Source organism: Hippocampus zosterae, chromosome 3 (genome assembly GCF_025434085.1).
Source record: "Hippocampus zosterae strain Florida chromosome 3, ASM2543408v3, whole genome shotgun sequence".
Taxonomy (NCBI): domain Eukaryota; kingdom Metazoa; phylum Chordata; class Actinopteri; order Syngnathiformes; family Syngnathidae; genus Hippocampus; species Hippocampus zosterae.
Window position 1 is genome coordinate 28,667,459 of NC_067453.1, and position 125,800 is coordinate 28,793,258.

Sequence of the window (125,800 nt, forward strand, 5' to 3'; positions counted from 1 at the left end):
AACCGCAAACTTTATGGGAGCCATATGTGAGAGGCGAACGATGCAGGGACACGTTTTCAAGGCTCCTCAAAGCAGAGTGGAATAGGCGGCTTTTTAACAGACTGTTAAACGGGGATTCAAAATTAAACCTTGCAATGGGTCCACTGCACCAAATCTTTGTTTTCATGTGCAGATGTTCATAACGTGCTGAAAACACCGTATTAGGATGATTCAGTGGACTTACTGTCTTGCTATTTTTGAGCTTCAAAATGAGCCAAACAGAAGTACTTGGACGGTTCTTAACTAAATCCCAGTGACACTGCTACACCAGCGTGAAAGGGTGCGAGAATCCAGTCAATATGATGACGGCAGCGACACGTGTGCGTATCCCAGAATGTGTATGACTACACCTCAATCAAATTCACCAAAATCATCTCACACTACCTACAACCAATAGTTTGGCATCCTTCCTGTAGGTGTAAAGCTGCGACGACTTTCAGTGACCAAATCTTCCGGTGTGCTGAGTTCATCCCAAGGGACCCACCAGAATGCCCACCACCGAGCGGCCTACCAAATTTCCAAACAAAACGGAGCTTCCACTGGCACAAAAAAGGAAAAAAAAAATCAAGGTGTGGCAGTTTTTGTGCTTGAGTCCATCACAGCTGGACTCAAATAAGGAGCCCATTATGTGAAGAACCTGCTCAAGTGCAGGGTACATATCTTGTTAGTTTGCAGTTTGGATTGGAAGAGCTTCAAGCGCATCTTTACACAAATGTTAGCTCCACAAAATAAGTAAATGAATAAATAAATAAATGAATGAATGAATGAACGAACGAATGAATAAATAAATAAATAAATAAATAAATGGAAAAAGTACAAAGTCAATTGAGCTTTTTGAAAGTTGTTGCAGAGTTGTTGAGAAAAAGTTTCACTATTCATCCATCCATTTTCTATAACTCTTACACACCGTGAACTACTGGCTATGAACCTTCATACATTTTCACGTGTGCTTGCCAAAATAAGAGCAAGAGATTTCCTGAATCTAAACTCCTTTGAAAGTTTTGAAAATTCTCCAGGCACCAAACTTAACACTTCAGCCCATACATACATGAAAGTGGATCAAAAGAAGTTGTGTGCAGTCAACTGTGCCAATATGAGACCAGACTGCATGCACATCAGAATTGTTCACTATGGCAACCGCAGATTATCTGACTAATTGATGAACCTTTTACTGCATCACCAGACTGAGTTGTTAAATCACTCATGCGCTGTTTGGCCTGCAGCAAACATGGGCACAAATGGCCACTTTGAGGAAGTAAAGTAGTTGGCTTTGTCAGCAGGATCAAATGAATCAAAGAAGAATTACCGGGAATCAATGACACGAGTGCCATAAAAAAAAAAGCAGTCTTTGTATTCGTTGAACTGTTCGGAGCATATGCTCCAGCCTGAGGCCTGACCCCCCTTGAAATGTGCTTCTTCGCCACTCATCCTGTCCAGATGTGCTACAAGTATGCAAATCCCTCTGTCCTAAAAAAAGCGGAATCTTGTATTTTTTTCCCCAAAGTATTTTAGTATTGCTGTTCAATAATTAATGGGATAATGTCACGGACCTACAGTTTGCGGGTGTGTTATTTCACATTTTTACGATTGGATAGTTTCGGTCTTTTGTTATTTTTGTTTGACGTAGATGTCATACAGTCACTGCAACGACTATTTGCGGACTGTTGTGTATGTCTTACGTTAGTTAGCTAGCTTCCGAAAATGTTGGTGACCCCTGCTCTAGATCCACTAGAACAGGGGTGTCCAAAGTCTGGTCTTCAAGGGCCGCTGTCCTGCCTGTTTTCCAGCTTTCCCAGGACCAACACACCTGATTCAAATAATCAGGATCGTTCTAATGCTGCTTCGGAGCTGGCCGATGAGCTGATCATCTGAATCTGGTGTGTTGCAGATTAGAGAGATGGAAAACAGGCAGAACAGTGGCCCTCCAGGACCGGAGCTGGACATGCCTGGACTGGAAGGCGACCGTTCTAATGGCAGCTCTGCGACATTGTTCCATCAGGTTGTCTTCGCTCTGCCCCAAAGTCTCCAAGAGTTCTAACTCACCAGGAAGGAGTCACCTCAGCTGGTCACTCTTGCTGTGGAGGAGGAGGAGGAAAAAAAACGTATGATACAAAAAAAAACAAGATGAATAACTACAACGAAAAGCGACTTACATAGGAACGTGCAAAAAACATGGCGAGGTCAACAAAACGAAGCGCATGAAACATCAAGAAGAACTCAAGACTCAGTGGCAGAGTTCTAAGCAAGATGAATTATCCGACAGAGAAATGACCAACTTGGAAGTCCATAACTAGTTGGCTGATTAACATTGGCAGCAGGTGTGCATGCAGGTGGGAAGGCCCTCCTCTGCCACCTGCTGGAGACAGACAAGAACAGAATCATGACACCGCCGCTTCAAAATGCAGCAGCGAGGCTTCTTAACAATTCCGATGGGTGGCACCACATCGCACCAATTTGAGCATCATTTCATTGGCTCCCAGTCTGTTTTAGAATTGATTTTAAGATTCAACTGATTACTTAAAAAGCACTTATGGGACTGGCTTCGAGCCACCTATCTGAGGTTTTAACTACACATGAGTTAGCACGTTGTCTCAGATCCCCGGGTGAAGGCCTACCGGATGTTCCAAAGTCAAGACTTTGCAAAAAAAAAAAAAGCAAAATAAAGGTGATCGAACATCTCCTGTCAGTGTGTAAAAAGTGGTCCCCACAAAACACATAAACCGATCTGTGTGTGTGTGTGTGTTATTGTTTCTGTGGTATGTACAAATGTACAAGTGGACTGCATCCTGAGAGCAAATGCTTCGGTTACCCTATTTAATGGCACAACAAAGTCACAAGTGCAGTTCTACACCACTGGAAAATTAAAACCACAATAAAGAACATACCGTTGAATCAATTCCGCTTTGACAGTGCGAATAAAGACTTGAGCTTGGAAATGAATATTTAATAGAGTTGTTATTACATTGTGCTAAGTGGTCATAGTTCTGTGGCCGGTCTTGATTGTGTATTTTTCTTTGTCTTTGCGACACATGAGCCTGCTCAGTTGCCGTGTTGTGCATAAGTTAGTTTACAAGTGACAATGCTACCTTATAGCACGTTGAACACTAAACACAAAATCAGTGCCATATGTTGTGCTTGTTTGTACCCGTCATTGTTATTCAAGGGCACACACACACAGCAGTATTTGGCCTTTGTTTTCCGGTGCAGATTATGCTGCGGCCCTGGAAATGGCCTAATAAATATTTAAAACGCATCAATAACACAGAAACGTTAATGATGCTACAGTGGCATAGAGCTGACTCGGGATAATGTGTGTGTGTGTGTATGGACAGGGGATGGATGCCGTTCCTGAATAAGTTCTTTGAGGCGGGAGCATGTGTTCTTGTTTTGTTATGATGCCTGGGTGTCATCTGCTCCAATATTCCGTGTTTGCAAGGCTCTTTGCTGTCTGTATCTCTGTCATCTGAAGCGAGAGTGAAAACTGCCGCCTGAATTGTCTGTAAAAGTATTTCTGCTTTTGCTGCACTAAAGTGACAAGTAAATAATTAATAAGCCCAAAATATTTCAGATATTCCCAATGGAGTACTTTCACCATACTGCTTCTGCGAAGGCCTTTAGATGACAACTTTTCTAATTTTCTCCGTAGTCGATTAAGTGTCAACATTCAAAAATATTTAGCTTTTAAAGCGTCATCTTTTATGAAGGAACAAGTACTCATTTAGACACTGGATTTCTTTACTTCGACAACGTCCATCACTTTACCGTTGACATCATCTACACACGTAAAAACATGGGACACATTAGTGTAGAGCTGGGGAGCCGTCTGCATGTTCGTATATTTATTCTTGGTGTCAGACGGTGGGATCCCGTGGCTTACAGACAAATTTGGAATGGCGCATGGTCGAGTAATTTAGTGGATCAGTTACAATGTTTGGTCAGCCAGTCTGTCTGGCTGTATATTTGGCTGGCTGTCCGCTTTTTAATCATGCCTGGAATCAAGACACCCCCGCCCCCCCCCCCCACACACACATGCACACATTGAAAAAAAAAAGCTTTGGAACATTTTTGTAAATGTGTAAAAATAAAGAGAAATCTCAAATAAGATGCAATCCTGTTAACCCTATAGTGGTGGGCATGCACTCTGTCACAGATGGAAGGTCTGTCAGTCCGTCAGTTATGCCACATTGTTGGGAACACATGTCACATGTTCCTTCTAGGGGGTGACTTGGATTGGGCTTGCCTTGAGGAGGGGAAGGAGAGGGTTTCTTGTGCTCCGACATAAAAAATAAAATAAAAATAAAGGTCTTGAACACCGCAAGTCAATCCGGTGACCTGCGGTTGTGTTGGCTGCTAAATCGCAGTTCCCATTCTTCCTTCTAAATATATTTTTGTGCACCTGCGCATGACGTAGTAAGCGGTTCCTTAATTGGAACTTTTGTCTAAAAATCCCCTGGCTTCATTAAAAAAAATTTCCTTCTTTTTTGTTTAAACGTTTGTAATATGTTTGTATTGGTAGCACGTTCGTTTTGTTTTCTGTTTGCTGAGAATTGTATTCTGACTTGTTCAATAAAGATTTTTAAAAAAGTACGTTCTCGACTCTGATTGGTTGTTGATGTTCTGGGCTGGGCTGAAATAATGATGTAAGGATGACTGACAGGCGACGTAGCCCCAGTGGTCATCAGTATGTTCTTGAAGCTGATTGGCTCTTGCCACTGACCAAAATATTGCTGCGTTATCAACGGTCCTGAAATAGTGGTGACCAACTGTAATTTGGCGATGACGGAAGTGTGATTGAAATAACTATGACGGAGTGACGGACTGACGACAGACGGGTGTCCCGCAGGCGACATTTTACTGGATTGCCCACCTCTGTAGTTTCCATTCATTTTCATACACATACCAAGACGCTGCAAATGAAAATTGCACCATCTGGTGTTATTGTCAAAAAATAGCATTGTGTGGTGCCACATGCAACTAACTGTACAGTATAGGGTACTGCATTATCATTTTTGAATGGACCACAAAAAGAATGGTGTGATTATCAAGAAAGAAGCAAATCGCCAGGGCTGCTGTATCCGGGATAGCTCATCATCTGTTTTTACATGGCCAGGATAAAAAGCATACAGTTATTGATTAGTAGCAGTTATTAATTTATCTCTGGTGTCTCAAACGATGACATACTTTGTCTTTGGGCATATAGAGCATGGCCGATAAATTCGCATGACATGTTTTTGCATGCGCAGTCTGTCTTGATGGAGAATTGTGCATGTGGTTTCTTTCTGACTTCCGGGTTGAGTGAACGCTGGTGCGTTTTGGCTGCCGCTGTTCAACCCGTATTGTTTTGTGTTTTTTGTTATTGTAAAGTGTCCTTGGGTGTCTTAAAAAAAAGCTTCACGTGACTTAATGTCAGAAAACTATCATTATCCTGAACAGTCATTATCATGACGGCCTTTCACATCTCTGCTCCAGGCCACTTCAACCTCTGAAAATATCAAAACAATCGCACCGATATTTGAGATTTCCTCTCCACTCAAGTTTAATGTCGCTAAAAATGAGAAAAACGCCTTAACATCCACAAAATCTCAAATAGTGAGGGGATTGTGTCGATTTTTTTCCCGAAGATTGGTGTGAGCATAGATAGAGAGATGCACATGAATGTTGGCGTTGATTGGCCGTAGATTTCTAACATCAAGCCACGTTCAGCTTTTTCTCGATAGGGAGGAAAACGCGAAATGCCCGTAAAATCACGGTGGCGACTGCTTTGGGTACACCTCCCAAAATACGTGTTCATTTTTTTAAAATAAACAAACCAAAGTGCAGTGTCTGGGAATTCGGAGCTAACTGGTATCCTAGCAACAGAAGGGTTGGTGCTGGAGTGCTAAAAATATACATTTGTTGCGTGTGTGCGTGTGTGTGTGTTTATGTGTGTGTGAGTGCGCTAGTAGCTGCACAGACAGTATTGATTTAGTCTTTCAGCTAACTATCTGCCTGGCTAATATAGTGCCACCATCGTCTCTCTTCGTCGAGAATGTTGACCAAAAAGAGGGGAGTGAGTGACAGAAATATGACGACATGGACAAGATGCTGTCAAAAAAAAAAGGACAGGCATGCTGCAAAGAGCAAAAAGGCAGAATACAGTCAGTGTGAGTTTGTTTTCATGTTCAGTTTATTCACGGATCAGATCTGCTTGTTTAGCACCTGTGTCGTTTCATCAAGAATGTTTTCGTTTAATTTAATGTTTATTTTATGCTTTCAGTTTTTGTGTATCAGAGAGGGAACGGCTCGGTCAGCTCATTCACATGCAGAGTAAATATAACGTCACAAAATCTGCCTGCTGTATCTGACTTTTTTTTTCTTTGCTTGTGAGCTTCGGCATATAAACATGCAGACCAAAAATAATAATAATAATAATACAAATAATGGGCGTGGTGGTGCTGTGTCCACGTACCACCACTAGATGGAGCACCTCGCCCGTTGGTGAAGCTGGAGAGACAATCACAAAAAGAGTCCCGGAAGGCCAAACGCCTAAAGAACAACCTTAAAAGTGATAACCATCCATATCTTGAATAGGTTTCCGCTACTGCTAATGATTATGGCAGTACAGTGGAGTAATGCCAAGCATGTCTGACTCACAGTGAAGAGAATCTAGGTTTGAATCTCTTCCCGTGTGGAATTTGCTTACTGCTTGTGTCTTATTCCACCCGTTCAAAAACCATACATATCATTCATCTTCCGAGCCGCTTGATCCTCACAAGGGTCGCGGGGGGTGCTGGAGCCTATCCCAGCTGTCTTCGGGCAGTAGGCGGGGGACACCCTGAATCGGTTGCCAGCCAATTGCAGGGCACACAGAAACGAACAACCATCCGCACTCACACTCACACCCAGGGACAATTCAGAGCGTCCAATCAGCCTGCCATGCATGTTTTTGGAATGTGGGAGGAAACCGGAGCACCCGGAGAAAACCCACGCAGGCCCGGGAGAACATGCAAACTCCACACAGGGAGGCCGGAGCTGGAATCGAACCCTGTACCTCTGCACTGTGAAGCCGACGTGCTAACCACTGGACTACCGGGCCGCCTGATTTACATTCTTTTGAATATTTCCCCAAATCACTGCCGAGAATAATGATTGTCCTGCTGTCATTGCAGCAGGGTTGGGCTGCCTGCTGTAGGACACCCTGTGGAGAACAGTGAGCACTCATTAAAATGCAATTAATGAGCAGCAGCGTTTCGTTAACGTGACATGGCATGATCCTCAATCTTCTTTCAGACACACAAATGGTAGCGCTACTGATCTGCCACAGCTTATAGTATATATTAGTGCTAAAAACAGAGAGAGTACCAGTCAAATGTTCACACCTTCTCATTCAATAGCATGGGAAAAAGTTTCCAAACCTTCTCGTAAAAGGGATTTGTTGGGTTACCTTAAACGTACTTGACACTATAAACGGCATGGTCCTAAACCCGATGTGCAAGATGAACATCATGGGCTCTATTTTCACGACTGGCGTAAATCCTGCATGGCGGATCTGAGGTAGGTCCGCGCCGTTGTGGGAGCGGTCACAGCCGCCCTCAATAATGGCCAATCAAAACAGTTATCTATTAATGCGGTCCAATGGTTGCCACTACAGTATCGACATGGAGAGCGCGTAGCCGCACTATAAAGTGGCCCGTTGGAGACCAGCCAGTGGGATGATTTTAAAAAATGTAATGATGATAATAATAATAATGCATGGAATGAATTTATTTCAGTGATTCAGAGCATTTGATGCCCAATTCAGATTTTTACGAATCTGACATTCATCACACGTCCACAAAACTTGCAATTTGTCTGCCTGCAATCTCATCAAATTCCACCGCCAAAATCGCATTAGACCTGCTTTTCTAGTCCAGTTGTACTCTGACAAGTAGAAACCTCTTGATTGCCTATTCAATCTTCTGGTCTTCATGGTGGTGAAATCCCCTCTTGCCTTCGCCCCAGCAGTTCAAAGAGCAGGTTGTCGGGCTGTTGCTCACTTGCACGAGACATGACTTCTTTCACCGGCAGGCTAATTTAATCAAGACAAGAACTCGGATGTGTAAATGTAAGTGGTATCATTCTTAATGCTTGGTGTATTTTGACAAGTTTTATTTTGTAGGGAAAAAAAAAAAAGCTGAATATTTCACTTTCTCATACTTGAATCCGGACCTCAACGGCATCAGATACCTTTGGGAACCAGTTACAGCTGCAAAGGGGTTTCCAAATCAATCCTTTCTTTCAATGTTAGCTCAAGTGTATACATGCGGTCCTGATTCATTTGCGCACAATGTACGGCGAGATGACAACAGTCAAGCATTGAGGCAGTTTTATACAGAAAAGACAAAATGGGTGAGTATTTTTATAGTCATGAAAACAGTGGCTTTTAATGTAAACACTACATTCGATTGTTTTTTTTTTTTTCCATCACGGACATCCCACATGAAATAACAACCATTCACTAAGAGGAGGGCGAACGAGAGAGAGTGAGAGAGCGAGAGGAAGAGCAAGAGAGAAAGCTGCACAGAAAAAAAATGTATTCACGGATTTGAGAACAAAAAGTATTAAAAAAAAAAAATTAAATGCAGGTATCAAGAACAGAATGCCAAAAAACAGGTCTATTATTTCATTATACACATTTGCAAGAAAGAGAGGGCTACATAGACAGATCGATGAAGGCTAACATATAGACATGGCTAGGTAAGAAATATTGATATTTATGTATTTTGTGTGTGTGTGTGTTTGTGTGTGTGATATGAAAACTGTGCTTTTCATTGTCGACCTGAAAGGCGTGTGTCAAACTAATTGCTCACAGAGGAAATGGTAAAAAGAGGTTTATACACAGCGACGTGTGAACATGCGGCATCACTAACAAGTGGACGCAGCAAGAAATCTGCCCCCGCCCCCAAAATAATTTTTGAAATAATAATAAAAATAAAAATAGAGATTGTTATCATATAATTTAATTGTTATGAGTCAGGCTAAAGTGAGGACACGCGTTCAAACAGGCAAAAAACAGTCACAAGAGAGAGAGGGAGATGGGGCACAGTTCAAAGCATTACAACACATTGTCTTTTGAGAACACTGCGGCTCCAAATCTGCTTGCCGTTCTAGCTGGAACCAATTGCAAAACATATTTTATTTTACAAAAGGGAGCTAGAGAGAGAGAGAGAGAGAGGAAAAAAAAAAGTTCTGTAGATACAAAGCACAGGAAATATTGTCGAATATTACAGGATCACCGTGACCGTTATGTAATACTCGTGTTAATTTCTGCGGTTCCATTGTTGTCACAGGTGTGATTTTTTAATTTTTAAAAAAATCTTGCTGTTTTTAATTGATTAAAAAAAACAGATTAATATTGATGTTACTGCAAGAATTCCCCACAAAAATCTATGATTTGTGTCTTTCTGACAGCATCCTACATAACCATTCATCTTTAGGGGTGTTCACACGGCAACTTTTACTGCGGTGTAGCACCGGGGCTACCCCCCCCCTCCCCCCGGGGCTAACCCCCCCCCCCCCCCCCGAGCGTTCACACGTACAAAGTAATTCCAGTGTAGCCCCTGAAAACAGCTTCAACCGGAGCAAATTTAACCCTGCTCAGGAGGTGGTTCAAAAATTGACTCCGGAGTAAATGCTAGTTTGCGGGGCAGCACCGATCTATCTGAACGCTACAGGGGCAGACTCGCTACGTGTGAGAAGAGTTGATTACATTCGGGTATTGCATAACTTGCATCCTGTCCTGGGTATTTTGCACTTCTTTCCTTTCTCTCCCTCATCCCTTTACGGTGTCTGATAGACCACAGCGTTGATTTGTCTGGAGAAGTATAAACCACGGTTTTTTGATATGGCACAAATAAGGCGGGGAAAAGGACGTTACTTTACGCATATTTTATTTCCGTATTATTATTATTATTATCGTATTTCACGGCCGCAGAAACCTGCCGTGTGAACGCGAGTGAGGCTGCACCGGGGTTAACACGCTTCTCTTTAGTAAGCAGCTTTATACGTGTGAACGCTCCACAAAATTTACACCGGTGTAAGATACGTCGCAACAAAATACAACGGTGCAGCACTGATACAAATGTGTGCCGTGTGAACACCCCTTTTGAAAACCTTAAGTTGTCATTCCTGATTACACAGTAGATGGTTACACCCGATAACAAAACATCTTTCTCCTTCTTTATTTTTCTCAAAGTGTTTTCATTTCTTTTCCATTTGAAATGACTTTTTAAAAAATGTGAAATTGAATGCAGAATTTTTCTTTTTTTTTTTTTCCTTTTCTTCCAGTTTTGGCATAACTGTTCACTTTATACAAAGGCTGGAGTCATATCATGCTATACATGTCAAGGGCTTGAACAGGAGTAAGGAGGGAGAGAGGGCAGAAGAGGCGACTCTTCTGCCCGCCTCACCCCCCCCCCCCCCCGCCCCATTAGCCATATGCCAAGGGTGCCATGCATGGATTGAAGTGAAAGACGTAAAGGCATGACGGTTCGTACCGTAAAATGTAGAGGAAGAGAGACCGATAGATAAGAGTATGTCCTGGGCTAGGATGTGATCATCAATAAATAAATGAATAAATTAATCAAACATTTTCAAACCAGGACCGAGATTCCTTACACTGAGAATATATGGTAGAGGTTATAATAGTGAGAAAAGGTAGTTATAACGTGTAGTCGCTTCTAAAGGCATTGCTATCTACAGTACAGTCCCTGCATGTGTCACCTGGCACTTGCTTCCCATAGGTTGTCGGGCGAAAGCTAGCTTTAGGAAACACTTTCTGTCCCTGCCAGGACTGCTCGCGGAACGGGAAAGTCGCGCCAATGTAAACAAAAAACAAATGTGAAATGAATTGGTGGTTGACACTTTCAGCAGGTCTTGAGTATTTTTCCAAGGTTTCGATTGGCTGACCCTCTTCATATTTTTGAAGCGATCGATATTTTCACAGATTTTTTTCAAAAAAATGTTCTGACGTAAACTCTACTGTTGCCAGAAACAAAACAATAAACAACAAATGGGTCAGGTGAGACAAAATGTGAACACAAATCTGTGTACCGGCTAATGTAATAAATACGGACAAAATCAACAAAAACACAATCCATAGGTAACAAAAAAAAAAAAAAAAAAAAAAAAAGGAAAAAGTTTCGTTAGGGACAAATGACACCACCGGAAAAGCAAATTAGATTAGAACAGAGACTTTCATTAACTTTGTTCGAGAAGGTTTCAAGGCTGCAGAGTTCTGTGTTTCCTTTCAAAAACACTTTTCTTTGTTTGTTTGGCAGCAGGCCAGAGAACATTGGGGGGGAGAACCCAGAGCAAGGAAAAAAAAAATTAACATTATATCTATCTATCGATACACACACACACACACACACACACACATATATATATATATATATATATATATATATATATATATATATATATATATATATATATACACACACACACACACACATATATATGTATATGTATATATATATATATGTATAGATAGTTAGATAATATATATCTTTATGACTAATATTTTCTTTAATTATCCTCACTAATATGTACCTAGTTGCATTTTTCCCCGTCTTCTTCTTTTTTTTTTCTGTTTTATTTTAAGTAAACAGCATTGTTACCATCATCGTTTCCACAGCAGTGTCAGAGGAAGCGGGTTGAGGAGGAGAGCGAAGTGGACAGGAGGAGAAAGGAAGGAGCGGGTGCGACACGGGCTGCTTAGTACAAGCCGCATCCTCTGAGGTTGTTGGCGATGATGATATCGGTCACAGCATCAAACACCACCTGGATGTTCCCTGTATCTGTGGCGCAGGTCATGTGACAGTAGATTTCCTTATTTGGGGAGCGATTCTTGCTCTCAAACTGTGCTTGGATATAAGCTGCAGCATCCTCGTAGGTGTTTGGTCCTGGAGAAAGACAAGAAAGGTGGGGGAAGGGAAGACACGGTGATCCTTGAGTCATTCAGTACCAACCGATTCTGGACCAAGTCTGAAGAGACGTTTAAAAACGTCTTTGGGAGTGAATGAGTTAGATCTGTCTCATTTGTGCATTGATTGGCACGCCCCCCCACAACCTTGCGCTGACTCATTTCCTTGGGCATCTGGAGCGTTACAGAATAAAAAAATTAGTGGAATACTTACCTCTGCTTAGCAATAAAAGTTACAAACAAATTGGACAGCTCGAGAAAAATCAAGAGTGAAGATTGAAGTAATACCTGTTGATTTTCGTGCTGGTGCAAGCCTCGTTTAGCCTGTTTGAGAATTTGGCAGACCCCCCCCCCCCCCCCCCGCACCCTCTGCGCCACGGTCTGTGTTCTGATTTGTCAAATGAGTTTTCTTTGACAGGCGTAGAGCACAGCAGAAAATGTGGTGGCTGAAGGCCGACTAAACTTTGCGCCTGCTGAAATCACATCAAAGTACTGGCGTACACGGACGGGGGTAACGAGATTTTGGTGGCTCTGATATGGGGCACAGGAAGTCACATTCTGCGCTGCGGGCACGTGTGGTGGAAGTCATTGGCACATTTATAAGGAATGAGAGGAGCCACTTTGATCGGCAGCAAGTCAAGTCGGCCGTGTTCACTTACAGCACAGGTGTCAAACTTGAGGCCCGGGGGCCAGATGTGGCCCGCCACATCATTTGATGCGGCCTGCGAAAGTAGCTCAAACATGTCAACTTTCTAAAACGTCTACCTCAATTTTTAATTCTCATATGGAATAAAATAAAGAGATATATTCGAAGCATTTCCTTGTTACTCAACCCCTCATGATAGTATTCTTAACTTGATATGGTTTCAGTCATAACGGCCCTCCAAGTGAAACGGGAACTAAAATCTGAGTTTGCCACTTCGGACTTACAGAATGGGCACAAAACGCTGTTTTTTTAGCATCTGCTTTTTAATAGATATTTTTTGGGGGGGCGGTATTAGTGAAATGAGGTGACATTCAAACCTTGCTCGCAGTTTAAACTCCCACATTAATGACAGCAGCAATTTTGGAGCCGAACCATCTCAAAATATGCAAATGGTCTTTGTCAAAAAAAAACAAAAAACTATGCTACAGTAAAACAGTCGCCTGCATGCATAAAGAATACCAGCATATGCACCACCAAAAGAATGTTAGTATTGTCAACTGGGCGAGCCTCCAGGGTGAGGCGACTGAATAAATTGACCTCGAGGATGAAAACAGCATCCAACCATCCATCCATCTACTGAACGACAATTTACTGTCGTGTAGTTTTTATGAGACCTGATTCAACCTGCGCACTTTGTCGGTTGCTGGTCTCCTAAACCTTCATGCATTTGGCAGAGATGCGTCTCACCTGTGTACTCGGGGAAACAGATGCTGAGCGCTGACTTCTTGATCTTCTCTGCAAACAAATCTTTCTTGTTGAGAAAGAGGATGATGGAGGTATCGATGAAGAATTTGTTGTTGCAGATTGAGTCGAACAGCATCAGAGACTCGTGCATGCGATTCTGTGGAAAGAGAGCGGGGAGGGGGTGAGAATGTTGAGTTTTCCACGCTAAAAAAGATCTGTGGGAAAATGCAAGACAAGTATTGCAAATCTTTTTGGAACGAAGCACAAATAAACAAATCAATATCAATGATATTCTTTCTGCAATTGTCAGTTTTTTTTTCCATCCACAAATAGTCCTCACACATATTAAGTTACTCAAGGTATGCTTTATTTCAATACTTTTCCAATACAATGTCAACAAATGACATCCCAATGGATACATCATTAGCGGTGGTCCGCTTAATATTCATGACTGCAGTATGAGTAGCTTTGTGCTTTAATTGCACTTCTTGATAAAGTAAGGCACTCATGTACCCAATTTGCTACAAGCAGTTGCGAGAGAGTAGAAAGGTTTCATGAGAGCGACAAGAGCAAGGATGACTTATTGGCAAATACTTCATCCCAAAGGGCTACTTGGAACAATTGTTGAAGGACTAAAAAGCAAGTGCCCACGCAAAATATAATCTCCCATCTGATTTAAGTCGAGAGACCGTGAACTCATCACCAGTCAATCACAGGACTGACAACCATTCACATTCAAACCTATGGAAATTCCGAGTCTGTACTGAGCCCAACATTCATGCTTTTGGACTTTGTGAGGAAGCTGGATTATCCAGAGAGAACCCCTAACAAGCACAGAGAAAACATGTAAACTCAACACAGCAAAGCTTTAAACGTGCCAAAATGAGCTCCGAACTCTTAGGAAACGGTCGTATTTTTTTTACATTGAAATCTGTTCAATTAAAAAGAAACAAAATACTTGTGAATGACGTTTTTGGTAATAACTTGAATCGAAATGGATCAGGATCAGTTCATCAGGAAACTCAGAAGAAAGAACATAACGTTCCTGATCATTTAATTAGGTGTGTTGCAGATGGGAAACAGGCAGGACGTCGGCCCTTGAGGACTTACCGTAGTTTGCACACCCCTATGATAGATATTATATATTTGGATAGTTCTTTATGTTTGGAAGTAGTTTTATTTTATCAACAACACCAGGGATGCACAACTTAAATGATGTAGGGGGGCAACATTTTTTTTTCCCAATCTAAATACAGGTCTCAATGATAGTGTAGTTGACGCAAAGTTGAAGCCGGACAGATTCAGTTCTCTGCACACAAAACACAGACGCACCGTCGGTTTTTTTTTTTTTTTTTTTTGGCGAATGCAAATGTCATGCACGGACACCAGCGAATTCATCACCGTTTCCATAAGGTCAAGCACAGTGTGCCCTCCGAATGTCCTGTTTTGAATGCAAATGAGGCATGTCGCTACGATTGGCTGGCACTCAGCTGCGTTCCATCCCACAAAGGTGCACAATGGCGCAAATGCCCCGTACGCCCAATTCCACCTGTGCAACATCTAACAAAATACCAAAAGAAAGAGAACGCCACCCATGCGCACAGTCCTCAGAGTGAGGTTGAGCGCTGCATGCTGCCTGCGGGCTGCCACCCATGGGCTCATGGTGTCTTGGACACAACATTTTCTAGTGCTTTGCAATCACGGGCACATACACACCCACGCAAAAGCACACACGTCCTTCCCTATACCGTCGACGCACACTCAGGACTCAGACCACACACACATGCGCAAAGCAGGATGATCAACAGCCTGAGGCAGCTCGTGTCTAATTAGGACGCGCCATAAATGGAAATGGGCGACGTCATCTACCTGGTTCTTAACCCTTGTGTGCTCCAAATTAAAAAGGCCTTAAGTTACGCATTTTACAATTTTTGTAATGATGTATTTTGTGTTATAAAAACATTCTTTTTTTTTTTTTTCCAAACACTCAAAATGTTCAGAGGCATCTGTGCTATCCATACATATATAGTTTTTATTAATTCTTTGGGATTTTTTATTCTTTATTTTTTGGAAAAGGAAAAAAAAAATTGTGTCTGGAGGTCCCAACCAAGCCCTACTAACAATCCCGACCGGACGTGTTCATGTAAAATGCATCGGTTTGAAGCCTCCTGCAAAAAGGCAAACTCATTTGCGATCCTCTGGCGCCACCTAAAAGTTGCACAATTGGAATGACCTCAACCCAACAATGGCTTACGTCTGTCCAAGCGAAAACAAAGCGATTGACGTAAAAATTGCGTGAAATGCATGTTTACACATTAGGTTTACGATGCATTCAAAAATATGAATTATAATGGGTCTCTATGGTGCAAAATATGTAAATTGTGAAGATTAAGGTATCAAAACGTTTTTTTATTATTGCTGCAATGCCTGAGAATTATCAGCCGGTGACGTCATGAAATTTAGGCCATTGGTTCTTCAAATAACAATTTGGACCTAAGCAGACATGCCTTTTTTTCAGTAACATCCAAGGCTAATTTATTTTCTGTATGATCATTTTAAGTCAAATGAATAGAGAACTAAAGATTATGAACTATACTGATGATGTTGCATGCATGTTAACCCTTTCAGGAACCATGGTTACTATACTGGACAGATTATCATGTTATCAGGTTACAGCGTACATGTCATGTCAAGTACCCTGATCTCTTTAATTGACTCTCTAATCTCATGCAATTTTTTCAGTAGGCAGGGAAGGAAGTAACATGAGCAAGCTTCTCCAACCTACGGGTGGAAACTGCAGTTGACAATGGTGATCCTATCAAGTCAATTGTTCCACTGAAGCACCCTCTGAGAAGTGTCAGACTGAGTCAGCACTCCACATCTCAAGCTTGAGTCTTGATTGGTTTAATGTAGGTCCCAGCAAAAAGACAATAGTTCCCCTAAGTATCATGTGCAAGAATAAAGTCAAAAGTCTTTGAAGTCAAGATGGCGCCAGATTAGGCAGCCGTCGGCAAGTGCTCTCATGAGCCTTGCTTTTTTTGGTTGTTTTTGTGTTTGTTTTGTCACTTTGCGTTTGTTGTTACGTCGTGTGGACCTGATGTGGACTTTTTTCAGCATTTTTTGGCCACGACATTCATCAAAGAGGAGACTCTGTGCTCGGTGGTTGCGCCTTCTCGGCAGCATGGGTATACCAGAACTGTTTTTGACTGGGAGGAATGTCGGCGCCATTTGACCGTCGTTGCTGGACAGTCCCGGGGCGCTTGTGTCTTGTGCCTGTAATGGGCAGCATTTTTCACAGCCCCGCTTTGTTCAGCGGAGAGATCGGTGCTGTTGAACGGTCTGCGGCTGGATGGATGGAGGTCTTGAGGAGCCGACGATGAGAAGAAAGGAGCGGATGGGGATTTGGAGCTGGGAGTCGCGGCTTGGAGTTTGAAGCGGATTACGTGGGACAGGAGAAGTGAACTAATCTCTTTTTGTCAATGGATGCTACAGCTTTGTGTTTGCTTTCAAAACTTAGCTTGTAGCAGACGTGTGCACATTTTCAGCATGACGTCTCTGATCCACTGGAGAAAGGACACTTTGATCCTCTCCTCTTTCATCTAGAACTGCTTGAGACAACAAATTGTATGCAGAAAAGTGTTGAGGATTGCACAACTGTCTGTGTCGTGTTGTGCTGTGTTATTTTGTTATTTTGACTTCAAAATGGCGCGGCGAGAGTGGCTGCCTTTCCAGCAGCTCCTATATTTTGTTGTTCAACTTCTTCCTTTCATAACTCTGCTGCTGTGAATTGGGAATTTCTCCATTGCGAGACTAATAAAGGTTTTCTTATCTTATCTTAAAGAACAAAAAAAGAAAAGAAAAAAAGAAATTGACATAAAATATCAATTTAAACAAAGAATAAATTGATGTGAAATAGATGCTGAATTGTGTATATTAGGGGTCGGGAACCTTTTTGACTAATAGAGCCATGAAAGCAAAATATTTGGAAATGTATTTAAAAGTGATTTCAACAAAATGTCAGTATAATAAGCCTCTGAATGTAATTAAAAAAAAATAATTTTGTTATAATAGTCATCATTTATGTGAATAGTTTTCCGTTCCTCACGATTGCTCAAGATCCAGCAAAGCTAGCGGAATTATAGTCATCTTGCCGGGTCCATACGCGGGGTTGCTGTAGGCTAGCTTGCAGTCTGCTCAGTAGCTTGCACGCTTCCTTTCTGTTGTCTCCCGCAGGGTATTTTGATGTGAACGGAACATGGCGTGTGTCAAAGTGCCGCTTTACATTAGAGCGTTTCATCGATGGTATTTTGTCATTGCAAATTAGACACACCGCAGAACCTGCAGAACAAAGGCGAATCCTTCGGTCCATTCGTCCTGAAGTGAAGTGAACCATACTCGTCATCTTTTTCTCTTTTTGCCATCTTATTCGTCGAACATTTGAGCTAATGACCAAGCAGGCCGATTCAAAATGGGGCGTTTACCTGTTACCCACCAATGGCCAACGTAGGCCAGTATGATCCAATTAAAATTGCTCCTGTCACCAACTGCAGCCCTGAGCAGTGAAAAATCGATGGATGGATTAAACAAGCGAGAATATTTTGTTTTATCTGCCAGCCAGATGCAATCATCAAAAGAGCCACACCTGACTCGCGAGCCATAGGTTCCCGGCACCTGGCGTATTTTATAGTACTGACACAAAAAAAACAAAGTCAAATAGTCAACAAATCACGTCATCGTGCAGCCAACAAGTTTCCCTAATCCATTCAGACTCCATTTGGAACAATATCCAGGAGTTTGAGAACATCATGGGGCTATCAAACGATATCACAGGCAACCTTAAGGGTCCATCCATCCAGCCATCCACGCTATCGAGCACACTCACATTCCCACCCAGGTCCAATTTATTGAAATAGGCACATGTATTTAGCTCAAACCCAAAACCCGCTTAATATGAGGTGGTCTCAAAGTCGTGACATCATCAGGCTAGGCCAGAGCGCCGGAGGCTGTCGGTGATGATGACATCACTTGCAGCATCAAAGACAAACTGCATGTTTTTCGTGTCGGTTGCACAGGTCACATGGGTGTAAACCTCCTTGTTTGATGACTTGTTCTTGCTCTTGAAGTGAGAAGTGATAAAGGAGATTCCTTCCACATACGTGTTTGGCCCTATGGAGAACAGAGACGACAGAGATATGGCATCATTATTATGGTTATGAAAGCGTGAAAGCTATTTTAAGATTGACTTTGTTTCTATTCAGTCTTTTTTTTTTTAAACCAAACTGTCTCAGCATGACGTACTGATAAACACATTCTGCGCGTTAAATCCTACTAATATGCTTTGAGGATCCCTGCAGCAAATGCAAAAGGAGGGGTTTTATTCTAAAATTAGACCTCCATTGATGCGTTATTTTTGGCACCACAGTCTTGGACGTCCGCAAATGAACGAGAGCTCAAAGGCAGCAACCGTAATTCACAGCTCGTATTGATTCATTTCACAAATCTAGTGCATGCCCTGTGGTCCACATCCATAATCGACCGTGACAGTCAATAAGGCAAGGACTGGATTTGCAGCTTTTCACTTGTTAAAATGCTTTTCGATCGAGCCAGATGGTGGTGAGTGGAGTCATCTGTGGGCCAAGTGTCACTAACATATCATTGGCAGCACCGCGGCGGGCCTGTCTGCTTCAGTTGCAACACCATCAGAACATGCGCGGGGTCCTTCCATGCCAGAAGATGAAGAAAGGAAGCGGGAATGATTGCAATGTGAATGTTCTCTTTCTCACAGTTTGTGCTGTTCGAATGCCTCTCGACACCGTGTTCCCACAATCTTGCTCTCTGGACTTGGTTCTGCCGTTTTCCCCAATTACACACACATTCTCGATCTTTCACACTTTCTGTTTGTTTGTTTTCCCGATTGTCTTTGCTCCTGTTGCATCTCTTCAATATGAGCCCGTCAGCTGCTCTCTATTCATCACCGGCATCTATGAGCATGCTGCAGCCAATATTGGGCACTCATTACATTCATGAATCGCATGCATGCAGTGACACTAATGATCAGTTTTTGTTTTAAGTCTCACATGGATTGGCGGCCCGGTAGTCCAGTGGTTAGCACATCGGCTTCACAGTGCAGAGGTACCGGGTTCGATTCCAGCTCCGGCCTCCCTGTGTGGAGTTTGCATGTTCTCCCCGGGCCTGCGTGGGTTTTCTCCGGGTGCTCCGGTTTCCTCCCACATTCCAAAAAACATGCGTGGCAGGCTGGTTGAACACTCTAAATTGTCCCTAGGTGTGAGTGTGAGTGCGAATGGTTGTTCGTCTCTGTGTGCCCTGCGATTGGCTGGCAACCGATTCAGGGTGTCCCCCGCCTACTGCCCGGAGACGGCTGGGATAGGCTCCAGCACCCCCCGCAACCCTAGTGAGGATCAAGCGGTTCGGAAGATGAATGAATGAATGAATGGATACAATTGTCAGTCAAAATATTGGTCACCTATTTCTTGGGTCAGTCGATCTTTTGGAGCAACAAAAAACTACTACTTCACTACTTACTTTCATTAAAGCAGGATGCAGCAGTAACAACTATCTTTTGAGCATCTTGACATATTACCTATATATTACATATTACTATATACTATATATTAATTCATTCATTCATTCATCTTCCAAGCCGCTTGATCCTCACTAGGGTCGCGGGGGGTGCTGGAGCCTATCCCAGCTGTCTCCGGGCAATAGGCGGGGGACACCCTGAATCGGTTGCCAGCCAATCGCAGGGCACACAGAAACGAACAACCATTCACACTCACACTCACACCTAGGGACAATTTAGAGTGTTCAATCAGCCTGCCGTGCATATTTTTGGAATGTGGGAGGAAACCGGAGCACCCGGAGAAAACCCACGCAGGCCCGGGGAGAACATGCAAACTCCACACAGGGAGGCCGGAGCTGGAATCGAACCCGGTACCTCTGCACTGTGAAGCCGACGTGCTAACCACTGGACTACCGGGCCGCCATATATATATATATATATATATATATATATATATATATATATATATATATACACACACACACACACACACACACACACGCATGCACGCACACACACTAAAATATGTAATATACATTCCAGAAATATATTTTCCAACATTGGTCAGTGTTGTGTTTGCCATGTCATACTAGTTTAGCAATGCAAAACCATTTATCATGAGAAATGTGTTTTTGCACAATGTGTATTTGTCATGTGTCTGGCCAGTGACCTTTCAGCCGGGGGCAAATAACAGTAGTTGTGTTGTGACTGTTGGTTCCTTGATGTATCATTTGCTATGCAGGAACTGTGGGCCTTCATTGTGTTCCCTTTATTATATCAAGATCATGTCACCTGATGATGTCAGATCACTTTCGTGTCAGCTGCATCCAGCCCTGCTCTCTGTAGTTAATTGTGTATTTTCATAGCTCAAAACTTTTACTTGGCGAATTCCACGTCACGGCTGTTTCTGCATCCAAATTACTTTGGCGTTTCAAGTGTTGATGTAATTGTAGTGAAAATCAAACCATATATGTTGAAACGAATGAGTCAGTGTTGTCTCTCAAAGCTGCAGATGTAGATCCTAACTGAATTTTATGGTGTCACTCCCGCAGTTTTAAATGAACAGATTCAGGAATGAATAAAAGCGAAAAAAACATTGTCATTCTAGCGTCTCATTCAAAGCGAGAAACAGACTAAAATGATGTGGAGGGAATGATAGAATCATATATTTGTTCTGTCATATGTGGACATACCAGTGTACTCAGGGAAGCAGATGGACAATGGTGACTTGCTGATTTTGTTTTCAAAAATGTCCTTTTTGTTCAGGAAGAGGATGATGGAGGTCTCTTCAAACCACTTGCTGTTACTGATGGAATCAAACATCTTCAGAGACTCGTGCATGCGATTCTGCAAGAGACATGAAACATTTTTTACAGGTTGTTTTATGCATGACTCAGAGTCAGACATGAAACAAACAAACCAAAAAAAAAAAAAAAAAGCCAACAGCAACAACAACAAAAAACAACACAAAAAACCATCAGGAAAAAAACGGTGTAAAGTGAATTATAATTACATAATTAACATGTGACAATCAAAGCCATGCATCACACCGCTTGTGTTTTTTTCTGTAATGGAAACCCGTTTTGAAAATGAAAGCAATGAAAACACCCGACGTTTGATTGAGTATTTAAATACATGCTGGAATAACAATACTGCAAAGTTCCAAATTTGAGACACTGTTAGATTAGCAAGAGGCAACACATGCATGAAAATAAAATAATTAAAACTCTTTTTATAATACGCACACACATGCCTGGCAAACCTAAATGCGGACCGTCAAGGATAGCAGATATAGTGCAAGAGAGAGCATGCAATAAAAACAAACGCAAAGAAATCATGCCAAGCATATCCGCTTTTCCAAAGGGCTCATACCTGTTGGTGGGTGGAGCATCTTGGAACATCTGAATGCTCATTGCTTAGACAGGACGGCCGAGGGTGAGAGTGACAGGTGAAGTGGAAGGTACCAAAGATGCTGCGAGGTGGAGCTCAAAAGCAGGAAGCGAAAACGCAAGGGACACACTTCCCCGGAACACAGCTTCGTACACACACTCACATGACGCACACAGGCACCTCTACATCTGAGACTGAAAAGAGGCAGGAAAACAATTCCCCTAAAGCAGCTGTCACATCGAAGGACAGCAAAAATGGCTGTGAATGTGTGCGGCTGCTTGTCAAAGTGAAGAATTTGTCTTCAACAGCAAGATGGGAATCAAGAGAAGAACATCTGTGTGTGTGTGTGTGTCTAAGGAGAGACTATATATACAGTAATCTCTCGTTTATGGCGGTTAATGGGGACCAAAACCACCCGCGCTAAACGAAAATTCGCGAAGTAGCGACCAATAAACATGTAGAGGTAAAAAAAATAAAATGATCATCGAGCAACCCAAAAAATTATGAACATGTTTGAAAAAATTTGCGATGCACCCAAGCCGCGATAAAAGAACCGCGAAATAGCGACGCGTTACTGAACATCATACATCCAACACAGAGGAAAACAAATTAAACCTCTTTTCCAAAGTGATCTCAACATATTAAAAAAAAAAAGATCCTCCCATTTTATTGTGCGGAGTATCTTCTTTTTTTTCAAGCATTTGACAGATTGATCAAAATGTAGGTTTAACCCTTCATGCACCCTGCATCCTGATAACATGATCAGCTGTCCACTGTCGTAACCGCTGTCCCTGAAAGGGTTCAAAATATAGCATTCACCCTCTCTTACATGGTTGTTGCCACTGAATGAGAAAAAAGGTAGTCAATCAAATGTTACTAATCTGCATATGACTTAATAAATGGGTCTTTCTTTTTCAACACTTTCCTTTGAGGGTTTTTATGAACCCTTAAAAATGATCCAATTCCACCCAAAAAAATGCTCTACCAAAAATACAATTGGCATTTCAACGACCCAACTCCACCGGGAGAGCTATAAACGTTAGCAGCAAAACTTTTACACTGTGAGGAAGTGAAAGAGGCATCTTCTTCCCTTTTGTGTTCTGCTTCACCCAAAGGAGAAGACTAACTTCTTTCTATGACCACTGAAATCCTATTTTGCACGTACTTCAAAAAGGACGCAAAGCAAAAGTAAAATATGTTGTTCTCTGCACCTCAAATATCTTTGAGACTCTCCCCGAGTGGCGTGGTGTCGTTTACGCCACCCCGGAATAGCTTTCTTCCTTTTCTTTCCTCCCAAAGTACAGCACATGCGATGCAGGTGTCTGGTAAAGATGTGAGTGAAGCAGAGCATCCCAATTCTTTTCCTATCATTATAAATTCACACGAGTGCTTGTCCTTTAATAATTACACGTCTTTCATCAGCACCCCGTCTCATTAAAGCAGACCGTGCCATATATCAGTCTCATGGGTAAACCACAATGCTTAATTAAAGCATTGTAGGTTGCTGCACCGCACGCGGAGCCGCTGAGGTGAGGTTGCTGGGAATTGAAACAAACTGTCCCCGTGCGGTTGTTTTTCATTACTGGACAATTTGAGACAAGAAGTAAGCGCCTGATTTCATGTTGGAGAAGGGTAGTGACAAATGGGGAGATGGTGGCAGATGGCGAAAACACAATTGTCTTCTATCCAACATGATTGCAGTCATGTTAAAAAAATATATATAATCAATAAAAAAAATAGCACAGTGGTTGACATCTGCAGAGATTGCGATTGTCAACATCAGCCCATCACGCAAGGAGGAGACTTTGCGGCGCTCCCGACTCACAGGGAGGCATGAAGACATCTGCGTAAATAGAGCACTAATTCTCAGCGGATACACGTCAAGCCTATAAATATCAACCAGCATGCATCATATTCAAATTAGCCCCTTTGTTTGAGGGCACATGACAACAGCTTCTCGAGCACACCACAGTATGTTGTCTGCACGTCCACCTCATCTAATTCTACCGGCACTAGCATACTTGGTATGTACGGTAAGTAAATAGTGACATCCTAGGGCAGGTATGTCCAAAGTCCGGCCCGCGGTCGAATTTCATCCGGCCCTCGGCCCCTGTCATAAAATCAGTGCCGTCTGGCCCGCAGGTTGGGCGCAATGGAACACGTGTTGCATTGACTGAGGTCTCGTAGACTGGTGAGTGATGTTTCATAGAGTACTGCTTCCCTCTAGTGGCTAAATGAGTAATAGCATTCACTAAATGAGTAATAGCATTTAGACACTAGGGGGCATCACTCACGAGTTAACAAGACATCACTCCGTGTTTATATTGACTGATATGTCATATTTCAAATGATCCTTGCAGTTGTGGATATGTGTATTGCTTGTTCATTTCCCTGTTGTTCGAGTCAAAGGTTTTGTGACTATTGAAAAGTCATGGTGATACCTTTTATGTTTCAAATCAATCAATTTGCACTCAGGAGACTTCTGTTTAAGAAAAAGTCAAGTGAATAAGCAGTTGCATGTGATATACCTGTTTCAAATGAACCAAAAGAAATTCTTAAGATTGTTGAAATTAAAATAAAAATGGAAATGTGAAACGGACTGGCTTACTAAAATTTGTTGAACAATATTGTTGTTCAATGTAAAGAATGTCAGCCAAGGTCGCCCCCCCCCGACATTTTACCACATAAAATCTGGCCCCCTTGGCAAAAAGTTTGGACACCCCTGTCCTAGGGCATGAGCATGCCATGACATCACAAAGGCAAAGTCCTTCCATAACTTCACATGTTGTTTGATGTATAAAAAAAAAATCAGTTATTGTATAATTCATTCAAACGGGGATGGGGGATTGGGGTTCAAAACATGGTTGGTTGGGCACAAAAAAAAAAATTCTGTCCCTCATGTCGATGGATGTTATTTGATCAGGGCAGAAGTTTGTCAAAAAGTCAGCGTCAGACATGCGTGTTACAGGCTGCAATACTTTTAATTTTAAGCTAGGTCTCATTTTGATTCCGTAGCACTGCAATGGTACTGTACCATGATTATACCAAATTTAATAAGTGCCTTGATGGTCAACAACATTGTGAGACGCTCTTTAGTTGATACCACAAAAAATGACGAGACAGAAGGAAAACCAAATTTTCGACTGTCGGTCCCGGGCCGACACGAGGGCCTCTATAGCTCAAATATCCGGGCTCAATTTGAGGCAGAGTAAGTCCCTGTATTCATCCATTAAAAAAAAAAAAAATACAGCTTGTCTTCATTAGGGTTGTAGGTAACCGGAGTCTAAATAGGGCTCTATAACGCACCCAATTTGGGTGCCCAGGCACCCTAATTTCATAATGGTGCAAGTGAAAAAAATCTGAGGTTGCACCATGTGCAATCTGTCGATGGAGGATGGAAAAAGTCTCCTCGTCTCTCAATTCTCACTCAAACCAGACGCATGTCATGGCCTCAGCCAATCAGAGTTAGTGAAGGGCGGGAATTCCTCTGATTGGTTCTGGCGTGATATCCTTGCGCTTTTTTGTTGTTGTTTTGTTTGTTTTTTTTACTTCATTAAACGCTCAACAGTGTTTTGTCGAACAAATTTGTTAAGGTATTTTGAAAGTAACCTTCACTGTAGTGTGAAAAGATCCATTTCATTCAAATGCATGTCACATTTTAGGAGCAAGAAGTACCATGTCAAACCAGATCATGACAAATGCACAATATGGTGGTCCCTCGCTATATTGTTGCTCACCGTTCATGGACATGCAAAAGCTCAAATTTTTTTTCTTCCCAAGTGCAATTTTGCATGCTTCTTTAAAAAATAAATATATGTATAACCCGGCGGCCCGGTAGTCCAGTGGTTAGCACGTCGGCTTCACAGTGCAGAGGTACCGGGTTCGATTCCAGCTCCGGCTTCCCTGTGTGGAGTTTGCATGTTCTCCCCGGGCCTGCGTGGGTTTTCTCCGGGTGCTCCGGTTTCCTCCCACATTCCAAAAATATGCATGGCAGGCTGATTGGACACTCTAAATTCTCCCTAGGCGTGAGTGTGAGCGTGGTTGGTTGTTCGTCTCTGTGAGCCCTGCGATTGGCTGGCAACCGATTCAGGGTGTCCCCCGCCTACTGCCCGAAGACAGCTGGGATAGGCTCCAGCACCCCCCGCGACCCTAGTGAGGATCAAGCGGCTCGGAAGATGAATGAATGAAATGAATGAATGAATATATAACCCAATACGTTTGTGTCCGTATTGACTTTCTGTATTTTTTCAGCGTCCGCATTGTGTCCTGATTGGCTAAGATACCGTCAACCAACTTGAATCCTTTTTTTCCCCCAAATAATATAAACAATAACAATTAATAAGTACAAAACGATAATAGCAGATAAAAGGCATCAATCTGCTGGTCGCCATTTTTTTTCCCTGGTTAATGGTCTGTATAACAACTGAGCTTGTGCTGTAATTGGTCTTTTGTTTGGGTAAGTGCTAGGTATAGGTCACTGATAGATGCATTTCAATGTCGTCCTCTTAATGGCAGGACAGATCCCGTCTGTTGGATTAGACTGCAATTGCACTGTTTCATATTCAGTTCGTGTCTGTTTTTTTTTCCCTCACATCCAGTATTTGTGGTCTGATTTGGCTCTGAACATACACTGAAGGTATTTGTGTATTTTTGGGCTTATTCTGCTATGACACATGCAGTATCCGATGTGAGCGTGAACGTGAGTGAAAAAGATGCGACTTGGTCAGTTCAACCATATGGGGTGCAAATCAAGCGTAATTCACACTAAACATTGAGAGAGACACTCAGGAGAGCGTGCGCCCTTACCGTGGTCTCGTCCTCGTGCAACACCTGGTCGTATCCACTGAGTGCGACGCAGAAAATGATGGCAGTGACGTCTTCAAAACAATGGATCCATTTCTTCCTCTCTGACCTCTGGCCTCCGACATCAAACAGCCTGATAGATGAAAACATTTCCATGTTTACAGCTTTTGAAACATCATCGGGCTCAGTTATCGGTCACTTTGCATGACAGCTCGGCTTTAATATAACGTATTCAATCAAATATTGGAGAGCGGAATTTAAAAAAAAATCTTTTTGAATACCAATTTTATTGAAAGCGAGATATGTTTATTATACGGCATTAAAAGTAATTGAGGTCTTCTTCAATGTTCTGAGGGCCTGGTTCAGAATCTCACTTCTGGCTTTACTGGGTGTTTTTATTCATGTTTATTTCCAGATATCGCGACTTGTATGTTAAATTAATTGAAGACTCAACAATGTCTATCAATGTGAATGTGCGTTTGAATGCTTGTCTGTCTATTTGTGCCCAGAAATTGACGAGGCACAACATGCGCCCTGCTCCTGTCCCTTGATTGTTTTGTTACTTCCATTTCATAAAATGAATGGAATGTGTACCTACATGAGCTTGACATTTGTGCCTCCTTTTTTATTTTGTTCCTACCAATAATGCAGTGCAAGCGGAAGCTGAAGCCATTTTTTAAATGTCATGATTTCCACGTATGATAGAGCACGTTGCCGAACAGCTCGGTTGAAGCAGACAAAAACAAGCGAAATGTTCAAGTTTTGCCCCACAAAGCAGCAGCAGGCACTTGCGGCTGAAGAATGAAAGTCATTTTTTTTTTGTAACCAACACCCCTAACTATGTGTGCTACTTGGGGATGCTATGGATCTACCCTACTTGCTGTTATTTTTTTCCTGAGGGGGATAAATGAGATGTCGATTTGAAGTAAGACATTTTTATCGTTTTTTTTTTCCTTTTACTTTTTCAACGGAACTGCACATGCGATTAACTGAGGCAGGGCTTCTTTTGGAAGAAACCTATAACAAAGGTCTTTAGGCTAGCATTCTCTTGTGCCTCTTTTTTTAGATACTGGTTTATTTTTTGTGGTCAGAGAGTCAAGCGGAAATGCCCACTTTAATGTGCATAATCTCGGGGAAAGTAATTCTGATAAAATATAGGGCAGGGGTGTCAAACCCATTTTTGTTCAGCCCACGTTATAATTACAGTTTTCCTTGGAGGACCGTTACGACTGAAACTATATAAAGAAGTCAAGAATAATGTGTTATTCAATTATTGTTTAAGTAACTGTAATGAGGGGTTTGGTTACGAGAAAATGCTGACAATGTGTCACTGATTAATTATATATGAAAATTTCTAATTTTGGTACAGATTTTAGCAAGCATCATGGAAGTTGCCATCTTTGATTTGCTTTCGCAGGCCACTTAAAATGATGTGACGGCCCACATCTGGGCCCGGGCCTTGAGTTTGACACCAGTGGTATAAGGGATGCCTAATCAGAATCAGAATCAGAATCATCTTTATTGGCCAAGTATGTAGAACACACAAGGAATTTGTCTCCGGTATAACACGCTGCACTCGTATCATCGTAAACAACAAAATCATTGAACCATTTTAGAGTATAGCAGTAGTTTTGTAGTACCATTTTGTGGTGCAAGAAGAGTGACTATGTCAGTGACTGTTTAAGGAGTTAATGGCTAGAGGGAAGAAGCTGTTTAAGTGTCTACTGGATTTGGTGCGCATGGATCTGTAGTGTCTGCCTGAGGAGAGTGGCTGGAAAAGGTGGTGGGCAGGGTGCGGGGGATCCAGGAGGATTTTCCGTGCCCTTGTCTTGATTCTTGCAGTGTGCAAGTCCTCAAGAGTGGGTAGGGCGGTGCCAACGATTTTTTCTGCCGTCCTAACTGTCCGTTGAAGTCGGATTTTGTCCTTTTCTCTAAATTGAGAATTTAGGCTATTCTCTCCCTCAAACCACTCTGCCACCTCCTCTTGAGCTATTTAACATCGATTGTAACACTCAAATTCTACTTAAGATATTTCACATTCCTGTCTCGCTTCTGAATCACGAGACAATAATGGAATGTGGGCTGTATAAGGCAGTATGTTACCTGAAGTCTAATTTGGAAAGGATCACTCCCATCTATTTTATGCTTCAAGTCCAGTTGGGAGTGTCCTCCAAGAGAGGAAATGAATGCAACCAGGTTATATATTACATGGAGAGAATGATAGGATGGCTGATGGTCTCCAGATCAGTCTGGTAATACTGAGGCTGCCCGTTCAGTGCCATAGTACCACGTAAAAACGACTGAGCCGAAAGGATTTCGGCATCTCAACAAAACACGCTCAGTGCAGCACTGGCTTGAGTTTATTGCCGAAATATTAAAACTTCGGGTTATAACTGAGCATTTGGAACTGACAACATACATTCGTACAATGTGTGCTATGTTGATGTACAGTTATTGGTCACAACATTAGAAACGGTAGCCTTTAGCCCTTTCAGGGACAGCGGTTACTACAGTGGACAGCTTATCGTCTAATCAGGTTAGGGTTAATAAAGTATATAACAGTTGTATTAAATTCCAAAGATTTAAATCCTCAAATTTGATTTACCGGTACACTGTCAGAGAGGGATGGATTAAACATGAATGGTCTTCAATACGGGTACAGAACTGATGTTTCAAACATTCTAGCTCAGCTCCTTCGTTACCACGACAGGCAAACAAAGTTAAGAACGAATCGAAAGAAGAATCGGCGACAAAGGACAGCGCAGGTGGTGTCCAACCCTCACTGCAAACGATTCCGACTTACTGCCGGCAATGCGAACCAAACTCTGACAATGGTGGCGTAGGGACCGAACAGCCTGTATCAGGGGGTTCGGTACCCCATACTCCCGAAGCACCCCCCTACAGAACTCCCCGTGGGACACGGTCGAACGCCCTCGCCAAATCCATAAAGCACATATAGATTAGTTGGGCGAGTTCCCATGTACCCTCGAGGACCCTGCTGAGGGTGAGACCCCTTTGGCCCCTCCCGTGGGTGGTGAGCCCATGAGAAGGGAGACCCACGTTGCCTCTTCGGGCTGAGCCCGGTCAGGCCCCATGGGTGTCGGCCCGGCCACCAGACGCTCGCCAACGAGCCCCACCTCCAGGCCTGGTTCCAGAGGGGGGCCCCGGTGACCCGCGTCTGGGTCAACTGAGATCCATTCATTTCAGTTATCAGAAGGGGTTTTTGAGCCATGCTTTGTCAGGTCCCTCACCAACCACCTGTTTGCCATGGGTGACCCTGCCAGGGGCATAAAGCCCCTGACAACTTAGCTCCTAAGATCATTGGGACACACAAAACCCTCCCCCACGGTAAGGTGACGGCTCATAGAGGTAGACTCATTTTTATTCCCCAAACGCAAGGAACGTGTGTGCATTTCGTTTGATTGTGCGACATGCGCAGTTGCTGAGTCTGCATCTCTGTTCACACGGATTTTAGGCACACGTGCATGAAATCGGCAAATTGAATTCGAAAACTAAAGTCATCCGTCTTCACTGGCACAGCTCCAGGCTGTAATTCACTCACATCTTGAAGAGCAATCATAATCTTGGATGCTGAATTCATTTTTAGAGACCACAATTACCAAAAAGGCATTTAAAGGTAGTATTGGCAGAGGTGCAGAAAATATGACATTAAGTTGCTGTGTTTGTGAGTCTCTTGGCGATTCAGTTGTACTTATACCTGAAGTGGAGGTTTTTGAAGGTAAAGTGTGTCTCCACAATGCCCGTAGTCTTCACCCGGGTCCTCAAAATGTCCTGCTCTGTTGGCTGGTAGTCGGCAGCACCGATACGATCTAGACTGTCGAGATAGCTGCAAAATAAGGAAGAAACATATTGTTAATTAGCAGTATTCTCCATGGCGGTATTTATCGACTTTAATGTGGATTGAAATAAGAATATAAAATGAGCGATCCAGTACTTTGGAAGTTATCGCAAGAATGAAAATTGCTTTTCCCAAACAAAATAAAATATTCACAGAGGCAATAAGTGAAATCACTTATGTGAACTCTCAAATTCAGGGACCAACAAATATTACATGAGAAGAAGAGAATGAAATCAAACGTCTGAATTACTGCACTTTTGCTACACTTAATCTGTTAAATGATCATGAAATGAGCCTCTCTGTCATTTTCTTGTGATTTAGTTTACAATACAATACAATACAATACATGCTGATTTATATAGCGCTTTCACAACAGCGGCAGCTGTAACAAAGCGCTTTACAAAACAGTTAACATAAAGTAAAATAATAAACACAACACATAACATAAAACACGGACAGTCGTGCAGTCCTAACCACTTTTCCGTCACACGCTTTGTTGTTTGAAGCAGTTTGAGATGAAAGAGGAGAGAATCAAAGTGTCCTTTAACCAGTGGATCAGAGACGTCATGCTCAAAATGTGCACACGTCGGCTACAAGCTAAGTTTCAAAGTCACCAAGAAGCTGTAGCATCCATTGACGAAAAAAGAGATTGGTTCACTTCTCCTGTCCCATGGAAATCCATTTCAATTCCAAGCGGCGACTCACGGTTCCAAATACGCATCGGCGCTCTTCGCCAACGCTCCTCTCTCCTCATCCTCAACTTCAGCGGCATTAGTTTCAAATAAAAATGTTGCAATCACTTCGTACAAAAGAATATTCAAGATATCCATCCATTCATTCATCTATCCATTTTCTGATCAGCTTCTTCTCCCGAGGGTCACAGGGCATGCTCGAGCCTATCCCAGCTGTCTTCGGGAAGCAGGCGGGCTACACACTGAACTGGTTGCCAGCCAATCGCAGGGCAAACAGAAACGAACAACCATAATGGGACAATTTAGATTGTTCCATGAACCTGCCATCCATGTTTTTGGAATGTCGTAGGAAACTGCAATACCCGGAGAAAACCCACACAAGCACGGGGAGGACATGCAAACTCCACAAAGGAAGGCCAGAGCCAGAATCAATCCAGTCGATCACCGGGCCACCCTATTCAAGAAATGGATTTCTTTATATTTTTTGCACGTACAACAAAATGAACAACAAAAATGAAATTTAACCATACCAATATGTGAATACCCATCTATTGAATAATCATAAGATAACTACTGCAGTGATTAATGTTTCATCTAGCAACAATTATTCAGCTGTTGTAAAGTAGATATTGACTCAATTAGTGTGACACGGCCATGATGAAGTGAGAAATCGATCCTGCCATGTATTCCGTACAAACCTTGAGATATTGCACATGTTGAAATAATATGCTGATGTAAATGATGTAATAACATCGGTCTCAAGAAAATCCATCCCATTCTTCCCACAAATTGTCATTGCAGACGGGTGACGTTCTTTGCCACTAAACAATTCAGAAATGTTTACGTTGTCATTGCTCTACAGCTAGCTGACATGCAGTTAAGCAGGACGACTGAAGAGCTGTGACGATGACAAGGAAATATAGCCATCCCCGTCCATTTTGTGTAACAAGTCTATGAACGTATTTATGAAGGACGGCGCGGTTTCAGCAGCGTTAGACGGATGCTGACTTATCTCCCGATGAATGGAAGGACAAGATGGAGAAATGGTGATTCATGCGTGCACACAGACACGCACACACTCACACTTGCACTGACTTTCAGGTCGATTGATTACATGGAGGCAGCCCGGTAGTCCAGTGGTTAGCACGTCAGCTTCACAGTGCAGAGGTACCGGGTTCAATTCCAGCTCCGGCCTCCCTGTGTGGAGTTTGCATGTTCTTCCTGGGCCTGCGTGGGTTTTCTCCGGGTGCTCCGGTTTCCTCCCACATTCCAAAAACATGCGTGGCAGGCTGATTGGACGCTCTAAATTGTCCCTAGGTGTGATTGTGAATGCAAATGGTTGTTCGTCTATGTGTGCCCTGAGATTGGCTGGCAACCGATTCGGGGTGTCCCCCGCCTACTGCCCGGAGACGGCTGGGATGGGCTCCAGCACCCCCCGCGACCCTAGTGAGGATCAAGCGGTACGAAAGATGAATGAATGAATGATTACATGGATAGGAATAATGGTGAGAAATTGTGCACTGGAACATGAAGTTAATATAAGATATTATGGGAGAAAGCCATAAAGCTAATCTTCTTTTGAGACAGGATGGTGATTTCATTTTGAACCACTGCTGCTTCATGTTCGTAATTAACAGCAGACTGTTTTCGTTATCTCCTAAGATAGCTGGAAAGATGAAGGACTATCCGATGTTTGGGACCAAGACAAAAAAAAACATGTGGCATGACAGACACTAAAAATAATACCTGATGCTTTTCAACTCAGCTCTTTGTCATGTTTGAAGATCAAAATAACTAGAAACAAACAGCCATTGTTTTGTCAGGCAGCAATTTTGCATCTCCATCGTGATCTGCACAATTTATTCACCACGACGAAGCAATACAATAAATGATGCTGGCTGGAACAGCTCGGTCAACAATTACTTAAAAAAAAAAAAGGAGTTATTTGTATATTGCATGCCACTGTGTGTCAAGTGTGGATAAAATGTGCTGTTTGAAGTTGCATTTGTATATTCGCCAACATTATTTGTGTAGCAAGATGCTGCACAGTGCTCAAGCAGATTTTAAATTATGACTTTTTGCGTGGGAGGACAGTGTGATATGTCCTCCGAAGGTGTCACACATGGCATTGGAATTTCAATCAACAGGCAACCAGATGAAATGGATAGCTGTGAAGTAATTATGATGTATTTGTGTGTGTGTGTGTGTGTGTGTGTGTGTCAAAAAGTTATCTGAACAGGTGTCAACATCATCCTCAGAAATGTATGTTCCCGAACACACAAAACTAATCTGCTGTTTTCAACAGGCTTGCATTTCTGTTTGTGAGTATGGAGGCAGTTTTAAGAACTCGTCATCTAATGGGATCGTCGAGCATGAGGGAGGCACATCTAATGGAGATGCACGTCAGAGCCATCCATCCAAGCCGGGGAGCTGAAGCCGAACACTGCTGACTGAGCGGGATGACTACACTCCGGATTGCTAGCCAGTCAATCACAGGGCAGACATTGAGACAGAGAAGCATTTTCACACCCGCATTCATACTTGAGGTCACTGAGCAGGTATTGGCACTCTGCGTTCAAGTCAGATGCGTGAATCACAGCACGACACAGTGACTAAGTTAGTGTTGATATATTGAAAAGCAACAAGGGTGGGGTGTTGGTGACATGATGCATTATTTACAGCAGAGTAGTCAAATAAATTTTTTTGTGGCGGGTAACTTTATGTTTATAGATTGGTTGAGAGGGAATGATGAGAGTGAAACCAAAGAAATGCTTCATCGTCTCATCGTATCTGACCCGTACACGACACGTTGATGCACGACTATTCTTTTAAAATGAAAAGCCAAGGACAAGAGTTTGTTCCAATTATTGTTGACTATACTGTCGAAATGTTTTCTGAAAATATTTCAAAATCTGAACATTATGATTTCGTGTTATATGACAATTTAGCAAGGATTAGAGAAATTGACGCATGATTTCCTTTCGTGGGTCTTGAATTTGACATCTGTGATTTACAGTATTCCAGTAATTCATTTATTCATTCATCTTCCGAGCCGCTTGATCCTCACTAGGGTCGCGGGGGGTGCTGGAGCCTATCCCAGCTGTCTTCGGGCAGTAGGCGGGGGACACCCCAAATTGGTTGCCAGCCAATTGCAGGGCACACAGAAACGAACAACCATCCACGCTCACATTCACACCTAGGGACAATTTAGAGTGTCCAATCAGCCTGCCACGCATGTCTTCGGAATGTGGGAGGAAACCGGAGCACCCGGAGAAAACCCACGCAGGAACGGGGAGAACATGCAAACTCCACACAGGGAGGCTGGAGCTGGAATCGAACCCGGTACCTCTGCACTGTGAAGCCGACATGCTAGCCACTGGACTACCAGGCCGCCTCCTCCACACTTTAGTTGAAAAATGTTCTGAGTAGGACTGTGATTGTATAATATTTTTTTACAAATCGATTATTCTATAGATTATCTGATTATTGAATAATCAGATAACATTTTATTGTACATTATTATCAAAGAATCATTGCTGTTTATTTGGTAAAAAAGAGATCTCGGTCATTCACACTGAAAACTAATCCAGGTTGTTGCAGGTGAATTAAGTTACATGCCGTGCATGGCCAAGCCTTTTAACGTAACTAACGCAGTGAGAAGTTTCTCATTTATCAAACAGATATTGTGCGCTCGTGGAATAATGAAAGAAAAGAAAAAGCCTTCAGAAGAACCAAATTATTAATTTGCATCAATCTCCGATGAAGGGTTCTATAGATACATTTGAATTGACTTCACAATTTTTTTTTCCACTCTCCCTGCCCAGCGTTTTTCCTTTCTGAATTCTGATTGTAATTTCCCCATTGCGGGACAAATAAAGGATATCTTAATCTTAAAATAAATTGCTGTATCAGTTTAAAGTGAACTGTGATTAAAGCCTGCAAGAATAGCCACATCGTGCTGGGCTGTACTGCAACGGCCATTCCATTTACAAATGTCGCAAGACTTCACATTGTCATCTCAAGGGATTGAGTCAAATGGGTAAATTAATTAGTTTTTTTTCTGTGGAAGAGTGGTTCAGGAAGCATGAGAAATCAGTTCCACACATTGATCGAAACCTTAACCCCGCTGAGAGGGATGTGGGAGATTATATGCACAAGGGTGTGACCCGCCATCATCTGTTCAACAACAATGAATGCATTAACGGAGCACTGGAGGGGTGGGAGGATAATAAGTAGGATGGATATGGTTCTCAAAATGTTTTGATGGCGTAAATAATGAGTCGAATACATTTCATGAGTCAAATTCAAATGTAAAAGGACGACTGTTAGTTAAAGAAGACACGTCACCTTTAAAAGATCCTGCGGTCTCCATCTTTATTTCACACCATCGACGCTATATCGAGAAAGGATGCCATACGCGCACATACGCATACGTGCATTGTGGTAAATAGGTCAACATGCGACCATTTCAGAAAGGGGCAAAGGAGGCCTCAGGCAGAGCTCTTAGAATACAACGTTGTGCTCTCGACAGTGTCACATCACATACATTACGCATATAGACTATGCACACCTTTGGGAATTTAAAACAGAACTTTCCAATTCCTTAGCCTTTTTCGTCATCGCAAACATTGTTGAAAGCACGTGACGACAGAAGTTCACCTATCTGTTGTGAGATATGAGTCACACAGAGACTCCACAGGCCAGAACACAACAGGAATCTGCCATCAATCTTTAATGTGACATTTAGCACACACGAATGCCGTTTCCGCGTTTCCCCATCAAGCCAAGTATTTCAGGTCTATTTTCGGACTATTGATTATTTATCGCTGTACTGCTTCAAGTGTTGTTTTCTAGGCCTCTCGATATTCTCCATAGTCGCTGTCATTAGGCATTGATCGGTGGTGTCAAACATACGGCTGGCGGGCCGGAACTGGCCCCCATAGAGGTTCGATCGGGCTTGCAGGATAAATTTAAAGTGAAAAAAAATGCATAAAAGACACGGAAAAAATATTTTAATAAGGTGAAGTTCATGTAGTATCCGCTAGGGGACACAATGTTTTGATTAGAGCAGAGAAGAAGACAACAGCAGTCTCAGTCTATCATCGAGACTGACTTAACACAGCAGACGCTATCAAGAACATGTAAATACTTTGTTCTTTACACATTTAATAGCACTCTCCTTAGTTTGAAAGGTGTAGGCAGGGATTCCATTTAGATTTTATTTACGTGTGTAAATAGTTGAAAAATTCCTTTCTTTGTAAATCTCGTTTAATCTTAAAGTGCATGACTATATTTTTCAATACCAATTACTTGTTAAAGTTTTGTGCCATTGTACAACCAGCGGGATCATTTGCAATGCATATACACTGTATATGTGAATGAAAAAAGTAAATTGCACATTTGTCCGGGGATATCTAAGGTGTTATATGTTCAGGATAAGTTCAAGAAGAAGTTCAAGATATGCTCATTCCATTTTACTAATGTTCTTGTGCTTCTTTAGACCAAAACAACGGAAAGACAGATTATTTTGGTTATTTATAGCAGAGCGTCGTATAATTTTAATGGTCTGGCCCACTTGACATCAACCGAGGCCGTATGTGGCCCACAATGTGAAATGAGTTTGACAACCCTGTCATAGATTCTAGTTTTTTGGGGGGTTTTTTTTGGTGTTCTTTAGTACTTTGCCTTTTGCAATCGCTTTTGTTGATGCTTTGTTTCTCCTGGGTCCTTGCGACCAGCAATTTCTGTTTGGACATTGTCAGTGCGCTTTTATGTAAATAAATATTTCTGTTATCGCACATTGTCTGAGCCTACATTTCTGGAATCCCAAAATATTATTCAATTTGGTCTGCAATCTGACATTGACTACATCAGACACAGCCTTTGATATCAAGTGTAGTTTTAGCTGCTTTTTCCATTTCTTCCAATCTTTTGCATCACTTCTTACGTCCATCCATCCATCCATCCATCATCTACCGCTTATCCGGGGCCGGGGGTCTTACGTGCGCTTCCCTATTCCGTGGAATTTTTTTTCTCCATTTTATGTGGCTCTCACACTTTGGTATAACTTCTCGATTCTTGTTGATTGATTTTGTCCAGTGTCTGTCTTTCGAGAGCTATAGTTTGATCTGTTCATTTATTCATGTTCCTTGAACGTCAACGATCTGGCAGACTAGAGCCTGCTGGACCTTCTTGGGCCACAAGGTGGCCTCCAAGAGCATCTCAGAAAGATACCCTCAAACTTCACCAATGGAAGGATGCATATTGAAGATTGATGGCATGACATCTGGAATGGAGAGAAGCAGGGTGAAAGCTTACCACAGCAGGAAGTGGAACTAGCCAGGCTTCTCTTAGAGACTGGTATTGGTATTTCTCAGCTACTTGAAACTGCCCATCCATCATTTTCCACAGTGCTACTCCTGTTTACAGTCACGGGGAGCGGGAGCCCATTTCTCTGACTTTAGGCAAATGACTGATCCCTGCCCAATTACAGGGCACATGTAGAGAAAGACAGTAATTCACACTCACACCGTGACTGAGTGGGTATTGACCCATGCTGCCTGCACCAACGCTAGCCAGGTATACCGCTACACCCTCACTGACTCCATTTAAAACGGGATAGTCAATTATTACATTGTTGTCAACATGTCATTTTTTTCCATATGAGCTAACCTGCAAATGAAGGAGTCACTGGGACATGAGGCATTATTTTGTGCTGTACCCGTTGCACAGTTAAGATCAAGGGATTGGGCTCTCTTTGCAAATTGTAACAAATAAATCATAACGACTACAAATAATCTGCCATATAATGGCCCAAGTAAGAAATATTGTAAGAACAAAACTTGTTTATTTTACTGCTTAAGGTTCTTTGGCTGGATTATTTTTTTTTTCCAGTAATGGTTACACAATCATAAGCTAGCCAAAGTCTAAATAAACACCACCCACTTTGTTATAAGGCAGGAGAACCCTGCTCTTGAGCTCAGCCAAAGAGCACAGACAGTTCATGAACTCGGCTGATGTCTCTTATGTTTTCCCCTACTCTCGACTGATACAATAACATTTCTGACACTGTGATGATGTTCACGCTTTTTCCCCACAGAGATCAAAAGTCATTCCCTGATATAACCAGTCAAGACTGTCAGTCATCCAATTAAAACGGCAAGTACGCTATATGCTGCATCAGTCACATTATGGTTGCAATCTTCCGTTTACCGTGCTCTGCCCATGGCACCATAGAAGAAATCCTCCATCGTTCTCAGTCCATTTTTTCTTCACGTCACTGTATGTCATTTCACAGGATGTATGGTGCACAGTTGAACGAGGATTACATGCACAAACACGGCACTTAACGTGAAAGGCTTGCCCTCCCCCGCTTCATTTGTTGTTTTTTCTCCTGCTGTCTCCATCTCCACCCACGCGCAGGCACTCAGCAGAAATCATCCCCGGTACTGGTAATGGTAATTGTGTGCAGTGATAGCTTGTGGATGATCAGATTGAGAAAATTATAAATAATGAGCAGCGTGTGTTTGAGTGCACACTGCCCTTGCTTGTCATTTGGGATACCTTGCATTTGTAATAGATTGTATTCAAAAATCATCCATCCATCCACCCATCTTCTACCACTTATCCGGGGCCGGGTCGCAGGGGCAACAGCTTTAGCAGGGAAGCCCAGACTTCCCTCTCCCTAGCTACTTCTTCCAGCTCTCCCCGGGGGATCCCGAGTCGTTCCCAGGCCAGCTGGGTGACATAGTCTCTCCAGCGTGTCCTGGGTCTTCCTCGGAGTCTCCTCCCGGTGGGACATGCCCGGAACACCTCACCAGGGAGGCGTTCAGGAGGCATCCGAATCAGATGCCCAAGCCACCTCATCTGGCTCCTCTCGATGTGGAGGAGAAGCGGCTCGACTCTGAGCCCCTCCCGGATGACCGAGCTCCTCACCTTATCTCTAAGGGAGAGCCCGGACACCCTGCGGAGAAAACTCATTTCGGCCGATTGTATCCGGGATTCAAAAATCAAATAATGATTATTATTTTTTTCAATTAATTCTAGTATTTATTTATGTATTTATTTTGGGTACTGATCATTTAAAAAAACTTTTTTGTCTTCAGGTTGCTGCGGCGCACTATGGATATCTGTGATGGATCCACACAACATTACTAGGACAAGAGAGAGCAATAAGTTTCTTCCCATGAAAGAAGCAGATGTATCATCTGTGTGCTTTGGAACTGGCTTGGAGGTGTGGTAACAGAATTGGAACAGGTGACTGCACACTGCAAAGTTTGGTTAAAGCTCATTGCAACAAAAGGCACAGCACAACAAACTTAATCCAGCGTCTAAAACAAAGGCCTCCAGCTGAGTGTGGGAAATGGCAAGCTTTATGAGGGAAGACTCCGGCAACCAACAAACTCCCACTTAAAAGCAGCTTACTGTGGAGAAGTCATTTACCCAATGCAGCGTGAATGATATGAAAGGGGCGAGGTGGAGAGTGATCACTGACTGAAGCGGTTGCTTTGTACATTGCTACAGAAATGGTAAACCAAATCTAGATTGGAAAAGACCGCAGGTATGTGCTAAGTGTGCGTGTGAGAATATTAGCAGAGAATTTGAGGGCGTGTCATTTTATTCTGCAACGCCCAGAATGGAGTCCAGACGAACCATGCAGCCAGACGTGCACGAGATGTCACATTTTATCAGCAACGACTGGGCTTTACAAAGTCTTTAGCGCCAAACACCGTACTTTCCGGAGAATCGCAAAGGTGACTTCATTGCTCAGGGGTTGAAGACCTCTCTGGGTTCCTGGAACCTGTTTGGTCCTCGTCTAATAGGCTTGAGTGAAAGAGTGGACGACTCTAGTGCTTTGGAAACAAACTGCACAACATGATTGGTAAATCAACAATAAGTCAAAATAGTGAGGTGAAAATGTGTTTACCCCCTATCTGATTTCTTTTTTATTATTATTTTTGTACGTTTGTTGTCATGATGTGTTTTTTGGACTTTTACATTATTTTGAATACATTTAGTTTTGATTCATGTTTTGTTGCGTTTCCCTCTCTTGTTTTCCATCTGTGCTCATCAACCTGGTCCCTTGTGTCTACCAGTCAGCTCCTTCAGCCGCTCGGGTCTTGTCGAGGTGTTCCTCGCTGTCTCGTTAGTTTGATTGTATATAGTTCCCTGGTTACTTTCAGTCTTTGTCGATGTAGACCAGGAAGTATTTTGATGTTAATAATGTCCTAATTGTGATGTCTGACCTCTAATTAAATGGAAAACGATGTTCATGGTTCTTGCATAGTTTGAGTTATTGGAATTTGCAAGAAGGTAGATGCTGCTTTTACTTTTAGCTGGAAAAAAAGAAGAGCTGTGTGAGGCACAGTCATCGCTTGACCTGTCCTCTCATCAGTTAATAGTCCCCAACCAGACAGGGCTCACGCCACAAAATGACAGGGTGATTCCTCAAAAGAGAAGGCCATAACCCATGTCCTAGGGTCTGATAAGAAAAGCCGACACGTTGCGCTTACTTGGCAAGACCAGTAAATCAGTAAATAAGGCAATCAATCTACTATACGACTTTAGCTAATATAATGTCAGTGGAATGGTGAGTCACTGTCTTCTCCACTAAAACTGTTCTCCTATTGTTCAAAACCAGTCTTTTGCTGCCTAAGATGACAATGAGTTTACTAAAGCAATAAAAGCATACAGTGACCCTGAAAAGGATGAACTCGTGGACATGACCTCTCTGACCTAAGGTTGCAGACAACCTACATTGCCCCAGACAAAGAGGGACGAGTAAAAACAAGACCTACAGTATCAATGAAATACCGGTACTGTCTTTCTTCACTGACAAACTCTTACCCCAGCCTGGTCTAGTTGCGCAGGTGGAAAAAGAAGAGATAAGGCCTAAGTTAGGCCCCAAATGAAAAAAAAAATGTCGCAGAAAAAATAAAGACTGAGCTACAACCTATTTCAGGGTTTTTTCTGCGTTCAAAATTGCGTGGGAGCCGCCTCCAGCTAATTTTGTGCTGTCCCCAGCCAGACTGATTGATATTGCTCAACAGAGAGTAAAGCTTCAGCTGTGCTGAGCGAAGGATTGATGTCCCTCTACGGCAACTTTGTATTTTAACTGCAGTTGCAGTGTTTGACCACTACGGAGGCGCTCTATCAACAGCGCTGCACAGGAAATATCTGAAGCAATGGTTCATGTCCTCGTTCTCTGAGCTCCGGTACACCTCTATGTGCCACCCTACAACACACCGCAAACTTGGAATGCACGATAAATATCGGAACGGAATGACGTCAATAAATCTAATAACATTAAAAAAAATCTGACAGCCAAGGGAGACAGCTGTGCTGTCAAGAAAGGAAAAATACAAACCTTTTGTCAGAGGAGCCAAGGGCTCAAACACTGCGATCTGATTTCACCAGTGACGTTTTGGATGCTTAGTAATTAATCTTGTAGCATCAACGACTTTTGGAGGCTACTAAACCACTTGCCACATATAATTTAGACTTCTGCGCTGCGGTTATCTTCTAAAACAGGAGTTGTCATGCTTCTGCATACCCTGACAGAAAAAAAATAAGGACACGAGCCTCACTTCTGATTTATGGCCGAGTGACGTTAGCCCTGTTAGCTTTGCTGGATCGCGTCAAGTCATGAACTGCCGTGCTTACTTCTGCGTTTAATCTCTTGACTTTTTTTTATTAAATGCACTTTTTCAGCTTGCATTACTGGGCGAATGCACTTTGTGAATCCCTAACCAACAGTTTGTGGATTCTGAGAAGAGGCCTTTATTATGCAAGTTTTAATAAACAAACGCTTCAACATTTTAATAGTCACATTTAAAGTATGTTTCTTGTAAAAGAAAAAGGGTCAGTTGAAATTACAGAATACGTGCATGTCATGGCGCATGGTCAGGAAGGCACCACCTCTGCCTCAATTGGAGCCAGGAACAACCCTGTATCTCCTATTGACAGAGGCGGGCCATGAATCTCCTTTTTCAAGGCTTTAACTTGGCCAAGAAGAAAAACTCATTCTGTGAGATGGAGAATACGGGTGAATGAAAAAATTCTGATATTTGAAAACGTCAAATAGCCGCCAAGAGGAGCTTTGCAGCAGCAGATTGTGCAAGGAAAACGCTGGAATACAAATAAGCATTCAAGGGCGTGCACGTATAGTCACACACACACACACACAGACACGCACGCACACACAGACCGGTTTATGTGTTTTGTGGGGACCACCTTTTACTCACACACGCACGCACACACACACACACACAGACACGCACGCACACACACAGACCGGTTTATGTGTTTTGTGGGGACCACTTTTTACACACACACACACACAGACGTACTACTGCGCTGAGTCGTTGAGCTGGTACTCCCGAGCCCGGCTGAAACATTCCTGGATACCCGAGTCAGACCAGAGACGCATCATGGAGGAGAGCAGTTCGCTGGAGTAAGGCTCTGTGTCCTCCATACGACTAACTACATCACACACCATCTTGGCATCCGCCTAAAAGGAGACAAAAGAGGGGAAAATAATGTCATGTAAAAGTCTCTCAAAGTGCTCCAGCATTAATAAACATCAATTTCATCAAAATGTATTAAGTGGTCTAAAACAGACGTCCGATATCTTTGACAGAGAAGATCAACTATGGTGATTAGAATGAGTGTGAATGTCGAGTATTGAAAATGAGCAACCATTTTCTCATTCCAAAGACATGCATCTTGAATTTCAAAGTTGTATATTGCCAACCGATGACAATGTGAGTATGATAGGGTTGTTTATCTAGTCAGTTCTGTATGTCCCCTGATAACCGATCTTGCCCAACGTCCCAACTTAGTCAGCAGGGCTGGGATCCTGCTTACCCATGACCGTAACAAACAAGTGGTGTCAAACGGTTGGGGAGATGGAGAAATGAGCCGACCTAAACAGAAATGTCACAAAAGTATGAACTACTGAAAAGTATTCATACTGAAATAGCAACAGGCCTGTTGGATTGAACACACAGCTGATATACAGTACATGTGGGGAAGTTGTGACCTTATTGGAAACACCAGTTCATTGTAACTTCTGCCATCTATTATAAGAGCATTGAGTCATTTTGCCCGTCACTATCCTGTATGTAACTGGAATAGAGTGATGAGAAGGAAGAGGGAAGATGCTCAATAATCTTGATTTATGTAATCATCAAAGTCAAATTCAATTCAAATTCAATACACGGCATTAAAATGAACTCAGAGATGAAAAAAAAACAAAACATTTTGTCTGCCAATACAAAGAAAAATGCCACCAAACTGAAAGGAGAGCTTTTATCATGCAGAAACAGAATGGACCGAGACACACTACCAAAAGAACAAATGGGATGTTCTTCTTCCTGCTCCTTTGCCAACATGTTTGTATGCCATTTGTTTGTAAAGATTACATTTTTTTACACAAATGGAGTGAATCTGGATTGCGTCCCATGGAAAATCTAAGGATCTCTCGTGGCACGTGGGATTGCCAAGGCCCTCTGTTCTGTTTAAAGGTAAAGTGGACCCTTGCAATTACCAGGGAATACGGACCAGGCCAGCCAGCAAATATAAAAAAATCTGAGTACAAATATAGCCGAGTGATGAGTGAGGTCCAAAGTTCTGTTAGCAAGTTCAACAATATGTGGTGTACCGTGTGCTATGAGGTTTACTATGGCTTTGTGAAATTGCTGTCAACCTTTGACGTGGTCACAACAAAAACGAACAAGCCGTCTGGCTCTTTTTTTTCCCTTCGCGTCCTCTCTAATTTCTAAAGTTGAAATATGCCTTTGATGTGAGACAAAGGTTACTAAAAACTTGTTTAAAAAAAACACTCCCAATGTCCAACTCACCTCCACCTGTCATAAAGTCATCCTCTATTTTCTTGTCTTCTCCATGTATCACATTGTGCTTTCATTTTTTTTGTTTTGAAAGCCCCTTCATCTTTCTGCTTTTGTCCCATTACTCACAGGTCTTGATATATGGCATTTCAATCACCACTTCAGTCTGCACCTCTCTCAGTTAACTATGCTCTTGTTTTATGCAACTACACATCAGTCCTTTTTGATCCACTTCTGCCACATATTTGCCACGCGTCCGTTTTGGAGATCACATATCCTCACTAGAATCACAGATAAGCTTATGAGGATTGCAGTTCTCATAATTGTAGTTCTCTGTAATTCTATTTGTTTTTTTATCTTTCATGGAATTTTGTTTGAAGATCTCCACTGCTGGAAGGATATAAGCAAAATGTGACTTTTTATCATCCCAAAGTATGAGCACTGTGTGTTGAGGAACTAATTCACTAGTTTGTACTTTACACACTTGGACATTGAATAGACAATCACTGTTATCATCATCACCATCTTCATTGTTCCTCTCGCATTCACTGCAGCCTCTCTACATTTGCCTTGTTCAACAAACAATCAGAAGTATTGTTAGTTCTGCAGAAGGGCGGAAGCAATTAATCTAAACCGACATCCCAAATAACAGTGAGGAAAAATTATTGTGGTAATGTGTTTTTCACCGTTGAGTCCCAAATCAAGACAGCGACATGGGCAGAAGCCAAAGAAACCAAACTAATGAATGTAGATGCAAAACATGAGCAAAACTCATCTGCATCGTAACATAAAATCTTAACGCAAACATTGTTTGATCAGACAATGCACACAACTCAGTTGAAGATGTGCCATTGCATTTTGGAATGGGTCCAGGCTGGTCCACTAATAATAAAAGTAGGAGATCTGCTTTCACTGTGGCAATAAGGGAAAACATATTACAATACTCCTCTTTAGAAGTGAAGATTGAAAACACGTTGTGGCCTTTTGGGGTGGACTGATATGCTGTTGGCAAAGGAGCAGGAAGAAGAACATCCCATTTGTTCTTTTGGTAGTGTGTCTCAGTTCATGCTGTTTCTGCTTGCTAAAAGCTCTCCTTTCAGTTTGGTGGCATTTTTCTTTGTATTGGCAGACAAAATGGTTTTTTTTGCATCTCTGAGTTCATTTTAATGCCGTGTATTGAATTTAAATTGAATTTGACTTTTATGATTACATAAATCAAGATTATTGAGCATCTTCCCCGAGAAGTCAGATGGCCTCAAGTCATGGTATTTGCTCCACGTTGTTTCACAGATGGGCTTCTATGGTTGGGCTTCTCCTCCCACAAGCCACATGAGCCTTTTCCTCACTTTACTGAAAGGCCAATCTTTGTCATTAGTCCACAAAACCTTTTCTGATCATGTACTTTTTTTCCAACCTGCCCCTTTCCAATTCTTCAGCCCAGTCACTTACTTTAACATTACAAAAATCTCACGGCATAACACCAAACATAAATGTTACACAAGTACATATCTCCATTTACTGCATTTAACCCTTGTGTGCTCCAAATTAAAAAGGACTTAAGTTACACATTTTACAATTTTTGTAATGAAGTATTTTGTGTTATAAAAACATTCTATTTTTTTTTCAAACACTCAAAATGTTCAGAGGCATCTGTGCTATCCATACATATATAGTTTTTATTAGTTCTTTGGGATTTTTTATTCTTTATTTTTTGCAAAAGGGAAAAAAAAATTGTGTCTGGAGGTCCCAACCAAGCCCTACTAACAATCCCGACCGGACGTGTTCATGTAAAATGCATTGGTTAGAAGCCTCCTGCAAAAAGGCAAACTCATTTGCGATCCTCTGACGCCACCTAAAGTTGCAAAATTGGAATGACCTCAACCCAACAATGTGGCATGCATACGTCTGTCCAAGCGAAAACAAAGCGATTGACGTAAAAATCGCGTGAAATGCATGTTTACACATTAGGTTTACGATGCATTCAAAAATATGAATTATAATGGGTCTCTATGGTGCAAAATATGTAAATTGTGAAGATTAAGGAAGCAAAACATGTTTTTATTATTGCTGCAATGCCTGAGAATTATCAGCCGGTGACGTCATGAAATTTAGGCCATTTTAGAACCCCTCCATAAGTTTCAGCTCTCTCGTGTTTTTCTGAATGCCTTTGCCTTTGATTCAAAGACATCATTTTACATTTATCGCAAGCGGTGCACTACGAGGGTTAAATGAACAAAAAGTGACATACATGCAGGAATTTAAGAAAAGCACACACACGTACAGATCTTATATACAGGTGATCATTTTCATTCCATTTCAAATAGTTCAAATTCTTTTGGAGGGGAGTGTCATTTGCACACTTCTTCCAACGATACTAACATGATAAGATAAGATAAGATAAGATAAGATATGAGCTGCTGGAGAGGCAGCCACTCAGGGGGCGCCATCATCAAAAAAAAATCATCAAATCAAAAAAAAAAAAGGTCGAATGTCAGCACAAAATGGAGCATGAGTAAGTTCAATCTCCCCGCCTTGAACCAAATCTACGTTCTCTCCCCTTTCAGCTGCCGAGGCACCACGACACCATGAGCATGCCCTACTTCGATATTCCGTAAAGCTTATGCAGTAGTTGCTTCCGCTTCGGCAACCATCTCACTGGAATGGATTTGATTTAAACAGGTTTTTTTTTTTCAGTGTGGGTTAAAGCTGAGCTTCAGCTTCCTGCCGGTGATTGATGCTCTCAACACTCTCTTCACAGCCACACAGTGCCTGATATGGAGAGAGACTGCGTGTGTGCATCTGGAAGTGTGAGAATGAGGTTCGGTGCAAAGTGAAACCTAGTCCGTTTTCTATTTGTACACTTTAAAGTACTGGGCAGAGGGCCACAGACACACTTAGAAGCACTAAGCAGACAAAGGGTACCATCTTAACAGATCATATTGAACAGGGTCAGTAATGTGAATGTGAGTGCATTGTGTGTGTATATGTGATGGTGATGATCAGAGGGAAGAGAACAGAACGCGAAGCTTGCCAGTTCACTGATAAGCACCCCGATGTTTTAGGTGTCAAAAGAAAACAACAGGGAAGAGGAGAAAAACATTAGACATTAGATGGAATGTGTTTTTGTCATTTGCTTGTGTACGCGTGTTGAGCACCAATGGCTGTAAGGGCCAAGCTTTTTCAGTCTCGGGCTCAGGAGTCGTAAGGGGGCTGATCGGAATTCTTGCGTCTGAGCGTATTTTTCCATCCAAGGGAAAGTCCAGATAACAGTTGTTTTGGGAACATGCTGTCCACAATTTCAATTCCTTCCAATGAAGCTACTCCCGCTGGCTGAATTTTGCGATAGATCACAAACAGCAGGATACCTGTTATCAGAAGGCCAAAAACGAAGCCGTCTTCTACATCCACAACGGACAGTATTGTCAGGCAAACCAAACTCCACCCAGAAGGGCAAGAAGTCTTCCCACCGCCTGCTCTTTTAATCGAAAAATGTTTTATCCATAGTGCTGAGAATCCCGTTGACTAATTCCATGGTTTGTTTTTCAAAAGAAAAAATACGACCGGAGGCTACACCGAGACAGAAGACAGCACATTCGACCGAGTCACAAGTAGAGGAGTAAGGGGGTGGGGGAAGCAGCAGCAGAGCAAAAAGCATCCAACTATGCCAAACGCAAAGCAGAAAAAATAACTATATCATTTTCCTAAATGCATATTTTTGGGGAAGCTGCAGCACGTGGTGAAAAATCACAGAAAACCAGAAGAACATGTAAACACCACACAAAAATACACCACACAAAAAGGCCCAAACTGAAACCATAAACCTCAGAATTTTGTGGCAGACGTGCAAACCACTCGTTTGCCATGCTGTACCAGTAATTATCTACATTGACATGATAAATCTTAAGAAAGCATCTTTACAAAAATATACAAAAGTATGTTCCTCAGTCTTGACTACCGGAGTTCTTTCATCCGAAAGCGGCCTCACAGTCGGACAAATGTAGGATTCATCCTGCTCTGGTCGCAGTGGAATTTCATGTTGCACTGTATTTTAGTTTTTGGATTCACTTGAGTCCAAGCAGACACAGAATATGATTTGTTCTGGATAAACATTTCACACATTAGGGGTGTTCACACGGCACACATTTGCTCCGGCGCTGCACCGATGTATTTTGTTGCGATATATTTTGCACCGCAGCAAATTGTGTGGAGCGTTCACACGTACAAAGCCGCTGAGCGTGGTAGCACAGGCACAGCGTCGGTGCAGCTCCACTTGCATTCACACGGCAGTTTCTGCAGCGGAGCAAAATGACAGAAAACAAATGAGCTGTCGTGTTGGTTCTTTTTAAAACGTATACACAACTCAAACAGAAAATCAAGAGAGGAAATCACAAAAAAAATTATATGGGGCCCGGGGGGTTGTGAACACACAACAAAGGAACAAACTGCACAAACAACTCCGAGACAGTCCAGTCTCCTACAAAAGGAAAGATGTTACCAGCCAAGTCTTGTGTCGTCATTATTAAACAAACACATGACGGAAGTCCGACAGAGTGCGAAAACAACGCATTCCCGCCGTACGTAAACTCTTCACAAGCATTTGCTCCGGAGCAAATTTAACCCAGTTGCGTTCACACGTGCAAATTTACATCGGTGCTGCTTCGCAAACGAGCATTTGCTCCGGAGCAAATTTTTTAAACCACCTCCCTGAGATGGATCAAATCTGGTCCAGTGTAAGCTCTATTTAGGGGCTACGCCGGAGCTAATTTGCACGTGTGAACGCTCTACTGGGGCAGCACCCGGCGTAGCACCGGACCAAATCTTGCCGTGTGAACACCCCTATTTATGTTCCACCACTATATCATGTATATACATGTCACACTGAAGGTCAGTGGGCTGAATGCCACGCGTAACATTATTCTACATGGCCTGTGAAAGCTTTAAAACAATGCAATTATTTTATAATATGATTATAAGGTGCTTCGCCGATTGGAGTATTGACCATGAAGGGTGTCCCAAAACATTGTTTTTTTTTTTGTTGCAATTTTAAAGAAAATTGGCCATTGAGAAAAACAACAAAACATCTGTCAGTTAATTACGAGGAATTTTCCGGGTTAATTGCAGCTGTTGGTTTTTATATAATGTTTCTTTTACGAAAGGATGGTGAGGGCACAACATGAAAAGCATTTGTATAACAACACTTTTGAACATTGGGAGCACGCAAATACAAAAAAAAGTTAACCACTATAAACCCTAAAACCAACAAATATTGTACACAAAACTTCATGTTTTTGTTACTGTAGGTTATTTTATCTCGCATGTGTATGTGTAAGGTACCTATGAGAGAACCCCCCCCCCCCCAAAAAAAATAAAAAATAAAAAAACCTGCCGGGAGTCCTCCAACGGTCTGCTCCCCCGATCTCTTCCCCCTCTTTCTATTTTTGGGCAAGGCTTTGCTCTTTCAATCATCTCATTCATTTCTCTTGCCTCTTGTCATCTCACCTTGAATTCTGGCTGTATTCATATTGCCGGCAAAAAAAAAAAAAAAAATACAAATGTACAATTTCCCCCCCCTCCATAATTTCTCAAATGCATCCCCTTCCTCTGCCGTCTGCTGTCACGCCCCACCCTCACACTCCACCTCTTTTTTTCACTCATGCAACTATCCTTTTCCCTCACTCGCCCACTCCCCCGCATCACGTGACTCTCAGATGCAGTTGCCATGGTGACATCCTCATCTCCCAAGAATGCAATCTTGTCTGTGTTTCGCTCTCTCTTGTGCCCTTCCCATATATTCTGCAGCACTCTCCCTCTCCTTCACCATGATCATCATTGCCATCATTTCATCTACACGTTGATTCCCATGATATAAAAACAATGTTTGCAAAATTAGGTTCATTTCCGCATGGTTCTGAACTGTTTGTTTGTATTTGTGTAGCAGTACTAGATACTGAGGCACAAATACTTTTCCCTTTGTCTTTAGTGGCCTCCCAGACTCCCTCCTTCTCCGGAACAAAATGCGAAATGCTCAAAGAGATTAAATATTTAATTGTTCTTCAGCCCTCCCATGGCCTGCCCTGCAGATGCATTGACACACGTGTCAAATGAAGGCGCGTGTGTGTGTGTGTGTGTGTGTGTGTGTGTGTGTGTGTGTGTGGTCCAGGCTTTGGGGTTTCCATCAGCACACTCCCAGGGTGTCCTGCAACCACACCCACCCACAGAGGAAGGAACCAGTGGATGTGAAGCTCCACATTCTGTGGTATTATGAGCGGATGGTTAAAAATACACTCGATGATAGCAAATATCACCACGGCGGTGTGGTTCAAAAAAAATTTGATTGTTCTCATCTGAAATGTAGATTATGAAAAAAGGAGAAGCGTGTTTTTGCAATGCTAAGCGTTGCAGGTAAGATTTCCTATTTGCGAGTAGTTGCTTTCGACTCATTTATTTGGCCCGTACAGCAGGTGTAGTGTTCAACATCATACAATTGCCACAGCGGCAACACACAAATTACTTTCATGGACAGATCGATAAGCCAATGGTGTTACTCCTCCGTCCAGGCCCTCCTGCTGTTTTCTATTTCTTCAATGTGCTCGATTTTTTAATTTATTTTTATTTTTTTGCCACGCCGCAATTCAATCGCCGCGCTCTGCTCCGGCACACCGGGTCTTTCGTCATGTAGAGTGACATCCCAGACAGTCAAAACTGATGATTGTGTTTCAATCAGTCTTGCAAAAATAGCATCTCATGCGCTTTGTGACTGTTCAGGCGACAAAAGAACCATCCTGAATTAATCCGAATAGGCTAAAAATCTAACTTGCAGCTGGCAGTCTGGACTAGGCCTTATACTTATACTTTTTTTTTGCACATTTGGAATGACATGCAGGACAAATGTGGTACCTGACTGATAATGCCAGTTTGATGAGAGGATTTTTGTGGGAAAAAGGCTTTTAGCATGGATGGTGAAATTATGGGAATGATCTCTGCGTGTGTCTGTGGTGGTCACTAGCATGAGTGCCTTTTATCTGGGTATCCTAGCTATGTCACATGGTCCACTGTTAGGATAAATGTAGAATCAAATATAATTTCTATTCAGATGTCTATCAAGGCGGCCCGGTAGACCAGTGGTTAGCACGTCGGCTTCACAGTGCAGAGGTACCGGGTTCGATTCCAGCTCCGGGCTCCCTGTGTGGAGTTTGCATGTTCTCCCCGGGCCTGCGTGGGTTTTCTCCGGGTGCTCCGGTTTCCTCCCACATTCCAAAAACATGCGTGGCAGGCTGATTGAACACTCTAAATTGTCCCTAGGTGTCAGTGCGCATGGTTTTTCGTCTCTGTGTGCCCTGCGATTGGCTGGCAATCGATTCAGGGTGTCCCCCGCCTACTGCCCGAAGACGGCTGGGATAGGCTCCAGCACCCCCCGCGACCCTAGTGAGGATCAAGCGGCTCGGAAGATGAATGAATGAATGAATGTCTATCACCAGGTCAGCTGGAACAAGCGCAAGACTCCGAGCATAGGCTGAGCATCACAGAAAAAAGACTACCGGTAACTTTTACAGTAAGATTTTGTCATATTTCTGTTCTTTCCATTTTCCACCTTTTCTTTCTTAGCTGTTTTCCATCGTGTGCTCGCTCTCTTTCGTTCCATTTCTGACCTCTTTATTTGTACAAATCTCTCGAAGCCCTTCATCATTTCATCTTTTTTCTCTTACACCGTCTAAACTTAGAAGCGCCAGTGAGCTATCACCCTGCTTTTCTTAGCAGAATCTACACTCAGAAATACACGTAGCACAAACGCGGCCAAATATATGTAAGCCCACATGAAACATCGGGAGGATGTTGCTTTGTTGAATTTGGAAAAGCAGAGAGGTTATTAAGTTCAAACCAAACATAGCACAAAGCACAGCTCAGCCGGCACTACCGCATGAATTTCCAAATCTTTAGTTTGTCAAGCATAACAAGAAATCCTATGTTCGAGACTACCAACGGGTAGTTCTTAACTCTGACTGCTAGTTTCAAAATTTAGTAGGGCACCACCCACTGTCACTGACAGGGTATTGGAAATAAAAAAGACTGTACACCAAGACATTACATCTGGAGGATGTGTGTCATGTTCTGTCCACTTGTCTTCTTTTCTTCCACTTCAGGACTGTTCCGTTCTCTCTCGCCCTTTTGACACAATCGATTCCCGTTTGTATTTTCCTTACCTTTATCTGTACTTTTTCGGCTTTGCGCCATTTTTCTCTGAATTGTTTTCGAGTCATGCTTCCATGCCACCCGGAGACAGGTGACATGTTTTAATGGAAAACTGAATTTAAGGAGGGCGGCCCGGTAGTCCAGTGGTTAGCACGTCGGCTTCACAGTGCAGAGGTACCGGGTTCGATACCAGCTCCGGCCTCCCTGTGTGGAGTTTGCATGTTCTCCCCGGGCCTGCGTGGGTTTTCTCCGGGTGCTCCGGTTTCCTCCCACGTTCCAAAAAACATGCATGGTAGGCTGATTGGACGCTCTAAATTGTCCCTAGGTGTGAATGTGAGCGTGGATGTTTGTTCGTCTCTGTGTGCCCTGTGATTGGCTGGCAACTGATCCAGGGTGTCCCCCGCCTACTGCCCGAAGACGGCTGGGATAGGCTCCAGCACCCCCGCGACCCTAGTGAGGATTAAGCGGCTCAGAAAATGGATGGATGGATGGATGAATTTAAGGATACAAAGTGGCGAGAGAGGAGAAACTTCCTTAAATCCAACACAACTCATTCTCTCACTAGAAAATCAGCATTTTCAGTCACAGCTAGGAAAAATGAAAGTAAAACCCGATCTTTCCTTCCACGAATAAAACAAAACATAACCACGTACTGCTATTTGGCTGTTGAGCTGACAGCAGGCTTCGGCATACTTATTTGCATAATTAGTTTTAGAAATCCTGCATCAGCTCATCTTTCTTCCAGGACTGACTCAATTATGCATATGATGTTATTGCATTGATAATAATAATAATAATAGATAATAATAATAATAATAATAATAATACATTTTATTTGTGGGCGCCTTTCTAAGAACTCAAGGACACCTTACAACAAGCAGTTAAAAAAGACAAATACAATGCTAAAAACAACATCAACCTCAATAAGATCAAATAAAACAAAATAGAGACAATGGATTTATGGTTTGAGTGAATAAGCATGTCTAAACAGATGTGTTTTAAGGCTGGATCCGTGTTGTCCCAACCTTTATTGAACTGCGGTACCCATTTTACATGACGTCACAATGAAATTGAAAAAATAGTATGAATCATGAAATAACGACGATCTGGTCTCTGTTTATTTTGAAACTTACTTTGTCTATTTTACGGACCATACGGCTGTTGAGCTGATAGCGGGTTACAACATACTGTACTGTCATGCTAAGGAAACGTTTGAAACCCCTCAACTAGGCTTATTGTAACCATCTGCCAGCGAATGGGAGAGCATTGGTTCCTTCTGCTTGACACGGTATGTTGCTGGCATAGACTGGACAAAAATGAATACATAAATCTGGCAAATTAATTGAGATGGAATCATTTCCTACTGTATGATGATGATGAGAAGGGGACGATCGGGAGTACAGGGGACTGACAAAGGACTTTGTGGACTGGTGCCAGCAGAATCTCCTCCAGATCAACCCTAGGAAAACTAAGGAGTTGGTTGTGGATTTCTGCAGGAAAACGTCCTCACCAGCACCGATGAACATCCAGGGTATGGACATAGAGAGGGTGACCTCCTACAAGTACCTTGGTGTTCTTCTGAACGACAAACTGGACTGGTCTACAAACACGGACACCCTGATTAGGAAAGGACAGAGCCGACTCTTCCTACTCAGGAAACTGAGGTCTTTTGGGGTTCAGGGGTCACTCCTTAAGACGTTCTATAACTCGGTGGTGGCCTCGGCCATCCGTTATGGCATTGTCTGCTGGTCAGGCAGCATCTCGGCCCGGGACAGAAAGAGACTGGAGCGACTGGTCAGGAAGGCCAGTTGTTTTTTTTCTCTTTCTTTTTTCTTATTTCTACCTACATTCTTGCTGCGGGAGGCTGTAAATTTCCCCAGTGTGGGACGAATAAAGGATATCTTATCTTATCTTATGTCCACTGGCTTACTAGTGTTCTACGGAACGCTGGTTGGTAATTACTGGCACAGGGTGACTGATCAAAGAGGAGGCAAGCAGGAGCATGACAGCTGTTTTGATGTATGTATGCAAGTAATGGATGGTATGGTATGGTGATGTGGGTGAATGTGTGAAAAGTACTTGTCTGGCTCCGAAATTCACTCCACCATGACAAAAATGTGTGTGTGAAGATGTTTCTGTATTTGCGCGGCCTTGGGCAAAAACTTTACAGTGGGCCTAGAAAGCAGCAGCTCCACTCTGACAGCCTGGCTGACTCGATGCTGCAGGAACATGCGAACGCACACACAGTCATGCTTTTGTCTCCGAGCCACTCAGTCTGTTCCTCGTCTATTCAAGCTGCTCTGCTCTTCCCTCCCTGAGAACTGTCAGCTTGCAAAGTAGAGCAGCTATGGACACACACACAAGGGACTCACAAGGGGGCCGGGAGCACTGAGGCATATTATCGTATGCATGACAGGACTCATACAAGATTCCCCATATAGCACTAGGCTCACAAAGAACGCATCAGAGTATACAAGTCATTAAATCTTACTCGGTGTCCTGCAGCGTTTCCTACAGTTGTGTGTCACCCGCTTGAGGAAAAAATAAAATGCCTGGTACTTCAGTGTTTATTGCCTCTACAGTATTTTGACTCAGCAGCACATTGACTGTAACAAACCTTGTGAGTGGGAACTGCTTGTGCCGAAAGAGGCTGGCGTGAAATCTATCATCATTTTAAATCGCAACACTAAAACCTGTGGAATATACCCTCATCAAAAAGATGTCCATGTCAGATTTAACTAAAGCAGGCTAAACTACCGTGAAACCAGATTCTTACAATGTGAAATACCTCACAAATGAAAGTGAAAAATGTGTGCGTCTTTACTGCTCTCTGTTTGCGTATTATCCCGTGTGCTTAAGTCCAAAAATACATGCTGCTACGTCCTTTTTGCGCTGCGCAGATTCTTCCATTGACTTAAGTACATAAGGCGTTCTGCTGCGCACCTTCTTGGCATTGCGGATTCTCCCATGGATTTAACCCTTGTGTGCTCCAAATTAAAAAGGCCTTAAGTTACGCATTTTACAATTTTTGTAATGATGTATTTTGTGTTATAAAAACATTCTTTTTTTTTTTTTTCAAACACTCAAAATGTTCAGAGGCATCTGTGCTATCCATACATATATCGTTTTTATTAGTTCTTTGGGATTTTTTATTCTTTATTTTTTGCAAAAGGGAAAAAAAAATTGTGTCTGGAGGTCCCAACCAAGCCCTACTAACCGACTGGACGTGTTCATGTAAAATGCGTTGGTTTGAAGCCTCCAGCAAAAAGGCAAACTCATTTGCGATCCTCTGGCGCCACCTAAAAGTTGCACAATTGGAACGACCTCAACCCAACATTGTGGCATGCTTACGTCTGTCCAAGCGAAAAACAAAGCGATTGACGTAAAAATCGCGTGAAATGCATGTATACACATTAGGTTTACGATGCATTCAAAAATATGAATTATAATGGGTCTCTATGGTGCAAAATATGTAAATTGTGAAGATTAAGGTATCAGAACGTTTTTTTATTATTGCTGCAATGCCTGAGAATTATCAGCCGGTGACGTCATGAAATTTAGGCCATTTTAGAACCCCTCCATAAGTTTCAACTCTCGTGTTTTTCTGAATGCCTTTGCCTTTGATTCAAAGACATCATTTTACATTTACCGCAAGCGGTGCACTACGAGGGTTAAGTGTGCCACTTACGTACCTTCGTGAAATGTATGCGCTCTGGGTGGAGCAACCTTTACATCAGAGCGTGACTCTGACAAATCTGTCGGCGTGTGCATTCTCCCGTCGACTCAAGCATCTTTTGGCCTCCACATTCCCGGTGCTGTATTAAGGTTAAGCGCCTCTCAAAGGCCAAACAACATATTCCATGTTTTGAGTTATTTCACAGCTGCTCACAGCCACCGCCGGCCCACTCGGCAGATTCGTGCTGACGTGTGGATGGGGAAGGAGGGGATGGTGCACACGTGTCCCATATACGCTTTCTGACTGCCCAACAGCAAAATATATATCACTACGACATCATAATAATGGCTGAATGTTGACATTACAGTGCATCATATTAAACGGTGAAAAAAAAAGGAGCATGAGAGGAGCATTTCCACATGCTGATGGGTCTTGAAGTGCTGGTCACAAACAATAGTCATCATAAAATTGGGTCATTAGTCATTAGTTTTTGTGGGGGGGGGGTTGCTTGGCAACCTGGTCAACTTTCAATTTGCACCAGCAGCCAAGCATTCTGTTCTGAACATGGCATTCTGATTCATTTGCTTGCACTGGATTTTTTAAAAAAGGAATGCAAAAATACACGCTCCTTCAAAGTAGTTTGCACATTAGCGGCACACACAAAGTGTGTCGTATTGTCAATACGGTTCTCGATGGAATTATCATGTCTTAGGAAAACTCCACCATCTGAAAATCAGGACCACCCGCAGACTTCACTGAATCCCGCCTCTTTGGTGGATGCACATATATTTCTAAGTGGGTGTGTCACAAGCCTAGACTGAAGAATCGCCACATCTCTTGAAAGTTTGTAAAGAAATGCACATAAGGAATTGACTTAAAGGGAAAGTCAACCAAAGGTTTTCTATGCAACACCATTCGTCAAAACATTGAATTCTAATTCATATTACGTTAGTTGAATAAGAGTTAAGCTATAAAATCCATCTGTATTTGTCCATCTCAGTCAAGTCAAGTCAACAGTATTTTTAGAGCACTTTCAAACAGCCATCGCTGCATACAAAGTACTGTACATAGAGCGATTTAACATACACAATAAACAGTAAGACAAATCGGTAATGTCACGTCCCGTGGTTGCCAGCAGAGGGCGGGCTTTCTGCCCGCCGTTTACACACCTGTCACCCATTAGGGAGTAATTGCGCAGCCTTTATTTGGACGCTCTGGCAGTCTACTCACTGCCGGAGAATTCCACGCCGTGCCAAAATTTCTCTCGCCCAATTCCTACTTGCATTTATTTATTGCCTCTTAGCCTTGTGCTGTATTTACGCGTCGTTGTTTCCTCTTGCGAGTGAAACTTATATTCATTATTCTAATCTGACCCTCCTTGCCATCTTTTTCCGCAAGCGTTTTCTGTTGTCCTTTTATTTTATCCCTGGTCCCTATTTTGACCAGCGCTTTTTGTTATTCTCCCTGTCGGGTTATTTTGTGTTCGTTATTAAAGACTCCTTTTGTTATTTGACAAGATCTCTTTTTGTGTCTGCCATTTCGGGGATCCACTTCCTTATTTTGTTGTGCACGGAGCGATCATTCTATCGCTTCGGGCACAACGTGACAGTAATAAAGGCGGTAGAAAGCAGTAAAGTCAGCAGTAAAATCAAGAACAAATGTAAGTCATGCTGAGTCGAACGCAAAAGAATACAAGGGCGGCCATTTTTGCCAATCGCTGTTGACTGAAAAAGACTTCACAGTTGCTCATGTCTCAGGTAACAACCAATCGTAGCTCACATTTAGAAAACATTTGGGCGCGATTGGTCATGATCTGAAACCTGTGCAACTGCGATATCAACAGGAATTGGCAAAATGGCTGCCCCACGAGATGGATACAAAATGGTGGATTTTGTTGTTCCATTCATATTCCGCTAGAGTTGCTTTTGATTTACCGATGCTAGAGACCATTTGTGCGTTGTGTTGACAAGCATTCGGCACTGTAAAGACTGGAAAAAAAAAGATTACACCCTTTCTTCCTAATGATCATAATGCCAGAGGGGGAAAAAAAAGCACAAACAGGAAGACAATGAGAAGTACTCTGTGACACAAGACGAGTTGATAACATTCAAGCCGTTCCCTCTGTAAAGCACTTTTGATTCGACTTCTGTATGAATGTTGCTAAAACAATCTCAGTTTCCCTTGACTTGCCTGAAGATGCTGATGGTTGCTGATGCACTCGGATCAAATTCAAGCTGACCTTCAATGTAAAATGGGGCTTGATTGTGAGTGAGGACGAGTGACAGAAAGCAGGAAGTAGATGAGCACGGGAAGGGGGGAAAATAGGCTCCAACAAGATTTCCATTAAAAGTCCAGACATGTCGGGGCCAGAGTTATGTCAATGCCAGTTCTCTTTGTCACACACACACACACACACACACACACACACACACAAGATTTTATTTTTTCTTTACCATCTGATCAATAGAAGCAGCACTTTGCACCACTTGCGTAAAAAGGATTTGAGGATGAATTACAATCAATCAGAAGACATCATCCTGCGTACTGGGTTCTCAGAGGATGGCCCCAGGATGGTTGAAATTATCTACAAAACCCTCCATTTTCGATCGCACGTCTTCATTAGGTGAGCTGGAGCCTATCCCGCTTGAACTTTGGGCCAGAATCAGGGGTACCTCTTTGATTGATCGCCAGCCAATCGCAAAGAGGTACAAAAGACATCTGAATACTACATCTGGGGGACGCAGAATTTAATATTCTTGGTTGAAACCGCAAACGGATAAAGGAGGAAAGCGATGCAGGAAAAACAGAAGTTTAAAAACCTCAGACAAATTCCTCAACTGGATCATTTTCTGTACTTTGTAAATTTGTCAAAATCTATGTTTCTTAACGGCGTGTCACTTCCGATTTTTTTGTCCGATGTGTCACGTAGCAGATTTTCAAAATAAATAAATAAATAAATAAAGAATCCCATAAATACAACTGAGACTTGTACTCTGGATAGGTGGCACTCATGCATGTCACCAAAAGGAGACAAACATTAACGATTGTTCTACAAAGAGACAGGCGACAAAAGCAATTGGTGGAGAAAGCAGCAGAAAACTATTTGTGGTATGAAGATACTCGATAAATATATACTGGGGCACCAGCAACTATTCAGTCAGTTCAAGTACAAAACGCCTAACCAACCGTTTCCAAGGTGTGTCGTAACTAGAATGCTATTTTCTCAAGCGGCCACATGAGAAAATAAAAAGGTTTTGATGATTCTTCACGGTATTTGCATTCAACTCATACATAAGCAACAAATCAACACTTTATTACAAAACCACGAGCCACTTCAGTTATGTGCTGTGCGCGAGGGGTTGGAGGTGGCGGTTAATGCCAAGTTAATGGTGCCTTGTTCTGTTTACTTGCAGTGAACATGGCGAGATCGTCTAATTTCTGTAAAAACTGTCCCTCCTCGTCTCGCCTCGTGTGTCAACTTCCTCATCTCATCAAAATGATTTCAGGTGGGGGGCCACGAAGACAGTTAGGAAGTTGCAAAAAGAAAAAAATGAGAACATTCATTCATTCTTTCATCTTCCTAACCGCTTGATCCTCACTAGGGTCGCGGGGGGTGCTGGAGCCCATCCCAGCCGTCTCCGGGCAGCAGGTGGGGGACACCCTGAATCGGTTGCCAGCCAATCGCAGGGCACATAGAGACGAACAACCATTCGCACTCACACTCACACCTAGGGACAATTTAGAGTGTTCAATCAGCCTGCCATGCATATTTTTGGAATGTGGGAGGAAACCGGAGTACCCGGAGAAAACCCACGCAAAACTCCACACAGGGAGGCCAGAACTGGAATCGAACCCGGTACCTCTGCACTGTGAAGCCCACGTGCTAACCACTGGACTACCGGGCCGCCCAAAATGAGAACATGTGGGACCATATTAACTTCCATAAACACTGTGCCACAAGGCAGAGTATTGTGCACATGCAAGTTTCACAGGCACATGATGTCAACATTGGAAGAAATGTTTGTTCTAGAAAGTGTGAGCTTTCTAGATCCTTCCGAGTGATGTGCACGCTTTCACAGCTGCCCGAGAGGCAGTCCAGAGCGGCCTCGAACCACGCAGCCCTCTCCTCCAAGGCCAATGGCCGACTACCATGGCAAAGGAGCTTGGGTTTTGGGCTCATTTCCCTGTGTTAAAGCAAAAACATCGCTCAGTTCTATCTATCTATCTATCTATCTATCTATCTATCTATCTACCTAGAAAAAAAAATGCAACCAAAACAGTGAACATTGTACTGCCCTCTTCGAATTTAGCTTTTCGCGATGGGCGCCCCAAACGTTGGCCTCATATAACGACACCACTGAACACAAGCTTCAGAACAAATGTCAGTGTCTTCATATGCTGGAACCAAAAAATAAACATCTGCAAACAGACACGGAGAGGAGATGCACACTGCAAAAGGACAGACAGTACAGAAGAACACTGAACTATTAAGATTAATATGTCAAAAGAACCTGAATAACGCTGTTATAAAACGGACAGATAGAGGTCAAGTTGAGCTCATCAGTGTAAAAGCCAGCATGGAAGAAAGATGGACTGGACAAGGATTCTTTCCAAGCGGGAATATGCCGGTACTATATTTTAAGCCACTCTCGACTCAAAACCACCCTGCTTGCACACCCCTCACGAGGGACATTCCATTTGAGCCTCAATTATTTATCAACAGAGAGCTGCAGCTTTTTATGAAGTTAATAATTGAAGACAAATGAAGCAGAGGGGCCACCCAACTGTTGAGAGAGAGGTAAACATACTGCGTATTCATGTCCAAAATTGGACACAAAAACATGATCCAAAATTAGCACGAGTCTCCGCTTTGTGTTTCTGTATCACTGGTATTCCTTTGCCCTCCACTCTTATGTTTCTGATATCTGCCCTTTATTTTCTCTCCAGCATGTGCCCCTCCCCTTGCATCCTTCTTCCCAGGTGTCCCTGTTTCCGTAGCAACAGCCGGCTGAAGCACCGACAAACAGTGCTTCATTTTTCTTTTCACACAATTCAGGACACACGTGCATGTTAAAAAAGACTGACATTGCATTGCATTGTGATAACCGATTCCACCCACACACACACACACACACACACACACACATCATTCGCATCATCTGATGGCTGCAAAATCACTTGCAAATTATGCAGATTATGCAAATCTTGCACAACGAATGTTATGTATTTCCCGCATTTGCATGAGATGTTGCTTTCGACAACATTTTTTTTTTCAGGAACTATGGAGGAAATGTAAACATAATATCATGTCATCCAAACACGTCACATGAAAGCTGCAACAATATGGAGACTTATTCCTCCCCAAATTTGCCAAATAATTAATTGCTAATCGTTGAACAGTAAACTGAGGATCAATTTTAAATGTCAGGGTTTTATTGCTCACTGATAGTTTTGATCACATGATACACAGCAAGTGTGTGCGCGTGTGTGTGTCTTAAGACAGAGATGACTGTTGGCATCCACTCATCATTGAAAAAGCACACGTCGACAAAGTAGACTTGTACAAATGTGCGTGGTCATATAGTGGAGTGTAAACACTGTGTCACGATGCAGCTCAAACTACCGCGGAGATCCACCGCTGACGGCAACAGGGAAGGGCAGGTGCTGATGGTTATCTGCTAACCTTCAATAAGCAGCAGTAGTCAGCAGGGCATTGATTGGCTTTTAAATGCCACAATAACACCACCAACACAAACTTATACATCCAGGCACACACACACACACACACAAACTCTCTGCGTGAAGTACAATGGAGGGAGCAGGGAGAGAGATAATGTACAGGAGGCCAAGGAAGAATATGTGGGGGTGAAGAAGCTGCATGGAGAGAAGAAGGATGACAAGAAGGTGAATATGCAAGGCGGATAGGTCATAGAATGAATGAGAATATCAGAGTTACAGTAGTGGACCATGCAATTAATCATGGGATGACCCAGAAAGATGATATGATGTGGACTGACATTTTTATCTCTTATTTTTATCTCAGTTTTTTTATGTGTATTCTGACATGGAATCAACACTGCTTTGTGTTTGTCTTGATGTTTTACAGTAAATACAGTCAACGACCTGGTTGACTTCAAAATTACCCAATTAATGTATAAAGCACATAACAACCTCCTTTGCCAAAATATCCAGCAGCTTTTTGAAATTAGAGAGAGCTGTTATCATAAGATAAGATAAGATATCCTTTATTCGTCCCACACTGGGGAAATTTACAGCCTCCAGCAGCAAGAATGTATGTAGAAAGAAGAAGAGAAAAAAAAACAACAACAAACATCTTTCAATTAAATGCAATATGAACACAAATGGATAAATCGCAGTACTATTTACAATTTTCCTTCACATCATTTAATTATTATTATTATTATGATTGTTATTTTTTATTCATCAGCCTGACAGCAGTCGGTAGGAACGAGCGTCGGTATCTCTCCTTCTTGCAGCGCGGGTGTAACAGTCTCTGGCTGAAGGAGCTACCAAGTGCTGTCAGGGCGGGCTGGAGGGGGTGGGAGGGACTGGCCATCATAGCTTTTAGCTTAGTTAGCATCCTTCTGTTGCCCACCTCCTCCAGAGTGTCAAGGGAGCAACCCAGGACAGACAGAACTGGCCTTCCTGACCAGTCGCTCCAGTCTCTTTCTGTCCCGGGCTGAGATGCTGCCTGACCAGCAGACGATGCCATAATGGATGGCCGAGGCCACCACCGAGTTATAGAACGTCTTAAGGAGTGACCCCTGAACCCCAAAAGACCTCAGTTTCCTGAGAATACATACATACATGAGCATACAGGACCTCCTCAGGTCAAAAGTCTTCAGCGAGGTTTTATGTCTTTGAAAACGCACACTGCAATCCGGTCTCTATGACTGACTGGCAGTGGGCTTCTATTCAGACAGGAAACTACTTTTTTTTGGTCATTTTTTGATGAAAGCCCAATCAAATGAATAGAATCAGTCATCTATCATTGCACATTTTTCTCTTCCCCAATGAAAAGAGCTCCTTATGAAAACAGGCAAACATTCCCAATGCTGACCTCCGACCATAAAAATACACAAGCACAATTCAAGTTCTATTTAGATGCAACCTTTCTGTTCCCATGAAGAAGACACCCTCAAGCAAACAGACAGGGACAGACACCGGAACACACCCATACACTCGTGTGCACAGGGTGACGGCAACACACACCCACATGCACACACATACTCACAAAGACACAAAAACACACAATTACCGTTGTACTCTGTAAAATGCCTGCTATCAAAACTAGAGCTAGTCATCAAATATAGATTAAAACATTCTTCATAATTTAAATCGACAGGCCACGGCCGGAACATTAAAGCCTATACGTTGCCTTTTTGCTGTTTGAAAAATCACACGTGACTCTGCGCACAGGGAAATGTGTACGTCACTCGGAAGGAAAAATAGAACGCTCAAAAAAAATGCAAAGGGGAACAGAAACCAAAAGGAGCAAGGCAGATGCATCTGTCTCCAGTTTTCCAAAAGTGCCATTCACTGCAGCACGTCGACATCCTCAATTTCCTTCTTCTCACCCCTCTTTACACACATGTACAGGTGACTCAGTTTTCACTTGATCCTCTTCGTTTTTTGTCCGCTGTACTGTGATTATGGGAGTTCACTGTGTACTGGGCACTGGCATTGAGGTTGACGCTTAACCCTCGTAGTGCCCCGCTTGCGATAAATGTAAAATGATGTCTTTGAATCAAAGGCAAAGGCATTCAGAAAAACACGAGAGAGCTGAAACTTATGGAGGGGTTCTAAAATGGCCTAAATTTAATGACGTCACCGGCTGATAATTCTCAGGCATTGCAGCAATAATAAAAAAACGTTTTGATACCTTAATCTTCACAATTAACATATTTTGCACCATAGAGACACATTCTAATTCATATTTTTGAACGCATCGTAAACCTAATTTGTAAACATGCATTTCACGCGATTTTTACGTCAATCGCTTTGTTTTCGCTTGGACAGACGTATGCATGCCACATTGTTGGGTTGAGATCATTCCAATTGTGCAACTTTCAGGTGGCGCCAGAGGATCGCAAATGAGTTTGCCTTTTTGCAGGAGGCTCCAAACCGATGCATTTTACATGAACACGTCCGGTCGGGATTGTTAGTAGGGCTTGGTTGGGACCTATTCTTGCAAAAAATAAAGACTAAAAAATCCCAAACAACTAATAAAAACTATATATGTATGGATAGCACAGATGCCTCTGAACATTTTGAGTGTTCAGAGGCAAAAAAAAAAGAATGTTTTTATAACACAAAATACATCATTACAAAAATTGTAAAATGCGTAACATAAGGCCTTTTTTAATTTGGAGCACACAAGGGTTAAAGACTGTGTGCGTGCAGTGGTTGTGCAAGTGGGTTAATACTTGGTGAGTTCAACAACAAACCACTCTACGTCGTCATGTTTACAGTTGAGTTAGTGAGCAGTTGTGACTTGTAGGTCAGTTGCTGTGACAGTATTGCTGAGCACGTGGCTAACGTTTTTACGGGAGGGAAATGAACAAATCTCAGCCTTAGTTGACAGAACGTAGTGTTCAGTATTTGGCGTGGAGCAACAGAGGACCCGTACACGACCATCAGAACAGTGTTCGTTGAGGTTAAGGTCAGGGCTCTCATGTCCTGTCATGACATGTCACTTACCACACCGCTGATCCTGTACACGGTTCACACTAAAACACACCCAACCGGACCTTGCTCTGTACACTGGTAAACAGACATGCCGGAAAAGAAAAATGGCCTTCTCCAAACTGTTAATTTATAGGAGAGTCAACAAACGATTGGTTGGCTACAGAATTGATTTTAATTAAGAATGAAGGCATTTCGCAAAACCCTTAATTGAATAATGAACGGATTAATGGGCGTGTTCCAAGACTTTTGTCATCAACTGTATGTATGCCACATCCACATCCACAAATAAGGTTCAAAGCATAATTTTCGACCATAGCGGAAGCCACCAAGCAGCCACATAAGTATGGTGTAATTACATTAGTGTCTATTTTAAGAAAGGTGTAATTAACAAGATGACTATATTTTCCTGCGCTGCTACACACAACGCAAATACGGTAAGGTCAGAATGAATAAGATTAAGATTAAGAAAACCTTTATTAGTCTCGCAATGGAGAAATTCCAGATTCACAGCAGCAAAGTTATGAAAGGAAGAAAGTAGAACAACATAAAAATAGGAGCTGCTGGAAAGGCAGCCACTCTCGCGGCGCCATTTTGAAGTCAAAATAACAAAAAAAATAACACAAGACAACACATAGGACAGAGACAGTCGTGCAATCTTCACCACTTTTCTGCATACACTTTGTTGTCTGAAGCAGTTCTAGATGAAAGAGGAGAGGATCAAAGTGTCCTTTCACCAGTGCATCAGAGACGTCATGCTGAAAAATGTGCACACGTCTGCTACAAGCAACGTTTTGAAAGCAAACACGAAGCTGTAGCGTCCATTGACGAAAAGAGATTAGTTCACTTCTCCTGTCCCACATAATCCGCTTCAAACTCCAAGCCGCGACTCCCAGCTCCAAATCCGCATCGGCACTCCGCGCCAACGCTCCTTTCTTCTCATCGTCGGCTCCTCAAGACTTACATCCATCCAGCCGCAGACCGTTCAACAGCACCGATCTCTCCGCTGAACAAAGCGGGGCTGTGAAAAATGCTGCCCATTACAGGCGCAAGACACAAGCGCCCCGGGACTGTCCAGCAACAACAGTCAAATGGCGCCGACATTCCTCCAGTCAAAAACAGTGCTGGTATACCCATGCTGCCGAGAAGGCGCAACCACCAAGCACAGAGTCTCCTCCTTGATGAATGTCGTGGCCAAAAAATGCTGAAAAAGGTCCACATCAAGTCCACACGACGTAACAACAAACACAAAGAGACAAAAGAAACACAAGAACAACAAAAAAAAGCAAGGCTCATGAGAGCACTTGCTGACGGCTGCCTACTCGGGCGCCATCTTGACTTCAAATACATCTATGATTTGCATCACAGCATTTGCAACACTTCCATACTTGAGCTGGCAGATGATGAGTGGATGTAATCAGGTGCGAAGCTTTGGTATGACAGAAAGACAAATTGATTTGTTTCTGTCTGTGAACGCCACTGAGAATACTGATTCTGGTCTAAATTAGGATGGTTAATTAGGCAGATGTGACTGGTCGAGGGTGTACCCCGCCTTTCAGCAAATGTCAGCTGGGATCAGCTCCAGCTCAGCCACAACTCCAGGAAGCAAAGGCACGATTGAAAATGGATGGATGGATGGAAGTTGGCAGCGGTTTGTGCTGAATTGGGTGCCATTCTGTTAAAGGCATAATCCGACTCCTGTGTCAGTTTGGTGTTGGTTTACCAAATGAAGGATGCACTGACACTGTATCGCACTATATCGAAAATAATCTTTTTCTGCCTTGGCTTAATTATGAACGTAAAGTACAGAAAAGAATTAAACAGACATCAGATCTCAAAACAGAAATACATGCGAGGATTAGCAAGATGCGGGACCCTGAGGACTCAATCTCCCATGAATCTCTACTCCTCCCTGGGCTCTGTTTTACACCTCCATCATTTTATCACAATTATAGCCAAGGGAAATACTTTCAAATGTGTGTCTCTCTCAAGAGATTACAGCCTGCATTAAGTCTGTCAGCGCCCGAGTGCTCCAGCCCCGAGGTAACTTCCACTCAACTCTGGAGAAAATACCACTTGATCCATGTACACACATTGTACATGGATCAACATTATACACTGTTTTAGGTGCCAAATTAATGGGAAGTTTACTATAGTTAAAAAAAAAAACCTACACTTTTTTTTTGTCACATTTGTTAAAACGATCATTATCGCTTCATAGTAATACATGATAAATAAGAGCTCTGAAAAGAAGATGTCTCTGGCCGCATCTTTTGTCTTAGGTGGGCATTTATACACCTATCTGTCAGTACCAACGGAGTGTCCGTCAGTCCATCACTGATCAACTACTATTTTAGTGGGGTGATGACTCATGGCAACTTCGAAACACTGACGGAATAACTGCATACGGAAGCGATTTTCATCCATCCCCCAGATCGCCATGAACCTGAAGAAAAGACGATGGGAATTTTGGGGATGATAAGCAGGAGCGGAGTAGTAAAAGTATAAAGAATAAGATTATTAATAATATATTCATTCATTCATCTTCCGTACCGCTTGATCCTCACTAGGGTCGCGGGGGGTGCTGGAGCCCATCCCAGCTGTCTCCGGGCAGTAGGCGGGGGACACCCTGAATCGGTCGCCAGCCAATCGCAAGGCACACAGAAACAAACAACCATTCGCACTCACACTCACACCTTGGGACAATTTAGAGCATCCAATCAGCCTGCCACGCATGTTTTTGGAATGTGGGAGGAAACCGGAGCACCCGGAGAAAACCCACGCAGGCCCGGGGAGAACATGCAAACTCCACACAGGGAAGCCGGAGCTGGAATCAAACCCGGTACCTCTGCACTTCCACACAGGGAGGCCGGAGCTGGAATCGAACCCGAAACCTCTGCACTGTGAAGCCGACGTGCTAACCAATGGACTACCGGGCTGCCCTTAATATATATTTTTTTAATGACGTGAAGTGGTCCAAACTGTTTCTAGATGAATGAAATTGTGTGCTGTTACCCTTTTCAACAGTTTAACACTGATTGTCCCCAAAGAACTATGATGAAATGTAATTTAGCGATGAAGGAATGATGTTAAAAGGAACAATGACAGAGCGACAGACTGGGCCGCCCTGAAATAATGACCACGGACGGTGACAAACTTAATTCGCTGGCGAATGACAGTTCACTGACACATCCAGCACTTCAAATGTGATATACAAGAAACCACAGCGTGAAAAACAACCAATCGAAGACAAAACAAGGTGACATTTGTCACACACTCGTGGGCACACTCATGATGACCAAACCTTTGGCCCTCTCAAAAAAGAAATCTTCAAAACCGATAACATTTAGGACTTTACCTTCATGACAGTAAATACTAGCGTGGCTTGACTCTGCACGGATTACGTCCTATAATTTCACAGATGAGTGCAGACCAGCAGATCTGAATGAGGTCTGCGCTGTTGGGGGAGTGGTCAAAGCCAGCAGACGTGAGTCATGACCAATGACAGCACCTCCTCTCATTCTCCTAGTGGCGCAGTCACAACATGGGCGAAGCAGGCACATAAGGTTGCAAAACATTTGCGCTGAGAAATGGGCAATTGGAGATTCCCCACATCCTCCGATACGTCGTGTGCACCCCCATAGCTGTGCCGGCCAGTGGCACAGTTGAAAAAAAAGAATAAGAATAATTCTTTCAATGAATCTATTTGCCCGCTGTTCACATATTTATGAATGAAATCCAGCACACGTCCATTTTCTGCCGCTGAAGTGCCACTATTGCGGGCAGAGAGCCGTTTCCCACATTGGCAAACACACAGAGCTAGCCTTGCTCTGGCATAAAAATGAGGATCCGATGCTGTTTGCACTTTGCCTGTTGCAGATGCGTTGTGTACAAAAACTGACCCCTGAGTGTTACAGCAAGAATTCGCTACGAAAAAGCTGCTTTTATGCGACGATAAGGTCAGGTCTGCATGAGATTGCGGGGTTGGTGTGCCTACAAAAGTGATTGACAAGCCTTCGATTTCTCTCACTGTCTCTTGGATATTTTCCTCTGGCACAGTGATGTGTTGCCTATCAAACAAAATTCACACGATGGAGCCAGAGATGGCTGACTTTTCTCATAAATTTCTCATATTTATCATATATTACTGTGAACTCATTAAGACTGCTTCATAAAATATGAAAAAAAACTTTTGTTTTTTTTAACATTTCAAACCCCACGGTTTGTTTTTCCTTTCTTAAGACAATATGGTTTGTATTTACATTTACCGTATTTTGCTCCGGAGTATAAATCACACCAGCCATAAAATGCATAATAAAAAAGAAAAAAAGTCATACTAGAGAATGAGTCACATTTTTGGGGGACATTTATTTGATAAGATCCAACACCTAGAACAGACGTCATTTTGAAAGGCAATTTAAAATGAAAATAAAAGAGAGAAAAACAGGCTAAATAAGTGTATGAAATGCTAACTTTACATGACGCATAAACAACGAACTGAGAATACGCTTGGTATGTTCACTTAACATATTAAGAGTTATTCAGATATGTGAAATGATAATAAATAAATGATAATAATGTGTTAAGAATTTCACACCAGTCGCTCCAGAGTATAAATCTCTGATTTATAATCCGTAAAATACGGTACTTGTTTCCATGTTCACTGCTGCCTTCTTCAGAAGTTGTCAGCTGAGCACTGTGACGTGTCCTTTTATCAGCTGATGTTCCTGCACGCAGCCAGCTAAGCCGGCTTGGGGTGTACAACAATAGCAGCTACCCCGAGGACAGAATATATCCCGACAATAATTGTAATGCAATACACGAAATACCTTGCATAACATGCAATAAAACAACAGAGAGGGCTTTCAATATATGAAAAAAAGAACATCAGGAAGAATGTGTAAAAACAACCAGCAACACATCTCATAAGAACAGAAAAAGAAAGGGGCCAAAAAGAAAAAAACTCAATTCTGCAATCTCATATCACGGAAAAAAAATCACATTCTCCTTATTATCAATCAATCAATCGGTCAGACTTTATTTATATAGCACTTTTCATACATGAAAATGCAACTCAAAGCGCTGTACAACGCTTTAAAACAATTCAAACTTACATTTGAATTTTTTTATTTAATTTTACATGACACTAAAGCCTTATGTTGATAACAGTTTATCCAGGAAGTCTACGAATCCATGACTAAATTTGTGCAAGCCGAGTGTTTTTCTTAGAAGGCAGTGCTTCGCACACCAGCGCTGATGTTTACTGGCCTTGGGGGCGAATACAGCAAGGCATCATGGTCCTATTCTCAGCGCAGTGGCTTGGCAGGCCCATGTGCCAGTCACATGATGCTGGCAGCGCCACTCTGGCAAACAGTGCGGGAAGTAAGCGAGACTGTGACTGTGCGTGTGTGTGTGTGTGTGTCTGAGGGAAGTTTCAGAGGGTCTATGGGTAAACTGTGCAGCGGGAGTCATTATGCACTTTGACATGATGAACAGGCTTATTCATGCAGGCACACACACACACACACACACACACACACACACACACACAGAGCTGCCATCCTTTTTTGCAAAATCATCAAGCTAAAAGATATATATTACTAAATGGCATCAACTACAAAGTATCAATCAATACAGTTGTCATGAATCCAGGAACGGTTTGTCAGAGTCATAATCTAAAAGGTTTTAGAAGATCACAAAAACAAAAGAAATTCACGATCGTGCTCTGGTTAAAGTCATGGGGATGAGTGAAGTTTGAGGGGTTTTTTTTTCTTTTTCAAAGGCTCAGAGGGCTTTTCCGAATTCCAGGGCTTTGTACGTACCGAGAAATTGTTGCGGGATTTCAGTCTGGCCAAAGGACTTGAACAAACCCCGAGAACAATGTGATTGTGCCATGCACCGAGTGACAGTCTTCCAGCAGACTGGAGCCATCAATTCAATCATTTTTCTACTCTGCTTATCCTGTGCAAGGTCACGAGAGCTGACTTGGGGCAAAAAGTAGACAACATCCTGCACGGCAGTCAATCGAAGTGCAATTCTAAATGGGACAATAAGTGGGAATTGATCCTAAACTGCCTGGGTAAAACACTATTTACTAATTGCCTTAGAAAAGGTGGAAAATAAGCAAACTAGAAAGACCTGAATCAAGACTGGATGGGTTTTCCCTTCTTCCTGCGAGGAAACAGGGCAAACCAACGAGTCGTCGTGCTGCCAATGCTACAGGCATACAAAACAACCTTCAACCTATGTCTAAATGTCATGCATAAGTATTCAAGGAACATCATAATGTCAGGTATTCAACCCATTTTCTAAACTATCCATCCTATCCAGGTCACTGGAGACTGGAAACGGTCCCAGTGTGCTTCTGCTGCCAGTTGATCTCTATGCCTGGCAGAAACACACCAGCGTATTCATATCCACATCCACAAACAAGAAGGCAGAAAGCGGAAACGCATCTGGCTCCGCATAGAGATGCCCGCAGTTGTGAAAAAAAAATAAAAGAAAGAAAGGCTGTGAAACAAGCACTCAATCCAATCCAGTGTTTCAAAAGCACCCTACAGTGGAGTTTGGCAGTGTTCCGTATTCTAGTCTCTTGCGCGAGTTCAAACACAAAACCCCTTCCCTTATTATTGCTTGTCTTGTAACATGAAATATATGAATAAGTGAACACAGAGGCATTAACGAACACATACTCCAACCGAAATCAGTAGATCTCAGGGGTGAGATCACGGTTCTTTCTGTTGCTAGGATACAGTTCAGTCTCACTCACATTCATGAAGCTGCATTTCTTTGGTTCACTCTACTGATCCTGGTCTCGCTGTGCATGCCCTCAACACATGAATCGGCTTTAATATTTCACATTAATTTTAAGGCGTTGACAGATGGGCCTTTGTCATGTAAATTAGTAAATTTATTTGAAGCATAGGCAGAAATAGATTCAAATGTCGATGGAAAAATCTGTGTCAGTATATAAATAGGGAGGTGCAGACTGTGAAGTCAGAGAGTAGGAGAACCATGAAGAATACAGAAGCAAAGACATGGGGAAGTAAGGCTTGATGAGATCGATGCTTTGATCAGTGTGGAGGAAAGGGGAAGTGACAGAGAGGAAGCTGAAAATAACAGGAGGTGAGAGAGAGCAATACGGCAGGGGCTATCAAAGAGAGCTCAGCACTGCATGTGCTGTCCTACTTATAACATCCTTCCATCCATTTTCGATATGACCTATTCTCAACTGGGGTGAGCAGGAGCCGATTCTTGTGAAATTTGGGCAGGGTGAACCAAAGACTGCCAGCCGATTGCAGAGCAAGAGCTTGAGTTTGATAACCTGAGTTCTATAATGAGTAGAGGGAAAATGGTACTCACAGGGGTATATTGTTCATATACTCACAGTGGGCAACTGCAACACATGAAGGCGCACACAAACTACCCCATGAGAAAACCGAGAATCCACCTGCCCGCAAACTCTCCCCCCTCTTTTTTTTCAATCACTGCCAATCGTTTCCATGCAACTTTCCATTCTGCCTCCCTTTCTCCTTAATGCCATTCCTCCCGGCGGCCCGGTAGTCCAGTGGTTAGCACGTCGGCTTCACAGTGCAGAGGTACCGGGTTCGATTCCAGCTCCGGCCTCCCTGTGTGGAGTTTTCATGTTCTCCCCGGGCCTGCGTGGGTTTTCTCCGGGTGCTCCGGTTTCCTCCCACATTCCAAAAACATGCGTGGCAGGCTGATGGAACACTCTAAATTGTCCCTAGGTGTGAGTGTGAGTGTGAATGGTTGTTCGTCTCTGTGTGCCCTGCGATTGGCTGGCAACTGATTCAGGGTGTCCCCCGCCTACTTCCCGGAGACAGCTGGGATAGGCTCCAGCACCCCCCGCGACCCTAGTGAGGATCAAGCGGTACGGAAGATGAATGAATGAATGAATGAATGCCATTCCTCCCTTCAAAAGTCCACAGAGACACAAAGTGTTTTTGTGGTGTTATATTCTGCATGCATGAACGTGCAGCTGCGTCCTTTTCCAAGCTTTTCAGTTGGGCTAAGATTGCATTTACATTGTGTCTGAAGTGTAATGACGAAATCCCCATATTTTTTTTTCCATTGTTTTGCTTTTAAAAATAATTTGTCAGATTTGTAACAAAAAATATAGTCCTGCGAGGTGCACTGCAATCAGGCACACATTGTGTGATTATCACACAAAGTAAACTGATCAAAACAAACAAAATTGAAGAACAGGGTTTCACATGCGTGAATACGACTTTAGATTACAGCAACGACACAGACTATTTCAAGCATCCTATCATGGTGTGAGTGTGTGCGAGGTGTGATGTGTGAGGGTTGCCTGTGTGTCACTGCCCTTGGACACAGGCTTGCGGAATGTGTTGCGAGCGAGGCAAAACATCGGGTTGCCACAGCAACTAGCCGAGGCCAGGGATCGGATTTGGGGTGTTATCAGAAGAGGTTAGTACAGGCTGAAATCAAAATGCATCTCCATAATTGAGGATAATCTATCAACCTATCTACAGTGTAACCTCAGAAATAAGACCACCTATGTTACTGCTCAAGGTGGTCTTATTTTCGGGGTGGTCTGATTTCTGAAGTGGCATGCAGTAATGATAATGCAGAAGTAATGTGGCTCACATGCAACAATATACTGTAGCGTCATGTACACACAATGAGTAATAAATGATGGATTGTACATGCAACTGTATTGTACACAAAAGAAATTTAAGCATTTGAATAGTCTATGTATGTATAAGGCAAGAGAAAAAAAACTACATATCACCGCTGGCTCGCTCTCCTGACAGCTTAGCGCCTCCAATGTTGTGCCTTGTTTTGAAACGATCCAGCCAACCGTTGGACGCTTTAAAGACTTCGTCCTTTTTAAGCTCCTTCGCGTATTCTCGTGCCTGTTCCTGGATCATCTGTCCGCTGATAGGGATATTCTGGCTGCGCGCTTTCTGAAACCATCGCCAAGTTAGCTCGTCCACGTCGTCGTAGTCACTTCGGTAGCACAGGCGTTTTCTAGAAGAGCTAGCGTTTGCTTGGTATGCGTCTAGAGCTCCCGTTTCTTCTTCAAAATGGTTTGGATTTGAGTTTTTCCAACTCCAAACCGCTCAGCCAATGTTCGCTGGCTTGATCCTGGCTGCTCACTGGCTCGAATAACTTCAATTTTCTGTTGTAGGGTCAAATCAATTCTCTTCTTGCTTACTGCCATTTTCACACCTGGTCGCAATTATGAGGCGATAGCTTCCTGGGACCGGATATCGCGGTCGCAATTCTGAATTCCGGGGTGGTCTCATTTCTAGGGTTTCAATACAATACAATACATAGGCGTTCTATTTGGGACTGTATAAAACCGGTCGTATTTTTAAGGTGGTCGTTTAAATGAGGTGGTCGCATAGCGGGGTTTCACTGTATATTATTCAGATTGACGTATCCAGACACACTGAATCAATTAATGACCTAATCAGGGGTTGGTGTCTCCATTCTTCATTTTACCAAGACCTTTCGAATAGTGCCATGCTATTCTCCAAATACAGAGCTGCCAAATGTTAAGGTCGAAATGCCGGTTGTTTCGGATACTGCAAAGAAATCCAACATTGTCACCAGTATGGTATTGTGTTGGGCCACCGAGACAATGGCCAGGAAACATTTCGTAAATAAATTAACACTGCATTGATATAAAAAAAACAAATCTCTGTGTGTACATGTTGCACAGTCGTTCAAATTTGTTGCTTTTCGCTTTTCCTATCAGGGAATGCTTAGTGATTGCTCTGTTGCGCTGCCTCAGCTCCCTGCGAGGTACGGCTGGTTAGCTAACTTGGCTAAAGATGATGCGGAGCCACAAATTCATTTTGCATGCGGTGTCAACACAGCCCAAGTCACAAGTTACTAATCATCGCCTACAGTTGATAAGATATATTACCAACTAGTATCGTGATCATAAAACGAAGGCAATACTAATTGCTAACCTATCACGATAGCTATGCAGAAGAGAAACTGAAATAAGTGATTGGATGACACGGTACGCTTGCTACGTAGGGCTGTCTGGGTATCAAGTTACGGTGGAGAGTAACCAACTTTGAAAAGCAAAATAGCAGGGAAATGAATAAGTATCAGAAGAGAAAACATAATGACACACATCTACATTTATCCTATTACTGTACTTAATATGCTGCAGTAAACTAAAATCCAATGAAAATTAAACCAATAAATGCAAGCTCATGACATTGGGCACTAATTGGCAAGATGACAAATCTTTCTCCAGGTTCTACCATTCACCTCTATCAGGAATTGCAATACTACATTGTATTATACAAATGTCAGCACACACAAACACACATAGGTATACAGTATATTGTGTCAAAATCTACATGCGTGCTGTTATTTTAGTCTCCATTGCTCAGTATCAATGATCTCATTGCAATTAGAAACATTAGGGTACCTTTCGTAAAGGTTAGAGACAATGACTCGGGGACGTACCAGAGTGCAATTGTGTGTGCGAGAAACAAAATGTGTGAGGAGGTTTACATTGCAGATGGGATTGGCCTTCTTAATTAAACATTAATGTCAAAATAAGCAATTAATACATAAAACCTAGGATAGAAGTTTTAATTGTTGAACCATCATCATCAACATCTTTCAGCGATTTATAGATTATGTAAGCAAAAATACTGTACCTGCACACATCTTGTAACAGACATTAGATGGACTGGAATGATTAAAAAAAAACTGATTGAGACATGGGAGGAATAAATACTGAATTCAATGCATGCCAAAATGCATTCAGATCATAATGGTGCCTCATATTGCCTCATGCAGTGTATTCATCCAGAGCAGGGGTGTCAAACTCATTTCACATTGTGATCCAAATACGGCCTCGGTCGATGTCAAGCGGGCCGGACCATTAAAGTTATACCGTACTTTGCGATAAATAACCAAAATATCATGTCTTTCCTTTGTTTTGGTAGAAAGAAGCATAAGAACATTCAGAAAATGTTGACATTTTATGAACATATCTTTTACAAAACATTTGACAAAATAACTTGACTCTCTATTTCAATTGGCTAAATCTGCTGATAGGTCCGAAATCCTCTCTGGTATAGTATTCCTCATCAGGCTAATATTGGCAAAAGCTTCTCGCTTCTTGGGACAGACAAGTTCAACCGCCTTCATTATGCATCGTTTAACAAAGTCACCGTCTTTGATGCTAATGCTATTTCGCGAGCAATTAGGTAGCTGGCTTTCACTGCTGTATTGGTTCTGTCTCAGTGACAGACTGAGACTGCTGTTGTCTTCTTCATTGATCAAAACAATGTTGTGTTCTCTTCTGATCAAAACGGTGTTCCCCTAGCGGATGATCCACGAATTGCAGCTGATTAAAAAAATTCATTCCGTGTCTCTTATGTATTTTTTCACTTTTAATGTATCCTTCGGGCCTGATCGAACCTCCTTGGGGGCCGGTTTCGGACCACGGGCCTTATGTTTGACATCAATGATCAAGAGGGAGAGATGGCTCTCTGTGCCAAGTAAAACTGAAACACGACCACATTCCAAATTAAGAGACTATTTCATGTTCTGGTGGGGTTTTTTTCATAACTTCATTTTGGGGTGTTAAAATCAGTCCATTTTTGTAATTCAGCATTGTGTGTTAGTAGACATTACAAGTCCAATTAACTTTCATCCTTTGCTCCCTTGGTCACGGAACTGATGCTTTTCTTGGTGTGATCTAGGATTTAGTGGCTTAAGAGGCACTGACTAATTTAATTGGAGTGATGGACTTTTGGCTGGGGCTTCACAGTAGTTTTTGCCATTCATGAGATGAATCATGCTGGCACTGGCATATTCAGCATTCATAGGGAAGAACATCGGTCACTCAATAACCAAGGCGCCCCACCGAATACCAAAAATAAATACATATGATGATTGACAAATATGAGATTTGGTTTTAATAATTTTACAGCAATGATACAGTATGTAGTAGGTGCACCTTTTTAACTGCTTCAAAATAATTTGGATGGTAGAGCCACGGTCCAATATGGATGATGGTGTTGTTATTTCTGTCTTCTTTCAGCCAGGACACAAGGCTTTTTGTTGCTGTTTTTTTTAAGCAACTTTTAGAATTTGAGGCTTTGTATTATTAATACAACCATAATATTCATTTAATCATGAGACAGCTATACACTTTTTATAACTAAACCAGTGCAGCAAGTTAACAAAGTTATAGCCACGAGATTTCGTAAACAGCAGTGCATGCTTGTTAAACGTTTGAATGCTAAACACGAGTGTATGCTAATTCAACAATCTTTTATACGCATTGATATGAAGGATAATAGATAATATGTATGTAGGCCTGTATAAATATATACAGACTGTGTGTGTGTGTGTTTCATCAGGTACATTATATTTATAATTTCATATAAGTAGGCTGTATAAATATATACAGACTGTGTGTGTGTGTTTCATAAGGTACATTATATTTATAATTTCATATAACCTGTGGCTAAAAAGCAAAGGTCTGTTGCCAAACTACGATAAGGTATCTACAGTATATATTTGCAGAAACATTAAATGGTGCTGTTCCATTTTGCAGCATTGTTGTCTCACATGATTATCTCAATACGTATTGACATTTAAAAATTAGTTTCAATTTCCTTATACCATGAGGCAAATAATAGAATCTGTCTCTTCTGCTTCATGTCATAAAATGTCTGAAAAGGGCATTAACAACAAATACTTCACTTCCTCCAGCTGATAATCAAAGATGAGAAGGGAGGGAGACAAAATAGTAAAGCAACACTTATCGGTCACATTGAAAAGGTATCAGGAACAGATAAAGAGTGTTTTAGCTGCATGAGTCCTTGAATCATGCGTCATCTATAAGCCCGTGGCGAGTGGTGAATGCATTGGGAGTGTACCCTTCTGTCTGCTACGCTGCTGCATGTGAGGAGATGATTGAATCAAATTCAATAGAAAGCAAATAAAAAGTCACTTAGGAGAACATTTGTTCTCCTTATGGTAAGCAGGCATATTTCACAGAACAGTGTGTTCTCATCCCTAAAAAAAAAAAACGCTCGGTACATTTCTTCAGTATGGAGCAGTCCAAAACCGAGATCGCTCATAATCATGGATTTTCAAGTAACAGACTTATAAAACAAAGTACCGGTACCTCAGATCCAGATGATACGGGACATGGTTAGAATACATGCTGGCACGTTAATGTTAACCTCAGTGTTCTGCTACCTTTTAATACAGTGCGCCATATGGTCCTGAGAATACGATAGTGATTTGTGAAAGAGCATGCTTTTGTCGGCAATTGACATACTGTATATGTTGACTGTGCTGTTTTCTATATCAGGTAATGACTGTAACCTGATGAAAGAACAATGCAGCTTTTAAAGACTGTAATGCTGCCAAAAATGTCCCTCGGCCCTTGCAGTAGACTACGGTGATCCAGGCTGATTAATTTCTCCATTTAGCTTCATTCAGCTTGGCGATATGTACAACATCAGACGTACGTTTGCACTCATTTTTGTGTGATTGGGCACACGATTATATACATCATGCTGCATACTGATGCATGGTGCAAATTAAGAAGAAGGACTCACCTTCCGCTCTTTGTCTCCATACTCAAGGCCTAGTGTATCCATGGCACGGACAATGGCAGCCAGAGATTGGATGGTGTTGCTGTAAACAACAGGCTTGTACTGCTTTACATCATCACCAGAGAAACCGTCCTCGTGGATGATCCTAAAGACAGACAAGCCAACAAATTGAGTCAGTGGAAACGTACTGTAAATCTAATGCACCACATTTGATAGGATGAAAACAAGTGTATGTATGCAGTATTAGGACGATATTAAAAGTACAGATTTAGTCATGGATGTTATGTGCTGGGGTCACATAAAGGGTTAGGATATAATACATTCATTCATTCATTCATTCATCTTCCGAGCCGCTTGATCCTCACTAGGGTCGCGTGGGGTGCTGGAGCCAATCCCAGCTGTCTTCGGGCAGTAGGCGGGGGACACCCTGAATCGGTTGCCAGCCAATCGCAGGGCACACAGAAACGAACAACCACTCACACTCACACCTAGGGACAATTTGGAGTGTTCAATCAGCGTGCCACGCATGTTTTTGGAATGTGGGAGGAAACCGGAGCACCCGGAGAAAACCCACGCAGGCCCGGGGAGAACATGCAAACTCCACACAGGGAGGCCGGAGCTGGAATCGAACCCGGTACCTCTGCACTGTGAAGCCGACGTGCTAACCACTGGGCTACCGGGTCGCCTTATATAATACACCACTAATTAAAATAAGTCAGAGCAACAAGAGTGGCTAAAAACAATGAAAGAACAATGAGGAGGAAGATGACATTTAACAGCAGCAGCAGCCTTGTCTGTTGTTTTAAATGTCATGCAGTCTTTCCTTTCCAGGAAGACAAGGACATACAGTCAAAACAATGTTTTCCAGGCAGACAGTTGCAAGAAGAGATAGAGGATGAAGAAAAGTGTGCTTTGTGTAATTTGTGATATAACCATTTGCTTTTGCAATATAGATCCAATATTTGTGATCTTAGTCGCAGATGGTGTAGTGGTACACTCGCCTGACTTGTGTGCGGGCAGCATGGAATCGGTTCCCATGGAATCGGTTCCCACTCAGTGACGGTGTCAATGTGGGTGTGTATGGTTGCTCGTTTCTATAAGTGCCCTGACTGGTGACCAGTTCAGGGGTTATTCTGCCTGTCCCCTGAAGTCCCAGCAAATCCCGCGACCGGTTTCAGGATAAGCGCTGTTGAAAATGGACGGCTGGATATTTGATATTTCGTTTACAGTGTCAGACAGCAGTTATCTTCCCGAGAGAGGGCCAATTCACGCATTTCTACACAAATGTACAGTATTTAACACTGTTTTTTAACCCTCGTAGTGCACCGCTTACGATAAATGTAAAATGATGTCTTTGAATCAAAGGCAAAGGCATTCAGAAAAACACAAGAGAGCTGAAACTTATGGAGGGGTTCTAAAATGGCCTAAATTTCATGACGTCACCGGCTGATAATTCTCAGGCATTGCAGCAATAATAAAAAAGATTTTGATTCCGTAATCTTCACAATTTACATATTTTGCACCATAGAGACCCATTATAATTCATATTTTTGAATGCCTCGTAAACCTAATGTGTAAACATGCATTTCACGCGATTTTTACGTCAATCGCTTTGTTTTCGCTTGGACAGACGTAAGCATGCCACATTGTTGGGTTGAGGTCATTCCAATTGTGCAACTTTTAGGTGGCGTCAGAGGATCGCAAATGAGTTTGCCTTTTTGCAGGAGGCTTCAAACCGATGCATTTTACATGAACACGTCCGGTCGGGATTGTTAGTAGGGCTTGGTTCGGACCTCCAGACACAATTTCTTTTTTCCCTTTTGCAAAAAATAAAGAATAAAAAATCCCAAAGAACTAATAAAAACTATATATGTATGGATAGCACGGATGCCTCTGAACATTTTGAGTGTTTGAAAAAAAAAGAATGTTTTTATAACACAAAATACATCATTACAAAAATTGTACAATGCGTAACTTAAGGCCTTTTTAATTTGGAGCACACAAGGGTTAAAAAAGGTGTGACATATCATGCATTATACAATTGGCAACACTACGAAACATTAAACAATCTTTGATCAAAAGTATTTTTCTCAACAGGGTCATGTGAATCTGGAACAAGCGTTTGCATTGAATTGAGCAACCATACGACCACTGTAAAGCAGTCGGATTCATTCAAGCTATTCTATAGTGTCAATGAATATAACAAAATTGAATGAAAGCTAAAATATTCTGTAGATATTTAAAGACAATCCTCTGGTAACATCACATAATAAAACAAGGTTTTAATTTGATGATAACATTATTTTGACTCCAGAAGAATGACAAACACAAAGACCAATTCAAGGAAGCAAAGGCTTAAATGTTGTGTGTGCGTGTCCAAGTGTGTGCGCCTGGGAATCTGGCCTGCTGATTTGAGTTCTCATGCATGAGGACCTTTTCTCATTAGCGACTCTCCAAGCCCTTCTGTCAGCAAAGAGCTGCGCATGTGAGCGTCAAATGTGTGTGTGTGTGTGTGTACATCTTCACTTTGCCTTGACATAATCTGGACAGTGACCCGAAACGTAGTTTAATTTCACACCGAGCCAGACAGATGGACAGACAAGCAGACATATGGGCAATTTAACCAAGACATGACACCATGTTCGTCTCAAGGTGTCTCTCAAACTTACATCCTGTGGGCTGTGGCGCATCATGACTTCTTGTTTGGTCTCAATTATACGCTGTTTACATATTTTGCTTAGTATGCTTTAATATCCATCCATCCACCCATCCGTTTTCCGCTTTATCCTCACAAGGGTCGTGGGGTGTGCTGGAGCCTATCCGAGCTGTCTTCGGGCAGTAGATGGGGGACCCCCCGAACCGGTTGCCAGCCAATCGCAGGGCACGCAGAGCCAAACTAGCATCACCGCTCACACTCACACCTAGGGACAATTTAGAGCGTCCAATCAGCCTGCCATGCATGTTTTTGGAATGTGGGAGGAAACCAAAGCAGGCACAGGGAGAACATGCCACCGTGGAGCCGGGATCGAAACCCACAACCTCTGCACTGTGAAGTTGACGCGCTAACCACTCGACCTCCGGGCCGCCGCTGACTTAATATTGTCAATATATTCATATTACAAGTCATGTCACACCTTCAACAATATGTTTTGCTGTGCAATTCATCAGTGTAAAATATATATGTACATCCATCCGTTATCTGAGCTGCTTAACCTCACGGACACGCTGTCGCCTATCCCAGCTGCCTTCCTGCAGTATAGGAGAGGTACATCCTGAACTGGCTATAGCCACTCGCAGGGCACACATAGACAAACAACCATTCTCACTCACATTCACACCTAGGGACAATTTAGAGTGCTCAATAACCTGCCTTCGATGTTTTTGGAATGTGGGAGGAAATCCACGCAGGCACGGAGGAGAGCATGCAACTTGCACATAGGAAGGCTGGGACCCAGAATCGAACATTGTGATGCCGATGTACGAACCAGTTGAACACCGTGCCGCCCACACACATATATGCATCCGCCCAACCATCCATCCATTTTTAATCTGCTTATCCTCACAAGGGTTGTGTGTGGGTGTGTGTGTATGTATATAAATAAAACACTAGACTACAATGTGTGTTTCTTCCTTGAAAATCTTTTTTCTTGTAGTTCATCTTCAACCCATTTAATACTCGCTCTCATTGTGATGAGCAGTAGGTACGAAAAGAAACTCTTATCAATCTCAAGTGACATGAAACACTTTTATTGCAAGAAACGTTTCATTCACATCGCCCAGCACTAATTCCCTGCACTTCGGTCACTTTCCATGACACTTTTTTAAGGTACTGACAACAAAGGAAGCCAGGCCAGGCCAAGCAAAGCTGGGGCAAAGCTGAGGCAGGCCATTCTGGAACCTGCAATGGAAACGTGCGCCATATTTCCTATTATCTATTTTTAATTCTTATTATTCCCTCCATTCTTTCCTCACAGGCACTCATGTGAAGACACATGCGCCGATACACACACAAAGCCTGCACAGTGCGCCGCACAATTACGTCCCTATCTTGGTTCTGTTTTGCATTGTCACTTGACACCATCGTTTGTCCTAACATAACCACAAGACTCTTTGAGGTTGCCTCTTTATCACTATGTTGCACAGCTAATCCATTTGCAGTCTGTGTCGACAGAGCCCTTTGTGACAAAGAGCAAACCGAGCAACTCCTGTCAACGTTTCTGGATATCGTTACGAACACATTTCATGTGTTTCTGTATGTAAACGGGGGAGAATTCATCTTAATGGGCGTAAGATTCCAAATTCTGACAAAAGAAGCTATAAATAAGGGTGTCATTAATTTGGCCCTCAAATACATAACTGGAAATGCATGCCTCGGTCACTTTGTAATCTGGCGTTACTCACTGGCATCACACATTTGGGTCAAGCAGCAACATCCTGACGGAACATACTGCCCTTTCACAAACACCTCTCTGCTCTGAGTGCAGGACCTATTTATTCTTTTAAACACCCATAAAACTATTTTTAGTGACATATTTCTCAGGGATGTTGATTGAGGGTGGATAGAGAATGTTATTGGTTCAGGTTGTAACATTTTCCATCTGTTCAGCAAAATGGCCAGTAAGGTTTGAAAAAAAAAAAACCTCAGTGAAACAATTTGGAGATGGGTATACACTCTGTTGGAAATTCTGGTGCATGTCAATTGTATTCAGCTGAAGCAGCTTCCTACCTTGAAGACTTGCACATATTGCGTACATCGATCGACAGCGCTCAACGGATATTTGTGCAGAAGTGCAACGGTATCCAGTCCATCATGTGGCACAAGAAGGCATGATCAGTTTTTACTTGGCTGATTTATATTGATGGCCTTGTGCTAGAGCAGCAGATGGACACCTTGAGGCTTAGGGGCTGCCCACACTCGTAGTAGTCCTCGATTAATTCTTGAAAAAAAAATGTTTACTGCTGCTGATCTATTGGATTCAGCGTTCTTCACAGTGCAATAACATTGTTCACTGGATGCCAGGCATCACTCACCAGTGCCTCCAAATATAGGCTGTAGTAGTGGAAGAGAGCAGATCCTGGCTTCTTGCCAGCAATCGCATTTGGTCAAGAAAAGGCTGTCCTTGAGGTAAAATAGGAAGCAGATTATATGATCACCAAATTTAAATGCAAACCTGATCTTAGAGATGCCATTAGATGTCATGAAAGATTTCAACTCAAGTCGCCTCTACAACTCTGATCTCAAAAGTACACAAACAGAAGCTTTTTCCACAAGGGTTGACAGATTGAAGTGCATGAGGGGTTATTAAATATGTGTATTCCAAAAACATATTCAATGTTTAGGGCGGCCCGGTTGTCCAATGGTTAGCACGCCGGCTTCACAGTGCAGAGGTACCGGGTTCGATTCCAGCTCCGGCCTCCCTGTGTGGAGTTTGCATGTTCTCCCCAGGCCTGCGTGGGTTTTCTCCGGGTGCTTCGGTTTCCTCCCACATTACAAAAACATGCGTGGCAGGCTGATTGAACACTCTAAATTGTCCCTAGATGTGAGTGTGAGTGTGAATGGTTGTTCGTCTCTGTGTGCCCTGCGATTGGCTGGCAACCGATTCAGGGTGTCCCCCGCCTACTGCCCGGAGACACCTGGAATAGGCTCCAGCACCCCCCGCGACCCTAGTGAGGATCAAGCGGTTAGGAAGATGAATGAATGAATGAATATTCAATGTTTAAATGTGTTACAAAAACGTATGATGATGGCTTGGGGAAGTGGCAGTTATACGGGAACGCATCCGGGACAAACTCACGCTCTTTTGTCTCCCTGGGAAGGTCTACTCACAGGCTCTGGGAAGTTGAATCTCAGTTGAATCTCAGATTCAGGAGGGGTAGTGTTTTTTTTTCCCCTGGCTATGAAACAGTGGACCAGCTCCACACACTCAGCAGGGTCTTCAAGGGTGCATGCAAATTAGCCCAACCAGTCTATATTTTATGTTTGGACTTGGAGAAGTCATTCGACAACGTATCTTGGGAATTCCTGTCGAGGGTTCTCCAGGAGTACGGGGTCCACCAATACAGGCTGTGCAGTCCCTGTGGAGTTTGGCACCAAGTCAAACTCATTTCCAGCGATGGTTTGAGTCCACCAAGGCTGCCCTTCGTCACTGATTATGTTCACAACCTTTATAGACGGCCCTGACAGCACTGGGTAGCTCCTTCAGCCAGAGACTGTTACACCCGCGCTGCAAGAAGGAGAGATACCTTTTTGGCATACAATGTGCTTGTGTTAGCTTCATCAAGCTGCGATTTCCGACTCTCACTGGATCACAGTTGAGTTTGAAGCAGTTGGGATGTGAATCCATCCATCCATCCATCCATTTTCCGAACCGCTTGATCCTCACTAGGGTCGCGGGGGGTGCTGGAGCCTATTCCAGCCGTCTTCGGGCAGTAGGCGGGGGACACCCTGAATCAGTTGCCAGCCAATCGCAGGGCACACAGAGACGAACAACCATCCACACCCACACTCACACCTAGGGACAATTTAGAGCGTCCAATCAGCCTGCCATGCATGTTTTTGGAATGTGGGAGGAAACCGGAGCACCCGGAGAAAACCCACGCAGGCCCGGGGAGAACATGCAAACTCCACACAGGGAGGCCGGAGCTGGAATCGAACCCGGTACCTCTGCACTGTGAAGCCGACGTGCTAACCACTGGACTACCGGGCCGCCCACGATGTGAATCGACACCTCCAAATCAGAGACAAGGGTTCTCCAGACAGAAAAGGGTGAAGTGCCGGAGAAATATCTTGGGGTCTTCTTCACCAGTGAGGGAAGAATGAAACAGGAAATTCACAGCTGGACAGCATCTGCAGTGATGTATCGGTCAGTCGTGGTAAAAAAGAATCTGAGCCAAAAGGCAAAGTTTTCGATTCATTGCAGTCCACATTCCTACCCTCAGCTATGGTCTTGGGGCTGTGGGTCATGAACAAAAGAACATGGATGCAAGCGGATGAAATAACTTTCTCCATAACGTGTCCAGGCTTTCCCACAGCGATATATTGGAGAGGCTACATCTTCCGGTTTGCCTGAGAATGCAGGATCCCACCAGAAAAGCTAGAAGAACTGGCTGAGGAGAGTGAGGTCTTGGTTTCCCTGTTAAATCTGTTGCGCCTATGACCAAACCTGATATAATAATTGCATTTTCCCATTATAGCATCTTAATAGGTAGACAGTATAGTGCAGTTTCTAGAATATGATACCACTTGCTGTCAGGATTTTCAGTCGTTGCGCCCCTAATGGTTCAGTCCTGATCTTGCATCCCACACTCGTCAATGCATCTTTAATTTACGTTTGAATTCATGAGCAATAGTAACACCGCTTCCTTGTTGGTGGCAAAATCTCATGTTTTAACTTGGACACACAGATGTTCAACCTGGAAAATATTACAGGGCCAGATATAGCGTATATAATTCACTGCTAGTTGAAAACCACCACAGCACGAGACAAACATATTGTCTTGCCTACAAATTAAAATGTTTCTTCACATTGCGCAGACTCATTTTGCATGCATCATTCTAAAAATGTATCTGCCAGTGGTATAATTATGGTCTTTAAATGGAAACACAGTACCGTATTTTCCGCATTCAAACGCGCACTGGATTATGAGGTGCACCTTCAATGAATGGCCTATTTTGTCATTTCTTTCTTCTTAAAAAAAAATAGTCTTTGCTTTCTCAACAGTCTTCAATATTATCATCTTATCCTATGTATGGTCACAGAAAGCTAGTCAGTTGTAACTCCATAACCACGCGTGAATGTGAAAATACAAAAACACACTTTTGAATGCCTAATAATGTATTACATAACCTACCCAAGTTTAGAAGGGTTTTTTTTTTTTAGGAAGCAGACATGATGTCATAGATTTTGTCCCAGTTGTCTCCGATGGAAGGTCAAACTATAATTATTCACTTCGCGTGTCCCCCCCTGAGTGAAAGTGAGTTACTTACTTTAAAGGTTTATAATCAACGTTTATCATGGTAACCAAGGAAAGCTCGATTATATTGCATATTATAAAAAGCAAAAACGCATATTGTATCTTGTAATTCAAGCAGGTAAAGCATTTAAACATAATTTTGGGGTCAGTGTTTAAGAATTGTCTTGCACTTTGGTGAGTATACCGTGATCTACCAGTCAACCAACAACAACAAAAAAAACTCAAACGAAAAACTGAGTATTAAACGATGAGCACTGATTTTTGTTAAAGGGATTGCCAAAGTAAAAAACAACGAACCTTTTCGCTATAATTCTAGGACGTTTTAGTCAGTTTTAAACATGAAATGTAGCATTTTCATTTTAATTTTACTTTGTAAATACTTTGTAATACACTGTTTGAAAGTGCTCTATAAATACTGTTGACTTGACTTGACTTGACTTGTAATTCGTAAAGGAAAATGTTTGGGGGTTTTTTTCGGTTTACTTATTTCATTACCTTTCACTTCCTAAAACTTGCTAATAGCACACTGGTGCCGTTAGAATAGCTGTGGAACTGCCGTGCGGTCAATCCTCAGCCAATGCCTCATTCGGAGACGCCTAACGATTGACTAATCAATACTGGATGTTGTCCGGTTTTCACCATGAATGAACTGAGTTTGACTCAGCTCTCCCTGAACAAGACAGGCAGTAAAATGGATGGCTCGATCTATAAATAATAATATGAAACCTTTTCAAGTTATTAAAAAATTACATGACATGACATTAGCTGCTATCTTGTCTTAGCTGTGTGTTTAATTCACAGCATGTTTGCACTGAGGAGGATCGAGAGGAAGACATTTAATCTATGCTGCATGTCATACACAAAGCATATTTTACAATAAAGATGACCTTCACCTTGACCTTGAAATTCATTCAGTCGACTCCTTTTTACAAATTACAGTCGTGCATGCTTTCTATAAAATCATATGGAAGAAACACTGAATTCCTATGTGTTTTTTTTGGACATGACTGCCAAAATGAGATCTGAAGAGACAGATATGACATAACGCAGTGCAATTCAATGCAAGAGGGCTGTAAGAAATATTTTTAAAGAATTCCCAATGTTCCTTTGGAATATCAAGACTTCAAGATAGTGTTGCTCTGGACTACATCATAAAATACAAAAGCAACTGAACTTTTGACAGGCATCAAAGGTACATTCAGAATTCTGTCGGCTGAATTTATATTGGACTGAATTAAACAGACTTTCCTTCTTGCTTCCATTGTCCATACAGTGAAGTAAAATATGGACAGAATGATTTCAGTGAAATTAATGATAGGTTCTCTGCCCCTACTAAAGCTTTACTCAAGTCGCAAATGCAACTTTTTTTTTGGTCTTGATTGGTGCATTCAAATTCTAATTCATCTGCACCTTTATATTCCTCACCCGGCATTTATTAGCGTCATTCTGGTTAAGTGTTCACTCATCCGCTGTCTTTTCATAAGACTTTTAATTAAATTGGACATTTGGTGTTCATTTCATCTATTTTAAAATCAAAACCAAAAGTGTTGCATTGATATGTTTGGTGAGTGTACTTCTGCAAAAAGAGATGCAAATACAGAAACAAGCGCACGTCTGAATCCTCTTTTATGCACAAACCACAAAGCCACTTCTGTCAGCTGACCACCATCACTATAAAAAGACTACATTGTCTCACAGCGTGACTGATATTGAATCAGGCAAATGGGTCCAAGGCAGTTGCTCAAAAAGACCACAATCACATGACACCATCAAGCGTAGCGCAAAAACACAAACGTCGGTAGAGATGCCATCTTGCTTTTTGTCTAAATCTGCTTCACACTGAAAAACACTCAAACAAACAAAATAATATTGAACCAGTCTCATTTAGCTGCTGAAAGACAACTTCAACGTAGAGCAAAAAGAAGCTTTGCGCACAATAGTAAAACGGCGGGAGAGAATAAAAACAAAACAGGCATCAAAATGATAAATACAGCAAGGAACTATAATCATGGTATGTTTCACCAGATAAATAAATACGGCGGACTCAAAGTACGGTCAATCATAGGTGTGCTTAAAGAGGCTGCAGTGTGGGTATGTAGAGAAATAAACCGCAGCCCAAGTAAACATACAACTACATACCCAGTTTGGATTAATCATCAAAAGCAACACTGTTTTTGCCCCCTCCCTTTATCTATCCGTCCATTTTTTTGATCCGCTTATCCTCAGAAGGGTCGCGGGCTGTTTTGGAGCCCGTCCCAGTTGTTTTCAATTGCAATGGCCAATGTCGAGTATGGCTTTCATTACCATGACTACCAGGGGCGGAGCTAGTCGGGTGAAGCCCCAAGTCTAAAATAGAAGACAGTGAGAAGAGCAAGCGGCCACACAAAAACTATCCGTTTTCACTCGTGGAGTCAGCACATCATCATCAAGCCACACTCAACTGCACTTGCATGTGCTCAGCTGCAGATTCATCAAATAAAATTTTCTGATGAGCACATTTTCTGATGAGCACATTTTTTTTTGTAAATCGAACTTTAATAGAATAGAAATGAACCAAACTAATGAGTAGGCATTTTGAAAATATAAATGGTGACACATAAGCAAAGTGTTAGACACATGCAAACATCACACACACACACACACACACACACACACACACACACACACCAAGCTCTTATTTCACGACTCACTCAAGCAGTCAATCAAATCATTCCGGTGACGAGCACGCCCACGGCTATATTTAACCAATGAAGTATCATGATCTGGCTGACAGACTCCTACAGATGACCAGTTAGATGCGCAAAGATTGGTGCCAACATAACCATTTCCAACCACCACCATTTCATTTGAACTGTTCCACAGACAAGGAGGCTAATAATTATCAGAACGGAGCAGAGTCCAATGAAGGTGTGGCCTTGAAAGCTGGACTGCCAACAATCTTCTGTGTGCTGCAGTATGTTTCCTGCTTACTAAATAAATGAAGACATTGTATTGTACTCTCCATCCTTTTTTTTCCTTTTGCTCAAAAGAGGATTTTGCCCCCCAGTACTAGATTGCCACTATTCTGACGTTTTCTTCATTTTTGTTTTATACTCTACATCAATTTTTTTGGCCCAAGAAAAAATCTCCATCTGCTGTTGCTTTAGTTTGGTGTCTGAAAAGTTCTCCCCTCCATTGTTTTTCTGACCCAAGTGATCTTTCCCAAGCCTTCTTGCAACTTCATGTCTCCAACTACAAACTGTTTGCCCGTTCCTGGAACCTGGACCCATTCTGTGCAAACTTGATCTTCTCCCTCATTCTGGACAGTGGCCATTCCAACTCGTTCCCAGCCTCCCTCATCTATCCCCTCTCTGCCTCTTGTCTTCTACACTCCCATCCTTTGAGCACAAAACACAGCCCCACTTTTTTTCCAACTTTCCCCCCAACCTCTCTTTTATTCCCCTCTTCTGAGGCCCAGACCTAATTATCGCCTATTCGAGAGAAAGCACATACACACAACGTCACAGCCTTGACAGTGGGACAAGGCTGTGGGAAGCATCGCAGCCGTGAGCCCGTGTTTGTTCTCCCTTTGGCCGAGCACCTTTAATCTTGTTGGGAGGGCATATATTGGAAAGTAAATTCAAAGGGGAAGTCAAAAATTTTACCGACCATACGTTCTATAAATCCCTGCTCATCTAAATGACGTATGATCATTAATTTTGTGTTTGTGGAATATGAAATTGTCTATTAAATGTTTATGGTCTAAGCCAGTTTGTAAGCTTTCTACAATGGAAACTGAATGTCCAACAAAATGTCAAAATGAAAATAAATAGACAATATATAGACGGGGAAAGTAAACTGTTTTGAAATTTTCAGCGGTTTGTTAAGGGGAAAACTATTCAGATCGAACCCAAAAAAAAAAAAATTCGTGAATTTATTTGGAGCTCCAAGAGTACGCTGTATCGGTCTTATGTTTGTGGTATTCAGTGGAAATCTGCATTGACTTTTTGCTGACATGGTTGTCGAGTCGTACTTGAGTTCAAAGGGCAGAACTTACCGTACAAATGGGATGCTGGACAGCCGTGTGATAAAGCACTGGCTGTGCCTGAGCTCTGTGTGACTTCTAAATGTTGGTATTCAGTCTGTTAGCTGCAAAACAACTGTGAACTTCAGTTCCCCTTGCGCATCTCATTCCAATGCACTCTATTGTTTTACAATCAGAGTACAGTACAGTTAATAATTGAAAAAGGCATGGCTATCCATGAACCATGTACTATTTATCCCTTCAGGTTCCCAGAAGCCTATTCCAGATGATTCTAGGTTTATAAAGCACCACAAACACCAAACATTTCGCGGGTGTCAGTGGTTCGGACTCGAGGGCAGAGAGCAAGTCAGCTTGCTGGCTCACCAATTGAGGGCACTTGGGTGGCCCTCCTGGGTGGTGTCAGTGTCAACTAAATGGGCCTCTATATATATATTCGAGCTGACCGTTTACCGCGTGTTTATTGGCATTAATTTAAATGAATTTTAATGTGATTAATTTTTTTCTCGCAAGATTAACGCGGCATACATCACAGCGGATTTTACGTTGCTCTATAAATAAACCGGAAACAAAACAACAAGCACGCTGCAGAAGTCCACGACCATGTCTGTTTTGCCAGCCAAGGCAGCGCGAGACACCGAAAACGGATACTTAAAGTGTTTATGAATGGAAAATTTACTTTTTAAAAAGTTGCCAGATAGTTCCACTGACAAGACCAAAGTTACCTGGATGTTTTGAAGTCGTAAACTGAGCGATCATCATGTAAAATTGAAAATTGAAATTATTTCAGTAAATATTTGCATTTTGCACATAGAAAACTGATTCATGATTCCATATTGATGAGAGCATTAAAATGGGGAAAAATAGGACAAAAAATATATAAAAGGAAATTTAGAAACGATAAAAAATGTGTGAGTAATCACAAATAATTTTCAGTTAATTTGAGTTAATTATGACAGTTGTGTTTTTAATTACATTAAATATTTTAATTGTTTGACAGCTCTAATATACTGTATAGATAAATTCAAACTCCCATTCATACAATTTCAAGAAAAGCCATACAAGTAGAAGGAGAACATGCAGACATCACACAATCATGGGATCTGTCCCTCAAAACGCAGAACTGTGAGGCAAACACTTGGACAGGGATGGGTAACTGACAGCCCGTGGGCTATTTTTCGCCATTATATTGACATCAAACCTTAGTTAGAGATAGCACAGGAATATCAAAAATGGGAGATGTGTTAATGTTATTCTCAAAACTTAAGCACACACTCCTTTGCAGTTTTTCAGTCACGTTAGCTGTCAGGCCTTATTTGTTTGTGTTCAGCGGCTTCCTTCACGAGGATAACTTGGCATCGAAATTTAGCACTCACACATGCGCGCGCACACACTAATTCCTGCACTTGTGGCACAGTGAGGACCAAGCAAAAAGGCCTACAAAGCGAGGACCACCCTTTCTGCTTGACAAAGGAATGAAAACACACACACACACACACATACACGCACACTGTCTCTTGGGATACTGGCTCAGATAATACAAATATCATATTCAAGTGAACCCAAGATGTTCAAATTGCTTCAGCAGAAAATGCAGTCAAGGCATTCATTCATTCATTCATCTTCCGTGCCGCTTGATCCTCACTAGGGTCGCGGGGGGTGCTGGAGCCCATCCCAGCCGTCTCCAGGCAGCAGGCGGGGGACACCCTGAATGGGTTGCCAGCCAATCGCAGGGCACACAGAGACGAAAAACCATGCACACTCACACCTAGGGACAATTTAGAGTGTTCAATCAGCCTGCCATGCATGTTTTTGGAATGTGGGAGGAAACCGGAGCACCCGGAGAAAACCCACGCAGGCCCGGGGAGAACATGCAAACTCCACACAGGGAGGCCGGAGCTGGAATCGAACCACCTTGGCCCTCCCAGGCCATCAATGAGAAGAAGGCCGCAGAAGCAGATGGAAATAAATCACCTGGAAGAAAACTGGCTCTTACACGAGCACGAGAATCATTTCAAAATTCTATTCCAACATCCGCACATAATGAGTGCAAATTGACATTTCAATACTATGAGCAGGATGTATTTATCGAGATGACCGTTCATTTGTTTCAGTGGTTTATTACAGGTCACTGGAATCAATCAGTTGAAGAATAGTCTGTCTTGCAAAGTCTATACGGTACATTCAATGAAGCCCCTGGGAGTTTCAGTCAGCGTGCAGAATGTGCCACACAGTGAGAATGACCATTAACAGCTGAGAAATAGGCTCATCTGGAGCCACTGAATCATGTATTCATGTGATATGTGTTCATATGTCACTATGGCCAAAGCCTATTATCATCCTAAGTGCACTGAACTGTCTGTAACACTGAAATTGGAGGGATTGGGAGGGGGGGCATCACGACTGGATTAAAGGCTGATTAAAGTGTTTATCCTCAGGTGAATAAATGGGGTCAACATTTACCCCAGGGCTTGCTCTTTTACAATGTTTATAATTTTTAATTTTTATTCTTTAATATTTCATGTAGTCCTCAAATGGGGTTTATTTGACATGGGGGGTTTGTATTTTGATTTGTATGTAATTCGTGTAGTTCTTAAGGTATTGACATTTTTGTGTTGGGACTACAGTTTTCCTTAGGTGGGATCGAAAAATAACCCCACAAATTTCAAAGGTGAACCCGAAAAACCATTTACTTTTATCAATTGTGACCACCGGGTATACAATGACTGCTGATACATACATCTAATCCAAGTACCACCACAAAGGTCATGATTTCAGCAACACAACAACATAAACGTATTATCATCACTTTTATACCTCATAAAATATGTGTTGTTATAAAAAATGAAGTTATTTTTCACATCCATGGGCTTTGTGTTATCGTCAAAGATATGATCAAGATATACCAACCAGCTTGCCAGCATATAGCAGCCCAGCTAACCGACATGCCTACTTGGCGGCCATGTCCACAGAGGCAATGTTCACATCTAAGGAAGTTGCAAGTAGCTCATTTCTCAACGATTTTTATTGGGTTTACTAATTTGTCAATGACAAAAAGTCCCATTGATACACAACTTAGAAAGAGGAAGAAAGCCAAACAATATTTCTATCTATGAAAGATTGCTGAAATAGGCTCCAGCATACCACAGACCCTTGTGAGGATAAGCGATAATGGATGGATGCATTATTTATAGGTCCAGTGTTGTAAGTGTATCCAGCACAATGTGCCGGCAATCTTTTTTCACCAGTTTTCATGCTGCACATAGACATGGAAATTTGCCTGTCCGAGTAAGGCATCGTTGTAGACATGCGGCTCAAAAGGGGCGTGTCCGATAAACTTATGTTCATAACTATGGTTACCATCTTTGAACTGCTACTTTGTACTTAGTAACACTAGCCAACTAAACTAATACTTGCTAACATACAGTAATTGCTTTTGTTGTTTAGAGAAACAAACTGTTACTGTCAAACAAAGTATTGACGTAATAACGTTAACTCACCAGACGGCCAATTATACTGTATGCCTACTTTTATTGATTACAGGCCTGCTATTATTGATTACTCAGTGATAAAAGCGTGTATGCATGTCCCCATATTGTGCCTATCAAAATTCCTTTATGTTTTCATCTAGTGCAGAGGTGTCAAACATACGGCCCGCGGGCCGGAAGCGGCCCCCCCAGGAGGTTCAATCAGGCCCCCAGGACCATTTAAAAGTCAAAAAAATGCATAAATGACAGGGAATTAATATTTTTAACCAGGTGCAATTCATGGAGTATCCGCCAGGGGACACACTGTTTTGATAAGAGTAGAAAACAACATTGTTTTGATCAGAGAAAAAGTCAACAGCAGTCTCAATCTGTCACCGAGACAGATCCAACACAGCAGACGCTATCAAGGACGTGAATACTTTATTCTTGACACATTTAATAGCAGTCTCCTTAGTTTGTAAGGTGTAGGCAGGGATTAAATTTAGATTTTATATGCACAGGTGTAAATGGTTTGAAAATGCACTACTATATTTTTCAATACCATTTTACTCGTTAACGTTGTGTGCCTTAATACAATCAGTGGGAACAGTTGCTTATATGTGAGTGATCAAAGTAAATTGCACATTTGTCTAAGGATGTCGAAGGTGTTTCATGAAATGTTTTGTAAAAGATATGTTCATTACATGTCAACATTTTCCAAATATTCTTGTGCTTCTTTAAACCAAAACAAAGGAAAGACATGTTACTTTGGTTATTAATAGCAGAGTATGAAAATTTTTAATGGTCTGGCCCACTTGACATCTACCGAGGCCCCTGTGGCCCACATTCAAGTTTACAGCATAAAACATTCATTCTCATTGGGGTAGTTTTTGATCCCACTCGTGAAAAAGTGTAGGTATGGGAGGTTGTGCCTTTAAGGCAGGCACGTCATAAGTCCGGCCCGGGGGCCAAATCCGGCCCGCGGTCGAATTTCATCCGGCCCTCGGCCCCTGTCATAAAATCAGTGCCGTCTGGCCCGCAGGTTGGGCGCAATGGAACACGTGTTGCATTGACTGAGGTCTCGTAGACTGGTGAGTGATGTTTCATAGAGTACTGCTTCCCTCTAGTGGCTAAATGAGTAATAGCATTCACTAAATGAGTAATAGCATTTAGACACTAGAGGGCATCACTCACGAGTTAACAAGACATCACTCCGTGTTTATATTGACTGATATGTCATATTTCAAATTCCTGTTTCAAATGAACCAAAAGAAATTCTTAAGATTGTTGAAATTCAAATAAAAATGGAAATGTGAAACAGACTGGCTTACTAAAATTTGTTGAACAATATTGTTGTTCAATGTAAAGAATGTCAGCCAAGGTCGGCCCCCCGACATTTTACCACATAAAATCTGGCCCCCTTGGCAAAAAAGTTTGGACACCCCTGCTTTAAGGGTTAATTCCTCTGTGTAAGCAGCTGAGCATTTTGGGGTGGTGTGAAAATCATTTTGTCAACATTATTGTTTACTGCAGCATTCGAATAGATCTTTTCTTTACGCCTTTGTTTTAGGCCCCATTTGCAAGCTATCTTCTAATTTATCTCAACTGACACTTGGTTTGAATCCTTTTGTCGTTATTTTTATGATTTTTGCAATGTCAAAATCCATTGCAAATCCATTTCTTTTTCCACAATGTCAACAGCAATCAGCACAGTTCTCGCATGCTACATTTAAAAGTAGTGAAAGGCAGCGCTTCGATTGGCGGTGCATGAAGTCAGCTGTGTTCACATCCGTGATGGCGCAAAATGCCCTTTTTAAATCTGCTATGCTGCACCCACTTACACCCGTTTGCAAAATCACCAAAACAAGATCTACCCCAACTACATGCGGATTTATTTGAGAATGGCCATGATTCTCTCTAAAGTTGCCACAGCAGCCAGTCGCCCTGGAGGAAACCTTTTCCTCCTTTTTTTTCTTCTCCAAGGTGACGCCCAGCGAGCACCTTGAAGTGGACTGACAGTACGAAGCCATCGGCTGCAGCTGGTTCTCAGTTGTACTTTTTCGTTAAATCCACCTCAGTGGTGACGCCGCATGACCTCGCAGCCGCCAGAGGGGACTGATGTGTGGCTGTGTCGCTTCAAAGCCAGTAATTGTAGCATGTATGGAGCTATCCTCCACACACAAAAAAAAAAAAACTTTTGAGTTTTTCCCAAAATACATCGAAGCAGTTTATTCCTCAACTCCTCTGAGGTTGGCAGCTGATGCAAAGTTTTAGCTTTGCAAAAGACGCAGACGCACCTTCTCCCTCAGCCATTTTCCCCCAGTTAAGTGGTGTAGTTGGCGGGTACTTGAATAATGAGTTATGAATATACGTCACAACAACAACAAAATTAAATCCTCTTGTTTATCAGTCCTTTGACTTTCATAGGCTATTCATGTCACAGACTCATTTTGTCCGATAGCATGAATAGCATGATAACGATGTTGACGGCATGAGACCTTTAAAACTTAAATCAGTAATAAGAGAAACATAACTGGACTTTAAAATTCTTTTGTTTCAAAAGTGCAGCTTGAGAGGTGCATTTTTACAAAAGTATCACCTTCTGAGTGTTTGACTATCAAAGATCCACTGTATTTTCTGTACTTTTTACATTTATAGGTAAGTGCATGTCAACCGATGATTTGAATGAAACTGGGCGTGAACATTTTGAATACAGTAGATAAGATGCATACAGTATTTTTTTCAACAAATTTTGTGATTGACTTAGCCAATCCCATCTGCCAGCCCTACTGTATATCTTTACATTCAATGTTAATGTGAGTATTACAGAGGCAAAAAAAAAACCAAAACAGGCAATCTAAATAACATTTCATAAGGTTAGATCAATGTCGGCGGTACACGTTGTTGTCTATAATATGTTCCAGACAGAGAGCAGCCCTACTGTAGATTTATTGGACCATGCTTAATTGAGACTTACTTCATCTGTTTTACGATGGTGCTTTTCCCTGACTCTCCAGCCCCTGCGGGGATGAAAGAAAAGACAATGTAAACTGGGTGGCTTTGAGTACCTTTATATGTGCATTGTGTGAGAGTTCAAGATGGAGAGAGTGAAAAAGGGGATGGTGTGGGTGGAGAGAGAGAGAGAGAGAGAGTATCATCATCTTCAGTGAACAAGCTGGGTGGAGATGGCAGAAGGAGGACGCGCCCATTGCTCCCAAACTTCCCTTTTCATCCCCATGAAACCTGGCCGCCACGAATAATTCAGAGGCCAGATCAATGAATCGATCTACAAGTTAAACCGACGCTGCTGACATCCATCATCGCGTACCTGATATTTGTGTATGGAGGCCCAAGTTTAATGTGTGTTTGATGTAATATCAAATTTGGGTGTGTTCAGAGGCACCCAAAAAAAAAAGCAATTCAATTGAATCCATCATTTCACGGTGTTCTGGCGATATTAAAATGTTCTTTTTATGCCTGAATCTATTTCTCGTCTCTGAACCGTTAATGAGCACCACGTCGTAGTTGCACAGAAGCCTCGGTGGCGGGTGTTGAACCCGGGGGTTCTCTTACCGAGCAGCAACAGCTTGACATCTTTGGCCGCGGTGAGCCCGTCTTCCTTGAGGTTCTTCTCGATGGCTTTGCTCCGATCCAGAGCAGCCCTCTCCTCTGCGCTCAAAGTACATCCCATGGTTAAAGAACACAGCTTGATAGCGTTGCCGGTGACGGCACCCACGGAAACAAATGGGAATTTAAAAAAAAAAGACTTGGAACTGGTTGCAAATCCCGGTTTTGCTCTCTTCGATCCCTCTCTCTGGGCAGATCCCGCTCTCTGGCGCTCTCAAGGCGGCGGCGGTACTGTTAAAACATTTAAACCTCGGCTCCACTCGTTTTGGTCCACGGAACAACAGTACGTGCCCACCCCCCCGTACCTATTCGTCTCTTAACCGTGGATTGCAATGGATCCGTTTGTCCGTCCGTCTTTTTCTTTTTTTCGTATGTTTTCTCACTCCTAAGTCCGGTTCCGTTCGTTTCCACTCTGTTACTGGGTTGCTCGCATTGTTCGTGTCGACCTTCCCCCGGCCGTTTCGGATCCTCTGGTGACAGCGACTCACGCACGGTGTGTGTGAAGCGACAGACTCCCGGTATCTCCCGTAAAGGCTCGGTCGGTGCGTCGTTACTTCATTCGTTCACTAGCAGGTTGGTGACGTCAGAGGAAGGGGTGTGTGAAGGGCAGCAGCACACTTGGATTCTCTCAGTGGCTCGCTTTAGTGGCGCAGTGATGTAGTTTAAGCAATGTTGCCAACTCAACCACGATTTTCGGGTTATAATGAAATGAAATAGGATGGGAACCGGGCAAATGGGGGCTGGGGAGGGGGGGGGGGGGGGGGTCGTGTTTGCCTCGATGGAAAGACATCCATGGGCAGCGCTGTTGAAGAATGGTGACGGTGTTCGATTATCACCTCCTAACATTCATGTTAGGAGAGTCACAAGATGACGTGAATGGTCGTCTTGTGTACTATACGGGTCATTCCAAAGTTGGAGGAGGATTGGTTATCAAACAACGAATCTTTAAATTATCCAGGTAAACCAAATACAGAATCATACGCATGTTGTACTGTACATGATAAAATATACTACTACCACTAATAATAATAATAATAATAATAATAATAACGTAACTGGTTGTTGTAATAAAAAATGCATCCCAAAATATTATTTAAAAATACCAAATAGCTTTTGACCTTTCATAATTGTAATTGATTTCCGAATCTTGACTAATTTACACATCAAATATGAGACAAATTAAATTAAAGTTTCAAATCTGATTACCTGTTGTCACGTTGTGCCCGAAGCGATGGAAAGATCGCTTCGTGCACAACAAAATAAGGAGGTGGATCCCCGAAAAAGCAGACACGTAAAAGGATTTTGTCAGAGAACAAAGGGAGTCTTTAATAAAGAACACAAAATACCCGACAAGGAAAAATAACAAAAAGCGCTGGTCAAAATAAGGACCAGGGAAGGAATAAAGGGAACAACCGAAAACGCTCGCGGTAAACAAATGGCGAGGAAGGTCTGATTAGACAAGTGTATAAATTTCATACGAGAAGAATAATGACGCATAGTAACAGCCACAAGGCTAGGAGGCAACGAGTAATCAAGGTAGGAATCTGAGCGAGAGAAATAATGGCACGGCGTGGAATTCTCCGGCAGTGAGTCGACTGCCAGAGCGTCCTAATAAAGGCAGAGTAATCACCGACCAATGCGTAACAGGTGTGTGGGCGGCGGAGAGAAAGCCCGCCCCCTGCTGGCAAACACGGGACGTGACACCTGTACTGTGGTTGGGTTGATTTATGTTGATGTGTTTCTTGTAAATGTTCAACCATTTATTTTTATCTCATCACATATTTTGAAGAGTAGTGATTGTGTGTTAAAATTGTGCCACTTAACACACATGCAATGCATGTTCATATTTTGTACACAAACACCTAGAATGAGCTCTTCCATGTGGCTCTTACCTTCATCGGTTAAACAAAATAGAGTCTCCCACCTAAACATTTGGTCTCAAGCTCAGTTTTTGGTGGTTTCTTGGGAACAGGGGGTGGCTGAACTCGCCTTGAATTCTCAACTTCCAGTCTCAGCTATCGTATATCAAATGAGGTTTTAACCCATCTCATCTGGAATATTGGAAATTAGAGACAAATTAATGGATACTTTAAAACGTATTTATTTTGAATTAACACCATTTAATTAACTATTGAAGTTGTAGTAGAGTATGCGAATGAAATGTTCAGTAACTCGAGATATCCCAGAACAAAGAATGGCATTTATGGCATGCCCATTTGAGGAGACGAGAAACGTCACTGTTTCAGAGCCTCACACTAGTTTGACGTCAATAACTGATTTCACTGGCAGCTGGTTTGCATTTTCACATCACTCGGAGTTCTATAAAAATATTTTTTGTCATAAAAGCAGTCGCATCATGAAAGCATCATAACCGAGCCAAAACCAAATGAGAACTACAATTTGTTAGCTTATCTGCTCTCTAAAATATTTTAAAGTTACTACCAAACGCAAACCTTAGTTTCTCCTCACAATCTGCGCTCACCACATTCCTCATACTGTGTTTTTTTCAAAATGTGATATGACAGTATTCGGTCTGCTTGGAGGATTTGACAGTAAACTTTTTGAGAACCCAATGTCATGTGCATCTCTCAGGATGCTGACAATCAAGTTGCGGGTGAACTGGGCAAAATTATCGGAAATTCCTCTAACATCCTACAGCTACCTTATTTCAACCCAGTGAGTTTAGTTGTCCCGGTCAGGGATTCAATATTTGGGCATACTTTTCACCCTGTCATTGGTGATAATTTGGTCCAGGTTAAAAAAAAATTAAGATTGGTGTAAAACAGTGGTCTCCATTATTTATTTTGCTCTGGGGCAAGCTCAATGTGATGAAAATGCATTGCAAACCTTAATTCAATGACTCATTACAAAGACCTACTGTGAAGATTGCCTCAAAATGGTTAAAGCAGTTTGGAACACATTTCTATGGAATGAAAAGCGTCCGTGATTGAACTTAAGATAACATAAGAAAAGATAAGATATCCTTTATTTGTCCCACACTTCTTGTTGTTTTATTTGTTATTTTAATTGTATTTCCGATCTTTTTTCCTTTCCTCAAGTAGCTTTGCCTCTTGTCAAGCCATGGCTGTAAATAATAATTCTGTTCTTTTTTATCTGGCGAAAATAAAAGTTCAAGATTTAAAAAAAAAAAAGTTTCAATGCATACTTTCACGCTACAGCCTCCATATGGAAAATCACATTTCCTCTGCTGGTGTGTATTTTAGATACTGGGGATATGCTTAGATCTTTCTTCAACATTGAGACAAACCAGTTTGGGAAAGGCCAAAGAATTTCCATACATTTAGGTCCTGAGTTGGAGTCAACACCAGCTGATTCCGCGTGAGATGCAAGGTGCACCCAAGACTGGTAAGCAGCCAATCCCAAAGAATATGGAAAAACTCAGATTCCCAACCACGCGCAATTCAGAGTTTTGAAGTTATCGGACATGCGTTTGGAATGTGGGAGTAAACAGGAGTACCCGCAGAAAACCCACACGCACACCAAGGCGAGAACATGCAAAATCCACACAGGATTGTTCTAAGGTTACATTCTAACAAACATGCATGCATGCATATCATTCAAAGCACAAATGCCATGAGAATGTCTCATTCAAATATCCCTTTTCTTTCATTTATTAATGTTTTGTTCACATTTGAAATACATATCCATAATTTGACCCTATGTAACATTGCACTTTAGTCTTTTTATGAAAGCCTTTTAACACATTCACATTTGCAACTGATGATGGCCCGCTTTAAAAGCATTGAAACACGAAAATCTCTTTAATGGTAGTCATCAAATCATTTTGGTGTGTCGTTTATTTAAAAATATTAGAAAGCCTATGATGAGCGATGACACATTCAATTCGGTTTCCTTTTCATAGCGTAACAATGCTTTTTTTGGGGATGCCAGGCTCTTTCTTTTACGGCAGTCATATTGTCACTTGGTTTGCTACAAATACTTAGCGGCATGCAACTTAACACACATCCATTCATTTCCAGTGCAAATGATTAAAAATGAAAAGAGGATAAATAAAGAACCCATCAGCAGCTCAATGTGTGTAGTCACTCCTGTAAAACAATCAAATTGTTGTGAGGAACAGGAAGATAAATGCCGTCTTAAATGTGATGTACACTTTCAGATATACAACTGTATTTTTAGTGCAATTCCACGTCTTACACCAAAGCTGACATACACAGGGAAGGAGTGTCCACGTCACAAATATCTACAGTCCTCAAAGCAGAAGGCACATGTTTTCTCTTTGACTCTTTTTTTTTCTGGTAATTTGTCAACTTGAGTGGACTTCAATTTTCGTGACATCGGGTCCAAATGGAAACAAATTGATACACTGATCAATTATAAGGCATAATATAGTTCATCAGTAGTAAAAGTTCCATCAGTGAAATGTTCACCATATTTGAAAGTAAATGGATGCCCGGTTTCTGATCCACAACAGTATGCCAAATGAAATCCTCCTCCAGGTCACGTTCCTCCTGCTTTCAGGATTTTTAGACAGGCAGTCATTCTCATTCTGCTGTGCATCTTACTTTGGTGTGTTCCACTTCACCACTCCCAGTTGCTCTTTCCTACATTCCTACGGTCATCCAAATATTGCATTCTGTACAGTATTGCACAATTCAAATGATCATTTAAGAACTTCTGCTCAAGGATACTAGCACTAAAACTATCTAAGATCAATCTATGCGGTGTTGCTGTTTCGAACGGAACGACGTTACATGTGAGTAAATTCGGGTTTTTGTTATTATTCCAGAGAATAAATCTGCACTACTTCAATTTATAGATATATAAATGATGAAATGCTCAAGAAACCACCTCACTGAACCCATATTAAAACACAGGAGGAAATTTGAAACTAGGAAAGGCAGTGTCTAAATATCTGATATGTTTCTTGTCATGAAGGTCCATGTGGACTTCATCAAGCAAGTGTAGAATGCCAGTGTTTATAAAATAACAAAATATTGCGTCGTGTATATTGTTTGTGCAAAAATGCAGTGTTGCTGTCGTTTTGATCAAATTGAAAAGTCTATCAGTGATTATCCTTTGAAACCAAACATGTAAATAGACAAAATTACCCTACCTACCCGTCTGTCCTACACATGTACAGCATATGGGCTTGATTTTAAACCTCCTACAGTATGTCCTACCGAGACTTAGAACTGTTTCTGAATAGATTTTAAAGTGGCTTGATTCCATATGTTCACTGAAGTCTTCTATTGTACTAGAGACAACTTGCCTTTCATTAACATTCATCCATCCATCCATTTTCCGATCCGCTTATCCGCACAAGGGTCGCGGGCGTGCTGGAGCCTATCCCAGCTGTCTTGGGGCAGTAGGCGGGGGACACCTGAAACTGGTTGCCAGCCAATCTCAGGGCACACATAGACGAACAACCATTTGCATTCACAATCACACCTAGGGACAATTTAGAGTGTTCCGTTAACCTGCCATGCATGTTTTTTGGAATGTGGGAGGAAACTGGAGTACCCGGAGAAAACCCACGCAGGCACAGGGAGAACATGCAAACTCCACACAGGAAGGCCGGAACCAGAATCGAACCCTGTGCCTCTGCTCTGTGAGACCGACGTGCTAACCAGTTGATCACCATGCCACCTTCATTAAGATTAACACACAAAATTGTATTGATTGCTCCTACATTTTTTTTTTCACACACACACACAAAAAAAAAATCATACAGGAAAAAATACAGTGACGCTCTCACACCCTGTTTTCTCACACTCAGATAATCACAATGTTCACTTGTACATTAGTAATAATATGATTCTAAGAGGTAAAAGTCACTTCCATAAGTAGGAATTCCCTCTCACAGAAAGACTAAAGTGCTCAAGCCAAGCATGCACTGTGTGCACGTAGCTGGTAAAAGAGTTGATATAATTGAAGCAATCCATTCAAGAAAAAAAAGACATCATTGTTACAAATATGATCATTTCTGCATTTCATAATAAAACTTATGCAAAGAAGGCAAATATAATTCAGAGCTTGCCCAGGATCAAATTCATGCAGGGATGTGAGATGTGTTTGTGGCCTATAGAGAAAAGTATCATTATTAGGTCCACACAAAGCAAAGCAAGAGATTTTACTGGAAAATGTTGCCACTGAAAGGATGATATATTTTTACAATTAAAAAGATGATTTAGAAGTATGTTGTTGCTGTCTGATAACCATAGACGTCACATTTCTGCTTTGTTTTCCATTTTAAAGTAGTTGGAACGGATGTCCATTTTTGGGACAGAGGACAAAGTGAGTTTTTTTTTTATAAAGGACTAAGCAAGGGTGCAAGTGGGTTTTCGTCCATCCCTTTAATTGTCTCTAAGTATGTGGTGTCGGAGGCAAAATAACAAGGCTAAACATTGTATTTTCTGAAACAGCACAACCTTTTTCATCTCGTGTTTTTTTTTGCAACACTGCCACCTAGTGTACATTCAGACGACATAACAAAGTACCTACGGACACCCATTTCACTAACACTCAATCCATTTAAGAAAATTGGCCACTAAGTTTTTTTTAATCATGATGCTATAATAAATGGCTGCTGTTACAGAGGCCATGCAAGAGAACACAGACAATCTAGTTGTGTTCAAACGTCTGCATCGTCATAAGTTTGTCATCAGCAACAATATCATAATGCACTGTATTTGAATAAACATGGAAGATTTTTTTTTAAACAAATATATCCCAACAGTCAAAATCCTAATGTGATTATGTGGCAAGATGATTACCTTCCATTTCGAAAAGGACCACTCAGGCACAAACTGATCACTGTTTCTCACAAGTTGATGCTGGAAAAGTCTCAGGTTCTTGGTTTTGGAAGACATACTGTGAAGTGACAGAAACATGCGCCGCAATGCGAGTGATTTTAATGCTCGCTCAGGCATGGAAAAGATGACTTGGGAAAGTTGATGAAATGGACAAAATAGCTAACACCTTAGAAGGAAACATTTTATTATAGAGGAGTAAGGATGGACAAAATGCACATTCAACTTACTGATTTGAGGCTGGACTCCATCTCATTGAAGCTCCATTCAGTCAGTGGAAGGTTTACATTGAAGGGCTGCAAAAGAGACAAAAGCTGTGGCAACATATCTGGTTTACAGGGCAGGGAATAGTGAAAGGCCAAATACTGTGTAAGTGGAGTGGTTATTTTACAATTGTACATTTACGCAATGGATAGTCTACATCCCCCATGTTCAAATAAATTATTTCAAAACCTTTTCCACCATTGATGTGGAAATACATAATTTCCGTATCCGATAACATGTCCGACTCTTTAAATGGTGTCGGGTACTCCCTGACTTCTATTTAACACAAATTGGAATGAAATTAGTGAATGCTGAACACAGTCACATCTCGGTTATAAAAAGGTCAACCTCATTATATCAGTTGTTCATTTTTACTTCCGCCTCTCTAAAACAACAAAAACAAAAACAAAAAACATAACGAAAAAAACACAATAGAGTTGTACAAGTTATAGGTCTCATTTCTCGAGATGACAAAAATCTGGTATTTGAAAAGGGGTGTGAAGACTATTTACAGCCACTATCGACGTGTGTGCATGCCCGTGTGTGCTTACGTCCATAACAGTACCGGTCCCTGGATCCATGTTACTCTGTTGATGGCTCCTGAGTATCAGCTGCTGCAACTCCTCCAAGCTCATATCCATATTTTCCACTGCATCAGAAGAAGCACACTCCACTCTGCAGGCGCAAATACGCACCGTGACAAGTTGTGTGTGCATAAGAATCTACTGGATGGGAGCGCGTACCTTTCTATCGTAGCTCTCTTAATCCTCCTCTCTGTCACTGACGTGGATGAGCCTCTCCCCTCCAAAACAGATTGCACCATTGCGACAGGAAGGACAGGAGGTTCTGAGGTGCACACCTCGCAGGAGGAGGTCGATGCCAGAGTGTCTCCTCCGCCAACACTGCCTCCTTTCACTCCTGCTCTCACTCCTGGACTCACAGGCTCTTCTTTGATCAGCATCAGGCACTTTTCCCTATGACTTAAAAAAATGAGGGAAATTACATACAAAGTGGTCTGTGTATACTTTTTTGAAGGCTTGCTACAACTATCAAAATGAAAGTCAATCACAAAGCATCACCCCCGATCCTGTAAGTGTTGGTAATAAAAAGCCATTTACCATTTAAGTTGTAAATGGCCAACCCTCAATAACTAAATTGACAAATGAAAAACACATACATACATACATGTATACATTTCAGTCATACAATACTATATTTATTTCATATTCAGATATGAATCAGGGTGGCCCGGTAGTCCAGTGGTTAGCACGTCGGCTTCACAGTGCAGAGGTACCGGGTTCGATTCCAGCTCCGGCCTCCCTGTGTGGAGTTTACATGTTCTCCCCGGGCCTGCGTGGGTTTTCTCCGGGTGCTCCGGTTTCCTCCCACATTCCAAAAACATGCGTGGCAGGCTGATTGAACACTCTAAATTTGTCCCTAGGTGTGAGTGTGAGTGTGAGCGTGGATGGTTGTTCGTCTCTGTGTGCCCTGCGATTGGCTGGCAACCGATTCAGGGTGTCCCCCGCCTACTGCCCGAAGACGGCTGGGATAGGCTCCAGCACCCCCCGCGACCCTAGTGAGGATCAAGCGGTTCGGAAAATGGATGGATGGATGGATGGATATGAATCATGGACTGGTCCAAGGCCAAACCTGTCATTCTGGAGGCTGTTACAATCACCAGAACATCTGCAGATTCTCTCGCATGTCTCAAATATGTCTGACTGTCTAAGAATGAGGTTGATCTTTCAAGAGAACAGGGCTCCAATGGCCAATCCGACAGTTGCGGTGTTCTCTGGCAAACACTCCTTTGACTGTATATTGCCACGCTATGAGCAGAGGCTCTGCATATCTTCTGCCAGTCCTTCAGTGAACCTGTTTCTATCTAGATTTCTTTGGGCAAAAATATGCACACAAGTGGCCAGCTGGGTGCCAATTTTCCTCTTGCCTCCTGTTCGTCTTTGCACAATGAGGCAGAGAGCAATACCGCTACCTAGTTTAGTACTTTTACTGTACACTTCGACCATTCAAGCAATTCTGGCCTGTGTTTTGGTATTTCCTCCACATTCTCCTACTTACACTGTGCTGGGGGACACAGCAACATATATATGCATGTGCCATCCTGAAGAAACAGCACTCCTTGAACAATTTCTGTGGACAGCAAATGTTATGCCTACAGTGCCAACATACCAGTGGCATGCAGTGAGATCAGTGACTGTTATGGGGATCAACTAAATAAAGAACCTAAACAATTACCTTCCAAGTTTTTTGTTTGTTTGTTTGTTTTAGCAGGTGTGTTTTTAGCAATTTCAAACAGCTCCTATCCATTTGTTGGGAGTTTGTGACTCATGTTGAGTAGGATGACAGGAATTCATGTTGAGAAATATCCTGCTACCGATATCAATTTCACTCACCTGGTCTCTTCGGGCTGCATTTGTAGCATGCTGGCTTGAGACATGTCTGTTACATCCGATATGATCGGTCCACCTGTCAGCCCAGTGGTAGAACACGAAGCAGTATCACTGGATGGCTGAAAAAGTCGAGCAATAAAGTCAAGTGAATTTACTGTACAGAATGCATGTAAACAGGTCTCAGGGATTCATAAACCCACAGGTCAATGTGATCAACAACCTCTTCTGCGGTCTAAACTACCCATACCTGAAAAACAAGGAACAACTCAGAGAAAACACATCTGTGTAGAAATTGTAGAACCCTTTTGAAGAGATCACAGAGGAAAGAATAGCAATGTTTTTTCCTCAGGCAAAGTTACAACATTAAGGTGTTCACACCTGACCGTATTTCTCACTAAGCACTGCTTCCATCTAGTGTTGATATCGCAAACCAGCTGCAGCATATAGGCCTTGATAGAAAACGTAGGATTTGTCAATTTTTTTTTCATGATGGTGTGTACAATTCATCTTTCATGTAAACCAGTGGTGAGTGTTGGATGCAAAGTAACTTGAAAGCACGGTCAGAAATTTGGAAACCATACAGTTACATACGAATTGGTGACATCAGTTTGATGTCACTAAAAATAATAATTCTTTTTTTAAAATAATAATTTTATTAAAAATAGTAAAAAGTAACGCACACACACACACACACACATAGATAAATATATATAGTATTCTGGTTATGGTAAGATATTTTATAAAATTCAATTCGCTAGATTAGCAAATAAGTATATGGGAAATATATGTGGGTGTTATGTCTGTGGAAAGCTCTTTGATCAGGGCCTTAAAATGAAGCTGCACTGTTAGGTGATGCACTCCATTTATTATTTTAATCACATTACTTTTTCATCCGTTGGACTATGATGTGGTTTTTTTGATTGTTTGTGGATTTATTTTTTTTGGGTGGGGGGATGGACTGGCGATATATGGAGCCCAGGCCGCTGACGGATGACGGCCAAATTTTGTAATTTTATGCGTGTGTGTGTGTGTTTAAAAGAGCTTGTGCTTCCACTCAAAATCACTATTGGTGTTAGGATGGATTCACATTTTGCGCTATTTTGTAAAAATGCGCCACAATCCAACAAATGAAAAATGTAATTCTCAAAATGTTAAATGGTAAATGGAGTGCACTCAAATAGTCCGCTATCTTCATCATTAAAGCATATAAAAGGAAATGCCAAAAAAATTGGGTTGTTTGCCTCTCAAGGAGTGCGGAGACCTTTGTAAACTAATACCGGAGTACGTATTAATAATCAAAGAATATTATTACCATCATCATAATATGTGTCACTATAGTATCTTGCTATTCAGGTTGCTATTCATCCCAGTACATGGAGTTTTGTTCATGAATATAAGGAATCTGTAAATATAGGGCAGCTGCATAAAATGCAATGTGTACAATTTGAATTTTCTCTCACCGATTGTATGTAGAAGGGCTCTTGTATTTGCTCCATCGGGTTAGTATGGCTGAACTTGGAGGCAGGGGGGCTAATGGAGCCATCATCCAACATCAGTGGCCTGAACAGACAATGAGGTTTCGATTGTCAACGTCTGACTCAGAGCAGTGTCAATATGCTGAAACCTCTTTTGGGGTCAGTTACTTACTTAGTTAGTTTGTTTGGTTGTCTGTACATTTGTTTGTTTGTTTGGTTGGTTGTTTTATCTGATTGGTCAGTTGGTCACCCAGTTATTTGGACTGTAGAGTATTGAGTAACGTCCTTGAAGTACGAGATGACAAAAGATTGAACACTGACACAGGAAATGCGTCTGTGCTTGTCCTATTGGATCTCAATTTGACACAATTGATTATAATATGTGTGGGATTAAATGAAACAGTCCGCAAATGGTTAAAGTCCTACTTGGGAGAAATTTGTTACTTTGTGACCATTGGAAGTTTTGAATTTGATTAGTCATGACATGTTGGAGTCCCTCAAGGGTCAGTCCTCAGACCCCTGTTGTTCAGTCTGTATATGTTACCTTTGGGTCAAATACTTCAACGTTGTTATGCAGATGACTCACAGCTATATTAATCAATATCCCCAAATGACAGCAGTTCAATTAACGCACCGTGTCACTCTTGAGAGCAACTGGTTTAATCGAAATGTCCTTCACCTCAACCGAAACAAAACTGAGGTCATTGTTTTTGGCAATAAAGAAAAGGGGAGTGCTGTTGGAAAAACACATGTTTTTCTATCCTAAAGATCAAGTCTGAAATCTTGGGGTGCTGATAAACTCACACCTGAAATTCTGCAATCATATCAAATCAATCGCTAAAATAACCTTTATCAGCAGAAAAACATATCCTGACTGAAGGATTGCATGCTTCAAGCAGACAAGCAGAAACGTATACATGCTGTAGAATAGATTTTAAAATTCTGCTACCAGTTCATAAATCAATGAATGAATTGGGTCTTGAAACTTTGCTGATTGAATGTACCCATTAGGATCTCTGACATCTGCTGACTTGGGTCAGTTTGTGGATCCCAGAGTTCAAAGTAAATTTAGCTGTTGTGCTGTATACAGTATATATACAATATGTCCTTTTAGTTATTTTTGGAAGCTACTTTAGTTTTTCTGCGCTTTACCGATGAATGTCATTAACGGTTGTGTTTCTAAAAGATTTTAGGAGTTTTCTTGCTTGTGTGAAGCACACTGGGTTGCCTTGTGTATGAAATGTGCTATATTTTATATCTATATATTTTTTTTAAATTAAATCCTAGTGTGGTCTGGAGTTGTGCTCATACTGAAATTGTTGTATTTACTCATCGGCTATAACCGTGATCTCCCAAATCCTGTTGCCAACTCATGGTAAAGCATGAGACATCATTGCAACTTTGCCAGGTGGCGTGCTGCTGACCCTGAAATGTCTGTTCTCTTATCACCTTTGTGTGAGAACGGGCCTTTCCCACTGCAAGGCTGAACCAGCATTTTACATACATTGGCTGTAGCAGGGTCATGCACTCTACTCTGCCTTCCATCTGTGTGTGCGTGTGCATGCGTGTGTGTGACTGATTCAGCACTTGTCGCCATTCACGCAGCCTGATGGTTCAGTTTGTCAGCTGAGCCAGCCCTTCCTTCTGCCCTACTGTGGCCCCATTTGTCTCACTTTTGTTGATAGGTACCCCATGTGTTTGTGTGTGCGTGAATGTGCATGGGTGAGTGTGTGTGTGTATGTATGTATGAATGTAAGCATGTATGTGTGTGCGTGCGTACTCACAGCTTTCTCTTCAGGCTTACTGTGCCGGGTGTGTTGGACTGCATCTGGCTGAACAGAAACTGAATTAGCTGGCAAAGAGAGAAAAGGCACAGCATGAATCAGCAACCCTCTCTAAGCTTTCAATCTCTCTCTCTCTCTCACTCACACACACACACACACACACAATTATATATAGTGGGACTGGTTAAGGGAAAGGTGTTGTGGGAAATGACATTTAATGTATGTACACCATACACATGTTTGCATGGTGATATTGACTAAAATGAGTCAAATACAATTGCGATTCATAATAAGTGTGTGGCCTTCATTACATGTTTCTATTAATGATCAATAAAAAAAAAGAACATCTGAATGATAAAGAAATAATATTTCAAGTATCAGCATTTGGGCATAATAGCTGATTATGTGTGGAAGTGTTTGTTGATTATGGCAGCTTGAAGAAAATGTGCATTCTTCAGGAAAAAAAGGGATGATGATGAAGGCAAATATGGTCAACTGCTTTGTGCACGTGCCTTCTTTGTAACTGCTATAACACTGGCACAATTGTCCATCGAGGACATTTCATCAACTGCCTATTAATATGAGTAGTCCTATTCTTCTTATCATATGGACTGACCTTGTTCATGACCTTCTGTTGCTGTGTGTGGTTGTGTCTCAGTGAAACCACCTCTCTCCACAGAACCTCGTTCTGCCTTCAAACAGTACAAGAAAAAGATATGATCACAAGCTCAAGGAAACAGTTTGTATTAATTTCAATGAATGCAAGAAAAAAAAAATTCTGCAGTGATGAAATGATGCAGCGTTCTACACAGCCCAACTTTTGTGTTTGTATTTCTCTTCTTTGTGTTCTTGCATGGCATCCAAAACCTTTTACGTTCATGGCAAGCTTGCTGTTAACATTTTTTGGTGTCATCTGTTCGTTATGTCTCGAGTGATCAAATTGTTTAGTTGTACTGCATAATTGTTGTTTGTGGAGCCATCCAAACAGAGCTTTGTGAAATAGTCATTCTGGGTTCCCGTAGGCATTTTTAATTCTGTTGAATGCTATAATCAATTGATCAGGCTAGAGGCTGTAAATTTCCCCATATTGGGACGAATAAAGGATAACTTATCTTATCTTATCTTATCTTATGAAAAGTAACCTAGTTTATTCAAATGTGGCTTCAAACGATTTTTAACTGTATGCATGTGCATGCGCAGAAATGATCACTGTGTGTGTTATGTGCATGCGTGCGTGTGTGTGTGCCAGTCAGGTGAGCAGGTGAACATTCTCTACCCTCATGAACGAACAATGCTGAGTACAAAGAAACGGCAGCACACAAAGAACACACGGCAGCAATTGAACAACAATAGCCTCCGGAGATTAAAAAAAAAAAAAAACAGCTCTGTCATTGTACGAGTTGACGTTACAACATTGCAACAGGAGTTGGGGTTTTTTTTTTCAAGCATGCATATTTTGAACGCCTGTATTTGCAGAATAAGGATTTTTTTTAATGAAATCCTGATTGAAATGTCTGTCTGAGATCCTTAAGCAATATTATTTTTTAATCTGTGACAGAATTTTAGATCTTCATGAATTTGCTTCTGTTTTCTGTATTAGTCTGCTAGCCTCGTTCCAGGATCATGAGGAGCACACTCAAGCTGTCTACTCACTGCTTCATGTCCTGCATCTGACACTCCATGTTGTCCTGCTGTGTTCTCAGTAGCTGAACTTCATAAAGCAGTTTACTGAGGTCCTCTTGGCGAACTTTGGTCTCTTCGCTCTTCACTATTGATACCTGCACACATTGGTCTTTCTGTGACACTGAGGTTTTTTTGGGGGGGAGGCACAGGATTCTTTGTTCTGTGAATATTTCATGTCCATGCAATACCTTCCTTTTGATGTGTTCCAGCATATGTTCATGTCCCTGAAGGAAGTACAAATGTTGGAACTCTGTATCATCTCTCTCAGGCTTGACCAGACCGCTTTGCTCAATATTTACAACTTTTCGAAAGCCGTCTAGACACGCGGGCAAAGGAGAATACCAATGCATTAGGAAGAAAAGCGTGTGGGGTGGAAAAATATGAAATGAGAATAAAAGAAGACTCACACATGTTGAGCTGTCGGACAAAGCTTGCCATATTATTGTGTTTAAAATACTTTGGTAGAACTTCCTTCGCAAAGCGACCCTGGTCAAACACATGGAAACTGGTCCCAGTCTGAAACAGACAAATGCAGTAAGTACTGTTATTCACTTTTTTCATTCAGAACATGTGTCCAATGGAGTCACTAGATATGCAGGATTACATCTATACTCAAAGGATATTTTAAAGATGAATGATATCTATCTATCTATCTATCTATCTATCTATCTATCTATCTATCTATCTATCTATCTATCTATCTATCTATCTATCTATCTAGCTATCTAGCTAGCTAGCTATCTATCTAGCTAGCTAGCTAGCTATTTACAGTGATCCCTCGCTACATCACACTTTATTTATTGCGGCTTCAACACATCACGTTTTTGTTTTTTTTCCAAAGTACTGTATTCAGAAAAAAAATGCCGAATGACTCGGAGGTTTTGTACACGACTGTACACATGATTGGTTCCCGGCACGAAGTCTCCTGAAAAGTGATGATTTTGGAAGGAGGATTCTATCTGACGCAGTGTTTTACTGTTTGCACTCTAAGTTGTCTACAATCACCCTCATTGGGATTTGGAAAGCAAAAGACAACACTGCACAAAGAAAAAAATATCCTGATGGAAAATTGTACTTGCAGTCCTCTAAGAATAAGCGCAGTCTTCCTATTTCTTATAGGTCACAAAATGTCATTCACATCACAACAATTATTTTCACTTGCAATGAGCAATTTCAGAAATCTTTTGATCAACCTGACACAAGCAAACGATAATGTCGAACAGAGCAGAGAATTGGACTCTATTATTTACATGGATATGCCAAAGTATTTGGGACTTGTTCATAGAAATGAGAAATTGCCTTTTTTTTTCAGGTGTCCAAGTGACATAATAATGTGACAATTGGACAAGTCGTTTTTGAGAAAAGACCCAAATCAACTGAGAAGAACTGAAACACAAAATGTATGGTTAGGATGTCAGAGGAAAACACATCGCATGACTGTGTGGCAGCTGTCTTGACCACTATAACATCATACTACCCTATCAATGCCATTAAATTGACAAAAATGGTTGTCAACCAGCAGACAGACGCTCCAACCAGCTCATTAAAAATTGCATGACATTAGTTCTTCTTTTTAGTTTTTCTCATGTAAAATGAATTCGTTCATGATCAAGGTCTTACAAATGCACGGCTTTGACAACGATGGACGTGACAGAGACAGTACACGTGACCGTTTTTCATCCAGGGTTTCTTGTTTTTTTTTTGTTTTTTTTTTTGCATATGGCATTTTCTAAGCAATACTTTTTTCTTTCTTTCTCACATTCGCTGGCATAGTGCCAAAACATTCTGTCACAATTTTTGTAAATGTCATAGTTTTTCACAAATCTATAATTTTGGTCAATTATTCACCAAGGTGTCGAAAATGGTTTGTTTGCTGTCTTTGGCGAAGTAACGTTGAACAAACGTGCCATTTTGGGGGTTTTCTGAAAAGTGATGATTTCGAAGGATTCATCCTGCCGCCAGCAAATATACATTGCCTTTTTTTCTATATTGTATGAGTAGTATTAGTGGTACTATTACAGTGTAAAGATATAAAATATATCACAGGGAGCAAACTGAGAGACAAAAAAAGTAATGACTGCTGACTTTATTTTCAATCCTGCAAATTCACAGGAAAGATTAATCCACCCTACGATATGGCATAGCATTATCCTGAGTTTTTGGTGACTTTTATTGTGGAAATTCTCAAATTACGAAATGAGCTTTTCTTTGTTATCATTAATATACTGTATATCCTAATGACTCGCTGCACTGGCTTATAGCTAAAAGAACGATAAAAGGTGTTAGCAAGAAATTTTGTACTTGACACCTATTCATTTGGGTAGTCCAAAGCTGACACGTTATACTTCAGTTTTATTTTGACATGGTATTATAGGGAACCTATTGAACTGTATGTCAAAAAGCAAGGCTTTTGAAGTACGGAGTAAATTGAGCCCTTGTTTACGAGTATTCAGGAGGTGATTTGAGGCTACTTACAGCGCTCCAGCAAATTAGGTGGTTGGTATCCGGATCCTCCACTAGAGTCCACAATTTGGTGAGGAAAGCCGGAACATTGCTGGTGTAGCTGCCATCGACACCCAAAGCACCTGGAGACTCCTGCATGCTGACTCGCTCCACTGCCACAGCCGCCGGTCACGACAGGAAATCAGAGGAAGGAAGGCCTGTATACAGTGTTTGCGTGTGCGTTTGCGTCTGTGTATGTGTGTCTTCCAAGTCCCCACACTATTCCATGTCGGAGAAATCCACTTGTTGGAATCCGTTACTGATATTCCCAAACTAGCCGCAGTCTATTTGATTCCATGCCTGTCAAGCACAAGCTCACCTTGTGTTTATGTCATGTCCAGTTTTGTTTTTACCTTCGTTTGTCTTGACTGACTTTGTCAAATATCCGTTAAATATCTGTATTAATCTCTTTGTAGGGGTTTTCAGATGCCTTTGATCTTTCTGTCCTCTCTCTGCGCCACCATCATTCAACTGAATGTCATCACACATGGACCTTGTCAGCACCCAGACCATTCAAACCCATCCCTAACACCCATATGCGCAAGCGTACGCACGCACACATACACGCACACACACACACACACTCGCACAAAAGAAAATGTACGCATGCGAACACATACACACACACACACACATAAAACAAACACACACACACGCACGCACGCACGCACACACACACACACACACACATTTTTTGGCCCCCTGTGGACAACATAGAGACTAAAACAATCAGCTTATAAATAAAATTTTAAATAATCCACCAAATTCCAGTTCCCTCATAGTGTGTATGTCAGCATAGTTGTATGAGACATTGTGCTGATGAAATGTTCAAACATGCCTCAGTGTTGTGGATGGAGTGAAGAAAACATTGTACATCAATTTCTGATTGAGTCAGATTTGGGCTCTGGGCTGGCTCTATAGAAGTGGGACTAAAAAGGAATGTGAAAACTCAAAATAACAGAAATGTTTGAGTTTACACATTCCTTTGAAGTGGTCAAAGATTTGGTAAAATAATTACCAGCCTGTGCTCACTGGAAATGTTAAACGTTCTGTTCACTGAATGTGAGAAGGATGTCCTGGTTTTTGCCCACTGGGGTGACACTGGGGCAGCTACAATATCATACATTTTTTGGAGTCCAATGTCTGTATTTTGTATTTTGAAGCATGTCGGGGAGACAGAGGAATTTGTTTGTTGGTTGTTCAGTCATATCTGTTACACCGCCTCCTCCCATCATCGTCCTCAGATTCATTCATTGAACTTGCGTTTAATGGTTTATTCACGCCGACATAATCTTAATTTATTAATTCCCCTCTGTAATCTGATCTGCACATTCTGAACATCACATCTTTCCACCCAAGAACACCGGTTTGAATTTCAATTAAGGATTTAAATGATGAGAGGGAACCAACACATTAAAGATTGATAGGTAGTAATGTGTGAACAAATGTGTGTAAATGTCTTCATAAATTGAAACAGTCATACACAATTAGGACAAAAGACAAATTCCATGCTTAGAGCGACAGTCTTTGTCTCTTCCGCAATGTGGCCATCAGGAAGGGGAAAGCGTTTGTTTCAAATGGCATATTCGTGCCACTGTTAAGCGTTGAAAAAGGCTCAGAGTTTCACCGCACGGTGTTTGAAAAATAAAGGAGAGAAGCGTCATGGTCGGGGTTTACCAGCTATCTACGCTAATTTTTATGTCTGCGCTCTGCTTCAGTGCATTGCCCTTAGTTGGATTTTCATGCGATAAGGTTTGGGAGTGAGCGTGACCCCATAGACTGGGGTGAAGTCTGGCTCTCCTGCATCCTCAGGCCAGATGAACTTGAACTTCCTCAGCAGAGTCACCGTGATGAGGAAGAGTTCCATACGAGCCAAACCCTCACCGAGACACATGCGAGGACCTGTACATTCACATTTGGGAGAAATCGTTAACCGCCGTTTCAACATGTCCAAAAGGTGCCCGCATACCTGCTGAGAAAGGCATAAAAGCCTCTGGCTTCACAAAGTCGCCCTGGTCATTTAGAAAATTCTCAGGGTTGAATTTATGAGGGGATTTCCACTGGCCTTCCTCATGCAGCACTGAGGTCAAATTTGGGATGATCATTGTCCCCTGGGGAATAAAAGACACCAAATAATATGGGACTAAAGCAGTATAGAAGACAGAAGACTAATAAAGACTTATTTTTTGTCTCATCAAAATGAATTAATATTCATTCATTCATTCATTCATCTTCCGAGCCGCTTGATCCTCACTAGGGTCGCGGTGGGTGCTGGAGCCCATCCCAGCTGTCTTCGGGCAGTAGGCGGGGGACACCCTGAATCGGTTGCCAGCCAATCGCAGGGCACACAGAGACGAACAACCATCCACGCTCACACTCACACCTAGGGACAATTTAGAGTGTTCAATCAGCCTGCCACGCATGTTTTTTTTTTTTTGAATGTGGGAGGAACCCGGAGCACCCGGAGAAAACCCACCTAGGCCCGGGGAGAACATGCAAACTCCACACAGGGAGGCCGGAGCTGGAATCGAACCCGGTACCTCTGCACTGTGAAGCCCACGTGCTAACCACTGGACTACCGGGCCGCCCAATGAATTAATAAATAAAGTATAATAATGGTAAATCTTATGCCTTTTTTTTTCCTCTTACTTTTGCCAAGCCAGGATGGAAATAGCTATAGCGTGGAATGTTTGTATTTGCTTATTCATCGATTCACGCAAAAATGACAGCTTTTCAATCAAATACAAATCTTGCATTATTTTATACAAAAACGTCATTTCAAGACACGGCACAAACATAAATCACTTGTGATTCAATTACTGGTTTGGTCCATAACATGTCAAGAAAAAGGGAGTGAAGCTCAACACTTTGATTTCCGCCACTTCCAGCTCTTTTTCTTGTTGCCTCATGATAGTTGGCCTCAATCTTCTCCTTCCCCATAACACACTTGACACTCCCACTTTTCCAACCTGCTCTGAGCCATTTCTTCATCTCACCACACTCACCGTTGCTCTGAAATGTTGACTCTAAGTATTTAAAGTCCTCCAATCTGGCTCTTTTTCTCCCTTGAGCCTCACTCTTCCCCATCCATCTCTCTCACTCATGTACCGTATGTGTACTCAAATATTCCATTTAATTTACCGGTAGGCTAAGTTTCATTCCTTTCCATTCCAGCGCATGCCTCCACCTTTCTAAACGTTCCTCCATCCGATATTTGTTTTCACTGCAACGTCATCTGTAAACCTCACGGTCTGCAAACTCCCTATGTCAAACTTAAAAACACAACTCACCACTGTTCTTTTCCTCTCATACATGTCATGTACGATTTGAACATACCGGTACTTGCCTGCCAACCCAGACTTCCTCTTAAGTACCACCTACATCCGTGTTACTCATCCGAGACATGAAACCACATCATTCCTCATAAATACGCAATTCACTCCTGAGTCCACCACCCTTTCCCACCGTGTGGCTCATCAACTTTATTCCTTTACAGTTCCCATGCAAATGCTTCCTTCCATACCTCCACTGTTGCGGCTAGCATTCATGAAGCGAAACAGTCCTGTGTGTTGTCCTGTCTCTTACCTTCGGAATAGAATATCCCATCAACTCTGTGTTTTTTGTCGTACAGTGAAAGACACTCAGGGGCACCGTGTTCGCTATTCTCTGAACTTCATGGATTACTGCCTGTAAAAAACAAACAGACACCCTGAATTCTTGGGAGTTTGGCACCTGCTGTTTTAGCTATCGGACATTTGGTTCAGCATATGAAGATCACTGTCTGCATGTTGGAAGCATGAACAAAAGCGTCTGACCAATCAGATGGCAATTTTGATCATCAGAAAAACGTTATTTTAGCTTCTTTTGAAGGTGGATGCTAATTTTCAGGAATAAAATCTCGGTCCAGTTGGTAAAAATATTTTGCGAGTCCAACGGCAGAGTCTGAGACAAGTCCGAGTCAACTGCCAAGGAGTCCGAGTCAAGTGCAAGACAACAACAAACAAACAACAACAACAACAAAACACACAAGAACTCTAGACTCGGACTTGAGTTCAGACTTGAGGAGGCTACTACAGCCCTGCATTAAAAAAAAAAAAAGATCCATTTGAGTAGAACTCAGAGATTAAAAACTAAATTGACACAATGTAGTTTGTGGAAGATTGTGCACTATTGCACTATTACTATTATATTGCTCTTTCTTTTGCAAAAGCAGATGTCATAATCATAATTTCTAAGAAAATATTTATTTCAAAAACGAATTGAAAATTAAAATAATTTGCATCATTATAGCATACAGTATAAAACAGAGTATGGTATAAAACTTCAACACTGATATTGTTATTATGGGAAGATTTACCTGCACGTATGGCATATTGTTTCTGTCATCAAAACATACTTGATCCTTCCCTTTCAAGACCTCATCAATCTCCCGTTGGCAATGCTCTAACAAATACAGCAGAAAAAGATGTGTGGATAACATGAAGGGGATCGGGTGACATATATATAGATTAAAAAAAAAATTAAAAAATCCTCGTCTCACCCCCCCCCCCCTCGGGTGGTGTCCGTCCCTCATTCAGCTCGGGTCCTCTACCAGAGGCCAGGAAGCTTGAGGGTCCAGACTGACAAGATGGTAATGGCGAACCAACCAGATATCGTGATTATAGATAAAGGGCAGAGGAAAGCCGTTGTAGTGGATGGAGCGGTCCCAAGTGATGGAAACATCAGATAGAAGGAACACGAGAAACTCGAGAAATACCAAGGGCTCAGAGAGGAGCTGGAGAGAGCCTGGAAGGTAAAAGTGACAGTCGTGCCTGTGGTGTTCGGAGCGCTCGGGGCAGTGACCCCCAAACTAGATGAGTGGTTGCAACAGATCCCGGGAACAACATCGGACATCTCAGTCCCGAAATGTGCAGTGCTGGGGACAGCAAGAATACTGCGCAGAACCCTCAAGCTTCCTGGCCTCTGGTAGAGGACCCGAACTGAATGAGCGACGGACACCACCCGAGGGAGGGTGAGACGAGGATTTTTTTTTTTTTAATATGTCTATCACACTTATAAATGCTCAGCAATAATATGCACAACTGCTTGTAATTCCATGACAGGACAAATATGAGAGAAGTCACTCATAATTCGGAGCATACCTTGTACGTCTGGATGAGTCATAAGATAAAGGAAAGCAGTCAATAGGGTGTTGGAGGTGGTGTCTGTCCCAGCAAAGTGAAGATCAAGAGCATACATTGATAGCTGTGGCTCCGAAAATAGACAACCATCATCACCACTTCTCTGTTAAAGAAAATTATTATTTCATGATTACAAAAAAAAAAAAGACGCCATATGAGATTTAAAAAAAACAACAGCACTCTATGTACCATTCTTATGAGTCAATACTTTTACCTACCTTATCCATTTCATCCAGATAGCAGTCAAGAAAGTCACGTGGTTCTCCAGGGACTCTGGTCCTTTTGTGCTCGGCCAATACATACTTTGTAAGATTTTGACATTTCTAATGAATAAAATACAAAGTATGATAATTTCATTTTCTTGAAAAACAAGGACAACACTGGACCATCATTTGTTAGCATGAACACTTTTCGGGCAATTGCCTTACCAAAATCAGTACATCTTACCAAATCAGCAAGCGTGTGACGGAAAAGTGGTTGGGACTGCACGACTGTCCGTGTTTTATGTTATGTGTTGTGTTTATTATTTTACTTTATGTTAACTGTTTTGTAAAGCGCTTTGTTACAGCTGCCGCTGTGGTGAAAGTGCTATATAAATCAGCATGTATTGTATTGTATTGTATTGTATTGTATTGTATTGTATTGTACTGTATTGTATTGAATCTTTGATCTGAACCACTACTCTGATCACTAACATGAATTACAAAGGCGTAAAACATACCTTGACGTTTTCAAAAGACTTCATGAAGGGTAAAGGAAGACAACGAATCATAGGGAAGGAGTCATACAGCTGTAATTAGGATAAATGAGAAAATAATCATTGGTACAATGCAGTGGAAATACATTGCATGATCACAGTGATTAAATTCTTCCTGCGTCGTATGATTCAAACTTAAGTGGAGAGGGTTTGGTTTGTAATATATATATATGGATGAAGATTTCTGAAGGTACCAGTAATTGTAATAAAAAAGCACTGTACTGACTCACCATAGCCCAGGGTCCATTGGCCAACTTTGAATTCTCAGTGAAACACTGAACAATAACTTTGATGAACTCATCATTATAATCAAAGCGTTTTCCAAACAGAACCTGGCAGATGATGTTAGAGGATGCATTATGGAACATGAGTTGGGGACTCAAAGTACTGCCTGTAGAAGAGTTGAAAAAAAGTTCAAAAAAATTAGTACAAACTAATAATATGGTCAGACAGTATTAAATGTTGACCACAAATCCAGAGTGGCAACATAGATTCAGAGAAAGAAACATTACAAAATGGAAATGAAATGTGAGGGAATGTAGTATTGGATTTTTTTAAAAATCAGCTTAAGTGTACAGTAAAAACGTTTGATCCACATACCAATGTACTTTTCCAGTGTATTCATGATGAACTCAGTTTCTCCCAGAATCCTCTCCTCCATTGACTGCTTCCCGAGACCAAAGTTCCTCAAAGTCATGAGAGCAAATCGACGATGTTCCTTCCAACTAGGACCATAGTCAGCCATGATGACTCCTGAAACAGGTGTGGAGGTGGTTCATGCAGACATTATCATGTAACCTCATAAAACATTCTCTCAAAAGGCTGTACAACTGTAAAAAGTTACTCCTCTGTCACTTTAAGAAACATTTGTTTCTCATTTCAAAACATTTTTTAACTGAAGGATTGAATCCCTTATTTCAGTTTCCCATTACCTCCATAAGTAGAGCAACAGACACTGTCACGTCCCGTGTTTGCCAGCAGGGGGCAGGCCCTGTTTGCCACCTGCACACCTGTCACCCATTTGGGTCTAATTACTCATGCTTTATTTGGACGCTCTGGCAGTCGACTCACTGCCGGAGTATTCCACGGCGTGCCAATTCTCTCGCTTCTTACTAAGGCTGATGAATAAAAAATAACAATCATAATAATAATAATAATTAAATTATGTGAAGGAAAATTGTAAATAGTACTGTGATGTATCCATTGTGTTCATATTGTATTTAATTGAAAGATGTTTGTTGTTTTTTTTTCTCTTTCTCCTTTCTTCTTTCTACATACATTCTTGCTGCTGGAGGCTGTAAATTTCCCCAGTGTGGGACGAATAAAGGATATCTTATCTTATCTTATCTTAATTCCATTCGTTGCCTTGAAGCCTTGTGGCTGTAATTGCGCGTCTTTACTATCCGCTCGTGTGAAATTCTATAGTTGCCAATTCATTCTCCTTGCTATTTTTCCCGCAAGCGTTTTCTGTTACCTCCTTAATTCATTCCTGGTCCTTATTTTTGACCAGCGCTTTTTGTTGTTTCTCCCGGATGGGTATTTTGTGTTTTTGTATTAAACCTCTTTTGTTCTCTGACAAACCCTTTCTGTGTCTGCTATTTCGGGGATCCACCACCACTTCCTTATTTTGTTGTGCACGAAGCAATTATTCCATCGCTTCGGGCACAACGTGACAGACACTGTGTTGAACACTGATGCCATTTCAAATGAGCTATGAGTAGATTTGTTCTCACTGACAGCTAATTAAGCGTTACTGTCTTTTTGTGCCAAAGGACCATGTTACTGCTATTATTGTTATTATTATTATTATTTTATAACAATAACAAAAATGTTAAAAATATTGTAATAATAACAACAAAAACCAAATCACTCGTTAAAATAATTGTGATTTTTACCTTTTCTGTCTGTTGTGTCATTGACATAAAGGTCTTGAGGTCGTCCAGCAAAGTCACTCGCCTTGGTCACCAAAGCCTCCTTCATGGCTTGTAACCCATTGAGTATGATAGCAGGTCGAGAACCAAGGTACAGGCTGTAGACATTTCCATATGCCTTCCTCAGCTTAAAACACGGACAACACAATGTTAATGCAATACAGATAAACAATACAAAATACAGAAGGGTATCTCAACTAATATTAGGATATTGGAGAAGGTCCGATTAAGCAGCAGCCCCAAACCATGATTCCCCCTCCTCCATCCTTCACACTTGGGATGAGGTTTTGATGTTGGTGATCTTTCGCAAACCCTAAACATGCAGCAATATTTTTTTTGGGGGGGGGGGGGGGGTTGGTTTTGTTTTGTTTTTATTTTTGGACAGGAGTCGCTTCCTCCGTGGTGTCCTCACATGAACTGTATTCTTGTTTGCATATAGGAGATTTGTCCACAGAAACCTTGGCATGTGCCAATTTTTGTAAATATTTGGCTGAAACTCTTACGAACCATTCTGAGCATTCTTTGCTGTGTTCTTGCAGTCATCTATTTACTCTTTACTCTTTACTGAGATAGAGTAGCCACAGGAATGTTTTTCATTCATAGACAATTTGTCTCGCCATTGACTGGGCAAAATCAATGCTTTTAAAGTTAATTTTGTAACGCTTCTCAGCTTTCGGCATGTCAACAATCCTTATTCATAATTCTTCTGAGAATTATTTTGTGTGTGTGTGTGTGTGTTTAAAGTCATTACTGGTGGGTGAACTCTCAAGGTCAAGGACAAACAATAGCCTTGGCTTCATTTAGTGTGGTTAAAGGGTACAGTGTTCAACTGTGAACTGTGTACAGACAGAAACAGTCTATTATGCAACCATATAGAAAGAGTTGTTGTGTGAAATCTCTCCCTCCAAAAGCATGTAAAATTGTTTTACATGCTGACTTTGTAGGAGTGCCCCCCCAAAATATATATATATATATATATATATTAATAATAAATATATTAATAATAAACAAACAAATATGATTTTATGAAGCAAGCATTCTTGTGAATTCACAATTATTTCTAAACGTACTGTATAATAAAATGTATTCCATGAATGACAACTTATAGCTTTCCTGTTTTTCGTACCCGCTCAAAGTCTTGCAGTGGGTTCTCCAACCTCAGGCTCAAGATGTTTCCCAAGACTGGCACAATGGTAGGTCCTGGTGGAAAATTCTTCGGCCTTCGGCACATGAAATTAAAAAAGAGAAAGAAAACACAAAGAGGTAGGAGGATTGTCACTAACATGTTTGAGAAGAGTGGACAGACCGAAACAACTCCACTGCTTTAAAGAGGTTGCACAACTCCCAATCCTGCACGTGTCTTTGTGTACTTTGCTTTTCTGAGTAAAGGGTGGGAGGGCAAAGAACGATAATGGAAATATAGTGTCAGAGGTAATCAGGCCTATAAAAGGACTCGGTGTCGGGTCATTGTTGCTTTTGCTACTGTCATGTTTGTTTGAGTCATGTTTTGGTTGTTGTTTTATTTTCAGTCATGATTTTTGTTTGCTACTTTGGACTTTGTTTGCTTAGGATTTAGTTTTCTGTGTTTTATCAATACACATCTTCAAATACACCCTGCTCCTCTCTTCTCCTGCCTGCTTTTTGGGGTCCACCACCACCATGCAACGTGACATATAGTCTACACAACCCTGTTCAAATACCAGCTTGTGTCTGTGTGTGTGTGTGTGTGTGTGTGTGTGTGTGTGTGTGTGTGTGTGTGTGTGTGTGTGTATATATATAAGATAAGATAAGATATCCTTTATTCGTCCCACACTGGGGAAATTTACAGCCTCCAGCAGCAAGAATGTATGTAGAAAGAAGAAAGAGAAAAAAACAACAAACATCTTTCAATTAAATGCAATATGAACACAAAATGGATAAATCGCAGTACTATTTACAATTTTCCTTCACATCATTTAATTACTATTATTATTATGATTGTTATTTTTTATTCATCAGCCTGACAGCAGTTGGCAGTTGGTAGGAACGAGCGTCGGTATCTCTCCTTCTTATATATATATTCCCAAATGTTTCAATGAAAACCAACGTTACTTATTTCACGTTTTTAATGATTTTATTAGAGCGATAATCTTTGGCACAAGCAACGTCGGAACTAAATTCACAAATTGAAAGCTGTGACGGGCCAACTTCACAGTAACACGCAGACGTCATTGACTATTCCCGATAGCCCTTGTTTGGTAAGTTTAATGGATGGAAAATCACCTAATCGTTTGACGTAGTCGCTGACAAATATTAAATTAGTCTTGGCTTTTCGTTGCATTAAAAGGGGTCGACATGCCATGCTTGATTTTCGACATAGACTGACGACACCTTGTTTAAATGCTAAATAAGCTAACTAGCTACTTTGCTGCACGTTTCGACTGGTTATAGTCATCAAAGTTCAGTGAACTTGCAAATGCATGTGCCTCATTGGTGTCAGTTGTTCGGATGTAGTTTGAAGCGGCGAACTTTTTCTTCGCTTTTGGGGAAAAAAAATATCCATATCGGCTAATGCTGTTATCTCGGATTACAAGGCCTTGAAATCAAAACGACATCATATAAGCCAGTCAAAATCCCACTTTCCTGATTTACATTTTGCAGAACATTTCTGAATGTTTGTGTTGACTTGTTTTTGCTGAATAACCCATCCATTTGCTTTAATGTTTAACCTGTACTGGCCAGGAATATCCACTCGGGGGAGCCAAACCTTCAACCTGCACAGTTTAAGCCAATGACTAAGGAACCGCATACAAAGTTTCGAAGTTACTGACTTGGGGGTGTTGTTTTGCGAGAGTAGTACATTGTTGCACGTCACAAAAAGTCACCCTCAGTTCCCACAGTTGCTCACTGTTTTTCATTTGATTGTAAAGCAGTTTCAATACTAGCCCAGTTTTTTAAAATATAAGTATACTCCTTGTCCTCACGACACTTTTAAAAAAACTGCTGAGTTAAATTCAATGCAACCCAAATTGGGTGACATATCTAAACCAGCGCTTGATTCCTAAAGGTACCCACCAAGGGATGACTCAATCACACCTTTTTGGCGCCCGAGTCCGAGTCGTTGGCGTGAAGGATATGCCCATAATGGACCCTTTGATCATGTCCTACCACCACTGAAGACATGTCAAAAAATGTTTGACTGTGAAACCGTATGATTACTTGCCTTCACTGGCTCCCCATTCATTTTACAGTTATTTTCAAGATCCTCCTCTTTGTTTTCAAATCTCTGATTAATCTCGCGCCACTTTACCTCTCTGAGCTCATCCGCCCCTACACACCTGCCCGGCGCCTCAGGTCTGTGGATCAGACATTATTAGAAGTACCAAGAAGTAAACTGAGGCTAAGAGGGGATCGAGCCTTTTCTGTTGCTGGTCCCTCTCTCTGGAATAACCTCCCACCGAACATTCGGCAAGCCTCTTCGCTGCCCATCTTCAAAGCCCTCCTCAAAACTCACTTGTATTCTTTGGCGTTGGACTCAGCATGACTTAGATTTGTTCTTGGTTTTACTGTTTGGTGCTTTCTACCGCCTTTATTACCGATTTGTCTTACTGTTTATTGTGCATGCTAAATTGCTCCATGTACAGCACTTTGTATGCAGCGATGGCTGTTTGAAAGTGCTCGAGAAATACTGTTGACTTGACTTGTGTGCGTGTGTGCGCGCGTGTGTGGCACAGATCTT

The 125,800-nt window shown here is 41.9% G+C and overlaps 4 protein-coding genes and 1 long non-coding RNA gene across 7 annotated transcripts in view; 1 reads left to right on the forward strand and 4 right to left on the reverse strand.

The window, feature by feature from the left end:
- Positions 1–10,555: 10,555 nt before the first annotated feature.
- Positions 10,556–97,923, reverse strand: gnao1a (guanine nucleotide binding protein (G protein), alpha activating activity polypeptide O, a). Of its 3 annotated transcripts, none has more exons than XM_052062165.1 (8): positions 97,251–97,916; positions 96,655–96,697; positions 78,219–78,360; positions 42,546–42,706; positions 30,365–30,493; positions 26,650–26,779; positions 21,147–21,300; positions 10,556–11,963 (listed from the first exon to the last, which is right to left on the reverse strand). In XM_052062165.1, the coding sequence occupies exons 1-8, from the start codon at positions 97,366–97,368 to the stop codon at positions 11,776–11,778; spliced, it is 1,065 nt and encodes a 354-aa protein (XP_051918125.1). In that variant the 5' UTR covers positions 97,369–97,916; the 3' UTR covers positions 10,556–11,775. The 3 variants fall into 3 exon arrangements, with proteins under 3 accessions (XP_051918125.1, XP_051918123.1, XP_051918124.1); XM_052062163.1 differs by lacking the exon at positions 21,147–21,300 and adding an exon at positions 13,377–13,530 and having other exon boundaries at positions 97,251–97,904; XM_052062164.1 differs by lacking the exon at positions 10,556–11,963 and adding an exon at positions 18,035–18,539 and having other exon boundaries at positions 97,251–97,923.
- Positions 22,345–25,262, reverse strand: LOC127598398 (uncharacterized). The gene is made up of 2 exons (XR_007961916.1): positions 24,387–25,262; positions 22,345–24,196 (listed from the first exon to the last, which is right to left on the reverse strand). It is a non-coding gene; the product is annotated as an uncharacterized LOC127598398 (long non-coding RNA).
- Positions 97,924–100,907: 2,984 nt separating the features above from the next.
- hsf4 (heat shock transcription factor 4) lies at positions 100,908–114,313 on the reverse strand. The gene is made up of 13 exons (XM_052062150.1): positions 114,188–114,313; positions 112,120–112,228; positions 111,901–112,028; positions 111,683–111,807; positions 110,646–110,721; positions 110,030–110,097; positions 108,231–108,330; positions 106,774–106,889; positions 105,106–105,336; positions 104,914–105,037; positions 104,329–104,394; positions 104,063–104,159; positions 100,908–103,368 (listed from the first exon to the last, which is right to left on the reverse strand). The coding sequence occupies exons 1-12, from the start codon at positions 114,311–114,313 to the stop codon at positions 104,100–104,102; spliced, it is 1,329 nt and encodes a 442-aa protein (XP_051918110.1). The 3' UTR covers positions 100,908–103,368; positions 104,063–104,099.
- A 1,333-nt stretch (positions 114,314–115,646) lies between these two features.
- Positions 115,647–123,453, reverse strand: LOC127598325 (cytochrome P450 2F2-like). Its single transcript, XM_052062121.1, has 11 exons — positions 123,209–123,453; positions 122,047–122,209; positions 120,752–120,904; positions 120,382–120,542; positions 120,116–120,184; positions 119,613–119,717; positions 119,356–119,497; positions 118,572–118,657; positions 117,800–117,901; positions 116,184–116,325; positions 115,647–116,116 (listed from the first exon to the last, which is right to left on the reverse strand). Exons 1-11 carry the CDS (start codon positions 123,365–123,367, stop codon positions 115,929–115,931), a joined length of 1,470 nt encoding a protein of 489 aa, XP_051918081.1. The 5' UTR covers positions 123,368–123,453; the 3' UTR covers positions 115,647–115,928.
- A 786-nt stretch (positions 123,454–124,239) lies between these two features.
- The window catches only part of psme3ip1 (proteasome activator subunit 3 interacting protein 1), an 8,670-nt gene continuing 7,109 nt past the window's right edge, over positions 124,240–125,800 (forward strand). The window contains exons 1-2 of the mRNA XM_052062227.1: positions 124,240–124,314; positions 125,796–125,800. The exon at positions 125,796–125,800 is cut by the window's right edge and continues 143 nt beyond it. The gene's annotated coding sequence lies outside the window, so the exon portion shown is untranslated. The remainder of the gene's footprint in view (positions 124,315–125,795) is intronic.

Excerpts from the sequence above, each read along its gene's own strand:
- hsf4 (XM_052062150.1), bottom strand. The coding sequence starts at position 114,313 with ATGCAGGAGTCTCCAGGTGCTTTGGGTGTCGATGGCAGCTACACCAGC. Across the intron at positions 112,029-112,119 it reads TGTCCGACAGCTCAACATGT|ACGGCTTTCGAAAAGTTGTA; the intron begins GTGAGTCTTCTT and ends CCGCGTGTCTAG. Across the intron at positions 105,337-106,773 it reads ATGCAGCCCGAAGAGACCAG|GGAAAAGTGCCTGATGCTGA; the intron begins GTGAGTGAAATT and ends TTTAAGTCATAG.
- gnao1a (XM_052062165.1), bottom strand. The coding sequence starts at position 97,368 with ATGGGATGTACTTTGAGCGCAGAGGAGAGGGCTGCTCTGGATCGGAGC. Across the intron at positions 21,301-26,649 it reads TGCACGAGGACGAGACCACG|AATCGCATGCACGAGTCTCT; the intron begins GTAAGGGCGCAC and ends TGTCTCTTGCAG. Across the intron at positions 11,964-21,146 it reads CTGCTTCCCTGAGTACACTG|GACCAAACACCTACGAGGAT; the intron begins GTATGTCCACAT and ends GTCTTTCTCCAG.
- LOC127598325 (XM_052062121.1), bottom strand. The coding sequence starts at position 123,367 with ATGTTAGTGACAATCCTCCTACCTCTTTGTGTTTTCTTTCTCTTTTTT. Across the intron at positions 120,905-122,046 it reads TGACACAACAGACAGAAAAG|GAGTCATCATGGCTGACTAT; the intron begins GTAAAAATCACA and ends CACCTGTTTCAG. Across the intron at positions 117,902-118,571 it reads ACAATATGCCATACGTGCAG|GCAGTAATCCATGAAGTTCA; the intron begins GTAAATCTTCCC and ends TGTTTTTTACAG.